Consider the following 144,179-nt stretch of genomic DNA (forward strand, 5'->3'; position numbering starts at 1 on the left):
ATCTCTACAAGAGCTCACAACCTGGAGTTGATGTGCTCCTTGAAATCGTGAGTGACGGTGGATCACATTGAGCAAAGCTGCAATGTTACAAATAAATTACTTAAATAACCCATTTGAGTGGATGACTGTGTTAGTGTATGTGTGTGTGTGTTAGACAGAAAGATTGAAAGCGTGATAGAGAAAATCAATGTATCTATTTCCTGTACACATTGATTTAAATACTTTGATTCTGATTTAAATTTAATAGTATTGATCGTTTATAAGAGAGCCCAGCTGCAGTTTAGTTGCAGTCATCTTTTTTACCTGAGGCTTTGGACAGAAAAGCCTGCCAACTCTTTCATTTCCCACATCAAAACATCTCACAGGATGAATAATACATTTGGGGAGGAAAGAATATTTGGTTTACACCAACAGGATTACAAGCTAAGGAATATCAATACGCTGTATACAGAAAGCCTGCGAAAGGTAGTTTATACAATTTAGTATATAGTATGGAAGTTCTGAAATGTAGAGAAAGATTTACCATGATAGTTCATGATCGTTTTTTATTAAATGCCTGTGCAGAATATTAAGGCAAGAGTTACGCTATGAATTTGAAGGAACTACTGAGACTACAGTCATGCCAGCAGCTCTTTAAGGCTGTACTTTGGCTCAGCAGTGCTTTGAGCTAATGTCAGCATGCTAACATGTTCAAAATTACAGAGCTAGCATGTTTAGCAGGTACTTCACCATCTAGCATGCTATCATTTGCTAATTAGCAGTTGACACAAAGCTGAGGCTAATGGAAACATTATTAGTTTTGCATGTAGCCTATTTGGTTATAAAGCATTGGATACATCAAAAACTTTGGTCTGATGATGATGCTGGATGAAACAGCCAGAGATCACCAAAGTTATAACAATTCATTGTCAGGAGGAGATACATTTCTGTACCTAATGCCATTGCAATTCATCTAACATTTGATTTTAGAAAAGAAATCAAAACACCTCATGGTGGCACTTCAGGAAGAGTCAGCGAATCACCAAAGTCAGTAGGACTGTACAAAATGTTGTGCCAATCCACCCAGTCGATTTTGATATATTTCACTGGATAAGTGAAAACTGACCTACTGGTGAAGAACATCATTAGGATTCAACCTCTGGGGGGCTTGAACATCGGTACAAATTTTAATGCTAATAATTGTCATCCTTAGAGCCATAGCTAAAAAATATAATGTAACCTCCAACAACAAAACCAATATGATCCTTTATTGTACGCTTCAATCTTGAATAGGGTTATTTGTGTTACTGTTCTGTTACTGTTGTTTAAATTCAGACAGTGTCAAGTAAATTGCCATGCAGAAAAGGCATTTTTGATTTGATTTCCTTTGATTTGTCTAAACTTTCTTGCTCTAGAGGTGTTACTCCACATAGCAAACTGCACCCATCTGTCACATAAGTTAAACTAAAAGCAAAAGGCAGTTCTAAATAGTTTCCTGGCAAAGATATGTGCACAAACAGACACTCTAAACACAGCACATTGCAGTTGGATATCAGTATGAGTCTCTGTCAATTTGGCCTTGACTTGACCAAACTGGCTCCTAGAATACATGTTTTGTCTCTTTTAGCTTCAGAGTTAGGCTAAAACAAAAGTAAACAGTACGTTTGTATATCGACATTTTTATGATATCAAAGATGAATAATTGAATAATTTCAATAACTGAATAATTCTCAATGCTTAAATACAATGTTAATGAACCAGCGTGTAGTGATTAGTTCCTAGATATCTGAATCTGCATGCTGACCACTACCTCGATGAATCCTTCCTGATTACCTCTGAATCAGATGCTAAATGGCACACAACCAATAACTGATCATTACCCCTTTTATTACACACAGATTGGCTATTCTTTTTGTGTTCCCTCAAAGAAAGTCGTTTATCATTACTTCATGATTACCTTACCATACCTTAGAGCGTCACCCATACTCACTACCTTATTGTGAAGTGTTACCAACAAAACAGAAATGTAAAACCTGATTACTCACCATGCACCACAGGGTTGCTCCTTAAGCAACCAAACAGGCACCAGGAGTTTGGATGCCGCTGTAAAACCTCCATGTTCTTACTGTATCTCTACAGTTATTGCTAAAGAGTAGGAAATATTTGTTTCTGTGAAAACACTCTGGATTATCATTTTAAAATCCAATTATGGCTCATTATGATATAATGAGAGGTCCTTGTCTCAGCTTTGTCAGAATGACAAATAAAACCATCAGAAAGCAAAGTATTGGTTGAGGCTTATAGGCAGTCTGGAAATGAAGAGTGATTATCACATGATTGGAACTGTTAAACATTTGTGTATGGTAATTGTAATTTAGCCCATTAAATTGGGAAGCACACAGACTAACCTTGTTTTTCTTCCACACAGTGAAGAAAGCATTGAAAAAGTGTACACTTTTCACCCCATTAATTTCCACAGTTTACTGTCACTACAGCTATGCTAAGAGGGACAAATGGCATTCACATTTCATGAAATCAAAACAACTAAGGCATGAAAGAACACTGTTAAAAGTAAGGCTTTAACAAGGGATTAAACAGTGAAGAAAAGGAATTGAAAATTTAAAGGTTAGATTTAAATTATTGTAATAACTGATTATAATGATGATGATGATGATGATGACTAAGTGAAATACATGCAGGGTGACATAACTTTAAATTGAGAGTTTCTGAACAGATAAGATTTTCATATTCAACACACTGCCTTCAGAGATTCAAATCTGCTCCTTTAGTGTTGCATACTGGGGTTAACAGGGGAAAGATCAGAAACTACTAGAACTAAAAATTCCTCAAACCAGCCTGGGAGGGATTTACTCCATATAGGGTCAGACCATTATGTGGGCACCAACCAAAGACAACCAACAATTTTTTTTTGGTAGGTAATGTCGATCAGTATAGCAAGATAAATGACACTGATCACATAGCACAAATAGTGTTTTTTTTTTACAAACATTTATTTCATACAAATATTTTTTTTTGATTATTTGTTTTCGGGAAGAAAAAAAACAAAACATGTCAAATACCAGCGCGCAGGTCAGTTACATTCTCAGTCTCTCTCTTCTGCTCCGCTGTTTACGTCTATCAGCAGGTCTCAACAAGGGGAGTCACATCCACCTGCTACATGACGCACATTTCCCTATTTGGACAACACTCTCGGAGTCGGGGGTGTTCCCCAGAGATAAAGCTGAGCTACTGACACAAGTGAAATGCTTACAAGGGACTCTCTATAACCTGTTGTTCCCTTTCTCCTTTCCACAAAGTTAGGTTGTAAAAAATAGGGAATAAATGAAAAGTGCAAAGCAACAATCGCCTTTGAAGCTCTTCTCTATGTTATGGCTGTATAAATAAAAAGAGGTCTGTCTGAACATTTGTGATGCACTTGGTTTTAGCTCAGTAGTCAGTGCAGTCATCTATGTGTCATCATGATGTGATGACTCAAGTTCAAGACCCGGTGTGGGGACCTCCTTCATAAGATTTAGCTTTTTGCTCAAGGACAGTGTCATGTGAGTAGCTACTAAGGATTGAACCACCAACCCCCAATAAATAAACCTGAGCTACAGCCACCCCAGTTACAGAGAAATCAAGAAATAGATTGCATTATAATTTTACATATTATTTATGTAAAATAATTTTGTTGATTTACAGGGTATTGAAGATTTGTGAGCAAAAGTGCAGCAAGTGGAATAAAAATAGTAACCTAATAATAATAAAAAAAACGAACACAATATAAAGGCTTCTTTTCTCTGACAACAATATGAAACAAAAAAGTTACCTATTAGCTATAATAACTTCCAACAGGGTATCAAACAAAGATAATCCAAACACAGGCCCACGCATCTGCTTATGACACTGGCTCTGTAGTCCAGCAGGGACAAGCTTCCTTCATCCCATGAGCAGCTGCGAGCGGACCGGCCCGGCTCAGGAATTTATTTTGGTTCCAGCAGTTATTTGGCTGAAGCAGAGGAAGTGGTGCACCGCAGAAACGGCAGGGCAGTTATGGTGCAATGCTGCTGGCTGTGCTATCCACCAACAGAGGTGCTAATTAATGCTAATTGCGAAAGGGGGTCAATTATACACTCCATGGTGCATGATTAGGACCACCGTGTAAGCAACCAATGAATCAAAACAACAGCTATCCTCTCCTCTGCTGAAACCAGAACACAAAAACATATTGGTGTTGAATTAAAGGTGTAATAAGTAGCATTTTTGTCTTCCCCTCAGCAGAAAATTACCATAATATTTCTCCAGGGTAATGGAGGAGTTGTAACTCAAAACCAATAATTTAACAATTATTTGATTTTGTGCTTTCAAACCTTGCTTTGTTCTTCAGACATTTCCAGTGTAGCTGGCTCGCTTTCTCCTCTACATTACAAATCACCATAGATCAAGTGAACACTTCAGATGCAAAAGTTTAGCTTAACAGAATGTCATAGTTTGCTGAATTAGCTTTGGCCACCTAGTCATTCATGTCAACAAAACTTTGAAAACTGCTAGCAGGATGAATTAGACCAGCAGCTGAGACCATATGGTGTTTATGTGGTTTGGCGGTTCAGTGACCAGTGGTGAAAACACAAGATTGGTTAGACCATTAGTGTGATTCTTTTCCAGTAAAGAACACTTAATGGGGCCCCAAGAAAGTTTGAGACAGTCTGCCTTTAATCTTTGATGATTTTCATTATCCTTTGTTTTAGACAAGTCCACTTATTCCAATACATATAGCTGCACCTGATCACACTGTTTACTTTGATTTTCTTTTGTAGTGATGTTGTGAAATATTTCTCTCAGCAACCTCAGAAGATCAAAGTGGACTAAATTAGACATGTAAACACTGTTTGATGGAACTTAATTAAAAAGTTACAGTTAAGGTTATCCTGCCTGAATAAGTTCAATCATAATGAGGGAATAATTTCATATAACAAAGAAATGGGTTTATTTGTGAATTCTGCTGGGACTTTGTTGTTGAGAGGAAAGGTAAGAGAACTATTTGTCTAAGAGAAATTACACCGGGCCTCTTTTCTAATACAGTGATATGTACAGTATGTTTGTAGAGGCTAATGAACTAGTTATATCTGACACGATGCCTTTTTGAACAAAGATGGGGATTGGATTGCAGACATCTTTCAATATACTGTGTTCCACATCTGAATCGTACAGCAGCAGAGTGGTATATGTGTGTATGGGCAAATGTTTATATGTAATGCTGGATTTTCAACTTTGCAAAAAGGGTTCTGGACCCCCTGTAGGGGCGTCAAAGGTTCCAGGTTCCCAATTTGTTTGTAAAGATGCACTATGAATCTATCTATCAATTGAAGAATTAACAGAGATCTGTCAGCCAATAAGCCAACAAGTATTTCCATGTATTTTCCTGTAAACCCTCTCCGATTGGTCTTGCCTCTGTTCCATTCACTGAAGATACAAAATTACAACGCTGTCGTCTTCTTTATTGGCTCAAATGGAGAATTATTCGGAGGTAGAGAAAAAATATTCAGGGCTACAGCTGGGTGCCCAGGCCAGGCGACGTCCATGTTTGCACCCATTTTTCAGTGTCTGTGTGTTTTAACTGATCTGATGCTGAAGTTTCTGCTTGGTAACAATCCCTTCCAGCACTTCGACAATACAATGCTAATCAGAGAACAAAGGATCGAACATACATACAACCACATAGAAAGCTCTTACCCTACTTAAAACAAAAGATGACCCTATCATATACATAATCAATCACACTATTATCAACTGTGGTTTATAAAACAGTTAACAGGGAGGTTTGTGAATTATTGTGAGTAACTGCCACATTGTTTCTGGACCAGAAATTCACTGTGGCAAAAAATAAAGATAAACTCAAAAACTGGAATTTCTAAATAGCACTGCAGGTAAGTTGGGAAATAGTACATTATTAACTAAACTTAAGGCTCTTACTTGTAGAGGGCCCTTGTGCAAAAATCTAGTTTTACAACCTGATTACATCTGTTGATATTGTGCGTACATGGTTCATATTGCTAAATGAATTAGTGTTTAATCAAATTACCACAAAACTAATAGACACACAGCAAACCTGGGGCCAGGTAGAATTCCAGCACAGTAGGTCTAGTTGGTTTCTGGAGCTTTAGGTAAAATATAATTAATCTGCCATATCTAGTCTGTGTGTGCTTTATGCACACTTAAAGGTATCTGGGCACATATGCAACACACAGAATGGGAGGAACAGGAGGTCAGTGGGGACTCGTGGGTTATTTTTTGCCCTAGGGCCCCTTAAAGGGTTTAAACCAGTCATGAAAACAGTCCAGTGATAACTTTGAAAAAAACATGGGCTGGGACATAGCAACCCATGATATCCATATCTCAAAATCCAGAACAGAAAGTGACTTTCTTAATTTATATGCACCAAAGTTTGTTTGTAATTGAGGGCATCTTTGCCGGGCAACAGTAATTACAGTTTCTACACCACGCAAACCACAGCCACAGGCCTGCCTTATAAAATCTGGCACATATCAGCAGGGAACAACAATTGCAAGGTTGTCACCCGAGGGACACTTCCATTACGTGACAAAAGTGAGAAGATAATTTGATTTACTGTTTAGTTAGGCAACCTCTGTCAGACCTGCAGCCATACACAGCAGTTGGGGTGCATGAAGATTGACTACAAATGAGTCTGCTGACCTGCCGGGGTCGCACATTCTGGAAAACAATTTGTGCTATCATTTAGCAGGAGATAGCAGTCGGTAAAATGTGTTCCATGGCTGATTTTTGACTAATGGATCAGGTGCATAAAGATAGCAGCCTCCAGGTTTAACATCACTTCCAGTCCCAGAGGGCAAAGGCATCTGAAACACCAACATCACTTTGGCAAGTTTGGAAAAGGTAGATGTATTGTATGTTGCAATGTGGAATCAGAAGATAAGACTTCTGATGTTTCAGATTTCTGACATCAAATGTATCTAATCGTTGTGATTATTGTTTTCATTACAAGGGCATTACAGTATCAAGTAGAACAGTTCCTTGTCTTTACTGTGTGGGCATGTGCATACTACGAGCTCTCTATATAGGCATACGTGCAAGTGGATTTGTGTGATTTTGTGCCTTTGAGTTCAGTCAGGCACAGTCAGTAATTGATACGATCAAAAGCTTTTGTTATTTATGAGAAACCTCAATATCAGATAAAGCTGAACAAAAGTCTAATCTTTCAACAAGATTAACAAAGAGGAGACAATGTTCAAAAAGAAATGACTAGAGAAAGAAATGACATAAAAATAAAACCCCCAAAAATGGAAAATTGCATTATATCTAATCTCCTTTGCTCATAAAAAATAAATAAATGCATAAATAACAGGGTCAGATCAGTATTCCTGCAACACAACACCACAATTTACATCCCAGACTAATTAATATATTGAAGGCCTTTCTCATGCAAAACTTTTTTTTTTTTTTTTTATCTCCCTGGATAGATTGGAATAACAAACCCCCAACCTCCCCACCCCCCTTTATAAAACATAGATATTGATAGACAGCAGATTAGGTTGTATTAATCTAAAAAGGCTACATTGAATTGCAAAAAACATTTAGAATGATATATTTTCTTGCATGATGAGTTATGCTCTTGCATTAGCTAACAATAATACAAACCACATCTACAATGCTTGTTTATTGTATTCCTGATTACCTCTGATTCATTGGGGCCATATTTTAAAGGACAGCCATAGCTATGTTCCAATCAGTGTGACAGAGCCATGCAATGTCCAGTCATTTACAAAGCACTGTAGGCAATACTCTTCTAAAAGTTGGATTGTCCCAACTTCATAATGTTAAACTGATAAAGCACATCCTTAAGACAGTATATTTTCTGAACAAGCAAAATGGCAACTTTAAGGGATGAAAGGTTGCCTTCAACATCAGAGACATTTTCAAGCCAAGGAAAAGCTGCTGGAAGGGGAAATGATAAGCGTTTGACATTTTTTTCCCCCTGTTGATGTGTTTTTTCCCATCTTGTTGCCATTTTTCGGGTGCGGGTTCAATCTAAAGCTGTAATAATAGCGTGTTGAGTCAAGTGGGTTAAAAGTCCATTTTTGCATCAGGAAAGACAGTGAAACTGACTTTTATAGCATTCAAAGGGTGCAGGGCAAGCATATACTAGGTGACTAAGTGAAGAAAAGCCTGGGAAATAAAAAGCTACAGGGCTGCTTTTGTCCTTATCACGCTGTTGGATGACGCATAAACCTGCCAGAAGCTTCTTTTTTTTTTTTTTTTTTTTTTTAAGAGATTCATCACAGCCATCCTGTTGTTTTGAGTATGGCTCCAGTTGTGATTCCTGCTCTTCTCTTGTTGGATATCATTCTGTGATGGTTGAGACTTTCCAGGAGCTATTTTGTGATAAAATGCAATTTGCTTTTTTGGTACGTACACTTTCAGTCAAACTGCTTTCACTTCTACAGTACTTCAGGTTGTAATTTTCTATGAGAAGAAACAGAACACCAACCATCAATGAGACCCATGAATTTGGTACAGGGTGCACTGATAACAACTTTATAAAAGGTACTCCAGCGATTCAGTATTGTGCATCCATAAAGAGTACTCACAAGAGACAGATTTCAAAACATTAATGGTCAAAATCAAAGCAGCAGAGGCAGAGATATCCTGATGTTTAGCCCCTAAAAGTCCAAAAGCACTGAATCCTACATTTCCCACAATGCAACTCCATAACATCTTTTGTCAGACACTCCATTACTAGCAAACTCATATGTCTTTGAAACTCCATGGCTCAAGTTTGTAATGCAGACTTCCTGCTATAAATGTGTAGTATCTGAACCTAAGCCTAGATTACCGTGATGACATCACTATGACATCATCAGGCTTATTTTTCATACTTTGAAAAGTTCCCTCCAGTGCCACAGACAACATTGTACAACTGTTTTCACAGGCTCAGTAGACAAATAAACAAATAAACTGACCTCCATGAGTAAAATCAGCGGAGTGCCCCTTTAATAATGTTCTATCTGCTACTTTTGATTGTCCATAATCTCTCATCTGCATAAGAAAACCACACATATTCAGTAATATTTATAAAAATATATTTCACAAAGTAGGAAACAATACAGGGTATCTTAGATTACAGTACAGGGAGTAAATAATTGAACATACACATTTATAAGCATTAAAGCACAGTAGAAAATATGATCTGCATGTAGGACTATTCCATATATATTGTTTAGTCTACCGAGAACTGCCATAATACTGTATCAGTACAAACTGAGTATGCACGCAGCTTTAGTGCCATTGAAATTCTCATTATGTGCAAGAGCTAACGTGCAGAGACAAAACCTACCACCTCATTGAAAGCTAATGACGTTAGCAGTAACTCTATGTACAGTACAAGTCTTTTTTATTGATATCATACAGTGTAAGCACAATATGCACATGGTCTGGATTTATGTCTTCATTTTCTTGGGCTAATAATGCAATCTGTGTTTCCTAAATGAAATTTGATGTTTGGAGGGAGTCACATACTTAGGTATCAATTGGACTATTGTGCTCAGATGGTCACTGGCTGTACCTCAGAATATGTTATGAGATATATTTTACACAGAATTAGCATGTGTCAGAAAGGTCCCATTCCTGCAGTCCCAATTAATTAGATCATCTGTATTGTTACAGTAACTTATAGCTCTTGTTTGCTTGCCTGCTTACATCTAGTCTATATTGTCAATTGCAATAAATTCATGTTATGGTTTGGCTGTTATGAAATAGTGTTCAAGTGGTTGAAAAAAACAGCTGAATGTGAAATAATCTAAACACACTCACTTCAAATTGTCAGCACAGAAAAAAATATGATTTAAGAGCAGATAAAAACTCATAGAACAATAATGAATCAACACGTCTCTTGTCAAAAAACATTAGATTACAATTGTATTTAATGTTGCTTCTGTAAAAAGAAGGCCTCAGAGTTTCTACATTTCTCTTTTTTGTCTTCACTTCAGTCTTTTATAGGCTAGTAACACTTGCGACCCACACCTGTAGCGTGTAAATACAAAGAGTTGTATAAAGCAAGCCTTCTGGGCTTTAGATAGTTTATAAATGTGGCCACCAGAGAACATATCAAATGATAACAAATTCACCTTAAAGCCAATACTGGTTTGTCTTTTTGCTTTTTTTTTTCAAATCATACATACATTCATCATTGTAATGTAGACCATATATTGCTTTTTCATTGTCATTTTGTTTCAGATCACCGATCAGCTTGGTGGCTTAGGGAGATTTGAAACAAGACTCCCTCTGCAGCTCCTGTAGTCCAGCTTGCTGTCCATGGAGCATGGAGTATGATGTCCGCTCAAGCTTCAGAGAACCCAACAATATCCATATTTCCTTTCATTGAGCAACTACCAGCAATCCCAGGGTTTTTCTGCTACTGGCAGTCACAGCAAATGACTAACACCCAAAATACTGCTAGACACTCCACAACGGAATCTAAGTTACACTCCACAAGAATCATAGATCTCCTAATAAAGACATGGTTTGGCTCAACAATTACAACGCGCTTGACGTAGTGGATGACGACTGCTATACCTCACTCTAAGAAGAATACAAAAAGGTGGCCTCCCTTAACTTTTTTTCTTTTTAAACACCTGTTTCTAAAAGCCAGCAACCCCCCTAGCATTTAATACACAAGTATGTGGACAGAAAAAAAAAAAAAATCTGAAAGGTCTTTTTCTAACAAACCAAAGGTCAGGTCTCGCGGTCGCTCTCGCCCACAGAGTAGAGCTCCCCAAGTCTTCTGAAGCGTGGGCCCCACTCTCTGAGATAGTCATAGTTCTGGTCCGAGTCTGATGACGCCGTCTCCAGTGAGCTGAGAGAGCCGGCAATGGAACCCCGGCCCTCGTATCCATAGATCTGGATGGAGTCGTAAGGCGGTGCTGTGGGATCATTGTCTGCCTCGTGGAGCCGGACGTTGATGAATTCATCCACGTCCACACCATTGGGGCCTGAGTGCTGACCTGCTCTGGGCATAAACTGCAGATCGGGCTTGATGTCCTTGCGTGGCAGATAGCCATTGATGCCGTCTGGGTTCTGCAGCGTGGCGATGTCGAAAGCTTCTGTGTCCTCCTCGCCACCTCCTTCGTCATCGTAACGGATAATATTCTCCCTCACATCTTCATCATCCTTGATAATCAGAGGCTCATTTTTGTGTCTCCTCAGGGTCACAAATAGTACTACTATTACTGTCAGAAAGAAAGACAGACAGAGAGGATGGCACAAAGAAAAAAAGAAAGAAGAAGTCTAGGTCAAGCTTTGACAAGTGGATTTTTTGTCAGTGTAAGTAGATATATCAACAAGGTCATATCATGCAAGCTTTCATCTGTTAAACCACTTCATGGTGATAATGTTACAACAAAGAAAAAAAAAGAAACACCTCACCTAACAGCAATATAATGCAGGCCAGGATGGCGATAAGGGCCCCCATACTAAGACCAATAGGTAAGACGTAGGCCTCCACGTTGCAGGACTGGACGATGCCGTCCTTGCTGCACCCACAGACTCGGATGGTGAGGGTGTTGGTGCTGCTCATGGGTGGATTGCCGTTGTCTGTCACAATGATTGGCAGGAAGTACATCTCTTGTTTCTGTCGTCGGAAGGTATCATGCTTGGCTAGAACGCTGATTGAATTGTCTGTCAGAGAGAGGTAAAGCCAGAGATGAATTTTTGCAAGGATGTGTGAAAAACCCATTACTATTCACAGTGGCGACAGACTGAAGTTCTATTATTAAATTGTGTGAAGATCAGTGCAGCATGAGGGTAAACTAATTTCACATCAATCGTCACTAGGCTTTTTAGCATTCTCACATTCCAATACTGTGGATGGATTTCAGCCACCTTCCTTTTTTTCGACAGTCCAATTTGGGAATTCTGAAGGAAGGCGAACCTAAGTTTGCTGTCCCCCTTTGAAAGCTGAGGAAATGAAGGGACCACGGCAGGCGACACTGACTTAGAGGATGGCACATGTCGACCCAGAAAGGTGCCAGCTGCTCTTTGATGACACTTCTGTGAAGATGTCTGCTCATTAGCTGGCTCTCCTTACCCTGCTCACATTATCAAACACTTGCATTCCCATAAGAATCTACTCCTGCTGATCTTATGGAAAACGTACAAGATTTCTGATAATCTAACCTTTGCCTCTCCCCATGAGGGTACTCTGACAAGAGAAGGGAAAATAGAACTGGTGATACACGCTATAGAGAGATGGGCCATGTTGAAACATCCTCGTTGACAGAGCAAACTTAATCAAAAGATGGAATGCTTCATGATAGAATTATTTGCTTTGCACAGTATGTAATTGATGTGAACATATGCTCAGATTTATTTTCTTATGAGTGCTGCCACAAAGTAGCACGCTCTGCTTTGTGAGCACCGACGTGTCCTATTTCATTTGGATCACTCAAGACTGCATAGTGAGGATGCAAATATCTACTATACTGTAGTAAACCATCAGGGCTTGTCCTCATATACAGGGCATTTTTATTTTCTTTGCAACTATTGACGGTAAAAATAGAATTAAACATTTCATGCCCATCAGCTCATCAACATAAGGGGGCTGCTATTCAAAGAGAAAGATAGCTGTGCAGATAACCTTCAAACAGAATGAACTCACAGCAGTTACAAGAATGCCGTTATTTTTATCTTTATATATTAGGCCACATGAACGGTGGCTCATCTACCGACTGATGGATCTTGATGAAAACACTGTGTACGTTGAAATATTAATTGTCATCATAACAAAAGCAACAACTCATTTGAATAAAAAAAATGTCACTATAAATAACTTAATATGTGGGAGGCTCCAAATGACAGTGGTGGCAGCAGAAGTGACATTAACAGTCTGAAAACTTTCTGAACTTCTGAAGTCTACTAGGATGAGCACACAACACATTCATGAATGCCAAGCCAGCAGGACTTAACTACTTTACACTGACATAATATCAAAGCAATAGAAAAAGCAAAAAGTTATAAAGTTGGTGGGTCAGGTTTCATTTAGACAGAACCACTCACTGTTTTTTTATATATTTTTTTTATTATATTACTGAAAGGGAAAAAGGTATGTGGAGATACATCAGAACTGCTTCAGTAGCACCTAAGTCTTTGAGCGTGAGGGCCGGTGTACATGTTTGATTGACTGCTGGGTAACAGGGGCACAACACAATAAAAGCAAACGTGTGCCAGTAAATAAAGCTTACAAACTGAAAACCACATTGTGTTAGCAGTGGTACTGAAGAACAGGGACTGCACCAATTAATATGTAAGCTGACCGATGTTGACATTTGCTGATAGGTTTTTAAGCTGTTAAAAGTGCCACAACTGACTAGCTAATTAGCCAAAAAAAATGATGTCAGCAAGCACTTCTCCCTTGATGGATATTTGTCTGCTAGCTCTTTCAGCAAGCCAACACACATCTCCATGCTTGTAGGATGAGCAGGTGAAAAGATATTGGTGATTGTTGTGGTTCAAAACGGAGGCTTTTTTTGTGTTGCAGCTGTTGTATAGCTGTCATGATTGATATTTTCTATTTTAGCCAATTAAGATAAAGATTAAATAATTTCACTATAAATATACATACATACAAACTATAACTTTCTGACTGGTATTCACTACATATAGACAGGGGATGCCACCATGAAACTCGGAAATACAAAATACATTTCTCCCTTTTAGGTACACTTACTAAACAGTGGCCACAAGTGACAATTTCAGAGTAATTGTAAATAATAAATTATAAGTAGGACAAATAGAGAAAATTCATAGTCAGTGAACATAAGCTACTGGTCATACCAGACCAAGAAAAGGCTGATTTATGGTAGGTCACTCGACACATTTGATAGGCGTCATTCAACACTTTCCTTTCATGACGTGCACTTGGAGAATTTTGTTATGTCACAGACACCATCAAATTTTGTCATGCAGTGTGATCGGGTAGTGTTCCTAATATTGCCATAGTGTTTTCAGTTTTTTTTTCTTATTTATATTTTGGTCTGTAACTTTAGATAACTTGTAACATCCTTGTTTAATAAGTCCCAGTCTGGATGATATAATGTAACTAAACGAGCCGGCTTGAGGATAGCGTTTGGTTACCATAGAGACAACTGAAAACTTTCACCAAAGCATAAACTGAAAACATTGTGCAACTCTTTAATTTCTGTTGAGCAACACTCAAAAGTTTCGAGTGACCTACCATAAATCAGCCTCAAGGCTATATCCACAAAACCCATTTTATTGCTTAGAAATTCAACTTAAATAAAATTATCTTCCTCTTACAAATTTGAAGTTGAATTCTGTAAAGAGTTTCTATCAGCAGAATTTCATTTTTGGCAGTATGGTGAATGTATGTTGTCTCAGTTACTGAGGATGGGCCGCTCTGCTTTATTGCAACTCCATCCCCCCGAACACAGAGTTGTCAGAGTGCTGGATATCTTCTATGCAGCTGGTCAAAACCTTAGCCATTTTCCCCAGTGTGGGCAACCCCTAACCTCTTCACTGTTCAATCCCTACAATTAGACTCATCATCGCAAACAAAAGCAGCACACAGAGGCTCACAGGAGCCTGACGCTCTTCACTGAAGTGTCTCCCACAGCTGCCGATTCAGATAGAAATAGTCGCTGAAGTGCTGGGGGATATGTTAAGTTGGGCCTCTTTTCTCTGTTTGGAATTAGCAATACCATAGACAAGTTGTTGGTGTGGTATGTAATATATAGAGCTGAGCCACAACACATATTTACTATAGTTTCAGGCAAGCACATTGTGTGTGTAGTGAGAAAAAAATTCAGGCTCTTAACTAACAGAGAGCAGTGCTTATACTGGTGAAACATCTCTACTGGAGGTTTTATCTGTTACATCATTGTAAGAAACTAGTAAATATCTTAACAAAAGGACACTGTTCAGGAACCTGCATGACTTATACTCTGAGTTTGATCCACAGTGGAGACAGCAAGTATGCACCAATTGACTAGATCTTAATTTTTGTATAAAATCATATTCAATTTTCTGACTGGATTTTTGAACATACAGTATGTGACAAGGAAAAAAGTGGTAGTTTTTTGGGTTTTTTTAGCTACTACTTTATGTGTCAGAAAATGTATGAATATGCATAGCTGAGGCTATTTTTGCATTGCTTGTGATTATTACACTGGTGTCTCATGTTCCTGCCTGCTAATGTACCTGTTTCCAAAGTAAAAAGTTTTTATATTTATCAAAAGATGGCTAGTCCATTTCATGACCTGATTTTTAGGTAGTCTTTCTTCTGTCAGAGAGAGGCTACAGTACGTTAGCCTGCAGCTTCTGCATCGAAACAGAAGGCTAGTACCATATGAAGATTTTTTGCCCCGAGCTGAAAACATTACACAACGTCATCATGAACACAGCCTGTTCAGAGCCAGTTATGGAGGAGAGGCAGGAGAAGAAGATTGGAATAAAGACAGAGAAAGAAAAAAAAAAAAAAAAACAGCAAATAACCAATCAGAGTATTTAGCAAATAAATTTAGTACCATCTGCCACACTGCAACAGCTCCTAGGAAGTCACCCTACATTGAGCTGCAAGACTACCAAGAAAAGCCATTTGGATCCCATTCATTTAGTTTCCCTCAAAACGCACTGGGGAGTGAAAAAGAAGCTGGTGTCCAGACAATTTCACATCTGCTAATTGTGAGCTACACTGATCCAGCAGATTTCATCTCCAGTACGGCTAACACGCCGCGGGTCAGAGATTAGACTGGAAAGCCATTGGAGAAATTTACAGAAACTTCAGTCATTCTGTCACAAAAGAGTTACTTCTCTTTTTTTTTCTTTTGTTTCTCACCTTGGTTGTTTTTGATGGTAAAATTGGGATTATTGAGCATCTCCGGGACGAGACGATAATCAAAATAGTGGCCCTGAATTGGGTCGTCTTTGTCCACCGCGCTGACAGTCTGGATCACCTGTGTTGAAAACAGAGAGACAAGAAGATATACAGAGGAGGGCTCAAAGCCATTAGAGGAGGCAGCCTATTCATTACTCTGTTTTTGCCACCACAGATTGCCTCAGTGTAATACTGGCTGGATCACACCTGATGAAATATATGCCCTATTCATTCCTGGAGTTGGAGATTATTATCAATGAGGTCCTGTCTCGTCTGGCACACTTTCAGGCTCCTGGCTCTATCTGTTAATCTGTCATCACAGGTCTTATCGTGCTGTATGTCTTTATGATTGATTGGAAATTAGAATTCAGGCCCTGCAGGACAGTTTCCTTTTTTTTCAATTCTTTTTTTTTTTTTCCCCCTCTCCTTTCAATAAAGCTCCCTATTGTACGTACGTAGGTCCCCTGAATGAGGTCGATTGATGAGAAGGAGAATGCTAAGTACTTGTCCAGGATTTTTGGCTGGGGGAAGCATTGTGCCATCTGGAGGAGGACATGAAAGACAGTCTTGAATTATGATCCACTCTGATCAATCCTGACTGCTCTCATTTCCCCTTTGCTCCGCGCACACTGTGTCAAGGGAGGACTGTTGCAGGGAAAAAGGACCGTACTCCCACCTCTGTAGTTTCACAGTGAAATAAATAGGCTATAATTCACTGTGGCCAATCATTACAGGGGAGGAAAGAGAGAGAAAGAAAAGGAGAGAGGGAGAGAAAGTGATAGATCACTAGTTTGATGAATGAGGCACTTCTTTTCTTACCTGTCCAGGTTTTCCATTTTCACACAGATAGGCCTCGTATTCAGTGGCAAATTCAGGAGCATTGTCGTTAATGTCCATTACTCTGATGGCCACGATTGCCCTAGATATCTGACTGTGGTTTCCTAATACACAAAAGAGATAGATAGATAGATAGATAGATAGATAGATAGATAGATAGAGCAAGAAGATAAAAAAGAAAAAAGGGGGAGACAAGAAGGCAAATAAGAAAAGACAATGAGAGAAATATAAAAACAAGGTTACACATGAAATCCCAGGTAAATTCAGTGACCTAGTTTTAATTTCCTTTATTTTCCATCTTTATTTCTCCCTTCATTTCCTGAGCTGATGGGATGACAGACAATAAGCCACATCAATCTACATTTTAGCTGGTTTCAATGATGCAAAACAGGATTCTAGGCAACAGAAGAGTAAAAAAAATCCCATTCAAAGTGCTTTTGAAAATCCCCTGTACACTGTCATGTTTAAAACATGAGGGTTAAAACATGCATATTAATGAGTCATTGGTAACTGAAGTCTAAAAAGACAATAAAAGGCAGTTTAATTAGATTAGATTTTGATTGGAATTATTCATCACTGGTAATTGACAGCCCCTTTCGAGAGTCCCTGTCCCTGTAACGGTTGTATTTATTAATCAGTGGTGCAAATGCCAACTTTTAAAGCAATTATCTATTAATGTGGCCCTAAGAGGGCTGTGTCACTGTGGCCAATGACACCCATGTTTTTTTAATTTTTAACTTTTATTGTTTCATTTTATTTATATGGGGCAATGCAGCTTGTCCCTACACTTCTTACAAGAAAAAAACATATTTATAATGAGAATAACTAATTGTAGTGTTTAGATAATTCGGACATTGACCTAAGATCTCTTGAGCACTGAGGCTGTCTTAAATGCATACAGTAGCGAGTGAGGACTTGTGAGAATTTATCTTTTATCTGAGAGGGTTTAAATCACATAAATCTAGAAAGTGTCAAATATGAAAATGCAACAGGAGCTAGAAAAAAAAAAAAAAACAGTCAGTTGGATAGCATCTGTATAAGGTTTGCTAACATAAGCTAAGATTAGACACTATAAGCTACTGGTCATACCAGACCAAGTGAAAATGAGTATAATAAAATGAACAAGGGTGCATTTTATTGCTTATGAATCCAACGTTTTATTTGAAATATTTTTTTCCTTCAAAAGTTCTGGTTGCATTTTACCCACCATCATGACATTGAACAATTTTGGAGTAACTAAATATAATTCTATTTACATGCATTAGTCAGAGATTATTATTTTTATAGACAAATATATTTTTTTATTTTCTTTTTTAAAAAAGCTACATATGGAGCAGTGGACAGGATACCCCAGAATCAGAAGGTCCAGGAGACAAGTTGAAAAAGAGGTAAGCAGTGAGGAGAGTGGAAATTGACAGTCTGATAGACAGTGATAGATGGATTAGGGCACAGGGAAAGAGAGGGAGCCTCCACCCTCTCCAGAAGTGACTTTCTCCCAGCAGCAGACAGGGAATAGAATCTGATTAGTCAGATGTCAACTGGTGCGAGGCGGCAGAACGCGACTCCGTTTGGGTGGCAAATGGCATCAGGATAGAACTGGGAACACATCTATTCCTCTTCACGCCAGAGAAGACACCGGCTTCCCCTCCCCATCCGTGAAGAATAGCAAAACTGCCATATTTATTTTGGCAAATTCCTATTAGGTGTTCTCAGAGATGCCACTATCTCGAGCCACAGTTACTTTGCCAAGAGGCATGAAAACGCGCTTTAAACGTATGGGTGCGAGACATGACAAGGAAACCGGCTTATCAAATGAGACACATTCAATTCCTCCAATGGGCTGCTACGATGGTGGGATTTGTCTGTACTGCACGGCCAAAACATTATGACAGTGTTTGGGCTTTCATTTATTCTGACAATTAATGTGTGTTTCCTTTGATTAAGGAAAGAAAGGGACAGATAGAGGAGGAGACAGAGAGAGAAGGAGAGAGAAATAGAGCGGAAGAGGACAGGGGGAAAAAAAAAAGTTACAAGCTGTGTAAATTTCTATTCCAATAGCTTTAAGGGGTACATTAAGCTTTATCACAACATACAGCCCCCCTGAAACAATCTGTATGCAAATAAAGCCTTACATATGGTTTGAGCTGTTTGTAGCTCTGCCGGCAACATTTTCTACGTAGTCAGTGAGTTTTGCGGTTCGCAGATGTTCTTTAATCTGTAATGGATGCTGGCGTTGGAGCAATCCACTCTGGAGCATGTCTTTAAAACTGTTTATTTGATACGTCTTAATGTTCTTGCACTTTCACAAATTGACTACTGAGCTGTTCAATTCAATCAAAACTCAGCAAATTAACGTATTTAATGCCTCTGTGGACTCAAATGCTAATTGTTTGTGCCATAGTCTCGGAGTGATTAAAAGCGCTGGTTTACAAAGCGCTATACTGTTGAGCAGAGGATTGTGTGTAGCAGGTCAGTGATTCCTTTGACAGAGACAATCCATGAAGTTGCTCGGAAGAAGGAGGCATTGTACGTGTCCTCCTGCACTTCCCATTTTTTAAAGCTTACATGCCAATGAATGTCTAACAGTATGTTGATTTTGAAAATGGGGCATTACAATTCATGAGGCGCAATGTGCACAGCCGGGGTGGACAGAGTCAGGGGAGGGTACTTACTGACTTCTGTGGCGGTTACTGTGATGTTGTGCCACATGTCGGTCTCCCGGTCCAGTGTTTTGGCCAGTGTGATCTTCCCATCATCCACGTTAATGTTGAACTGCCTCTCCAGGTCTGTGTGCCGATCAATGAAGTACCTGCAAAGACAATTGGTGATCAGAAATTTGAGCCAAAACTCTGCATCACTGAAGCATCTTTTACAATCCTTGGGGTGTTGTAGCTAACGGGACCTTATCCATCAAGAGAAACCTGTAGATTAATGCACTTTAAAAACAGCAGGAAATCAATAATTATCATCTGAGGAATAATTACAGCCTTCACATGAGCAGCAGGGGGCATTAAAGCCTAATAAGGTCAGTGAAGTCCCCTGTCCCCCGAACATGGTGACGCGTCCCTCCTGCAAAAAAGACCATTAGTACATGTTGTGTCAGGGTAAGAGATAGGGTGTTGTTAACCCTGTTTGGGATATGTCAACACTCAATGGCTCCCAAAGGCTTTGCATTAATGAGTTAGGACAGCATTGTGTCACACACAAGCTCTAACAACAGAAGGGGGGGCCAGAAAGGAAATAATGGATGTAATGGCGATGAACCAATGACCGGCCTGTTATGTGTGACCTTGTCTAATCTTCTGCAAAATGATTTTGTTTTATTTTTGAACCACAAGTCCTGCAGACCCAGTTTTGGATCCTTTTCAAGCAGCATGCCTTTAAAATTAATCAGATTCATTTGCAAAACTTTCCTTTTCCTGATTCTGTTTCTCTGTGACCCACACTGTGACACACTGAATTTTTGGGACTTGTACTGTCTTAAAAATACAGGCAATACATAGAACTCTCCAGAAAAGCTCCAGCAGTGGGTATGAAATTGGAATGCACATAAAAGAGAATTTTCCGATGCCACTTGAAGCTGTGAAATCGCTCTTTCATGTTGCAACGCGCACAGCGCCAATTCTTGGGACAAGCCCACACAAAACGGACTAAAAAAGAATCTGTCATTATGGGTCATCTTTGGTTTCACACATTTCATTTGCCATTACGTGTGACTGTCATAAACATCCTACTCACCCAAAACACAAGACCGCAGTGATTCACGTGAGCTAATTACACCGTGTACCGTGCTAGTGTTTCCATACCTCCAGGACAAACTGCTCCTGTTTCTTTCTTTCTCTCTCTGTCTCACTCTCACATCCCCCCTCAAAATCTCTCCCCCTCTTACTCACTAAAAAAGTTTTTTTTTTTTTTCTATTCCATCCAGCTGGGTCTCAAGCTATTCCTAATCCAATTCCCCTATTCAATTCTTTGCAGTCCCCCTTCCCCACATAGACATCCCTCGGCCACCAGGCGCCCTGCTCACCCTGTCTCCCTTCCCTCCTAACCCTGGGTGTCGTACCATCTTGCAGTGGAACCGCTCATCCCTATCAGTGCGGACCTGTTGGCAGGAACCCTGCAGTATTTATATGAAAGAGAAGAGAGAGGGAGGAAAAAATGGATACACAGAGATAGAAATGGAGGAATAGAGAAAGAGCACCAGAAAAAGCCAAAGACAAAGTCACAACAACAACAATTTATATGAAGGAGGGTGCCACTTATACAAGAATGGTGGGAAAATGAAATAAATAAACCACTGGCCCAGATTCCAATTGTTGGGGAGATGTACCGAGCCGTGACATTTCCATTTTTGAGATGAAATGGTGTAAAATCCTCTAGACGCCGGGCTGGGAGAGGTCCACGAGGACTCCCCACCCCCCTCTCTCTTTCCCTCTTACCCTGCAGACGCAGAGCACTTTCAAGACAGGCAGACAGCAGCAAACCACCTGGGAGCAGCCTCTCTCCTGCAGACTGAGTGGATCCCAGTCAAACTCTGACAGCCTCACGTGGAAGCGAGGAGACAGACCCTGAAATGTTCTGCCACCTGTCACTCAAACTGACAACGTGATGTGAAAAGAATTAAAAGCAAATAAAAAATGATATCCAGCGTTATACGTGCGCGGTTTCCCTGAGTGTGATGTGAGCATGTGCGCAAATGCACACGCATGTCTTTGTGTATGTGTGTACTGTCGCGTTTCAGCTTTGCTTCACTTTTCACAAGCCCTTAAACGGCATTGGGCTGACCTCAGCATAACAGTTAAACATCATGTAGATGCTGTTTATGCCAAATATTTTACAGCAGTGACACATTCTCACAACTGATGCAACAGACATCCAGAAACACTCAGTCTCAATGTAAAACAAAGATCATTTGATAATCAAAATGCATTAGTGAGATAGTAGCTGTGCATAAAAAAAGATAACTATAAGCTTTCATCAGTCAGATGGATCTTGTTTTTCTTCATTTACAGTGTTCCGGTGTACCACTGCAACATCCCTTCAATCACTCAATCAATCAATCAATCAATCAATCAATCTTTATTTATATAGCACCTTTCAAACAAATCAAATGCAATTCAAAGTGCTTTGCAAGCAATTGAAACAAGTAGGATATATAAAAAAGTGAGTAACTGAGTAAACTGAGTAAGACAACAATAAAAGATGGGTAGTTAAGATAATAAAATGTGAATAATAAAAGATAATACAGGCAATAAAAATGACAATAAAAAAAAATTGTGAAATACAACACAATATAAATAGATTATAGTAAAACAGTACAATGTTGATAAAATAAAATAGAATAAAATAAATTAAGATGATCATAAATAAAATACGCATAAATAATAAAATAATCAAATCATAAAACACTACATGAAATCCAGACTAAATAGATGGATTTTTAGTTTACATTTAAAAATATCAATATTTTCTCAGATCCTCTGAAAGCTGTTCTAGCAGTTCGGAACGTAACGGCTGAAAGCAGCAGCACCAAATGTTCTTGTTCTGCTTTGTGGAAAAGCAAAAAGAGAAGAACCAGAGGATCTGAGGGGCCTTCCTGGTTCATACACCAATAGCATTTCTGAGAGGTAGTCTGGTGCAAGGCCATGTAGTGCTTTATAAACTAATAAAAGAATTTTAAATTCAATACAATGTAAAGACTTTAAAATAGGCGTAATGTGTGCTCTCCTTTTGGTCTTAGTCAGCACTCATGTAGCAGGATTTTGAATGAATTGTAGAATTTATGTATTCTTCGGTAGACCAGAAAGGAGAATGTTACAATAGTCTAGCCTGCTATAAAAGCATGCACCAGTCTCTCTGTGTTGCTCACAGAGAGAAATGGCCTCACTTTGAAGATGTTCTTCAAATGATGAAATGCTGTTTTTGTGACACCCCACACATGAGCCTTGAAATTAAAATCAGAATCAAAAATCACTCCTAGATTACTTGCTTCTTGGCTTAGGTTGAGCCCTAGTGTATTTAGTTTGGAGACCAGTTTCTTGCCTTTGAACAAATGATCAGTACTTCTGTTTTATCCTGGTTGAGCTGTAAAAAATTCTGTGCCATCCAGGCCTTTTATATCTAAAATACAGTTATAAAGTCCCAGTGTCACCAGGAGACACTGCCACATAGAGTTGAGTGTCATCAACATAGCCGTTGAAAGAGATGGCGTGCCTCCTGATGACACATCCCAGGGGTAGCATGTACAAATTAAAAAGTAACAGTCCTAATGGTCCTTTTCACTGCACTTCTCACAGATCATCTGTCAATCAAACTGTGTGGCCATGGCATCTTCTCTGTTTGAATTTCTATGGGTGGTAATCTTTTGTCTTTTTAGCCACGGTGACTATCACTACACGCTGATTTTTCGTTTTCATCACATAATGCGTAGGAGACACCAAACAGTAAGTGTAAACACTAGTTTAACTGCTATTGTGCTGCCTCACTTTTACTATTACGAAATTGTCTTTAATCTTAACTTTCATATTGAAATGAAGAGATGAAATAATGTGAATTAAAACATGCTGTAGAGTGATCTTGAAAGCCGCCATTTGACCTTGAGCAGTGGGCATGTGGCTGTATGGAGTCTGTATCACAATGAGATGATGTAAACTGTCTGTCAATCCAATAGAAAAGCACTGAATTGACCTCTGGCAAAATATGCTATTTCATCTTTCTCTATATGTATTAATGACAACTTAAGAGACTAATATGGATACCTTATGTTTGGTTATCAAGAACTGTTTTATTCAAAATTTGAGCTACCATAAGGGGCAGCTGTGCCTCAGGAGGTAGAGCAGGTTGTCCACTAATCGGAAGATTGGTGGTTCAATTCCCAGCTTCTCCTGTCCACAGGTTGAAGTGTCTTTGGGTGCCAGCACTCTGCATAGCTTGCTGCCATTGGTGTGTGTGAATGGTGGAATGTGGCTTATAATGTAAAAAGTGCTTTGAGTGGTCGGAAGACTAGAAAAGGCACTATATAAGAGCAGTCCATTTACCTTTCAAACGTGAGAAAACATTTAATTTTTAAATTGTAATAATCTCTTCAAATTCAATTTTCAAAAAGCAGGGGGCAATCCTAAAATGCACTGTGTATCTGACAATTGCCTGTCCTTTTTTCCTATTATTAAACAAGGGTATTTTTCTTTAGAAATGCAAAATTGAGAAAACTACAAAGCCATGCTGTACATATAATAATAACCAAACCATCTGAGAAATAATGTGAGGGAGCATTTTCGATTAGACTACATGGATGGGGAAATCGTGGATACAGGTAACTCAAGTCAGGCAGTGGAGGAATTTAAGGATTAGGTTACGTTGCCTTTAGAGTAATTTGTATGAATTGATAAATTGACAAAAAAATGTGTTGGTACAAATTTGTTCAAAACTTGCTGAAATACTGTTTCTACATGACCTTTCTTTCTTTGTAATTTCTGCCTCTGTTACTTATTGGCAGACATATATTCTAATACCTTTGTCATACTGTATACACTGTCAGCTAGGCCCATGTAGGCTCTACTTAGCTCTACTGCAAGGTTTGTGTTGGCACAAAGTAAGAGTCCTAAAGATTCAGAAGCCGTGGAAAAGGTTTCATGTATGCACGTGTTTGTGCTTTTTCACACCTGTGTGTGCTGAGTTTTATCTCCATCAGAGTGTGAATGTGTGTGAATTTGTGCATCTAAGTAACTGAGTGCCCCTAACAGGTTGGAGGGAGAAGAGGAGAAAAGATTCAGAACAAATGCTTTTTTTTTGTTGTTGCTGCAGAGAACAAAATGCATCTTTGACATTCCTGCTTGTTATTAGGTCAGTAATTCCACCGGGAGGATCACAGATATAGAACTAATTTTGCCATCCCCTGAATGCTGACCAGTTGTGTTTTAAGACTACATTTTATTCAGGTGGGATCCCAGGCTCTTTTACATGGAAGGTGATTTCCCTTATTCTTCCAACTAATATATAAATAAAAAAATATCAAAAAGAAAAAAAAAAACCTCCTGCAGAAATAAAGGTCTAGGCCTTCTTGACATTAAATTTCCATTAATTTCATAACTGTCTCCTTTGTATGACTGCTTGTATTACCATACAAAGCATGTCACCTGTCAGCTGTGTTAAAACAACATAGAAAAGCCTGGAGAAAGAAACAAGCTCTGCAGAATTCAATTATGTTTCTACAATTCCCCACATAAGTAAAAGCGAAAAGCAAAAAAAGAGAATAAAGATAAAGATGTAGACCAAATTTGTTTAAAATCCATAGAGGATTTTTTGGTATCCATATTTTGTAAAAAAAAAAAAATACAATTCACAGCTTTGTATGAAATCCAGCAGTTCATGTCAGGCAGCCTCAGTGACTGCCAGATGTCACATTGCTTTTTATTTGTGATCAGTCAGGTAGAAAACAATAGCACACGCTCCAGAGAGAAGCAATACTGAGGGAGTATTTCATGGAGTGCACCTGAAATGCTGTTGGTTGGATGCATTAAGTACAGCTAAGGGGTTGTTTGTCTCCTGAGTGTGGAGGACATGGCAGCCCACCAGAGCACTCGCCCCGAGTGGTTTACACTCAGACTGGTTTGGTCTGGTCCAGCCGGGGGGGGGGGGGGATTGAGACGGAGAGCGATTCTTATCAGAGGTGTCGACTCAAGAGCTCGTTCAGATTGTGGTCAGGAGAATGTCCACACTAATGCTGCCATTACTGCTGCCCTCCTCCACTATTCCACCTTCACCTACTGCAGCTTTCTTGGTGTAAGCCTCTTCTCTTACCAATTTGAGAAAACAGAAAGTTAGAGAAATATAGGGAGAGAAGAAGAGACAGAAGGGAGCGAGGAGGAAAACTGTAGGCTGATCAAGTGTCATTCACAAGTAATTCAAGTGTAAAGACTAACACTGCATGTGTTACAACTGATAAATTCACTATTGTTTTCATAAGAATACTTGGTTACTCAACTTATTTCAGTTTACAGGATAAATCTTAAAACATATATAAAGGGTTAAGAGTAAGGAAGTAACTGTTTGTGTACATTAAATAAAGCAGAAATAAAGTTTTTGTACAGTAACAGCTCTCTCCAGCAATGTTTCCTTTAACATTATTTGTTACTTCAAATGGATAAAGACTGAAAGGTCATTTGCATTTAGAGCTGCAATGATCAGTTGGTTATTCGAATAGTCAATTGTCAGAAAAATAATTTGCAACTATTTTGACCACTGATCGTTTAAAGGGGACATATTATGCTCCTTGTGATTTTCTATTATTTATATACTGTCAAGATGTCAGATATATCTACGTTAAGCATGGTCAAAGTTCCAAAACTTGAGGTTAACAGGTAGAAATGCTCCCTGCAAGACAAAAACCCAACTTTGCCAACAAGCTGATGTCGGCTTGCGCGCATGTGTTGTCCACGCTCCTACTTTGGATCGGATATTTGAGAAGTTGACATTTCGAATAAAAAACTAGAAAAAGTAGGGAAATTCTACCACTATAGTTTATGACATAGCCTCCAGAGCCAGGGGAAGTCTCCTGTGATGCAGCTTCCAAGAGTTGGCCAATCAGAACAGAGTGGACTCATCAAGAGGGGGACTTAAAAATACAGGAGCTAAAACAGCCTGTTTCAGACAGAGGCTGAACTGAAGGGCTGCATAAAGGGTCAGTATAAGATAAATAAGGAGTTTTTTGAGCTATAAATCACGCAAAGATATTCCAGTAGAGCCCCAGATTAATAATATAGACCTATAAATGTGGATAATATGTCCCCTTTAAGTCATTTTTCAAGCAAAATCTCCAATTATTCTCTGGTTGCAGCTTCTCCAATGAGAGGATTCGCTGTTTTTTCTGTATCATTGTAAACTCAGCATCTTTGGGTTTAGACTGTTGAGTAGACAAAAAAAGACATTTGAAGATGCCATCATGCACTCAGATACATATTAAACGATAATGAAAAGAACTGTTTGTTGCAGCCTTATATACTCTACAAAAGGTCTAAATATTTGGCTTATTGTCTCTGAGGCTTTTGTTCAAATTTTCCATTATTTAGAACATACTTCTGATCTTGTAAGAGGCATTATTGAGGCTACAGCTAGTATATCTGGAAGGATTAAAATCTTCCAGAATGTAATCATTTTATCAGCCCAAAGCTCAGAGTTACAGACTAATACAAACCCTGGCTGGAAGTAAAATCAAATGGTCTTTGGTGAGAGTAATGCATCATATTAAGCCCTCCATGACAATAGTGTGTTTCATCTCATCCCCCAACAAAGAAAACACTCGACATCTGTGATAGATCACACTCATCTTGAAGATTTGCAGGGGGGTTAAAATGTACGTTTGGACTTAGAAGAAAATCACATATTGAGGTGAAGCAATTTGTTGTGACAAAATGCAAACTGGCAAGAAAATGTGTTGCTGTCTGTGTAATGTTTGAGCAGTTATTTTCCTGGATGATCAGTGGCTTTACAGGAGTTGATTAATGCAGTGTTCTATTAGCCACTTACAACTCCTGCTTCTTTCTCTTGGAGAAAAAAATTGAACGGTTGAGAGTGAGCTTTACAAAAAAAATCTAACAGCTCTTGAGAACATGTACAAAGATCCCATTCTGCTCCTCTGACTGCAGTGGATTTTTCTGGCCTGACAGTCACACAAAGCCCTTGAGCTGCAATCAATTCTAAAAAAAAAAAAAAAAACTTATCCACAAAACCTCAAAATTGGTGATTAAAAGCATAATGAACACTATGAGTGTTAGTGAATGACCTCAGGACAAATTTTAAAAAAAAGGAAGAAAAACAACCTGCGTGAAGGTAAATGACCTGGTGCATAAAGGCGGCAGCCTGTGAGTCAGCTCTCACTCTATCATGCTCCAAACATTTAACAAGTGCCAAGACAGGATGTTGATCTCTGGGCAGTTTCATAGCAGCAAACATGTGAAGAGATCATATCAGCAGGGTGCTGCCATCTACATGCACACTCATTCATTATTTAGCCACTTTTTTCAATAATGAAGCACTGAATGAGGCGAATAAACTAAACTAGGCAAACATAACAAGCTATTAATACTGCACATAATTCTGAAGGAAATATTTTTTTGGAGCAACTGATTATGTTAAATTTAGTGATACACTGTATTTTATACACTTAGGACGTCAAACAAAAAGCTGATTTACTAAACTGGTCTAACTTCTCCCTCTAGAAGCACAGATTTGCATCAACAAATACTTTAGCTCCATGACACGAAATAAGGACAGAGAGAAGCAAAGGATGCCATTATACATGAAATACATGAAATACCTCTCTTTTTACCAGGGGAGGGACATCGTGCAACCTCAGGGCTCAATTCCTCCTGGCAATCTCATCACTAAACATGAGGATGCCACCAGAAAAGAAGAAAAAAAAAAAAGAAAAAAGTAGAATGAACCAGCCCGCTCTGTAGCCTCAGCCAATCTATGAAACCCAGGCTGCTCTCTGCTCGCCATGCAATTACACGCAACCTGTTGAGTGTTGTCCCGGGAATGCGGTCAGCAAGTCGCTGGAGAATTAATGAAATGCCAAGATGGAGGGAGAGAAATTGCCTGTATAACCTATCCTCAAGGTGCCCTTGTGGTATTTCCAAGAATAAGTCACACAAGAGGAGAATATAGCACGGCTGGTCATACATTGAAGAGAAGAGAAAGTTGTGCTGCCTTCAACTCACATTTTATTTTTATATCTGTGGAAATGAGAGCAATCATTGAGTCGCTTCTTCACTGGCAAAGACACTACCACAGTCTCAAAAGGTCACAGGCGAGATTCAATTGCATGCCTCAGTGTCAACCCTTTTATTAAAACAACTCATTATAGCCTGAAAAGACTGGTTTGTTAACCTATTCTCTCATCACTTCTTGAAGTTACACTAAAGAGCTATTTCCTTTTTAAGTACACCATCGACTCCAGAGACAGTTTTGTTACCAAATTGCTTTGGTCAGTTAATAGCAAACGGTTGAGCAGGACAGGTTAAGGTTTTTCAGCAATTGACTGTTAACTGCGTTCACTCTCTTACCTGACAAGGCTCCCACTAAAGTCTGGATCTCTGGCGGTGACTGTTCCTATCACTGTGTTGATGGGGGCGTTCTCATTCACTTCCAGTAAGTACATGGGTTTGGAGAAAACAGGAGGCTCATCGGAGTCTTCTACCACAACCTTCACTGTGGCTGTATCTTTGAAGGGCCCGCCGCTGCTGGGCTCAGAGCGGATGTTGGTGGCTTCCACTTTCAGCGTGTAAGTTTTCTTGGTTTCAAAGTCCAAAGGCTGTAGAGGGACAAAGGGAAATGAGGTCAAAAGATGTTAATCCTGCTCACTTACCTGTACAAATCAAACATGTGCGATCTAGTGTTGGGAAGTAATAGATTACGTTTACTTAAGTACTGTGTTCTGAGGTACCATCCTTTATTTGATTATTGGAGACTGCCAATTTTTAACAAGCCTGTGTTATAATCTCATATAGATTGAAAGGTGTGGCCATTTACCAGGTCTTAATGGGAAATATACAGTTCAATGTTTTTTTAAAAAAAAATCTGTCTCTCACAAGTCAATCAGCTCAATGGCATTGCAATGCAAAATTGCAGGGGTGCCCCTTCAACCAGCTATTAAAATACTGCTTACATATTCATGCATCAGTATTGTGGCATCCAAGTTTTCACAACATCCCTGGTTCAAGTCTGACCAGGGACGCTTGTTGTATGTCATTTATGTCACTCTATTATCCACTATAAAAAACTAAAGAAAAACAGAAATAATATATGTGATAGTTTAACCATTGTGCATAATGAGTACTTAATTACTTACAGATTTACTCATAATTTAGGTATATTTTGCTAATACTCCTGTACTTGAATAAAGTAGAATCTTGACTGCATTACTTTTACCTGTAAACCAAGTTTTTTTTTTTTTAGATTTTAGATTTTTTTTTTTCAAGTATGTGAGTGTTTCTTTCACTTAAAATCAAAATTTCTCTGATAATGCATACATCATGAACCATGTCATATTGGGAATATGTACTTTCACACAGTTGTCACACTGAGAAATTATCATTTTGAGCAATGTGAATTATGACTATGACTCCAACTTAAAGCCCCCATGTGTAATTTTTAAAATTTGCGAATTTGGCGGCCTCCAGTGGTTGTGTCCAATAAGACACTGAGGTAGACAGCAGTGCATACTGTTCACCCCTCCACCAATGGATCTAATCTAGGGACTCTGACAAGAATTCTAACAAAGAATTATGCCATCCGAATTATTTAAAAGATGCCATTATCATAAAAAAACTGGTATCTGTCTGACGCAGCAAACTGAATTTATTTGATCACCATCAGCAACACATTTTGATTTAAACCAATCAGTCACAAATTTTCACTTGTACAACCTGAAAATATTTTCCAACTTTTATTGGCATGAAAGAACACAAATCTTCCTGCTAATGCGCACACTGACAGCAGATTATTCCAGCTTTTATACTGCTATCACAACCAGCTCACTTGAAATACAGTAAATAAAAGCAGTTGCTTATTCACTTCAAATTACACTTCAAAAGGTGTAATTTTCCAAAGAGAAACACAAACATTTTGTACAGGACATGTCATTATGTGACTAACATCACTGTTTCCAATTGCTATACTGTGTTTCCTTTACAGATGGCTCATCATTAATATTTAAAAGAAAGAGGAGAGTCGCAGTTTTACTCTTTTGGCATCTCCGAGGACATCCCAGACTGTCACAATTTCATTTTGAATCACCTCTGGTCGCTCTCATACTACTAGAATAATGGGATCAAGTCACTTCCACGCTCCATAACCAGGATTTATAGGGAAATCAAAACTGGGCCTTGCTGCTTGAGGGGATAGGAACTGGCTTGGGGAGAGAGAAGGACTAAGAAGAGGGTGATGAACAAAACGAGAAATGTATTCAGTCCGAGCAAGAGGAAGAGAGCGAGAGGATTCGTCCCTGAGGTCAGACAGGGCCAGTGCTGAGAGCTCCAGGGGCAGGTGAGTATAGGGGTGTCTGGGGGTCCAGCTGTGAGACAGTAGCAGCAGCCGGAGAGAAAGGGGAGGCGACCCAGGGCTTTGACTTCTGCACTCCTACACTCCTGGCATCAGGGCACTAGTAGACAGGCCGAAGCCCCTGAAGCCTCTCCAAGCCCCACTCCTCCACGGTTCGAGAAGCTATTTGGAACACTTTCATTATTAACTTCCCCTACTTCTCCTCCCCCTCCTCTTCCATCCTCACTCCTGACACCCAACCCCCGTTCCGTCCCTTCCCTTTCTCTCTCTCTGATCCTGCCGTCTGTGCTGAGAAAGTACAGAGTGTGGCTGAACCTCAAGCCAATGGATTGCACTTTAATTCAGAGGGTAGTGGAGAGTAAGAGCCTGTATGAGGTTGTGGCTGGATAGTCAGAATGATTATATGGAAATGGAGAGAAGGGCAAGGCCTAAGTTTGAATATGAATTATTATTTGAAAGTCATTCACTGGTACAAACACTGGTTCAACTGGATGGTGCCCAGCAGAGCTGAAGGTAACTTTCAGAGTGACATGACTTAAACCACTTTCACAGATTGTAAGCGTTTTGCAAAACTGTTAACTTCTATGAGCAAATCAAAATGTTATTATTTTCAAAATGTATTCTCACACAACTATATTTTCAAACTAATGCTCACAGTTACATGTGAATATTGCAATTTTAGTCCTTTTGTTTCCTTATTGATATGAACCAACAATGGGCATGGTGTAGTGGACTATGTACAAAATTCAAGTAACTGAACAGCAGAGTCGAGTGATAATTCTCTGTGGCTTTATCTCTACGAGTGACCACTTTCAGGTTACACATAGTCATTTCATCCATTGTTAATATAAAAATTTTGATTAGTGCAGCTTTAATTGTACTAGATGATTTTCGTGGGCTGCTTTTCACATTTACTTGAGCACTGCTATAAAAAAGTACTCACAGTAAATCCAACCATTAAAACTGCTTCAAATACAATAGTTGTGCCTCTCCCTTATCTAAATATTTCAGTATTACTCCCACTTGAGAGCATGCAGAAACAACTCATTATATTTGTTTCCAGTGTCCTAACAGAGAGGGGAAAGGAGAGAGGGGGGCTTTCACTTATGCTGGCATATTTAATTACACCAAATCCACTTGAATGGTTTAAGGAAAAGATGGTGTAAACAGCTTCTTTGATTAGCCTAGTTAAGTTTGATTACAATCACTTTCAATATCAATTACAAAATCAAAAAAAAGCATCTATGCAAGCTGCTCTTTTTAAGCATTTAATATCATAACTATGGAATCAGAATACAAGTCATATTTTGACCCATTCAAATTATTAATTCAATAAACGCACACAGCGCTTAGACTGAGTAATCCAGGGAGAGACACTTTGATTTTTATTAGTATGCATGGTGCTACGGTTGTGCAGCTACTGTTGATTATTAAGAGATTTGTGAGTGCTAAAGGAAAAAGGTAGAGCTATGTACCAGACCTTTCAGAGTCAAGGTTCCATAGCCAGTTTACATTGTCATATACAACATAAATTAGGCCAAATTTCTTCACACGGGGACAGCAGACTTACACTCAGCAAAAAAAGACACATTCTCATTTCTCCTGTGTTAACACCCCCTCATTGTCCTGTCCCACCCAACAGCCCTGCTGTGTCATTCTCCAGTCTCTCTCAAGCGTTAGCGTCAAATCAGTATGTACACATGGGCCATTTAGAGACTTCAAAGTTCAGCGTTGGCTGCAGGGGTGAAAGCTCAGCATCCCACTAACATCCCTCGACAGGCCTGGGGGCTGGCAGATAAAAAGCTTAAAACCCAAACAGCAAAGAATCTCTCCCCTGGTTTGTGCCTCTCCAGCCTTGGTTAGATCAATATGTTTTAACCTTGCCGCAAAGGATCTTAAATAATTTGAATTCTGTGTTAGATGGCAGTTTATAGACCCGCACAACTGTTGATGGGGACAGGGTGTTTGGGGAAAGAGTCGCACTGACGCCTTTCTTCTGTCACCCTGGTTGGAGGATAGCACAGAACAAAAGAGCAAAAGCATAACAAATGCTTCTTTTAACTCAGCTCAACTTGAGACACTGGCGTATGGAGGGATGCAAAAACAGTTAAGTGTGGAAATGTCTTGCTACTTTCCCAACACATTATCATCTGTCTTGCTTTAGTGATGTAGGCAACCAACTCAGGGCCACAGAGAGAAAGCCGAACAGACATGGGAAGAGTGGGGCTCTCCACGGGATACGGAAGTGGAGGTTGCCTAAAAGACCAACACATCTGACATTTGCTTTGTCAACAGTGAGAGATTTTATGACTTTGTGTCGAGTTTGCTCTCCTGCACTGATGTTTTCTTTAGTGACGGTGAATTGTAGTCCCTGCAGATTGCCATAGCTCTTATACATTCCACCTCCACACAGTTCATTGTTCACACTTTGACAAAGTCACACCACATGTCCTTGGGGTAATGTCATTTTACATCACGACACAATAGCATTCCACATTTGAGTGATGTATAGCTTTTCTCTCCAGACACTGAACGAAGTATGACTCAAGACTTAAGAGCACTCATCCATCAATCATGTGTATGATTCAATATATGCAAACATTGTACCAAGCAGGACATCTATAAACTTAGGATATAGAATACATACATATATAAACAGCATGTTCTTTGGTATCTTTGATACCATGCGTTCAAATCTCAGTCTGATTTTCTACAGATGTCCTTGAGATACAGCTGTGTCTAAACTTGCTTACAGGTCACAGCGTTATTAAAATGCATTGCGGTTTTTAAATGTAAATTTCACACACTTCTCTATTGAGCAAAATAAGGGATTGGGTGCTATAAATGTCTACAGGCAAGCAATGATATCCAGGCCCAAACCTCTACAGCTTTTATCCTGGAGGAAATATTCATACTGCAGTTATACTGCATATCTAGAAACTTATTACACTGTATGAAAATCACAGAGACTCTGGGATACTATCAGCAACAAAGTATGCGTCTTAGCCACTGCCATACTTTTGAAATCATCTGATAAATACAATGCCATTGATTTGTACACTTGCCTCACTAACATCACATTGTACCATGCCATTATGCACTAATGTGTTTGCCTCAAGGTTACAGATCCAGGTTTTATGACAGGAATGTCGCTAGCTCGTTTCCTCAGGACCGTACACCTGGGAACAAATTTAATGAGCATTTTCCTCTCTCTCTGAGCGACCACTGCCAATGTACCCTTGAGCAAGGCAATTAACTAGCAACTGCTCCAGTGAAGTAGCTTCAGAGCCAGCGGTTACAATACTGCAACTCTCAGATGTGGATGTGTTAGCATTGCAAAGAACAACAGGCAACTTTAGGCAAAGTCCATCTGTTCTTATGGAGACGTGAATGTGGGTGTCAGCAAAACTGAATTTAACCAAAGTTGTAATGAGAGCTGAACCACTTTACAATATGCAACCCTTTGCCTTGAGCTAAGACCACTCATGGTAATATGAAAACAAGATCATCTTGTCAGAGTGCATTTCAGAGCAAGGTTGTGACACAAACTTACAACTTAGATTTCTTAGTTTCCACAGTTCTACCATATGTGCCTGAATGTCCACACACAGAAAGCCCGGCCAAAAAGCTTACATTTTTCTGCAAAAACGCCATGTTACAGTGGTATTTGAGTTTATTGATAATATTTTTTCATAGCTTTCTTAATGGCAGAAAAACAGGTTTTAGCAATATACACAGAAAAAGAAAAAAAGCTCCTTTATGTTAGTCATAGGCAGGCTCCAGTTTTCTTTTTTAATATTTATTAAATATATGTTTTACTTTTGAGTGAAGCCTTCACTGAAAAGCGCGGAATTTCACTCAAAGTGGTACTGAAGAGGCAGAGTATTCTGGCCTAATGTTAGCACATCATTCAAAATTAAAAACATACATTTATATGCAGGTTGATGTAGCTGTTCTAGCTAAATAGCTAGCTTTTCAACTAACATTAACGAGTGCACCTTGTAGCTCCTGCAGGGGACATTACAGTTACTATGGCCCTGTTGCTGTTGTGAGTGCCTGTCAGTCACTGATTTACAGAAACAGAAAGAGTTTGAACAGGTGACTTAAGCCATTTCCAGGTCTTACCTTTTTGAGTCGGAGAATCCCCTCTTGAGTCTGCGTGTCTGTAATAATCTCAAACATGCCTTGGTCGTCTCCCTCAATGACGCTGTATGTTGACTTGGCGTTCTCGCCAATGTCTCTATCATTTGCTTTCACCTTGCCGCCCATTTTTCCTATCGGTAGGTCTTCGGGAATCACAAAGTCATACAAACCTGGGGGAGAAACAGACATAGCTCTTTGGTGTCTAGAAATGTTGATCAAATTAAACAAAATTATGGCAGCATATTACAGTGCTGCATCATCATTAGACATTACAGCAGTTAGAGGAATTAGTTTCTGAGGAGCCTGTTTGATGAAATTTGCAACATAACATTTATTTTTCCCAATTATGACCAATCAGAGAAATACTCATTTAGAGGAGCATTAATTTGTTTAATTCAGTTCAATTTGGGGTGTTTAAGGTCAGGAAGTATTGGCTTACTTTTAGAAAACTTTGGTGGATTGTCATTGATGTCCGTTAGTGTGACGGTGACAGTCGTAGTCCCAGACAAGCCACCCATGTGACCTCCCATGTCCTTGGCCTGAATGACCACCAAGTACTCTTCTCTCATTTCCCGATCCATCCCATGGAGAGCAATTTTTATGGTCGCTGGAGGTGGAAACAGTTCATAACACATTAATGCAATTATAAACATGACTGATATACTCTGCACAACGTTTTAATGATGCACATGCGAGTATGTACAAGCAAGCATAGGCACACAGTAACCTTCAGGCCCACTGTACTCTCTGGTTTATAACATGCCTTATTTTAGTCCATAACTTTAAAAATCAAGGACTCCATTCCAACCAGAGGTAAGGAATTCACTGCAGGTATATTTTCTGGGAAAAAGGAGTCTGTGTGAGTGTAGCAAGGTGGCCATGACTGGGCCAGTTTCAGCACTGAAAATCAGCTGTGTTTGTTTTCAAATGTGTTGTTCTGCTGTCTGCAGTCATTTGTATTCTGATTGAGTGTGAATTATGCTGTCTGTCTTGTATAATCTTGAATATTGTATGCAGAATGGACCTTATTGACTCTGCCACGGCGCTGAATATAAAAAGGGTTCAGCACCGGCATATATGGATAATCCACTCAGGAAACAGAGGCCCGCAGGATCATCAAATGAATATAAAACCCCTCATAAAAGCCAGGCTTTGGCATGACACCCTGCCTTAGTCCTGAGCTGCCGCAGACAATGAGAATATGCTTGGCTGTGATGAAAAACATGGGAGGGGTTAGGATGTTGTCTGTGCCTGCATTTTCTATTCTTGAAATAGATTTTCCTTTGAGATGTAGCACAATTCTGGGGTCAGTTTTGCTTTTGGAGGTCACATGCAGCACTGATTATCTAAACAAGGAGAGAATATGCAGGAGTTGGAAACCCTTATACACAGTTTGGGTCAAATTTGACCCATTTTTTCCATTTGAAAGTGATGAAAACACTCTAAATTACATTATTTAAGTCTGGAATTTTATGACTTTTCATGCAGTGGCCCAGAATATACAAAAATGGAAATATTTCAAAACTATTTATTATTGTGTAGCTGGTATACATTTTTCCACATAGAGGGTGTTCCAGGTCAATTTTAACCCATATTTATTCAAAGGGATTTTAAAGTCAGTAGAGGGAGTCAAATTAGTTGTGGGGAATGTTGAAACAATAGAACTACAGATTGGCATGTGTATGTAGTTTTGTTATCAGGACAGTGGGGACAGAGTTTATGGGGGATCTTAACACTGTCATGAGAACTGCTCATGTTCCCACCATATTGCTATATTTGCCCAGGTTTCCACCAGTTGGGCTCCTGTAGACCTTTGAGGTGTTATGGGGGAATCTTGAAATAGTGAAACAGTAAAATTGTGAATAGGGATCATCATATTTGGTGTACATACAGTAGAAACACACGGTCACAAGGTGCCTTGACACTGTTGCAGCATCTGCATCTGCAAGCAGGCCTATACAAAGTAACAAATCAAACCCATCAATTCCCAGGAAACCAACATAGTGGTTGCCCAACATAGTCCTCCCTGTAGTGGAGGCGGGCAGCTGTCATAGGACTATAAAAGTACCTGAGCCCCTATTTCACTGATCTGGCAGAGTGAAAGAAGTGATTCGGTGGATCTATTATTCCAAGATGAAAAAGGAGACCGCAAGTTCAAGAGAAAGTATAAGGAGAGGAGTACAATATGAAGGAAAGGTCCTTGTGACTTCTCTCATGCAAAGGCGACACCACCTTCCCCACACGCCAGCGACAGCAGCCAGAGCCCTGATCAGTCTGCAGTCCCACAGTCACTTGTCACAAGGGGACAAAAAAGAAGGAGATGCAACTTCTGCACACCAAAAAAGGACTACAACTGATGTTTTTTGCAGTTCTTTTGTTTGAAATTTGCAAACCAGTTTGTTGTTTTGTTTTATGACTAATACACTCAATGCAGAGTTGATTGTGTACAACTGACAGAAAAGGAGGACATGTGGTTTACAGGCAGTGTTGATTGATGGTTTTAATGTTATAATGAAAACTACCATCCAAACATGTTGCATCCTTCACTTTCAAAATAATTCATAGAAATAATTATGGCTGTAATGTTCTCCTGTTTTAGGTAACATGAGATCATAATATAGTGTGATTGTGAAAGTATTTTCTCTATAAACGAATAGTGTCAGACATAAATTAAACTCTCTTTTTCCCTGAAACATTAATGAAAGATTAACCATCCATTTATTAATGACTGATGAAATATATATAGATGCAAAATACATTTGTGGTTCAAAATGTATTTGAACCAGACTAATTATAAAGGGATACTTGAGCCGGGTCAAAAATGACCCGCTCCATACTGTGAAGGGTCAGAATATGAACAGTGTGTAAATTTTGTGGAAAACTGAATAGATAAGTATCTTATGATATACAATGATCTTTGTTGCTATTTTGTCACTTGTATTGAGAATTCACTTATGTGGTGTAGCTATATGATTTTTCCCTCCTCTTCAAATGTTAGATATTGCTATTGCATCATTCCCTTAGTTCAATAAATGATTTAGGTCTACACAGTATAATTAAACAAATTAGTTGGGCACATTAATGGCATAGACCACCAGTCCCAAAGCAGATCATTAGTTTACTTTAACATATTGTTGTTCAACCTTGTACTTTATTAACTTTTCTGTCCAACAAGTGTGACTTCTTGATTTATTTCAATCTTGATTTATTATCTTACTTTAAATACTTTTGAGCTTTTCTTCTCTATGTATTAAACCCAATATGTAGAAAAGCAGGTTTTATTCCAGTTTTATTTCCTTGAAAAATGAAAAATCTGGGAATAGAAAAGTTCTTTAAGCACTCTTAGGCAGAGGAAGTAGAAAAGGTAAATTAAGACTGTATTTATTCAGGCCTTTTAGTAAAGAGTTTTAAAGATTTCAGATTTAAGAAGAAAAAAAAAGTCAAATACCTCCTCTGCTCTGCTGTTATGTCTATCAGCAGGTCTCAACGAGGGGACTCACATCAGCCTGCTACATGACGCACATTTCCTTATTTGGACATCACTCTCGGAGTTGGGAGTGTTCCCCAGAGATAAAGCTGGGCTACTGACACAAGCAAAGTTCTCCCAAGGGACGCTCCATAACCTGTTGTTCCCCTTCTCCTTTCCACAAAGTTAGATTGTAAAAAACAGGAGGTAAATGAAAAGCGCAAAGCAATAATCACCTTTGAAGTTCTTTTATACACATTACACACTGTGCTGTGTCTGTGTTATGGGTGTATAAATAAGTAGAAGTCTGTCTGCACATTGGTGATGCATTCAGTTCAGCTCAGTGGTCAGCGCAGTCATCTGCTTTGTAAGATATTTTATTCATAAACACATTTTAACACTTTAATATCTTAAAACTGAAAGTGTAATAAAAGTAAAAACTGCATTTTTACACCTATTTCCACTTTTATTAGAATATAAATACAAATATAAATAATTTTGTTGCCTCAACAAATATAGATACAAACACTGAACTCTCTGCACATCCCTAACCTGCTCCCTTTGTAGATATAAAGAGCTCATTCTAAGGTAACGAAAACACAATGATTCTTATTTTCATGGGATTATACACTAATTAAATCATACTTATGAATATTATATTCCATTTCTGCCAAGTCAGTTCTGCTAGATGTCACATGTATCCTTTTCATGCATAAGCAACATAGAACACCCTAAATATTATGTCATTGGTCTGATTATAGTGCGAGCTCTGTCTGACATCAACAAGGTAGGCCTACCTCTCCTCTAGTCATGGAAACAAATTAATACAGACATAAAAAGAGTAACACAAACAAGTCACCCATGCTCCCTCTTCCACACACACACACACACACACACACACACACAAACATACTTCAGCCCTCCTGCTAGAAGCAACACTCTCATCTCTGTTGATCATCGTTAATTATTCAAATTAATTCCTAATCACTGAAAAGGGAGGATTGACAAACACTCATTTCCATAGATATTTGCCTCAATTTTTTTTTTTCACTGACCATTAACCAAGTGATGAATTGGGGCATGATGTTTATTTATTTATTGAATGCTTTTCATTTCCAACGTGGCGTTGTAAGTGTCAAACGCATTCTAATAGTTGTTTTCCCCTTACCTTTTATTTTTCATTAACATTCATTAAAACATCTGGCTCACTTGAATGAGCCATCTGCGTGTGCTCCACAATCACACAAAGCATGAATGCTAATCCTTAAATTGTCCATTCAGTGCATTTTCTATAGCCACGTCCCGCGTGCAGATGCTCCGAGATGGTGATGCCTATAGCAGTGAGGACAAGCCCAATTTCTGTGTGTTGAACTGACTGCTCATGCTAATTATGTACATAAATTTTGAGACTCCCTTTCTTGAAGCTTGTTTATTGTGTGCTGTTTTCCAAATTGTGAGCAGACGATTTCCATCTCATTTCTTATTAATGTAATTTCACCATTATTTAATCATATTGCTTACAGACACATGTTAAAAAGTCAGCTGAAAAAGCAATTAAAGATCCAATCTGGAATCTGTTTTGAGATAACTTTATGCATGATGACGCTGCTGAGGAGTTTGCCGTGTGAAAGGAAGAAGTAATTATTATTATTATTTAGAATTCATAATGCAATGATGTTACACAGCAGCATATGAGCACTGGCCCATTTACCATTTAGGACAGCCAATCAGCTGATGGGCACAACTCAGAGCTCTGCTCACGAGTCTTACAATTTAGCAGTTTTAATAATTAGTTTCATGCAGCTCATTGTTGAACCATGCAGTATATCACAGATGACCTAGTTAAACCAGGGCAAACAGAGCGGAGAAACCATTGTATTGTTCTTGATGTATCCCAGCAATAGAGGCACACCTTTGCTCTCAGCCACCCACAGGCATAGCCTATACTTCCTGTTGTGAAAGGCAGTCTTATTCAGCACAGTCCTGGCTGGCTCCGTATGAGGGCCATTATGCAGATTGCAATCACCTATGTGTAATATTGTGTGTATATAATACTTTCCATTTGTGATGTCATTAGCTTTTGTCTGGAAAAGCCTGACAAAGATCTCAGTGGGATCATAATGTTGCTTTATTAAATTTATTGAGAGCCACCGATACAGCCAATGGATCTCATTTTGTTTACATCCAACATATCAGTTGTGTGGGTGTTTTTTTTTTCTTATTTAACATAATTTACATTTTTCTCACATTTAAATTAATGCTTTACACTCCTCAGTGTACTGTACTTATAATGTCCCCAGTAATACACATTCTGGCCTCAGCGTACTGTTTATGTTTTGAAACATAAGTGTGCAGCTGTAGTGGGAAAGGAACAAGCCTGGGAGCTGGAGTTAACAGCAGCCTCATGCAGCAATAAACTACAAGCATTTCATAGAACAGATGGGCTGAGTTACCTGCAGTCCTGTTGTTGTTACACAACTTTTTAACTTATAACCAACATTATCAGCTCCTTTTTAGCATATATTTCATAATGTCCCTTATAGGCTTGCTGAAGAGAGGTATGGTTACATCACAGTGTAAGAATATACGTAATGGTTAACACCACGCTCTTTAATATAGTCGCCATGTGGTCTTCTTGTTGAACTAAAAATCACTTTTTTTGTCCTTTCAGAGTTGGCAGTATGCAGTTTTTGCCTGATCCACAGCAATAGAGCAAAGGGATTATCTCAGGTGGGCCAGCAGGTGGGGAAGCTGTTGCATCTCCACCTGCTGGAACGTGTACAACCTGTAGCAGCTGTGGACAGCGCACATGTGCATTAAAAAGCAGCACCTCTTTCACTGCTGTCATCTGTCTCTCTCTTTCATTCTTTCATTTGAATCCATAGTATTGGCAGCACAGAGAACTATGCTGCCAAAACTCAGGCATCATTATAAATGAATATGAAATAAATTCTTTTATTAATGATAATATGATCATCATTTAGTGAAAACAAATCAAATGGTTTAAACCATTATGGCCTATACTTATGACTGTCCACCTAAAAGCCAGGTTAGAAACACTTCTGCTCATCTACAGCAGAATGTGCAGCAGACATATGGATGTACGTGGCTGTTTTGTTGGTGTTTCATCACAGGTTTAGACGTATTCACCAAGCAGTCCAGATTTCACATTCAAAAAGAAAAAACAGATTTCTTCATAGATTTAAATGTTCAAATATTTTCACTCTGCTATATGCTTCCCACATAAATGTACGAAATTAAATAAATCTTATTGTTCATCTTCCTTTACAGAATAAATGATATATGCTTAAAATGACCAGTCATGTCATGAATGATAAGATTTGCTCAGATTACTGATTATCTTGTGACAGTGATAGGCAGCAATGTTCTCATCCATTCTTTATATTGTGTCTTTCTAAGGTCTAAAGGTTGTATGCATGTTGGACATTTAAAGTCTAACCTAACTCTAACCCATGGCAATAATTATCCAAGGCAGAAGCATAGGTTTTTAGATTGATGAATGAGTATTTTCATACAGTCCAGGCAGCCATAGATTTTCATTTATATTCAGTATGGTATACAAAATGACTGGAAACTGCTTGACATAGTTTACCCATCAAAGTAAAGAGCAGCTTTTAGTTTTTGTCATCAGTGTAATATTTATGTGTTGTAATACAGCTAAGTGCAGGGGATTTTTACAAACCTTGTCGCTCTCAGGTGACAGTGACAGCTTCAATAATAGTACTGTTATATGGTTATATTGTGAGCTAATTTGTTCAAGTTACCATTTAAATATTCAATTTTAGTAATAAATACATTTTCACTGTGCTTTGCTTGCTAAACAAAGTCTAAACATTCAGTTGTTTGTTGGTGGCTTGATACATTGTTGGTCCTGAACTCAAACTGGGCCTCACAGTTGAGGTGGGCATTGCAATTCATATTTGCATCTAAAGTATATACAGTCAGTTAGACCCCTCTTAAGGCTAAGATATTCCTAACAGTCAGTTGGACATACTTACCTAGACACTCGGTCAAATAGTGACAGCCCACTACTTGACCTAAGGTGACCTTGTAAGCTCATTTATCTAAGTCGAAGCAGGTAATGAAAAAGGTTTAAATACGAAAAGGTTCCGGCCTGATGTGCTTGGCACGGTCTAGAAGAAAAAGACTATTGAAATAATCCTTAGATGTAATCACTGTCTAACAGTAAAGCCAATTTCTTTCTTTTTTCTCTCATTATGGGCGTGTCATTCATTCATTACATTTTGTAATACATTATGCTCTCCATTGGTTAGAAAGAGACAAAGAATTTGCACACTGTATTAATAGCTCCCATTAAATTTAATGAAGCAATGTTTCGGTCTCACAGAGATCTTCGTCAGGCTTTGTCAGGCAAACAATGAATAACAGCACAAAGAGCTCCACTGGTTAGCCCCTTTGCCTGCCTCACAAAGGTGTCCTCCTTTTGTGTCTCCCTTTTTAGAGTCAACACAATGGTCGGTGTAGACTTCTGTCTTATTGCATGTGTAACATTTAGCATTCTATCTGTATCAAAAATCTCTGTTTGTTGCAGTAAGCGACTTGGCTATACTGCATAGATGTCTATTGAACCTACACTGTCAAGCATACTCCAAAATGGCCTCCAGTGTGTGCTGCTTTGTCATCTAATTCGATTGAAGGTGAAGGAACACAATCCTCACACATATAGCACCATCAGCTAAAGACTAATCTTAAATTTCTAAAACACCAACAAGGACAGAACTGCACTTACCTGAGTTTGGGTCTACGGAGAAATATGGTTGTCCCTCCAGAATGCTGTAGACCAGTTTAGCACTGTTCCCGTACACTGGGTCATCAGCATCTGTGGCTGTTACCCGTGTTACTGGGGTACCTAGAGGAAGAAAGACAGACGGTTATGAACTCTGCTGGCACTCACCTCCACACGCTCATACATGCTGAGCCAGCAAGGATCAGATTATTTAACTGTATATGGGGCTGATTTGTTTAAAAATCAGGTTCCTTCTGTATCAAACATGCGATATTTACAGTGCACTGCCAGTTTTGTTACTCTGACAATTTAGCAGCATATTGTACTCAGTGTTTTAGAGTTTAGTCTGCATATACAGTATTTACTTTAGTCAGTAACTACAATGAAATAAGAATCAATGTTTCTGTCTTTTTTAATCTGAACTAAAAAATACATATTTGAACAAGTATGTGTACCCACAAACACACTGTATTTGGCTATGTGTTACCCTGTGCCTTTATCTCATCTTCCACTTGTGTGTGTGTGTGTGTGTGTGTGGTTCTGGCATCAAAGTGTCAATTACATGCGACAAATGTGAAATGGCTTCAGATGAAATATCTTATAATGGGTGTTTAGCCTAACTGGGCAAACCGGTCATGTCAGTGTTGATTAGTTGTGTAGCCTCTTGTAATGCTAGCTTCTGCTAGATATGTTAGCTAGCGTGCAAATCAACATGACAGTGATGGGTGTGTCACATACTTATTATTATTACACAGCAGTGAAAGTAACCATATCTACTGATGGCCACACTTTGAAGTGCTTTTCACAGCTCAGATCTTCAAGAGCTGCAGATCTCTACAGTAATACACACACCAAAATGTGTTATATCATCTAAGAGCACTTTGTTTGGGGGTTACACGATATTTAAAAGTATGCCTTATCACTTTAAGCAAACATCAAACCTTAACATACAAAGAAAACACATCTGTGAAGAGTTAGACTAATTAAAAGTTTGGCTACGTTAGTGTAACTGTTGGCACATGTATTCTTAAAATGCTGCTCCGATATCACTGTTCCTTTACATAATAGTGCAATTAGCCATTACCTTCACACCAACAATACTCAATGTAGCAGAAATGAGGTTCTTTATTAAACCAGCTCTGTGAGGTTTGAAGAAAACGTACGCCGGGACCTTCATCAATATATCAAATGTGCCAAACGCTCAAGGCAAATCACAAAAAAGATTAGTGACAATTCAATCCGCCATTCACTGCTCCATTAGAAGGTATCAGGAAAAAATACACTGAAAAGCTGAATATAAAGAGACTATTAACACAATTAAACTCACGCATTTTAATTCACAGTGACCTAGCTCCTCATCACTCTCAGTGAGAGCGAGGACGAGAGAAAAAAGGAGAGAAAAGAAGCTGACATGCTGACAGTGAGCAACACACTGGCAGGAAGCTACAGATGGTATGGTAATTGTTTCTGTGAAAGATGTTTAGAGGTGTTCTGACAACAAAAGGGAGATGTCCCTCGTCACAGACGGCACAGGTCCTGCCACGGGCACCTCAGTCTGTCCACTGCAGACGAAAAGGCTTGTAGTAAAGACCTGCGCCAAGTGCCAGTTTTGGCTCTGACATTATGATTCAGAGGTTCCGGTCATAAATTAAAATATGAAAATAAAAAAAAAAAATGCTGTGCCAGCTGTGATGGAAACACTGTCCCTGTAAAGTTTACAATGTGCAACCAACAAATCAGACATCTGTATTCTGCTGGCACGTTGTCTTTTGCTGCTTCTACAGCACTAGAACAACCCCCAACTGACCTGCTGACATAGTGACAAAAAAAGATGTTTTTTCTCATTGAATATGACTTAAAATCCATCTAACCTACAGTACAAGAAGTTCAAGACAAACTCTGGGAATAAATATTTTAAATGCAAACCAAAGCATTCCAGCACAGTATAAGTGAAAAACAGAAAGGGCTTTTCACAATAACACTACTGCAAAGATGTTTTTCACATCCATATGGTACAGTTTTTGAACTTATCTTCCTCTTTATGCCGTCAGCTACACATGTCAACAATTGATTAATAGTCACCGCTGTGTCTGTGGTCTTGTAACAGCAAAACAAAGCAAGAGCCACCTTTACACTCTAACTGGAGTAGCAGTTTCACTGTTGCAACCCAATTATTTCACAGTGAGAGAGCCTCAAGTGGTCCTCTGAGACACGTGTTCTAGTAATTCATAGTCTTATGATGACCCATGCTGTTGTGTTGCCAAAGCTTACCTTGTAAATTCCATACTGCCTGTTACACCCCGTGCCTTTTGTAGTGTCTTGATCACAGCAGATCAATGAGCTCTCTTTCTTTCTGTGTTTCACTTTGCTGTGATACCATCAGCAAAAATAAAATAATAATGTGTTAACTTGAAGACAGCGGCTGATAGTTTTTCCTCTACTTCAATACATATAAAGAATAACACCTCAGTATGAGGTTATCCATGTCTGCTATTCACAGCTTTGCCTAAAAACCTGGCATTATGTGGAAATTTCACATGAACTTGTTTGATAAGTAAATAAAATATCAAACAAATTGGTTGACAGAATGTAAGGAAATGTAATTATATGAATTATATCCCACAGATGTATGCAATAATCCAAATTGGTGCGCTCATGCAGTACTGCGGGGAAGCAAATTATATCCTGTGTGCCATAGGTGTTTGCCAATTGTCAAATGAATAAAATGAAAGACAGCTAAGGAAATTGCACCTCCTTTTTTCCTGAGATACAAAGCCTTATCTTCCTTAAAGTTAAATTACTACTAGTACAGAGAGAGAAGGCAGCCATCTACACATCCCTAATTATGAAAAGTACCTTCGTACTTCTTAAAGGTGTCTGACTATTGCAAACAGGCTTTATAAATTTGGTTACACTATGGATTGAAGTGGGGGAAGTAGAGGGTAGGAAAAAATCTTCATAAAAACAGTGGAACCGGTGAAGCATGAAATAGCTCCCTCTTTCTTTCCCTCCCACAGGGGTAAAATGCTCCTCACTACCCCTGATAAAAAATGAGGGATTAGGAAAGCCAGTGTTTTGGTCCTGTTTCAAATCAGTGCAGATTAGCTCGTCCTTCCCCTTGATAATGCACAGAAATTTCAGGGACACTGCAGAAATGGATGCAGCTGTAGGCCAGGCAGTGGGCACAGAAACTCAATTGTAGGAGGAATATTGTCTCTGGCTTTTATTTGAAGCCTGTAGCATTGTGGCAATCACAATAATAGCAACACAACACCTATAAACTTCCAGGGATGAAAAAGCTGAATGGCTGCTGAAAACAAAAGCCATGCAGAGTGGAATTAGGTACGTAAAAAGCCTACAATAGAAAATGAAATATGCTCAGACTGCAGCTAATGTTCTGTGCATTCTACAGCCCTGGCAACTTTTCTACCTAAAAGGACGCACAATTCTTAGTCAAACCTGTTAGAGTTTTGTAGGTCAGTACAGTGCAATCATGCTATTTCCTGTCTAAGTGGATGTGTCTCACTTTTCTCCCGCTGTCTCAGAGATACCCAGACACTGAATCATTGCATATAACCTTCTCCTGGGAAAGCAAATCTTCTTCTGTTGGTTTGGGCAGTAGCCCTCAGGGTGACACACATTAAGCATGTATGAAAATACAGCCTGCATTTATGGTTGTTTTCCCACACTAAGTGTAATCTCATTAATCATATTATGAGGTCCACAGGATTTAATACCACACCAATAAATTAAACACACATCATTTTCAAAGGATGCCATTACTGTATATGATGCATTTAGATCAGATTTACAGCTGCTGTTTTTTGGTTTAAGGGCTTGCTGTTCCTGAAGGGGCCCCAGAATAAAGACATGGGGGGCTAGCCTTCTGTTTTATCAACCGACAGAAATAATAGGGCACACACTTCCTATTTACTCCGTACACCGGCTCAGTGATAGAAAATCAATAGAAATCTTCCTTGAACCAGAGAGGGGATAAATTGGGGGATGCAGTCCGATGTGACACACAACGGCCGTGGAAGGACATTGCAGCTTATTTCTGTAACACATTATCCCGCGACACAGCTTCATCTGTATAGTCTGCTTATTTTCTTAGAAGCATTGCAAGGATAATCAAACAGTGGACGGTCATGATGTAGCTTTGAGCCATCACGAGATGCTCATTTGCAGACGCTTACTGTACACTGCAGGGTGGCAGAGAGAGGGACTGAATTTGAAAATTAAACACTAGACTACAGCTTTGTCCATAAATACGGTTTCTGCACAGTGTGATATTTGTTTGGACTTGTCAAGAGTATATCTTTTTCATAAAAATACCAAAATGCCAGTTGACACACAAAAAGTACGAAAATGAAATAAATGAAATGATGAAATAAAACATCAAATTCCAAAAACATCTGCAAAGATAAAGCTCATTGTTTGAGATATTCTACATAGTACAAAACACTGCAGTGCACAAAACTACTACAAAACCTTCATTATAATATGTTTGTATGCACAAAGGTTCTATTTTCCAGTTGATGTGACAAGAACATGAGCCGCTTTTTCCCCCACTGCTCAGAATTCACCCTCAGCATGCTTAGTACAATTCAGGAAACCGCACCACAGGGAAGCACTCTCAGCTCAAGTGCCATCATACCTATAATCACTCAAAAGAATGTGTCATAACAGTTCATTTACAGTAATATTGCTAGAATGCTAGACTTCTCCTCCATATCCCTCCATCCAACAAGCATGGCAACCGTGTAACATCTCAGCTCTCCTCAGCTTGGACCAGCTCAGAAGCGTGAAGGGTAGAAGACAGGGGGCATTCATATGTATGCAGGCACTGAGCCATAGAGAAGGGATATCACTGAGGCATGGGGAGTGCTGTGGACTGCATGAGGCGTGGGGCTAACAGTGCCCTGCTGTGAGCCCTACCCGGGTAAAACAATACTGTTTATGTCTGACTGGCTTTAGGCCTACACTGCAGGGGTCGAAAGACAGAGGGAGAAATGCAGAGATAAATAAAAAGGGGCAGAGGGGTAGCAGTGTGCATAACAGCACCAAAGTCTAGGTGGGATATAAGGTATGCACAAAGCAAACATTTGATATTAGAAAGTTTTCTTTAATAAACAAAAAAAAAAGGGGGGGGTGGGGGTTTCAGGTAACACACCCCCTGGAAGCCATTTTGGAAGTCAACACTGGCTGTAAGCAGCTAAATCAGTAATTTGCACCTGTGTTAGAAGAACTGAGTTTGTAGTTTTGTATTTCAAGCTGCTCTAATCAATATTCTTATCTTAACAGTTGGTCATATGACTATGTGTAATGTGAAAAGAGTTGCTTCTATTGACAAACCCAACTATCCAGTTTCTGTTTTCACCGAAGTCTGCAGTCTCCCTCAGCTCCAAGAAGATCACTTTTAGGGGTCACTATCACCTCTCTCATTAGCATAGTTTCCAGACATAGAAGGCAGCTGTTTTCAGTGAAATGGTTATGCTAAATCTACTGTAGGCTACACTACCTGGCAAGTACCAAACAGAAGACAGACAAAGCCGGCTGGTTTAGCTGGTGAAAACAGCAGAGCATTTAGCATTTACAGTACCATATATTTCTTTCAGAAGTTGGTGGAGACCAAAGCAGAGCTAAGAAGAAGAGGAAATATAGACTTTGCTAGAAAAAACAACTCTATATTATCAACTTTATAAGGTGATAATATATAAAATATCTATGTTTAGCTTGTTGTGTTGCCCCCAAGTTAATCCAGGTTTAAAGAGAAAACACACAACATCCATTAATAAAGTTACAAACTCACAATCAAGTGCACTAGGAAGGTCATTTTTAAACATTCCAGGCGTGTTATAAACAGTGTACAAATTGACATTCACAAAGCAGCAACTGTCATTCACAAAACATTTTCTATCCATTTGTTCATAAAGGTCATGACATGGTCTGGTATCATTACCATGACAGTGGACAAACTACCTCCAAGCAAACAAGCATGAGATCTTTATGGACCTGTTCAGCATGTAAGTTCTGAAGACCATGCAATTATGATGTGCCATAGCTGTGTCAATTGTGGTGTTCATGCTGCAGTGTTAATGGTATTGCTTACATATCTTTTTCCTCACATACTCTAACGTGGTTTTCTAAATGCCTGTTTTTGCCCTATAAACTCAATAATTCAAAATTTGTTAAGCTTTCTGAAATGCAGAAAGACTGCTGAGCCTCTGACTGGAATTACAGTGTTTCCTGTGCTCAGGTAAATTTGACATTGTTGTGGAAAAATCTTCACTGTAACTTCAGTCAATAGCCGAAAGTTCTGTTGTAATTGTCAGCAATATTTTTTTTTTACACTTGCTGCCAGCAATAATGTGATTACATCAACAAAAACAGACTTTTTCACTGTGGAGTAACATGTTTAAATGTGAAAATGTGATCTATTATTCAGAAATTGCACTCCTCTGAATGCATATGTTGGCCCATTCGACAATTGTTCAACAAAGTAAGAAATAATGTTAATTGTATGCCCACTGTAGCTGCTCCTCTGTCATTTAGCAGTATATTAGACAGGCAACAGTCTTTTAGTGAGTAAATATCCTTCACCCCTCGTAACTGTCACTTTTCTTACAAAGGCACATTGCAAACTAATGTAATGAACCCAAGCACAGTGAAAATGTAATAATGCATCCCATGGCAATGACTGTTTAAATAGCCACTGCTCCCCCCATCCCCATCCCCACTTTTCTAGGACAGAAAGATGGCATGCCAAACTCTTATACTAAAATGGCTGGTCTGTGGGGCTGGACAGTCCCCTGACAGCACCATTGCGGTGACAGGAAAGTGATTATGTATTGATCATGATCACATAGACACTGGTGTAGCTCTCTCTCTGGTCTGTGGGCAGAGAGGATAATAGCTCATGATCAGACAAGGAGACTGACAGCCTATCTCTCCAGGCATTGCCGGCAGCACTATTTTTGGACAGTGCCACCTATTTGGTTGAAATGCATCTACACGGATGGGGAATAACGCAAGAATTAAGAGGCGATTAGCACTGTGAGGCAGAGTATTGTCAAATACAAAGTGTAGAGCTGTGCTGTAGTGTGGCAGGCCAAAGCTCTTGATAACACAGAAACGGTTGTAACGAGGTGGAGAAAACAAGCGTGTCGAGGCATCCTTTCATCCATCCATCCATCCCCGTCCGTCTATTCTCTCAGAGGGGAAGATGACATACTTGGAGCACCGCCAGTTGATTTTCCTACAGTAGTCAAAGCCAGTTTTAGATTCCTGGGCTGCAGATGGGCATTTATGGCAACACTGCAGATGGGCATTAGGGAAACCCTTAAACAAATAAGCATGCTCATAAACAACTGGCATGCATGAACTTTTTGTCATTTGCCAATGCAGCCTCAAACCTCCCACCCCTTCATTTGTCACCACTTTCACCAAACATTCATATGATCTACAGCCCAGGCTGTGACTAAAAGAGGTGGCTCTCCTCTACCATGATGCCTTATATTTCTATCTGGAAAATGTAAGTATTTCAGATTACAGGGAGGCACAGTAAATAATTGTAAGGCAGGAAAAAACATACTCTCCCTTGGCCCATAAGTCTTCATAACACGACTAATGCATATTCATGCTAAAATGCGTGTTTCAGCAGGGCCACAGAACACAGCTGAGGAACGCAGCAAATGAATGAGGAACACCCTGCAGAGACTAAAAAGATCAGGATATATGTGTTCATATCAGGCCATAACACACTTTTCAAAATGAGACTCGGCCAAATACAACATGTGCCAGAGGAGGGCCTACAACAGGAAAAAAAATATATTGAAGATAAGATATGGTTGTCAGCATCCAAGAAATTGTTCCCCAGAGCCAATGATGGATAAGGGACGCTGCACTTTTGAAGAGTAAGGGGACCGTCACACTTAAGCACTTACATTGTCATTGTTGTAGTACAATTACTAGTCTTTTATAAGACAGAGAGGGAGCTATCACAGAGAAACTTGGGGCCGTGTGTGTATGTGTTTGTGTGCTTGTCTATGCATGTGTGTACAATACGTGTCTGTGTGTGTACATGACATCCCTTTTTCAAGGAGTCGGCTACTGAGTCTGCTGCCTTGACAAGCCGTTTACAGGAGCGGCAGGAACAAAATAATTAAGAGGGTCCTTTGTTACTCACTGATGGCCGTGACATATGCCGCCATTTTAAAGGGTTGTGTCATTGATTCACTTTAATTAGTTCATAGGAAATGTGTGCAACATGCAGATAGAGTTCAGGACTGGAAGTCGAGGACGGAATATTGGGCACTTCACATGTTTAATTGCTCCCAAGGCATTTACAATGGCAAGGTAATAACAAAGAATAAGGCAAAGTATATTGTCTAATGAACAACTTTATCATGGGTAAATGAACAAAATGTTGCTTAATTTGAGAACTCTGCCACAGGGGCAAGGGTGTTTAATGTGAATTATGCTTCCTCAAAAAAAGAGGGAAAAGAAGAAAAAAACAAGTTTCAGCATAATGCAAAACTGTGGTGGGAAATGAACTTGCGGTTAATATTTTGCCGCACTACATCAGCACTAGCTCCTGAGAGTGGAAACCAGAGATCAAAGTTATTACTTAATACCAGAAATTAATTACTTATGTATACACTGTTGCCAAAATGCCCTTAACGAGGCATGTAGCCCAATACTGTTCCAGCTGAGCTGCTCATTGGCGAACAGTAGACAACTTCCAATGTATGTTTATACATTTTTGCGTATGTTTGTGTGAATGCTGAGTTACTATACATGATATAAAGTATATGTAGGCAATATTATTGGCAGCAATATAGTATTATGATCATGCCAAGATTTTAGAGGAAACATACAATATAATTATATATTCAATTATATTCAGTATTGCCTTGTTTTTCCAGGGTTACATTTTAATGTTACAGTTACATGACATAAACAAAAATGCAGTGTAGTGGGATAAAATTATTTCAACAAAAATAATGATAGATAAAACCACCATGGAAAAACAGCAGTAGACTAAATTACTAATAAAATGCCCCTGATAGACAAAAATACAGGATGAATGGATTTGTTACTTGTCTGACTGAGCTGATATTCAAGAATAACACGTCTTTCCCACTTAAAAGTCCTCCTAGAAGATTCTTGTTTAACCACAAACTGAGTAGTTTGCCTTCTGGTCAATAAAGTTCAAGTTCCTTACAGCAGGCTGACAGCAAATGTCCTCAGTATCAAATCCTCCTGCCAACCATTAAGCCACACCACTAGGAAGAAAAAGAACAAAAGATATTTGAGTGAACTTAATTTGAAACCCAAATCAAAAAAAAAAAGAAAAGACAGCATTGTGCAGAGAGGGAAGTCGCCATACTGTTTAAACACGGGAGAAGAATACTACCACTTAATAGGAGTGGTATTTTTGCCACAGTGAGTTAAGTCAGTTAATTTGTGATTGTAGAGTTGAGTGAGATTATTTTTAAAGGCTCTGAAAACGGAAGGTTACATTGTAATCCAGGTTTTCTGAATGAATAGACTATCTCTCCACCCTACATATTCCATATGTATGGGAGACTAACCCCCACAGGGACAGCTGACACAGACACTCTTTAAGACAGAAGACCTGTGGTGGCCACGCACTGATTAGCAACACGTGGTTATATAAGCACCGTGTATGTAACCTCTCTGGTTAACATTGATTGGAATGTGTTTCAGAGTGGCTTTTAGCTGAAGAGATAGTCTCTCCACTCAGAGAACCTGGGTTACAATGTGACCTTCCATTTGTGTCGAGACTATCTTTCCGTCCTACATATTCCATATGTACAGGGACTCTGTAGGACACACCGCGAAGGAAGGGTGCAATTATCGAGAGCCAGATCTTCTGGAGTGGGGCCACCAGGATGAGGCTCACCTCTTCCACCTGGACTCTGTAGGAGTGGGTGCAGGAGGATGAAGGGAGGGAAGGCATACAGGAGGCCCTATGGCCACTGATGTGCCATCGCATCTGTCTCCCTATGGAGAAAAAAAGGGGACAGTGAGCAGCCTCCATGGAGGCAAAGAGATCAGCTATGGCTGTACCAAAGCAGTCCCAGATCTTGCTTACAACCTCTGGATGCAGCCCCCATTCAGGGAGGGGTCCCCCTACCCCAGAGAGCTGATCCATCGCCAGGTTCACCTGACCTGGTACATGCATTGTATTCAGGGACTTGAACTGTGAACGTGTCCACTCCCATATTAGCCAAGCCAATCTGCAAAAGCGAGGGGAGCCCTGTTTATATGCCACTGCCACTGTACCATCTGTTCTCACCAGTACATGGTGGTTCCTCAGCTCTGGCAGGAAATGCAGAGGAGCTAGATTGATAGCCTGCAGTTCCAGAAGATTGATGTGCTGTGCTAACCAGGGTCCGTGCCACTGGCTGCTGATGCCCTCATGGACGGCTCTCCAGTCTACCAGGGAGGTGTTGGATGACACCACCTGGTGATGCAACAGCCACCCCAGTGCATTGAACCATGTTAAGCTGGCTGGCTGCTCCCACCAACGGAGATACATGTGCAGTCTGTGTGTCACTAACACTCTGGCTTTCAGATTTCTCTGTGGGAAAAGTCCAATGCTCTGGAGGCAGCACTCCATTGGGCACATGTTCAGAAGAGCTAGGGGCATGATGTGCACTGTGACTGCCATCAACCCTAAGGGGTGGAAGCACAATCTCCAGGTTACCCTGGCCCCCAAACAGGACTGAGACAAGCCAGCCCTGAGGGTGACCTGTCTTCCAGGAGTTGGGGAAACATCCAGGTAATTGAGGATGAGACCTTCCTGAAGCTAGGGTCCCAGGACAGTGTGCACCTTGTGAATGTGTGGAAGACTAGCAATATGCTGAATGGAGGACACAGAATTTGAATGTTCTCCCATCGAAGGTGAACCTGAGGTATCATCTGTGCCCCTCCCATATTAGGATCTGAAAATATGTATCCTTTAGGTTGATCGTGGCAAAACCAATCACCTTGGAGGATGGCCTGTCGAATCCTCAGCACAGTCAACATCTTGCATCATAGGGATCTCAAAAACTTGTTGAGCCAAAATCCGTCTGAGTCTCCCATCTTTTTTGGGATTGAAGAAGTAATGTGAATATAACCCAGCCTGCTGACCATTTTGCTTCACCTCCCTGATGGCCTTCTTTGCCAGTAGAGTGTAGATCTCTGCAGCCAGAACCCCCCTGTGCTGATAGTCTGCCACCACTGTAAAGGTGGCTGACCTTGTCAACGGGGGTGGGTACAGAAACTGCAAATGACAGCCCTGAGTCATGGTGGAAACCACCCAGGGGTCCACCCCAAGGGTCTCCCAGGACAAGTGCTGTCCTGAGAGGCGACAAGGGGGGGCTGGGTTCTAAGCACCATCAGGAATGAGATGTGGGCTTGGGGGGGGCCCTGGCTGCTGACTGTGTTTAGCTCTACCCCACCAGTTGGCCTCCAAACAGACCCTTAGGTCACCTGGAGCCACAAAAGCTGGCTGAGGTGGCCCAGCCTGTGTGGCTGTCAAGACACACTGTTCACGGCATCTCCCGAGCACACTGGCAGGCATCTTGGGCCTGCTGGAGCATTTTATTTGCATCTGGCCCAAACATGGCAGATGGCACCACAAGCAGCCTAAGCAGACTGACCAAGTCTTCCCCTTGCAGCTGTAACTGAGACAGCTAGAGGTGGTGCCTTACCATCCAGAGGGAGGCCATGGCCTCAGTTGTCACTGCTTGTTCTTGTACACATGCTAGCCTACTACATAGACCAGACCAATAATGGGCTTCAGATGGTTTAGCAAACTGTCTGAGTACCAGCTCATGTAAATCAGGAAGCAGTGGTACAGAAAAAGGGCGTGGCTACGATAAGATCAGATTTCATGTGAGACGATGGCTGTGCAAGCAGACTGGAAAAGCCGATGCTGCAACGCTTCCACCAGCCTGCGTAGAAAAGGCAATGCAGCAATCCAGAGAGGGGCTCGTAGACCAGCTCTCCTACTCACTAGGTAAGCAGACAACACTGATGTCAAAACACATTCTAAAACATGTACAACTCAAAAGTCAAGATACACACATGCCTGACTGCTTGATCGTGGAAGTCAAGGAATCGGAGAGGCCATGCATGCATGCTTACATAACCACATGTTGCTAATCAGTCCGTGCCCACCACAAGTGATGTGTCTTAAAGAGTCAGTCAGTCCCCTCCACATATGGAATATGTAGGGTGGGTAGTAGGGGTGTTCCCAAATAAAAACACGTTATTTGACAAAGCACAAATTGTATTTTTTTACGAATATTTGTTTCATACAAATATTTTAAAAATTATTTGTTTTCGGGAAGAAAAAAAAAAAACAAAATGTCAAATACCAGCACACAGGTTGGTTACATTGTTATCTCAGTCTCTCTCCTCTGCTCCCCTGTTATGTCTATCAGCAGGTCTCAACGAGGGGAGTCACATCCACCTGCTACATGACGCACATTTCTTAATTTGGACATCACTCCCGGAGTTGGGGGTGTTCCCCAGAGATAAAGCTGAGCTACTGACACACGCGAAGTGCTTGCAAGGGACTCTCCATAACCCCTTGTTCCCCTTCTCCTTTCCACAAAGTTAGGTTGTAAAAAATAGGCAATAAATGAAAAGTGCAAAGCAATAATCGCCTTTGAAGTTCTTCCCTACATGTTACACGGTGTGCTGTCTCTGTGTTATGGCTGTATAAATAGGTAGAGGTCTGTCTGCAATGAGGCAATGAGTAAAGTTTTAGCTCAGTAGTCAGCGCAGTCGTCTATAATCTTGGAGACTCAAGTTGGAGACCCGGTGTGGGGAACTCCTTCGTTAGGTTGTTTATTCATGAACACTTATTGTAACACTTTAATTTTCTAAAATTAAAAGTGTAATAAAAACAAAAACAGGATTTTTAATCCTCTTTCCACTTTTATTCGAATACAAATACAAATGATTTTGCTGCCTCAACAAATACAGATACAAATACAAATACTGGGCTCTCTGCACATCCCTAGTGGATAGACATTCTCAACACGATAGAGAACATATTTTCTCAATCAGCTTCTTACTGTAAATTATGGGGTCGCTGATTAACACAAAAAATTCTTCCAAAGTTAGAACAGTTTTGGTTATTTCATAGTATAGATTTCTGTATTTGTGTTTTTGTCCTGTTCTCACTGGTTTGAAGCGGGGCTATGTTAGAAAAAGGTGATGTCACATACTTCCATGCACCATTTAGAATATAGCAGTATTTGAATTAGAATGAAGACATGAATATCTCATGCAATTGAGAAAAACTTTTACATCTAGTTTTAGGGGACTCTAATTTTGACAAACTTTTAACTAAAATGAAAAAAAAACCTGTAATTGTTAAGTTACGTAAATTTAAACTTGCACTGATGCATTACAATAATAACTTGGCTCAAAAGGAAAATCTCTGTTAAAATAAACTATAATGATCCATGGTCATGTCCAAATATATAGCCTTCAGTCAATAGTGTGAACATTCCCAGTATTTCAGAGTGTGTTATTTTCATATTCTGGAGGCAGCAGCAGCACCAAGTATGACGTTGCATTGAAAACAAAGGACAGAGTTGGAGAGAAGCGTTTCCATCCCTCTCTCAGCATCTTCTCCCCCTGGCTGTGCAAGAAATGTCCTCAGTCAATTATATATTTTCTATTCTTACAGTACATCCTGCAGAGGTAAAATAAAAAGTAAAAGAAAAAAAAAAATCTCCAGTCTCTCAATGACAATGGTAGCACACATTCCATAGCCCATAACCCTGGCAATTGGCCCATCTAAAAGCGGCATGTGACAGAGGTCCTCCACCTCCCACACAACAGCATTAAGACACTGAACTCCCCTGAATCCTGCTATACTGCGGGTTTTAGTGGTGAGCACCTTCTAAGTAATACACTCTGTCATCTGACTGCCGTCCTGGAGCGAGAAGGGTTAAAGCGTTTTCCCAGAGGAATGTTGAAACATACTACGTCTACGTGACTGGTGACTTAATGTCTCCGTCAGCCGGTGAGAGCAGTGCTATGCTGCCATCTGACAAGCAATCCATCACAGGGAACACACAGACAGAAAGCTGCATGCCGCCACATAAAGTGTCCGCACCACAAACATGCTAAAATACACGCTTACCTTGCGCACCTACCGACATACGCCGGCACACACATGCACACATACCCTTGATGGAGAGGGACACACATTCATGCACTATCTTGTTAACATGCTGAGAGTCATGAAACACACAAAGACAGACAGATGCACAAACACACTGCAAATGCTGAACGAACACCTAAAACACCCCTAAACTCTCAAGTTGGTGGCCAACAGAAAAAAAGGGTAAAAAATGACTGAGGAGAGGAGTGACAGAAATGGTGGAATGTGAATTTACACCCCTAGTAATCCCAAGGTTTGTTTACACTCCCAGAAGTGAAGTGAAATTTTAAAGGGCTATCTCTATAGCGTGCTGGAGAGCAGATTCACCCAATTACACAGCAGCCCCCAGTGTGACATAGTAAACCTGCTGTAGGATTGATTATGTGTGTGTTTGTGCGTGTGACTGTGTGTGTGTGTGTGTGTGTGTATGTATGTGTGTGTGTATGGACACCAGACTGTGACTGTGGTAAAACCACAAACTGACTAAATCCATACTGCAGTGTTGAGAGCAATACAGCTGCCAATGCTCCAATACACAAACAGCCAGAGCAGAAGAAGGCTGTGTGATGCCACAAATCAGCTGGCTGCATGTCAGTGAGACAGGAGGGTAAAACACACAGTAACCAGCCCAGACTCAAATAACAGAACATATCAGAACATGTATTAGGAAAAAAAAGCTTAAGAAAAGGAATAAAAAAAAACAAACAAGTATGGCCATAAATTTTGATGACAAAACAAAAGCAGTAAAATCATGGCAGCAGGCTTTTTTTTTTAAAACTTCCTTTCAGTAACTTCCCTTGTATCAGACAGCTGAGGCGTGGCAGTGACTGTACGAGCCAGGCAAGGGCTTTAGCTAATGGGGACAGACATCAAGAGGAGGGCCTCGCTTGTACTGGAGATTTGATCCTTTCGTCTTATCAGCTTCTTTTTCAAATGACCTTGCTGTATGGACTTTTATGCCTCTCCCCTTTATTCTCTGCCGGTGATTGGATTGGCCTCTCTAGTCTCAAATCTCTGCCACCTTGATGAATGTGTTCCACCTCCATTTATGTTGCATTGACCAATCCCCCTCCACCACCAGCTATGCCACATGAATCTTCGCTGTATCCACTTTGAGCACACACACGAACACATAAAAAAAAAAAAAAAAAAAAAACAGCTAATAAAGATATTTATTATGCTACTTTATTGTCTCCCCTCATGCTGTCTTCATTTTGTTTCTGTTGCAGTTAAATTAAGTCTTTTTTGGGAGCAAAATGTAACTTTAAAGAGTGTTATTATGTCTTTCAATGGGATGCAATCGCTGCTTTTAATTTTAGGTGCTGAGTTCTGGGTGCCTGCAGGGCCCAAATAGCTGTGGTTGGTACTTCAGACAATTAATAATGCAGACATGGAGGGATGAGAGTACAGGGGATCCTGTTCTTGCTGCTCCACACTGTAAAATCACCTGAAGCATGACAAGGGTGCACACATACATACACATTATCTTTTGGCTGCAGAGCCACAGAGCAAAAATTCTTGCTTTTTGAAAAAAGCAAAGAGTAAGTGGGAACAACGTACAGCACAATACAAGAAACAGTGGGAAGGAGACCCAAAGGAGCAAAGAGGGATGAATGCAGATCTGGAAAAGTGCTCTGAAAAAAGGCCCTACAACACAACATTAAATATCCACAACTCTTCTTCGTGAATAATTAATAGGTGAGCCACGGCTGAGCACTGAAAAATGTGTATGAGAAAGCATCCTGGCATCTTAGCAGATATGAGTAAGCATTTGCCAAGTCTGAGGTGCGAACTGGAGCCCTCCTCATTTTGCCTGCTATAGCGATTATGCAGGGAGGACCTCCCACTCACCAGCATGACTTCAAACAGTCCTTTGTCACTTTTGGCTGATATGTAACACAGCTGATGAGGACACAAACACACACACACTCACACACACATACACACACACATAGTCTCGCACCCGGGAAAGTTCCATCACTTCCACAAACATTTAAATGCAACTTCTCAAGCTACGCATCACATACGCATCTCTGCACCAATACACAGATATATGGTGACTGCATTAGCAAATAGGAAGTTTGGAAGATGTTGATTTGTTTGGTTCCATATAGCTTGACTGCCAAAAAGAGATTTTTTTTAATCTACCCTAAGCTAATGCTCCAAAATTACAGAGCGAGCGTTGTTGTGTGCACATGAATAAATGAAGAAACATCAAAAAAAGAAAAAAAAAATCATTATTTGAGCATTGTAAACAAGACTATGTGGTACAGTTGAGCAGTATTGCAGAGAGAAAGTGGGTGAATGATCCCAGCTCAGTGTGTCATCTTTAGAATAGGGGGGCGATAGGCAATTAGTGAGTAAGTGAATGACTGACTGACTGACTGACTGAGAAAATGACTATTTCAGCCAAGCTACACTAGATCTATCTCCAGTAAGATGTGATATGTATCCAGCCTAATGAGTGTAGCTGCTGGCTTTTGCAGCAAACTTCACAGGTTTCAGACACAGGTGAGGTTGCAGTGCCACGCTATAATGACACATGGCTTCTATTGCTGTCAGCTACATACCTGTTGCAAGAACTCCTGTTGAGCCAACATGTTTTTTTTTACTTTTTCTACATGTCAAAAAATGACATCATCAAAGGCATGTCAACAACGGTTTTGTAATTTTGTAAAATATGTTCAGCTTCTATTATGCTTTTTGTGATTTTATGTTATCTTTATACTGTTGTGTCCAAAACTTGAGGTGAACATAGAGTATGTAAAAATGCTCCCTGTAACTATTTTTTATAATCTGTTTCTCAAAGGTTTATGGAAGTGCAGTACTGCAGTAAATCGCTGGAGTTGTCTTTTAAAATGAAAAATAAATGTTACCCATCCATTGTGAAATTCTTTTTTCATTACGCACAAATTGTCTCTGTTACCAGTGCTGCTGATGCCGGCATGGTATCTTTCTAAGCAAGACATATTATGTGGTCATGACCTTCACCTATATAGGGTATAATATTGTATGGTTACTGCATAGTTTACTGTATACTACTGGCTCATCTGAAGTTTTATCTTATAGGGCTGCCAGATGTTTCAGCTGTCAGATAAATGAAGCAGAGTAAAACGTTTGTCTTTGCATCCCAATTTGGCCAAAAACCAATGATGGTTGTTAAAATGATGCTGTCTTACATCTAGAGACACTGCCAAACAGTCCCACTGCTGGAAGTGACTTGTTATATTTTAATTTGTTTGCAGATTTCATTCATTCATTCTTTCACTCACAGTGGTGGAAATTAGAAGGCACTGCAGAGTCTTCAGGTGACACGCTGAACCAGGATCAGTCCCTCTCCTTCTATGCATTACTGCTGAAATGAGGATGCTGTGTCCTTGTTTTGACTCTCAGACTGACTAACTGACCGTGATACAGTGATCAGCAGTGTGTGACAGCATGACAGCGAAAGATGAGTCTTACATGCATTTCAAGGCTGCAAAAACTTTCATTACCGACGCTTAATTAAAAAAGGACAGTAACCTGGGATGTGATGGGTTTTATGCTTTTGGAAAAAAAGGTCTTTTCATGTATCAATTCAAACACTGCAGCCTTATAAATATTTAAAAAAAAAAAAAAAACCTGCAATCAGCCAAATAAATTTTGCTTTTAACCTTTGCTTCTTTCACATCCAATTGTACCACTGTTGAGCCTGTTGCATGAAATCCATTTAATCACATCCACTCAGTGCGACAACACAGAGGGTGGCATTTGTGACAGCTTCAGCTATTCGCATCCTTCTACTCATCATTACAAAACCAGGCACACAACAGCTTGCACACAGGCTCTAACACGCAAACACACACACACACTTTTCCTCTCATTTACCTTCCCTTTCATGAACTTTGTTTGTTATTTACCTCCTTCCTTTTCATTTTTCTTCGCTTTCTACTTCATGGGCATGGCAAAAAAAAAAAAGAAAGAAAAAGAGAGGGGGTGACTTTGTTTGAGGATCGACACTGTGGCTAAGAAGAAGGCTGCTTTTTGTCCTTAGTCTCATTGAGAGTCTTTTGCTATTCATTGGGGCAAGGCAGCCAGGCCAGCAAGGGAGGCAATCTTATGCAGATCACATTGAAGGGCTTCATTACCTAGAAGCCAGCTACTTTTTGTTCTCCCTCAAGGGAAGAGTGAGAGAGAGCATTAGCTTGGCGAAAGAGAGCGATGGCGAGCAAACGGGAGGGAGAGCGAGGGAGGGAGAAGTACAGAGAGGGAGAAAAAAAGTGTGTGCATGAGAGAGAGGGAGAGAGAGAGAGAGAGAGAGAGAGAGAGGGATCCAAGAGCAAGAGGGTGAGTTACAAAGAGAGTGTGTCTCTGCGGGCTACACAGGGAAGCAGGGACAAATTACACCTGAACAACAGCATCTTTACGACTGCACGGTGGCTTTATGCTAACAAAGAGGGAAGGTATGTGTTTTAGAGCGCAGTGTTTATGCACCTGTGCGTGTGGGATTCGCGTGTGTGCATGAGATATACATGCATGCAAGTGTGTAGTATGTGCATGTATGCCTGCCCACGTGCTCTAGAAAAAAATGAATGCCCCAGGAGGCTCTAAAGGGCTTATATTACTGTATCTGGACCAATGACTGATGATGTTACATACATAATTCAGAGGTATATTGGATAATAAATAACATTTGATGAATTAGTAATATGCATTTATACGTGATATTGAGCAGCTGTGACTCTGCATGTATGTATGTTTTTTTTTTCATTTCTTTTTTTTTCTGAACATATGGTTTAACTAGGAGAATATTGACTTGATCTTTTTTTTCTTACATAGGCTAGAGAAGGCCTATGTAATGACTTTAATTTGAAACAAAGACATGCAGAATTAGTTATGACACTTTATCTGCTGCTGTGTGTAGCTACAGGCAAGAGCAGTGAAGAAGAATGGATTTACACAAAGAAAAAATGAAAATGTTACTGACAGGTGACAAGTATCACAGACACAGAGGTGAATTAAGCAAGCCTACAACATACACAGACACATGCACATACAGACAGCTCTGCAAGTGCAGATGCTGTTGCCAAATGAGGTGCGATTGATAGGAGTAGCAGGTTATTTACAGAGAAACTCCAGCATGTCAGTTAAATCCTTTCTGCCTCGGAGGCCTGTCCTATCCCCATTTAGCAAGGCCACAGAAAATGGCAGGCTGGCACACACGCTGCCTGGCAGTTAGACGAGCCTGAGAGAGTCAGAGCCTTGGCCAGGTTCACTGCTCTGACCCCCTTTCACCCCAGCTCAGCCTGTGAGCCGCCCACCACCATCACCAGAGCCCCGGTCTGCCACGTCCCTGCCCAACCCAGGAGCCTGCTCGTCAGATGTGCCCCGGCCCAGCACTGGCCCAGCTCTGGCCCAGCTGCCCACTATGTTAAAGGGCCAGGGGCCCCCTGCCACTCAGTCCATCTGCCAAGCTGCAGACCAGAGTCTAGGATCAGAGAAGAGAGAGACACAAACACCAGACACCCTCGCTCTTAGCTCTCCACTCAAAGCTCAACAGAGAAATGCCAGATAAAAGATGCACTATAAATGTGCTTCTTTTACTTATGTGGGTTGATATGACCCTGAAATACTGCTAAGGTTTATTCGAGTTAAACTGCATTTCATAAATTGCGACTCAGACTTTCCAAGACTGAAATATGTTCAAGATTTACTGCTAGATCAGCATAGTACAATAATATTTTTTTTTAGGTATATCAAAGAACGGGGTTTTTATAGAACATCTGGCCCAAGTAGAGCATGAAATGCTCTCAAAATAGCTCAGCTTTTCCTGTATTGATCTGAAAGACGGCAATGTGTAGATAAATAGACAGATACATAGATAGACAGATAGATTTTGACTTAGATTTGGATTTTGACATAGATTTTAGGATGTATGTATGGAGGGACATTTATAAAGATATTTACTACCACATAACATATACTGGGCAACCAAGGATGGGGGCCCAGTTAAACATAAATACCTGCCTCAGATATTGATGTTTTTATATGGTAGGAAATAATTCCTCTGGACTACTGTCTCCTACTGTTTATTCTATTGGTACTATCATCTGCTATTATAATAATACAATGGACAGCAATAGACCACATCTATGAGTTAATAGGAACAATTTAATATCAGTCTCTCTGAAAAGTAAACTGATTCAAAGTAATAGCCCAGAGACATTGAGTATGGCACTTTTATAATGTACAACATTCATTTTCTGAGAAGACATTTCTTATTAATGACCTTATTATGGAGCGCAAACTGGATTGTATGTTTTTTAACCGGAACCTGGCTCAGTACTGATGAACCAGCCACTCTTATTGAGGCCTGTACTGTAGTTCCTCCCGCTCCTGTAGACAAAGGAAAAAGGGCGGTGGGACCACAACTATACTCTCAGCTGCTCTTGGCGGCAGGGATATATCTTTGGGAGGCTTTTATTCATTTGAGCATCATGCCATTTTACTCAGGTGTCAGCCTCCTGTGCTGGCAGTAACTTTATACAGGCCCCCCAAGCAACGCCCCCTCTTTCTAGCCGACTTTGCAGAATTCCTATCTCCACAGTAATCATGGTAAAAGCATAATCATAGATGATTTTAACCTATATGTGGATAATAAGAGAGATTCCAAAACCATGGAATTTATAAGTATTCTGAATTATATAGACTTTACTCAGCATGTCCCTGGACCTACCCATAGCCACGGCCACACCTTAGATCTGGTGACCTTAGATCTCCATTGTTGATATGGCTATGTCTAATCATTATTGTGTATTCTTTTCAGTTATAGCCTGAACAGTACAGAAAAATACAGAGTGCCTTATCAAAAAACTGTCTTACACCTGAGGTTGCTGCAAATTTCATGACCTGTTTAGAAAGTATACCAGCACTTATTCTACCCTCCTCATGTGATGATCTGGTAAATCACCTAATTAAAACTGGACAACTATTGGCACTGTTGCCCCTGTCAAATAAAAAAGACCAACCTCAAACAGAGTGCCCCCTGGAAAAATTACTAAATTACTAAATTAAAGAGAAATTGTCATGTGTAGCAGAATGAAAATGGAGAAAGTCTAAATCATATGTCCACCATGACATCCTCTGGGAGCATCTTGGTGTGTACACTAAGTCAATCAAAAATGCTAGACAAGCTAAACAGCTTATTCTCCAAACTGATCAGTGATAATCAGAACAATCCAAAAATCTTCTTCTCAACACGAGACACAGAGACACAGCGAGAGAAACTGACCTCTAAATTGAAGTCACTAGCACTCAATCCCAGGTATCAGGCTAAAATGATATCATCGTGGATTCTAATTTAATTTTTGATGCCCACATCCAGACTGTGACCAAATCTGCCTGTTATCACTTAAAAAATATTGCAGAGTGTGTCCGTTTCTTTCCCAGGCCAATACTGAGAAACTAGTGCACGCTTTTATCACTAGTAGGCTGAACTATTGTAATGCTCTCCATTCTGGTGTACCAAAAAAAAAAAATAGATCAAGTCCAACTTATACAAAATTCAGCTGCTCGTGTGCTGACCAGGACAAGCAGGAGAGCGCACATTACACCTGTTTCAAAATCAATGCACTGACTAGCTGTTAGTTTTAGAATTGATTTTAAGATTCTTTTATTGGTCTACAAATCACTGAATGGTCTTGCTCCTGACTACATGTCTGACATGGTTTTAAGATATGTACCCACTAGATCCCTCAGGTCCTCTGGTAGTGTTCTAGGGTCCGGTCTAAGACCCACAGCCCCAGCCTTTGGAGCATCCTGCCAGAGGACCTGAGGATGTCAGAGAGTGTGGATCTTTAAAAGAAAAACATATCTTTTTAGCCTGGCTTTTATGCAATGAGTGTTTATTTCACCTTGCACTTGAACTGTTATTTATTTTATTTTTGTTTTATTATACTATATTTTATTTTTAATTTTCATGTTTTTCTAATTTAAACTCATGTTCTTTTTAACTTACTCTTATTTCTACTTTTTATGTTCAGCACTTGGAGTTGCATTTGATGTATGACTTGTGCTATATAAATAAAGTTTGATTGATTGACTGATTGTATACCTTACTTTTCACACACACTCATAGACACATGCTTTGATGAAACATACAGCAGTATTTAACGATGTTATCCTTCATGCAGGATTATGTATCAGTGTATCACTTATAAACCTGCATGGGTATTAAATCATCTGTGATCACAGTGAGGTTTCTGCTGTATGTTGGAAGCGTGAGATGATCAACTCTGATAAAGGTCTGCATCTTGCTCATTTCCATACATCTCCCCTTGATCAAGTCTGCTCATTTATCGTCCAAATCTGTGATGACAAGCCTTTACTTATTTTCCCAGCTGCCGGTGGTGATGAGAGCGTAATCAGAAACATCATTAAGGTCCTACATAGACGGCTGTGCCTGTTAGTCCTGTTACCCACACCCATAATAACTCTGAAAATGCAAATCAACTCAAGGTAATCTATTAATGTCACTTCAATTTTATGTCTGCGCTCCAATTTAGCAGATCTTGACACATTTGGCGAGGATCCGTGCTTGCATACAGGTATTCATTTTGCTGGGGTTTCAGAGAGCATGGCCCGTGCGAAGAGGAGACGGGCCATCTGTCTACACGCCCGTTTATTAATCGCCCTGATAATGAAGCACACTCCTGGGGCATCTCTCGCATGAGTTCCATCCGGCAAAACAACTTTCAGCAAGTTTGTTTCGCAGTGTAGCAATTATTGTCATTCGCACCCCCCTTAGTGCAGGGAGGAGGGTCTAGCGACCTCCTCCTAATTACCTGAAGCGTCACTTCAAGCAGACTTTGTAATTTCCAACTACATTACAACCCCCTTGTTAGCTGCAGAAGGGTAGCAGAGCCTCATAATTCCAACATATGGTCGACAGGCATATGGAGGAGAATTTGTCAGCTTGTACTGGCCTTAAAGTCGAAGACCCCATTAACAGGAAAACAGGATCTACTAATCCTGTGAGATCTGTGCAATCCGTGCAAATGAATTATAATTCTAAGCATGGCCCGGCTTGCACAAATAAACAATAAACACAGTTTTAATTGAACAGTGAAACATAATTGTTTAATGAATAAACTTGTAGATCTAAGAATACGGCAGATATGTGAGAGATGTAGAATATCAACTTTTAATTTGATTACATGAATTGTTAATTATTTGAAATAATTATTCTTCAATTAAAACAAGAATGATGTGGTCCATTACTTTCCTGAAGACAAGAAGCAGAGGGAATTTCACAACTTTGGAGTTGTGACACACAAGAAACAAAATCAGTTAAATAAAATTAAAATATATATATGGTTTTTGGTTAAAGCTGCAGTAATTATTCTTTATAGTAACACTGAATTGAATAATGTGTAAGGGGGTGCTAATAGTGACAAAGCCCTCAGTTCCACAGAGTCTGTGATACACTGCCCAAGTTGGCTGAACACACTGCAACTAAAGAAACTGGACCAAACAAACAAAAATGAAGAAAACACCTCAACCAGTTGCATTCAGAGAGAAAATGCTCGAAAGTACAAACACAGTAGAAGTTTCTGATAAAACTGATAAACACCTTGATAAATGGCTAATGCTGGATGTAGCTTGTTTTGTATTTCTAGCCCACAAACTCATTTCCAGCCAGACAGACAAAGGCAGCCACTTGCTAGTCAACATAGTGGCGCATTTAGCAGCTAAAGACCCAGATATTCCTCTTCGGAGTTGGTGGAGACCAAAACAGAGCTGAAATGAGAATTCTTGGATTTGCATTTGTCAGGTGGCCTGAAACATGACTCGAACTGAACACTAGTGTTTCTCCATGGCTGCTGGATGTATAAATAAGCAACTCTTTGCTAACACACACACCATGAATACTTTAAGGGTTGATCATGTGTTGCATATTTTTCTGTAACCAAGTGGCCAAAAAAGAACTAATGCAGCTTTAATGTTTTTCTTGATGTTTTTCCTATTTCCTAAAAAGTTGACAATTTGGAGATGCATCTTCTCCCTTCAACAACACTTTACATTATTACCCATTCATAAACAAAGCAGTCAAAAAATTCTATTGGCAACAGACTAATACTGCTAATGAGATCAAACTTCACTCTGACTGGTATCCGCTCCTCCTGCACAGACACCACCTTTGCTCTCTACTTCCTCCCATTGTCGCACTGTACTCTGAGGGACGATCCACTAAACAATTAAAATGGTAGTCACCTCCTTTCTCAGTCATTCAGGAAAATGAAAGTCAGAGAGAAGTCACAGAAAGCCACACGTCTTATCCGACTGGCCCTTTTAAAGGAGGAACAAAAGGTCTTTCTCCTTCATTTCCCATTAACCTCTATGCTCCTCCGCACACAGGAAACATGGTGACCTCGCTGGCCCATGTCACATATCTCATCCGGCTGTGGGGACCACTTCCTATGGGGGATGGTGACATTCAATGAGGGGCTTTTCTATCTAGCTGTAGTCCTTGACAGATAAAAGGTGGGTGTTGATATTTGTCCCTGGTCTCACTGATACCGCATGGATACACTCTTGATAACCGAGGAGCTGGTAAGACATTGATGAAGTCTGGAGTGGAACTGACAAGCTCTGTAAGTGGATAACATCGTCAGGAGAACCAGTCTGTTACAGTCCGGATTAGATTTTTGATTATTCCACACAGGTAGGTTCACGCGGAGCAGAAATACATCAGCACACTCAGCATTGTGTGAACTCAATAGCAGACGTAATGCTGCATCTTTTAACATGTTCCATAATTACATTTTAATGCCTCCCAGTTTCACGTCGCTGCAGAGATTTGCTCATATGCAGCAGACCCCACCAACATCCGTTTATTTTCTGCTCCCTTTCCTGTGGGCTTTATTAGTTATCCACTGCTCAGCACACTTCCAGTAATCCACTGAGTCCTGCACAAATTCTCATTTCATTGCGATAAAGATGAAACACCACTGTAAAGAAACCGGTGATTTATGAATATGAGGCAAGAGAGATGAATGACTTATTGTTTGTTTGTCCAGAACATCTGAATCTTCCTATAATGCCACAGCACATGAAAACTTAACAGGAGGAAAACTAGTCACTGAAAGAAAAGCCTTTCAAGCAAACAACTGAGCATTCGTGAATGTTTAATTAATCGGTAGTGACAAAAGGGAACAACAATCAACAAAGAGACGCCGATTTCCATTTCTTATGCATTATTCACACTGGCAAATCACAGAGTGCTGTCAACTACCACTTTGCTCTCTACCCCATCACTATGGCTGTCCCTGCACTGACAAAACCCTCAGAGAGCTACAGTACATTTCAACTGAGATCCAAAACAATGAGCAGCAGGGATCAAGTTACAGAGTTCAGACAACAGAGTTCACTGTGTTTACATGGAATGCTTTTGCATTGTGTTTTGTTCCTTTTTGCTTCCACCGCAGCAGCAGCAGCAGATAATAAGAATCAGGTGCAATGATCATGAGGAACTGCAGCTAAATCACCGTTACCTCAAAGAACTGACGCAAAGGCTGCAACCTACAGATGGGATTTACCAAGCATATTCTGTTACATACCTAACACCATCTGCCCTAGCATGTTATGTCAGCTTTGTGACAGGTAACAAGAGGAAGCTCGATGAGGAAACAGAATAACAAGCACATACCGCCCAACAACAGACCTCAGCACCCCTCGCTGAACTCCTCCAATGTCAAAATGGCATAAAGACACACTCTGATCTCCTTTTTGCTACTGATGGAAACATTTTCTACAAGACCCCTGCTGCTCTGGGGTCAGTGGCGAGACTTCCTGGAAATAAAAAAAAAAAAAAATGCAGTGTACTGATCTACTTATAGGCTCCTGCCAATCCTAGAAGAGCTTTACATTTGAATTATGTGATCATCTCACTGTGGTCATTTAAATGCATGGATGGAATAAGAATGTGAATATATGAATATATTTGCATACAGTGAAAAGTAAAGTGTTTGCAGTGGTTTGTGTACCAGTTTGTGGGGGCTTGAAGAACGGTAGCTTGTGGCAATTAGCATCAGTCAGTGTTGTCAGCATAAGTGACAGCTAACAGTTTGTGAGTGCACATGCAAACTCTCTATGTGTGGATGTCTTTCATTTGGCTTCCTCTGTTGCCTCTATGATAATTCTAAAACATCTGAATCTTGAATTCAAAAATATCCATGAACAGACATTTTGCCAAGTATTAGCTCATGGGGGGATGTTGGGTACCTGCTCTGTATGAAAAGTGTCCTGAGATAACTTCTGTTATGATTTGGTGCTATATAAATAAAATTGACTTGACTTGACATTTCTACTGTGATGTTTGCTAAGTCTCATCTGCTGTGTTACAAAGAAAAAAAGCTCAAATGACCAATTTTAAATGCCTTTTACGAAATAAAGTACCACACAGTAGTCCCTTTCCCACAGTTTTTGTCATCTATAAAGAATTATACTCTGAGCTTTCTAATCTTTCCATAAATATTTGATCATAGCGATCACCAGCTTATATCACATAACTGACTGTACACATGAAAATGTTAAAAGAATGCAATAAAAATTCCACATATTCCCAAATGGTCCACATCTTAAGAAATTGTGGCCCCACAAAGCGGAGAATAGCAATTTTTTATGCTTTCCAGAAGGGTGAGTGCTGTATCTACATATGCTGATGTTGCTGTAGCATGTCTGAAATGTGCTAATGGTGCTTTTTCAGTTTCAGATTCAAATGTCCCAATGTGGTGAGTTTCATTTCTAGTACACTGGAAGATTGTTTGGCTCAGGTTTTGCATATTTTTAGCTGGACTTTTTCTTCTTTGTGAGTGGGCTGTTTTGTTGAGGATGTAAAATAAGCATTAGGCGGCCCTGCTAAGTGTGTCTTGACACTGACGCCAGTTGTTCAGTTGCAGCATTGAGCTATGCAAGTTCTAGTGATTTGATTTGATTTATCATTCTTGTATTTTCATTTGCCATGATACTCATAGCAGGCAAGCATGTAAATAGGAATACTCATTTCCTCTTGTTCTTATTCACTCATTATTTTTATGCAATAGCCCATTAGAGATCAGCCGTCTCCGAAATCTCACACACTGATTAGACTGCTGTGCGGCAGAGACCAGAAATGAGGTCTGTCTATTGTGACTCACCAACAGCAGACATTTCTGGAACAGAGGCTCGGTATGGGCCTTCAATGAACTGCGGCGGATTGTCGTTTATGTCCTGGACTTTGATGATGAACTCGGACGGCGGCTCCAAGGGTTCGTCTGTATCAGCATTAATGACCTGGGCTGTTAGTGTGTACTCAGCCTTCTCCTCACGGTCCAGCCTCTTCATGGCATGGATGTCTCCTGTTAGCTCATTGATGGCGAAGATAGTGCCTGCCCCCTCACCTGCTAGGACATACTTAATGTTCTTGCTTCCCACATCCAAGTCTGTGTGTAGCTGGAATGAAAAGGAAAAGAAAAGAACAGACAAAAGTTAAAAGGTGCAGCAGAGTTCTCAATTTGATGTCACTGTGTAAACAGAGACGAGGGGCTGTAATGAACGCAAGTTGATATGCTCAGCAGATTCTAGAAGTTCTTTCCTTGTAAATGCAGGTAAGTGTACAGTGTGACTGTAATGTGTTTTTTGCTGCAGTGCTGTACAGCAACTGGTGTAGCCCGGACACTAAATGTGGTTCAACATAGCCTACACTTTGCTAAATGAGGCCCACAGGGGACAATAACTTTATAAGTAGCACAGGAAATGGACCTTAGCCTACATTGTTCCTCGTTATATATCGCAAATACATCACACAAACACACATTGTGGGAGATATTGCTCCCTACAGTCTGGAATTCACAAACTGAAGAGACTAGAAGTGCTTTGAATGTGCATTCCATAGTACGGTATCAACAGAAAAGTATCAGAATCCATGAAAAATTAAAGAGGAATCGCTGCACACAATGATTCATGCTCACAAATAACTAGCCCCAAAGTTACTGGATGATACTGCATGTTCCTCATTATTTTTGTAATTACAGTTTCATTAGTTCACTAAAGCTGCATTACGTGCAAGGCTGAGTGGTTGGCTCCCACTTGCCGCATGGGCAGAGTATAACTAATGAGCCTGACAATGCTACATAAGGCAGCTGAAACATCTGTGGACAGAAGAACAGGCAAAAGCCGCCGCTGTTTCAAGTTAAAAAGGTAATTTGGAAGGGCAGGAGGTACAACGGAGTGGAAAAAAGGAGGCCAAAGCAAATGAGAAACACCATGAGGGAAGCAGAAAACTTACTTTGGTTTTATTCACATAAACAGAGAATGTACTTCTTTTACTGTAAGTCACCTTACATATAAGCCTCTTGATCCCCAAGGTGAGTGACTTTCCGAAGGGAGGAAAGAGGCAGCGAGTAGAACATTTACAAATCCAGCTATGTTCAGTGTGGCTGTGACACAGTTGGCAGCCCTCTTCTTTCAGTTTGTATTTTTGTTAATATACATTCCCCTCAAAAACACACACAGCCGCATACACACGTACACACACAGCCAAGCAGCACAGGCATGCATCAAAACATCTGTATTCAGCAGCTTTAATTTCATTTCCTGCCACAGTGTTTCAATAGAGGTGCCTGTGGGAGCGTGGCCAGGGTGCAGAACAGCAAGGTAAAAATCTGTAGGTGAAAATCCTGACCTCTAAACCCCCCGCAATGTTTTTATAAACCAGCTTTTATGCATATACTGTCTCAGAGGTGTTGTTTGCAGACACTGACAAAGCACATTCACTTAAATTGTCACACCTTGCACTTTTGTTTTCCTAATTGTGCCATCATTTCACATGAATGATGTAGCTCATTAACACAAATGCCTCGCAACATCCTGCGCACTGAGAAACTCTTTAAATGAGCTCAAATTAATGATGGTCTGTCATTATTTTTTTTATCCTACGTGTGACTTTCTGTGCGTATCGGTATGCCTGCAGCTGGGCATACATGACTGCATGTGTCTATGTTTCCCTCATTGGGGGGCAAATTGACTATTTTAGCTTGCATATTGGTTTTGGTTATGCCATATATCGTGCATGTTTTAAGCAAGTCAAGGATTTAATCCTGGTGTGTTTTAGGGCTGACTTTCTACTTCCTCACCTGGCACTGATACCGCCAGCTGGGATCACTTGTATACAAATGTATGCCCTATTATGCCAAAGTCTTGTATATGTCTGAATATGTGTTTATTCTTGACTTTTTCAACAGTCAAGAATAAACTAAATAAACAATTCCACAGTTCCGCTGAAACTCAAAAAACTCAGTCTGCTGATGATTGTTTACCACTGTTTATAGGTGTTAGTGTAATAGTATGAATTAGAATATTAATTTGGTTTCACTATAACCAGATTGGGCCTCAGTTTGCTTTCTTTTTCACCTTCTGCCAATCAATCCGACTTTATTTGTATAGCACCTTTCATACAGGTTAGTTCAAAGTCTTTTACAAGTGACTGATAAGCTGATAGTGAGACTACAAATATAAATATGATTGGAGAACAATGCACACACAAAAAAGAAAAGATAGTAAGTGAAGTAATAAAACTAGTGGATAAAAGGCAATAATAGCACTTAAAAGCAAGAATACAATAATAAAAACTAAAATTTAAATAATGGTCATAAAACACTCCAATCGAAAGCCAGGCTAAAGACGTAGGTCTTAAGTTGACATTTAAAGATATCAACACTTTCAGCTGCTCTCAGATCCTCAGGCAGCAGCTTGGTGCATAAAAACTAAGCATTTTTGCCCTGCAATTTAAAAGCTAACAGACTTGCAGGATCTGAGGGTTCTTTCAAATTCATACATTGAAAGTATGTCAGTCAGATGGGCAGGACCATGTAGTGCTTTATAAAATAGTAATGTCATTACTCCTGATATCCACACACCTTTCCAGGGCAACTACAAAATCAAGAGTGTGGTCAAGTATCTGTGCCCGAACTGAGTGAGGATCATCAATTTTAGAGTGCTACATCTGTGCAAAGTTAAAGCGTAAAGTAGTCATGAAATCAGTGGCAAAATAGTATCATTTCACTGAAATGAAAAACAACTGTCAGAAGCTTGGATCTGACAGTGATGACACACAAAGCAGATGCTCCTAAAAACAAGTTTTGGTTAATAATTTCCACAAGAAGGGATTGGATTCTCCAAAACATCCAGACATGCTGCTTCATTAAAGTACCAAAAGTTAGAAAGTTGCTATTATCATGGCTACATGATTAAAAACAAAACCAACGTGTATCGACTGCACAACAGTCTTGTAACATTTAACATTACAATTAAGTTACTACATCGTGTAGCTGTCTAGGTAGCACAAGCCACTGTGCATTACAGCTGATAAGTTAACTAAAATTATAGGATGAATAAATCAACTTTGGCACATCGTGTGCTTTCTTTTGGGTGGAAATAAAGTCATGCATTCAATCATCCCTGCTAGAAACTGCTAGTTTAACTCCACATTCCCTGAAACTTGAGCAGCACCCACAGCCTTCACACTCGAGTGCACAAATGGTCATCAAAGAGTACCAGCGTGGTCCCTTCAATGTACATACAAATTACACGACTTTACACTTTCAAATTGCATGCAGTGCATACGCCACTCCCTCCCAGGGAAGTGATGTCAATATACTGTGATGCAACTTTCTTTTATTTTATAGGGTGATTTTTGGGTTATTAGGAGTGTTAAATGAGAATGGAAAGGTTAAAAATGGACTTTGTCGTATGCACTGCACGCAATTTGAAAGTGTAAAGTTGTGTTATTTGTACGCAGATTGTGAGACCAGGTTGAGAATACAATTACTGAAGGGGAAGAAAAGTCCATCACAGGACCATGTCATTAAAGGAGTTGCCAGGGCAACTAAAACAGCACCAACAATCAGTGGCATTGACTGTGGCATTCAGGAAACAAGCAGACTATAATACTGACTGGAGTTACAAAACAGCAATACTTTATTCTGGGCAAATGGATAAGGTTGTTTAGACACATACACCATTGTCGTGATGCCTATGCTTATTTTATATTTGAGTGGTAACAATGTTGAATAAAACATCTTGAATAATATTGAAATACTGAAATATTGAAATGAACATCAGCCAACATGTATAGTTTCATTCTACTTGTAACCAAAGTAAACACAGTGACTGCATGATTGCATAAATGTAAAGAGTATCTATCATAAAGAGGAAATAAGACCGTCAATGAGTGCAGTGTGTGTATATAGGCTTGGGAAGTTATTACAAGTCTTGCCTTAGCTGCTGAAAAGACAGCCATCCATATGTATTTTGAAGCTGTGGTTCAGAACAATGAAGGAAGCCTCGGTTGACTGAAGGAATTATACCGTGGCAGTACTTTATAGTGCTCTCTGCTTCATACCAGTACTGTTGTACGTGTACACACACACACACACACATGCACACACCTCCATTTGCCAACCACAACTCCTACTCAGGGCTGCACGGGACTGCTTATCCTGTCAGCGGAGGAGGAAATATGTCAGTCCCTGCTGAAGATGAGCTTTCACGGCAATCACTTGAACAATCACTGTGTCCTAATGAGGAAGATTCTACAGATTCTACCCCACCACCACCCACCTGCCCTCCCGCCCCCGCCTCGAGCCCGAGTTCCACGTACTTAAGTGTAGCCCTACAGAGGGAACTAATGATTCTGCTCCTTGTCAAGGCAAATGGTAGATAGGACATGTGCTCCTCCTATGTATGTACCAGTAAGACTGGAGAAGGAGAGGGAGACTGAAGTGAGGAGCAAGAGGGAGGAGATGCTGTCACTGTGATGTGAGTTGTCAGCTACTGTCTGCTAGAACAGACGGCACACAGAACATTGGACTGCCTTCTCCAAATCCTACCTCAGTTAGTCCTTGGTACGGGTCAGATACTTCTTCTTTTGCTGGATTTAAACTGAGAAAATGCAGTTACACACATATTTGTACATTATTTGTATAATTTTTGCCTAAATGCAAGAGAATGTTTTCTTCAAATATGTTTGAAAAGTGAGAGTCGTATTATTTTCGAGGACTAGACATTTAAGTATTCACAGCAGCAATTGCTCTGTTTGACTGAAGCAATTACTGGTCCCTTGGTTACTTTATACAAAGAGAGTGTTGCATTATGGGTTATGTTTAGCCTTACTGTTGCTAGGCTAGTGAGTTTCTTCACTTCCATTTAAAGTGAGTCTTTTAAAGCTTCCCCTAAACGTGTTTGGATTGTCAAGTTTCTGGGAGTGTCTGATGACTCGTGACGTGTTTTAATGAAAAGGCGTCATAAGCATCTCCCGAACCTCTTTACTACAGATACTGATATCACAACACCATTGTGTCATGACGAAGAGTTAAAAAGAGAAATAATTAAACAAAGAATCAGAAAACAGCCAGAATAAATTATTCCAGCTGCTTCCACAAGTGAGAGTATGAAGATAAAGAGTCAACAGCACTTGAAAACATACCTGGAAAAACTCTAACCTTCTCTTGGGATGAATAGTATTTCAGGGAAAGGACTTGTCTGATAAAGTGTTCTTTTTCCAGTCACAGGTGTTGGGAAAGGGAGGTAGGTTGTGTTAGATTTGATGACATTTAATGTAGCAAATAATGCAAACTGGCAAAGCCAAAGAGCAGCATGAAGATGTTCTGTATAATGTATTGCTGTGTTGACTCTAAATGTCATGTTTGGTGCGATCCTGATGTGGTGAAGATGATGCGCTTGTTTTACTAAGGTTGCATGACCAGACCCAGCGATGATACCAGGGGGGAAATGTCATGTTAACCATTAAATATTCAGTAGATTGCATGTTGTTATGTAAAATGAATGGGAACCCCAAGGCCATGCACTGTACGGACTAGTTTACATAGCACCTTTTGTAACAGCCAGATGTTGACCTTTTTCTATTCAGTTCAGTCAGTTATTATGGCCCAGTTTTCCTCATCAATTCAATGTGACCCAGTCTCACAGAACAAATCCAAAGAATTCAATCAAGAGGGCTTCATACTGCAGTGAGGGATCAACAGGGGGTAATTCATTGCCAAAACTGGTAAAATTAGAGCTATCATTTTTTTCCATCTGTACACCCTTAGGCAACTGTAGCCTAAATAGTTACTCCAGATAGATTCTGCTCAAACATGTCTGGAAATTAATTGTAGCTTCCTCCCATTTGTTGGATTTTGACTCTGTTAATTACACCTACATGAATAATCTGTAATTCTAAATATTGCAATAACATTTTGAATGTACGGAACAGATGGCGCGATGCATGATATATGATACACTTAGCTATTCTTGGGAACATTTTCCCTCCAGTCTGTCTCGTGGCACGTAGCGTTTTATCAAATTGGACAGGAAAGTTCCCTTCTGGTGTGAACCACAACAGACTTCATCGGATGAAACCATATAGTGAACATTGGTGGTGGTGGGAAGCCACATTGGACATGAAGAGTTTAATTCAGAAACATGCTGCACATTCTAGCCTGAGGTGTTGCAGGTTCTTCCATTTTTCAAAACACAAACGAGGCTAAATATAAAAGTGGTAAGTAATCACAGTGAAATGGCAATCAGCTTCATTAACTTTTACTTTTGTGGTGAGCAATTACTTTGCGAGAAAGACCATTCTCATCTGTCTTGCACCTGCCACAAAGGAATTAAATCCATGAGGATTTGTGGGCATCTGTTGAATAGTACAATAATCAATATTGCTCCTCTGAGAGGTTAAACACACTATTCATAGAGGCCAAAGAGGGGAAAGAATGCCTTGCATGTTTTCCTGTTCATTTATTATCACTGCAGCCACGCTTCCTTTATTGAGACAATGGGAAAGAGATGGTGTCATGACCCACATACAAGCAGAGGTGACGGTTTGTAATTGGAGCCAGCTATACTCAGAGTGTAGTATTTACAATCAGCACAGAGACTTCCAGTGTTATACCTGCTCCACACACTTTTTTTCTGTTTTTTCTTTTATTGGATGGAGAACTGAGTTGATTCATCAGCAAGCTTTTCCACTTCCATTCTGTTTTATTTTCCTCTTGGACAATTGTGAATTAATGAGACAAAGAAAAAAAAATGAGGCAATTTGTTCTAGATTTGTGTGCAGTTTGTACCAAGGTCAATCAGGGCTAATGTGTTCTGTGTCCATCCCTGCACTTTGAGCAATGGCACATGTGTTGCATTCAGTGCCACTGGCGCATTATTGCTTCTGTAGAATAAGTCAACGTCAAAGCGACTACCTTTAGTACAAGAGGGCAACACAATTAGATTTAGCCACCCATGAAAAGCCTTTTGTTTGTGAGTGTGGATGCATGGGAGGATGCATTTTAATCATAGTAGGGTACAGTGTCACCACTGGGAGAGAATGGGAAATAGGAAAATAAAACAATTCTGCATAATGCGTCCCTGCTGTCGGCTACATCAGCTCTCACTTCGAGAATGACCTATTGTATGCAACCAATCTTCAGTATGGATTTTTGCCGCCTGCTCATTACATCCTGTTGTTAGAACAAGAGAGCATTAGACAATCAGTCTCTTCATGGGTGTGTGCCCGATGCAACTGTCAATGCCAGAAAACAAAGGTAAAAGAAAACATGACTTCTGGTAACAGCTTTGTCCATTTCATGGCAGCTCCACATGTGTTCTATGAAGAGCTCTGCAACCAGAATTAAGCCTTTGCAAGAAAAGCCTGTGATTTGAGCAAAACAAACAAATAAAAAAAGAAAGAAAGAAGTGTTCTAAACAATAAAGAGACAGAGCCATGAAAAAGTGTAAATGAGCTTGGCTACGGGGGCTGTGGCGCACATGCTGCGTGTTAAATAGAGGGAGATTTTTTAGTATTAACCTCGACTACTGTCATTACCCTACCTGTGGGCCCAGAACTCATTGGTATACACAGCATGCTGAAGGTGGGTGTGTGTGGAGGGGTGTAAACCAAAACAAGCTTAATCAAGGAGCACAACAGTTTTCTCTTTCTTCTGTGCGGCTGACCTAATCAAATCAAGGAATGAGATTGATTTCACGAGGTGCAGATGGATCCCGTAGCAAGTCTAATTCAATGTGCCGGCTCTCCAGTATGATGTGTGTTTTCTCGGTCCAGATGGTGCTGCTCGGGTTTGTAATTCATATTTCAACATTTTACTCCCCCCTCTCCCACCTTTCTCTCCCGCCTTCTTTCTTTCACTCTCACAGGCTCGTTCACAGGCCTTTTTTTTTTTTTTTCTTTTTTCTTTTTGCTCATAGTTTAACCGTTGAGTAAATGAGTGTTGATGTGGATGACTATCACAAACTCATCTGTCAAACATGGGATCCTGTGATCTTGTTATATGTCACACACAACACATGCTGATTTGTGAGTTTCATAGTTGAGCTGTTGTAACTCATGTTCAGGAAAGTAAAGCAGAACAGTAGCTGGTATAGACTGATAGTGTACAATATTTAAAATTGGCATTAATGGGAGAAGTATTCATGTCCCACACTATAAAAATACTCACTTACAAGTAAAAGTCCCGTATTTCAAGTAAAAATACAGAAATATTATCACTAAGATGTACTTCAAGTATCCAAAGTAAAAGGTTACTCCTTTTAGAATGTTACATTACTGAATATATTATTGGTCATTAACACTGACACACATATGTAGAACCAATTTTAACTACTTTTTATACTGTTGGGTGGTTTAATTTATAGTAATACATCATATTAAGCTGATCATGTAAACTGCAAAATAAGTAACAACATTTTACTACAATACAAATGAATGTGGTAGAGTAAAATGTACAATATTAATTGAAGTTGAGTAGAAAGTACAGAGTGGCATAAAATGTTAATACTCAACTAATGTACAAGTACCTCAAAACTGTACCTACATACAGTATCTGAGTAAATGCACTTAGTTACTTTTCACTACTGAAAACTGGCCTTGCCAAAGTATGAGAACACAACACATGTACCACATGTGAGACTAAGGCTTGAAAAAACATTTTAAAAATAGCGAACAAACCTGCAGGGGACAAGAGTCATGATCCTGATTGCCTTTGCATTTCAATCAGGTGTTTCATATGTATTTCAGTATACATTTTTACAGTGTGTGTACATATATATATACATACATACACACACACACACACACACACACACACACACACACACATATATATATATATATATATATATATTAAAATACACACTCACTTAAAATACACAGCCACTTTGTTAGGAACAACTGTGCAGCTCTGCCATAAATTCTACTTTTACAAAGCTTATACATTTTCAGTTTTTGTTGACATTGTCAGACAGGTGATAATTCTACTTTATGTTTATTATTGAGGTCAGAGTGGGTGCTGGTGGTGTACTGGAGTACATTATATTGAATGGTGTTGAATGGTAATATTTTGTCCACTCCATTAACATACATGAGGAACACAAATATAGAATTTATAGCAGAGCTGTTGTATTGGTTTGCATTACATTACACAGGTGTTCCTAATAAAGTGGCTGGTGAGTGTGTGTGTAAACATATATATATATATATATATATATATATATATGTGCTCAGATTTCCATAATAGCAAGACATGCAGTGGGGCTTATTCCTGCGGAAAAATGCAGATGTGCTCCACTGTGTCTGTTCGGGCTGTCAGAGTCATTGTTCTCAACCTGAGAAGCCTTGCAAATTAGCCAGTTTCAGTGCCAACTGCCACTGCTGGATACAGCATGCATTGCTGCGGAGTTGAAATTCCTGCAGGTATACACTACGTTTTCAGTATGGGGACTTGAATAATGGGCTCCGACAGCTTTGACTAAGTACTTTTGTTTGTCTTATCGCAAGTCTCCACTGTAGGCCCTTTCCTGGTACAGCGCTGCAGGCTATAGCGTTATGATATCAATAGTTAATGTGCAATAAATGCAGGTGATCGGTCTCATCTTTGTAACTTTGAATGCTAGTATCGCTCCATCATGTAGGGACAGACTTCAGATTTATGAGTAAGTTATGGACTGAGACCAACTGCTGCCCAAAAAAAGAAAAAAAAAAAGGATCATGACCTGTATGTGTAAAACATCTAAGAATAGGCGTACTGATCTCATCTCCAGTGTGATCACTATCCAGGCTACATTATTTTGACTAAGTATCTTTTATGTACATCAGTAGCTTATGCCAGTGTCCAAAGAAATACAAAGGCTTTGCATGTATCCGCTGCAGTTTTTCCACATTCAAAGCCAACATATCTCTCCGTGGAATACAGCTTTTAATAGGCAGGTACTGGAAAGCAGTATTTGCTCAGGCCTAAGAACAAAAGGCAGTATAAATGAGGGCTTCATTGGCTATATTAATAATCATCTGTGCCTTCTCCTTTGAGAGGCCTGTGATATCGAGTATCATTAGACATGCAAATAACAGCTCCATTTTCCCGTCCCTGGGATTAGGAAGGAAAGAGAGAAAAATGAAGAAGAGGCATGGCTGTGGCAGAAACAATTAAGCCATCCTCTTCGCGGAAGCACTTGGCAGCAAGCTTCAGACTGGTAAGGGGGACAGGAGGGGTCCTTTGGCTAGGCAGCATCGTCAACACGCTTGTCTGAGTGAATGTGCAATTGCGCAGAGCATCGCTTTAAGATGTCAGATCACCTTGGAGTGGACGGCAGCTACAAGAACAAGCACTCCCTCTGTGTGTCATGATGCCACTATACGTGTTTCACACTCTGTCTGGAGCACAGACCCGCAGACGAAGGGATAGGGAGGGAGAACAAAGGAACAAGGAGCAAAGAAAAAGTAGACAAGAGAGAGGAGACAGAGTCATCTGTGTTGCCGTATGCTGCGGACAGCGATGACATGTTCCTTTTATCCCTTCCCTCACCCCACGCGGGCAACCATTGAGTGCATTACCACTTCGCTCTGAGACAAAATCCCTCAGCCTTCCTCCGCCACACTACACAAATATCTAAGGCCTCTCTCACTTACATAATCACATCCCTTGGCTCAATGGGCCAACTTGTACATCCTGTTGCACCACTCCAAAAGCACAAAACTGAGAAGCAGCAAGAGAAATGATACCAAAGCCCTCCTGGAATGCTGCACTTGAGTTGAAGTACAACTAAATATTTTCATACACTAAAGTAAAAGTCATTTCCCTTCGGTGCTTGGAAAGGGGGAGTGGGCATGGAAATGGCCTCTCATAATCCATTTTCCTGATTCCCTTGTTACCTTTACTTCATTTCCAAGTTATTTTCATCTTTTCACTTTTTATTATCACATAAGTAGACACATAACAAAGCTACCAGAGCTGGAGAAAAAAAAAAACACAATCTTTGTCAGTTAAAAGGTTACCTAAAGAAGAGTAAGAAAACAGGTTAGGCCCAGAGGGTATTATGGCTGTAAGATCCAGCAGCTGAATTAAACGTGCTTTTTTTAAGATCAGTAAAAACAGGTAGTTTTTCTGTGTCAGCTCATAAAAGAGAAGGAAAAAAAAACCTTAAACATGCCTTATATCAATGAGAGTTGTGGGGAAAGCGTGCAGCCCAATGAGTTCAGTCCATCATACAGCACACGAAGACAAGACAGCGTGTCAAAAAAGTACACAAAGTCAAAAGTGACTGCCTGAAATGCTCACTCCCCCTTCCATTCCTCTCTATTTTGCTCCCTTTCCCTCTTTATCACTCTGTTCCTCCTCTCCTGCTCTCGCTCTGTGTCTTTTTCTGGAATCGCCCGTCGGTAATGTCAACAGAGATTTCACGGCACAGTGCCGGTGTATCAGCCGGGCTCACATTTCCCCTACCTGTGATTTACATCAGAGAAGAGGCTCATGGGGGATTTTCCATGCCAAGGGAAAGGGGCGAGGGGAGGGGGGGGGTGATGACAGTGGTGGTGGAGGTGGTAGGCGGGGGGTGTAGGATGGAGCCAGTACCCTGGGGCTTGACGCAGTAAGGCACTCTAACAATGGTGGCGTAGACCACCCAACTGAGAGATGCTTTTACTGCAAAGAGAACCTGCATGACTGCGTTCAGGCCCTGCTCCTTAAATGTCACCATCCTCCTTGCACAGCAGACAGGTCTGACTGAGTTATTCTGTATCATAGAAGTACATGTATTTGTGCACGGAAGCCTACATTTTTGCATGTGTGTATAACATGCATTTAACTTTTAACTGTATCTAGTGTTTTTCAAGGCTTTAATTTAGTAGCCAGACATAAAGGAAGACATGCCAGTCTCTTTAATATTTTTTTTGATTTGGTAAAAAACTGCTCTGAATTAGGCATTTAGACCATTGTGTAACATCAAAAATTAGGGCTTTTTTGTGGCTCCTTAACATTTGTTCACAGAGATTTAAAAAGAAAAAAAAATCCTGATTATCGAAAAAAACAAAAAAACAAAAACAAAGATCGTACACATGAAATCAAATATAGGGAACATGTTCACTTTTCTTAGCTGTAATACTGACAGAGAGACACAATTTAAAATATTAAACAGGCTGCATTATACATCGTTATTGAGAGGCAAGCTGGGCTTTCCTCATTGTATTAAACTGATAGATACTTTATACTGCAATTGTACAAGCATGCAGACATTTTCAAAAGAAGTGATGAAATGGAAGTGATGAAGAGTTATTCATCTCTTATTAGCAGTAAGGTGGACACTGTAAAAAATAACCATAATGCAAAACTAATGGAATACGATATTTTATCCTTAAATTTTGGATTTCTAAAGATGCAGCATGAGTGGATGGTTGGTATGAGGATGTGTTGAGAATGCCTTTGGAGAAATTGATCTATACCCTACATGAAAATGTCAAGGCATTCATCAAGATATGGCAGCTTCTGAACTGGTTCTAAGTTTGTTAACATACCTGCTGTGTTTTTTGTGTACTGGTGAAAATGTTCTGTATTTTGGACTGAATGGACACATTTTTGTTGTTAAATATCAAAATCCCAGTAAAGAGATGCGGAAAAAGAAACATATTTTCTTTCTGTTATCATATCTAGCTGTGCAGATAGTTCTGGTTTTATTTGCTTTTGGATTTTAGAAATCCATCTCTAAGATTACTGCCTCTGTGCCGATACGATGGAAGTGAACAGAATTTTGTTTGTGATAATAATTTTATTTAAAAATTACGTTTCCAAAATTCAACATTAACGCCTCTTTCCAGAAACAATCTCCCTGTGACTTTGAATAATCCACAGAACACGCTGTCTACAGTTTGCTAGAAAGTAGATTCTCTGAAAACTGTTGACAGCCTCTTCTGTGGATTATCCACAATAGCAGGAGTTGCATAAAGATGTTGCTTTGGAATTTGTGCACAAGATTCACAAGTGGAATTCTTTTCTTTTTTTTTGTGAATTCTCAGGGACAATTACCTCAAAGCCTGGGCACATAAATCTAAAAATATCCAAAACCACTAAGAACTTTAGGATAAATATTGTCTATTATTGTTAATTTCCAAAAAACATTATTCAAATAATAAATGAATGATAAAAATGTGGATTTTTTTTCTGATGTCATGCCACAAATGAAGCTGGCAGGCTAATATTTATCTTTAAACTGAAGACCCAAATCAGCCTGATATTACTATGATTAAATGTTCAATCCTAAGATGTATGCTGTATGAGTGTTTCACACGTTCAAGCAACAGAAGAGGGCACAGTTAAGTGAAACGTGTTGTGATGGTTGTCATGTCCGGAGCTAACGAGTCGGGACATGGCGTTGGTACGACATGCCATTTGTCTCCCATAATAAGACATGAGAGCTTGCAGACATTTGAAAGAAGTCAGCATCGCAAAACGACTCCTTCCTGGAAAGACACACGCTGAAGCTTGCCAGGAAGGCTTTTTTTTCCCTCAGTCAGTGTGTGTGTGTGTGTGTGTGTGTGTGTGTGTGCCTGAATGAATGTGTGCATACTTGCCTCGCTTGTGTGTCACAGATATGTGTGTGCATCCTTGCTTGCTAACATGTGTGGAAAACAGGCTTGTGTGTGTGTGTGTGTGTCTCTGTGTGTGTGTGTGTGTGTGTGTGTGTATGTGTGTGTGCGTCCCTGTACAAATGCCCCCTCCCTATTACAGCTGACTAGTAGATGGATGCTGGCTGTCACACCTGCCTGACTTTGTTCCTGCCAGATGCGGAGGGGTCACGGGGAAAGCGCCCAAACACTCATCAATCTCAACCATTGTCCAACATTCTTTCGGCTCCGGCAACAGCTTCCAATATCCATTTAGTCGCTCCAGATGCTGGCAAAAACGCTTACATACACAGAAACGGGGAGGCCAAACCTATTGACCTGCGCTGTCTGCATGGGTGGATGACAAAACAAAGGACGTCACAGGATCAAGAATAATCTCTAAAAGCTTGTGACAAATAAAAAGTTCAACTTTGCATTTGCTCTGCAAGGTCGTCACCATCATTAGTCTGGCAGTAAAAGAAATTGAATTTGGTTGCTGCCCAAAAGGCTGCTGTCGAGTATGATGCTGTGAGCAAGTGCCAGTACACTCTCTGCAACCTGGGGTCTTTCATTTAATAACATCAAGCCGAATGGAGGAGTCACTTTGGGAGTAGAGTGGGAAACTGGAAACGCAAGGTCTAAAAGGACACGCGTATAAAACATAAGCAATCACATGACACATGCTGAGCACTTCCAGAATTTTGGAGCAAGGTGAATGGAGCTGCACTAAAAGTTTGGCTGCATGTAATAAAGGGAAAAAAAAAAAAACATGCATCATTTTGTTCACAAACACATCACTTTTGCCATTTTGAATGCACCAAACTTAATTACATTTGAAACACACTCCTGGCCTCACACTAGTGCCACACAGCAAGAAAAGTAATTTCCATCATTCTGGCTTGTGCAGAGTTTTGTAGTTCCCTTGACAGGAAGCAGTACTTGAGTAGCCAATCCACTAATGGGCGGGAGGGATATGGAGATATAAACCTGACAAATAAATTTTTATCCTGGTAGAGTTTTTGCATCCTACTCCCACCCCTTCTTCTTTTTTTTTTTGTGGTATTTGAAATAAGAAATAGTGGGAAGACAGAAAGAGGAAAGTGGGAACCTTGATGCCGCTGAGCAAAGAGGCTGATGTGTAATGTCTTTGAGCATGAAGAATCATTCAAGTTGTGTTTATAGTTTGCTGGTCAGCTACTGTTGCTGTAGGTCATACTGCCATATTCCAGAAAGATGTTTTCATCTTTTTTTTTTTTTTTTTTGACATGGCGTAGTTACTCAGGGTGCTAAAATGCTTTACAAACAGTAATGGTGTGAAAATACATCTCTCTCTCACACGCTCCCTGCTCTGTCTGCCTCTCTCTGTCTTCCTCTCAGCAGCATTTCTCTTAGCGTCTCGTCTACATCTTCGCCCCTCAGCTCTTTCTCTCCCTTTTTAATTCTCCCTCTCCTCCTCCGGGCCTCCTGAGGGTTGGGAAATAATGTACACAAACATAACAGGCGAACGGGAGAAGCGCTCATGTTGTTTACGGGAGGAAAAGGAGAGAGAGAGAGAAGGGAAGAAAAAAAAAAGAGAGGAAAAAATCATCACAGCGTGTGTTTCCATTCCCGCACCCACTTTAATTGTGAAGAAATCAGAAAGTTGGGAGAATTCATCTCAGTATGCAGATGCACTTTGATGCTGTCACTCACACGGTGTGGGGCTTTTGATTAGGCCCCGTCTGTGCACTGGAGGCTCATGACCACACTTAGCAAGCAGGAGCCATTAAAATCCCAGCAACTCTGGCTCCCCCCTCAGTCTCTCTTTGTCTTTCTCCTTCTCCCAACTGGGTCACCAACTGCAAGAGATTTGATAGTGAAGGTAACAGCACTAATAATTAATGCTTGTAATGTAGGGGGGGTGGGGGGGGGGGGGGGAGTTGAGGGGAGAGCAAGAAATGTAACGAAATAAGTAGAGTTCTGCAGAAAGAAATGATAATCTATATTTGACTGATCAGTCATGACACATTCTGAGGGAATCAGCTGACTTTATTTACTTACTTGATTATTTTTAATTAAGGCCATTTTATACCTCTCTCTTCTTCTCTACAGTTCAGATGAACATATTGTATTTTTCACTCAACTACATATATTCGACAGCGGCTATTTATTTTACAAATTAATCATTTTCATCTAAAACGTGGATCTGTTTAAATGTGGTGCATTTTTAGAGCTTAAATAGTATCAAATAAGCTCCACCTCAACCTGCTACAACATCAAAATGCTACTAACACATTAATGCATCAATAATAATTTTCCAATATAGTAACATAACACTCATTCTGCACATAGATTACTTTTACTTTTGTGTTTGGAATAATTCTAAGTACATTTTACTGCTAGCACTTCTGTACTTTTACCTTTTTTTGTATCTAAAGTTATTTTGAATGCAGGACTTTTATTTGTAGTATTTCATAGCTTGTCTCATAATTACCTGAATCAGGTGTTTCCTCCAGTATCAAAAGCAACCCAGGTGTTTGTTGTCTGTGCGTCCATGGCTACAGTGCAAACAGGGGCTGCAAGTAACTAATGTGGCATGAATTTTATCAGTTGTGGGGACACCATAGCTAACTCACTGATTCCTGGTTGCAAAATCTTCAAAAATAGATTTTTTTACAAATGGAAATGAGAAAAGGCAAAACCTTAGGAGTGACATAATGATTTGTTTGTTTACTTTTGTTTTGAGAGTACTAAGGTTCAGAATGCTTTTTCAATATTGTTCTTATATCCCTGGTACAATGGCACTCTGTATCCATTCACATAAAGATATTTGTTGTGTGGACATGAAGGCAAAAAAACCCCCAAAAAACAACATTTCTGATTAGCCTAACTTATCCTGAAAATCCCAATATATAGCAGGAGTAGCATGTGGTCAATGCCACAGGCCTGTAAATAACGAGAGTGAAAAGAAGCACAGAGTTCACAGGGTTAAAAAAATGTTTGCGCATTTGTGTGGTCAAATGTTTGGAAAGCATCAGCAAGTGTGATGCACCGTCCATGTGCGACAAACAGACAGGGTACCAGAGAAAGAGTGACACTTACAGAGAGGATGACACTTCCACTCTGCCTCCCACTCCTCTGCACAACCACACTTCCTCTCTGCCTTGCCGAGTCCCGGGGACATCTTCCATGCACGCTGGGTGTCACAGCAGACGGATGACTAGCTTCAGCAGCACCATGCCATTTCCCCTTCTCACACTAAACTGTCACACCCCCCTCCTCCACGCCTTCCCGGCCTGCCGGGCCTTACTGCTTCTTGGCCCGGACTGAGATTCACACACACAGGCAACAAGGAGGGCACACACATAGTCATACAAATGTACGCTCACACAAGTACAAACATCTCTCTTTCTTTTCTGTGATTTACACTCAGTGGGAAACTGCGCAGCCAGTCACTGTCATCCCACTAACCGACTCCAGGAGCCTCTTCTTCCAGGCTATGTGAGTAAGTCAAGCAGATTGGATTCACACTGTAATACTAAAGGTCACGCTACTAGATCTTACCACACAGCGCATATGGATCAAAAATAACAGCAGGTTGTCATCATCGTATTGTAAACTTTTTGGATTAAACATCCCTGTTTAAAGGGATATAAAAATACTCTCTTTGTGTCTGATATGTTTTTTGTTTTTTTTTTTCCAGAAAACAATTTTAACAAAATTACATCATTAGAAATTATGTTCCTTCTCCTCCAGTGAAAATTCCAGAATATGTAAATATTCATTCATTCATTCAATATTCATTTTTAACAGTTTAACTGCTGGACACAAGATGTCTCCTACTTCACTGTGAAGTCCATTCTCAGTGTTTGTGCATCGGAGGCTTCAAGTTTCCACTTCACAGCTGTGACTGACTCAAGTAGTTGTGATGTCACAAATCATGGTCATAATTATAAATCATAAATTCAGATTTAAGGAGCTCACAGAGAAACTCCTCCTTCAGTAGATTGATGTGAAAACAACCTTCTAGTTTCAAAGAAGAGTGAAAAGTGAGGCTCAAACATTCAAGTAACAATACGCAAAATACATTTTTGAGTGGAGGAGGACAGACGTAACTAACTTTTTATAAAACATTCACACTCTGGACCTCACATGACTAAATGATACATGACTGACTAAAGACAAAAAGACATCCAGTCCTGTTTGCATACACACCCTTGAGCTGCATGCCCGTGCAGCCCTCACTACCAGTAATTATTATTAGGACAGTTGCAACTACTGCCAGAAAATTATCATAAGCAGCCTACTGCTGTTTTCTCTGCTTTCGAGTGATTGGAGAACGAACTGGAGAAAAAACAAAATCGGGCTTAAAACAAATGCTACCCCCAAGACAGCGCACAACAAACAGAATATTCAAGAGAGGAAAAGAAAACTATGGAAAGGGATAAAAATGTCTCGCCCGCGGAGGATTCAAGATTTGCCAATATGAAAGCAGCACGCTCTTACAAATCAAAATTTGCCACCAATTTGCTCTTGTTCAGATTTCTGGAGGGGACAGTGGCTTGTTTGTGTCCCCTGTCAGAGTCTGGAGGGTTCTGAAATTAAGCCTGTGACCAAACATGCACAGCTACTGTACTGGAAAGAGGGGCCTGCCAGCACCACAGAGCACCATTTATTCTTATCAATACTCATGCATTAGAGTTCATTTGCAAAACCGCATTAACGCCTCTGGTAAAAATCTACCCTCCTCTGTCTCCCCTTTAAATCTCTCATAAATCTCAGAGCATCCCTTCTTCCAGCAGCATCATCACAGAGAGCCACACTTTTCAATTTCTGGAGTGAGAAAAGGACAGGGTGTAAAAAGCCTCTTCCAGTATTACATCTTTTCTACTTTATTACCAGTCTTCTGGGAAAATGGGGGCAGCTTTGCAGTCTGGCTATCTGTTTACATTTTCTTTACAAGACTATATTGGAATTATAATTGTGTTCTATGGCGCCTTCTTTTGGTGCCTTACTCTGTTTAAAGGTCCTGTGGACCTGGGGAGATGAAGAAAAATGGACCCCTTTTGAGGGATTCGATTACTGAGGAAGAAAATGCAGCTGCACACTGGCCCTTTTTTCTTTTTCCTTTGCTGTTTTCCTCCAGGTGCCAATCTCTCGGGATGCTCGATATTAGAGCTGGAAGGGCGCTGACGCAAACACACCAGCGTCAACGCATTGGGAAATAATTTGTTTTTTGCAATTAAGGTGAAAACAGACAAAAAGAAATATAACTGTGAGATAGATCATTATGTAATATATCTAATCTAATCTGACAACAGAAGCTGCTGAAGTGCTATGAATTGTTTTATTGACTTGGTTTATTCGTATTTTTTTCTCTCAAGGTTACTGGAGGTCACATTGTTGAAATGCTGCATGTTTTTTGGTTACTTTGATGTTGCCTCAGAGTTGAGAAAGCACTGTGCTGAAAACTGGCCTTCAAAATATTTGTAAAAAAAATTAAATCAATTTACACTGTTTGAATCCAGCCTTTGATTTATAATTCAACAGAGGGAATCTCGTGCTAGAACAAACTGAACAGAGGCGTAACTTGAAACGCGATGTCCATCGAAATAAATCTTGAGTAGTCACTTCTACATATTCTGCAAATCCAGCCATTGATGTTGTTTTGATGTGATTTATCATCTACTGTAAATTTTGAAGAAGCTATTTAAAAAACCTATTTTCAAAAACTCTTGAGTTTCATCATGTTAAAAGCTGAAAAAAAGCTTTATCACTCGTCACGACACGATGTGACATGCAGGTTACACAAACACAGCATAAATATTCCATCACAATATGGATAATTGCTGATATTCCTCCAGCTCAACTACACTGCGCAGTGCAGTGAAGTGAGACAGTGAATTTGTATCCTTAATAATGTTTGGAATTAATTAAAATGCAAAGCCACGAGCCCTGAGTGCAACCACAGGTGGCGGTGAAGAGAGCAGCGAGCAGTGAGAGCAGCCATGATGAGTGCAAGCCTCCATAACTCATGTCCATTTCACTGATGATTTCTAATTAGGGCCTGAGCCCAGAGTGGTGCCAAGGCCCTACTGTAATACAAGAAATTATTATTATTTTTTGTCCAAATGAATCATATTTTTGAGGGGCTAAAAGTACTTGAAAACTCACAAAACTTTGCACATATATCAAAAGTGGTGAAAATTAGTTTTATGGGTCTTGGGCTTGGTTGTGGCTCGATAGCATCCCCTACAAAATTTCAAAGTTGAAGCCCCCACATTTCACCTAGATGTACCAAATTTGGTAGGCACATGTATCATTTCCAGACTTTAAAAAAAAGCCTCTTGAAGCCATATCCTAAGCCCAACAGGAAATCAGCCATTCTGAATTTACTGTGCATTCTTTGCGCAGTTTTTTTTTTTTTTTTTTTTTTTACAGATATTGTACTTTAACAAACTCCTCTTACAGAATTAACCAGAGACCCCAAATTTGGCCAGTATCATTTAAAGACCTTTGTGATGCTAACTTGCAAAGCTTTTGTGTTTTCATGGATCGCCCTTGATGTGGTGTGCTGGTCAATTTGCATGTTTCACCATGAAACAGGAAGTTGTTGTCCAATCTGCCCCAAATTTCTAATGCTTGAGAAGAGTCTCTGAACATAGTCATAGTCATAGTGTCACTTACTGGCAAGAGCAAGTTACAGGCACTGTACTTTTACAACCTCTGCCCTGCAGGTTGACAAGATCCACCTCAAATTTGATCAGAAAAGCCTTAAGACCTTGATGATGTTATATTGTGAAGGGTGTGAGTTTTAACTGAACAACATCGCCGTGGCAACACAGCAAATTTGTTTCAACACGAAAAAAGAAACTGTTGTAACTCGACTACACATCAACAGATCTTTCCCTAATTTCACAATTTCACGTCCTGGTCTGAAGACATGTACAGGCTAGTGTTGAATCATAACCATAGTACCACCTACTGGCAACAGGAAGTTAGAGTTTCTATACTTTTACAAACTACTCATAGTAGCTTAACCAGATCCACCTAAAATTTTGTCAGCTAACTTGAAAGACCTTAATAATGGTAAATAGTGAAGCTTTTGAATTTTCATCAAACAGAGTTGTTATGGCAATGTGGCAAATTTGCATGTACATTATGAAAGAGGAGGCTGTTGTAACTTGACTCTATATCGTCAGATTTTTCTTAAATTTCACGTTTGATATGAGTCCAGGCCTGAAGACATCTGCATGCCAATTTTGAGTCACAGTCATAGTGCCACTCCCTGACAACAGGAAGTCAGCCTTATGTGACAAAGCTCCTTTGATTGACATGAAATTTAAAGTGTGTGGTCTACATTTGATATGCAGCAACATAATGCACATTTAGTGCGTGCTTTCTAGCACCACACAGTGGACACAGGAAGTGACAGTTATCTTCTACATGCAATGTCTAATGTTCATGAAAATGTATATCCATGTCAATTGCTCTCTGGTAAATGTATAGCTGCGTTAATATTTCACTTATGTAGTATTGCCTACGGGCAATTACGAAGGTTCAAAATCGTGTTGCCTCGCAATAACAGCATTTTGACTGCAGCGCGCCCCGATGTGCACGAAGGTGCTTGCAGCTTTAATTTTGCTATTGTTATTCTTATTATTTTTGCGAGCATTTCAATGAGATGGGTTTGCCATTTTATACAACAATTTCCTGTGTAATATCATTCTGTCAATAAGTAATTACTTGCTTGGCAAATTGCTGTGCAAAATGTTCATCGGAGGGGAGAAGATCCATATCAATTGTTCATTTGCATAATGCAAATGAATCCACAGAGAGGAAAAAAACAACTTTGCTGCCATCACTGACAGTTGGATACCAGCGCTGCTGCTGGAAAAGCATAAGTGCCTTTACTACAGAGCAGCACAAAGGTCTTCAGCATTTTGCTGTTAGGAGCAGAAAGTAAACTGAGTACAAGCCCCAAGCTGATGGAGCGATTTTTGGTTGTTTTTTGTTTAGTTTTTTTTTTCAGATACAATTTCAACTGGCAGGAGAAAAAATGTTACCAATATTTGACAAGTGGAGCTGGGGTTTGTGAACAGTTGTCCATTTGTTGCAGCTCAGGCATTAGCAGAGGATGAGCTACCCGCCACTCCATTAGGCTTTCCCCTGATAGAGTAACACCATTTTAGCCCCCTGTTTACTTAATATGCAGGATCCGGCCCCGTCTATTTGCCTCTAATCAACTGATAAGACGAAAGGCCTTTTTGTATGGCCCCTGGAGGATGAAAACCAAACTCCTAATGGTCATTAGTAGCAATTATGCTCCGTAACTGGCACACCCCTCTCTGCTTTTGCTGCGTTGGCTGCATGTGGATCCGATGTGGACGCAGGGGACCCTGATCGCCGCTCCAGAGCGTTTCAGGATACACGTTCATTCATCAAGGCTGACCACGGCTCTTATTTGATAATGGATAAGTTTAGTTTCCTGTCTGATTGCCTGTTGTGATTGGGATGTGTTGCTATTTGAGCTCACATGTACAGAGTATTGAGTGTGTGTGTGTGTTTGCTGTATTTGAAAGCGTGGTTATAGTGCATCACTTGCTGTATGACTCAGAACAGTCCGCTATTCTCTTCCACTCTGAAAGCATCATTAACACAGCACTCTGACTTTACTGTAATTGCAGTGTTGTCAAAGGCATCTTGAGGACACTACATGAGGCCCCGGTGTAAGTCCATCCCAGCATGCGGCAATACCTCCCAATTAGCTAACTCAGCTCCTTTGCTGCAGGATTCAGGAGACTTGTGATTTTATGCAAAACCTCTGAGATCAAACGGCCTCTGCCCTAATCCCCGGAGTCGAACCTGGGGAGTGTGATCCTTATCGACAAACGCGGAGCCGGTGCAGAGCAGGATCCCATTACGTATGCACAGAGACCTTTTTGACATGCATTTTTCCCTCCGCACCAGTGATGCAACAAAGGCAGGAATCCCGTTCCTATTTTTTTGTAAATGTTAAAACATATATTGTGTGCAGAAATCCTACTCGAGGCACCTGATCTGAGTCCTACTTTGATCTGATGCGGTATTTGTTGAAGTAATACAGTGCACTCAGGTATCTGCTCAGTTAAATCCCTCCATCCTATTTTCATCTACATGTTGAACTGGATGTGATCCATTTATGAATCCCTTGAGATCATTTCTAAGAAGCTTCTGTAGATGAATAACTGTATGAGAAATGGGATATTATGGATAATATGACTATTGTTGATTTAAACTGACATAAATAGAAGCAACATCACACACTCAATCCATTGTCTGTATCAGATGTATGTGAACATGAGGACAGTATGAAGACTGTAAGTGTGCTGGAGGATTCAGCTGTGTAAAGTGGACAACAGAAGAGCCTCACACACGCTAAAACACACACACATACACACACACACACACACACACAAAGCACTCAGTGGTGACGAGGAAGGCCATTGTCAGAAAACTAATAAAGAGGCAGCGTGTAGCTGCGGTGCGGTAATTACATATCCCAGGATATCAGCACGGTATTTATAAAAACACCGGGCATCAACAAAGAAGAAAAGGTCATCAAGACAGATATGAAATTAGCATTTTGACTGCATGCACAACGTGCGGACACACGGGTGAACACACACACACACACACACATACACTGACAGAATACACACTTGTGTGTGTGCACGCATAGGTACTGTGCACAGACACACCAAAAAGATAATGTCATGTTTTCTTATCTGGCCACTCAATGAGACACATAGACAATGTGTGTTTGTGTTTGCATGTGCATCTGTGTTTATGTGCCGGCGTGTTGTGTGCAGAGAGAGACACTGATAAACATGCCACATCTTGGCAAGTGGTGATTCAAGCGGGCGCCGGCTTCTGTAAACACTGGGAGTGCTGCACAGATTGAGATGGAGGGAAACGAGGACCTGTATGACTGCTTCCATCCAGATGGAGGCTACAATGGCCTTGGGGTTGGCCCAGGTCGTTTCCCCCCGATGACAAACCATTCAGAGATCTGTGGAGCCATTAAAATATTGCTGCCTCACCACAGCTGCTCCTCGTCTTCATCAGCTAACAGCAGCAACGCAGCTTCATGATGCAGATAAAGCACAGAAAGTAACATAAAAGGGCACTGTGCCATTTGGCAGAGTGTTCCTCTTCTTAGAGGCGAGGAGAGTCATCTCATGAGACGCGGAGGGGGTTTCCCTCCAAGACACAGCAGTTTTTGTGAAATTTAAAGTATCTTCTTGTTTTCACTGCTGAGTATTTAAAGAGAATTTCCTAAAAGGATAATATTGTTGACAATGTTGTAATTTTGGATTTTCAGTTCAACACATTTCTCAAATGCCATTCCCAATTGCAAAACTGAACAACAAATTGAGGTTTTATATTGATTTTAACTTTCCTTCAAGCAGCTTTTATATTTTTAGCATATTGACAGACACACAGTGGTTATGTATGGACTTTGCATGATCTCCCTGCTGCTGGTTTCCACCCACAGACATGCCGGTTAGGTGAACTGGAAACCCTAAATTGCCTGTAGGTGTGAATGTAAGTGTGAATGTGTTTGTCTGTCTGTATTGTGTGTGAGCCATGTGATAGATTGGCAGCCTTTGAGGGTGTACCCCGCCTCATGCCCATTGCATGCTGGGACAGGCTCCAAGCTCCCCATGACCCTTATCATGATACGCTTAGAAAATGGTTAGCTGACAATTATGAGGGTTTGACAACGTCACTTATGCATTTAAACATAATTATTGAAATTATTCTGAATACTGAATATCAAACTGAGATATAAATATGTTTTTTGTTAAGAAATCAGCACATAGGCTACATCCTCTGTGTTTTTACAGTGTTCTTTTTTTCTTTTTGGTTGTTGTAGTTGTGGTATAATATCTTGTAGTGTGGTATAATATCTGTGGCCCTAAAAATTGTCAACTCAGTTTCAACGGCCACACAGGCAGTTAACCAGCTGGAGGAGGTTGTTAGCCATAGTCTCATCTATGACTTCAGCACCACCTACATTATTCTGTGTCATGTTTCAAGTTTACAGGACTACCCACTGCTGTGAGTTCTGACAGTCTGGTCATTTCTGCATCACCACAACTGGACCCATGAGGGATGACAGTTAACACTAGCAAGCCACCCTTCGTTCCTTTGTATAATGAGCTGCCAGTGTCTCAGCAGGTCCAAAAACAGGACCTAATACTACTGTCCAGTTGTGACTAGTGTAAACGTTAGCAAGCTGGGCTTCGACTTTCCAAGTGGAGGCTAGTTAGCCTAGCTTGCTAGCTTCCCCTTTCCGAGTGGAATACAAACATAACGGTACAATGGGTCCCCCCAAATTTTAAATGATGTGAAGGAACATAATCAAGGCTATGTATACTTTTTGAATTAAGGGGAAAATATCAATGTCTGTAGGTTACAGGACTATGATGTGCTTAGTCATTAGAGCATGACAGAAGCAACACCAGTTCAGTGTCAGAAAAGGCATGACGCTAAACATTTCTAAAAATCTGTCCAAAAATTGTTTTATCTTCCTCTGTTCTTTTGAAAATTAGCTACATTATCAGTAATAGTTTTTATATTTTACAACACAAAAAATGAGGAAAATCCAAATTTCAGTGCAGCTCTAAGCCCTGTTAAAGATCAGATCCTTGTTTGCAATTAAATCCACAGGGTTTAATCGTGTATGATGTCATCATCAAGTCATAAGTAATCATCCTACACAGCCCCACTACATTCAAACACTTTGATAACTTAACTAAATGTTCACATTCCTCCAATATTACACCAGTCCAGTCTTTCATCAAACTCATCTGCTACGATGTTACACTAATTGGATGTTCTATTATTCATAATAGCAGAAGTTTTTCTTGGAACTCTGCATTTCATTAAAACACAATAGAGAAGACCGGGTGTTAGCATAGATTTGTTAATATTTCATCAGATACACCATCGGTGCATGTCCAATCCACAAGCAGAACAACAAGCAGTTGTGGATAGGATAAAGGCAATTAGCCAGACTTCGATAACAGACGGCCTCTACCCCCTAAAAGCTTTTCACATGTTTCTGGCATCCTCTATTCAGTGTCCCTCAACACTTCATTTCATTGCCATCGTGAGAGGAGAGAGCAGCTGAGAGAGGCAACGTAACATGCCATGTCCCTCGTTGTGCACGCGGCGCTGGCAGACATACGCACATACGCCAGGATTCTTTGAGAACAATTTCAACATCCTGTACGCTCGGCCCTGATTCCCATTAAGCATTCATGATTCATCTGGATTTTATATTATAACGTTTTGAATTTTTCATGCACCTACCCCCCCTTCCCTTCCACATCACCCCCCCCCCCCTCCCTTTCTGATCCAACAGAAAAAAAGAAGAATTAATCAAACAATGGAGGAGGACAAGTGTCACTTTCACACACAAAAAGAAGCGTGTGTTTCCATCATCACCACCTGCTTTTTACATCCAGGGTATTTTCTTGAAGTCAGTTCATTTGTAAAGCTCAGGCTAGATGTATCACATGCACCTTGGAGACACAAACACAAGGGAGAAGCATTATTAGAGGGATACAGGTGTCTTCACAGGTGGAGTGTAGGAAGGTGAGAGAATAAAGTATGGGGTGTGTGCTGCCCTTTTACGTACCCCCGCCCCCCTCCGTTGGCTATTATTTCAGCTATCTTTCTGTTCTTTCTGCAGAAGGGATCATTAAACCGAAATAATTCATTTGTGAGAAAGGTCAAAGCCACAGTCTGTTGGCACCCAGATACCATAGTTAGGAGTGGTTGCACTGAAAGAGAGAAGAGAGCAAAGGACGGAGCAGACGGTGTGTGTGTGTGTTTTTTTTTTCTTCGTTTATTGTCAAGTCAGTGGTTGAGGTGAGCAACCCTCTGCCTTCCTTTCCGCAGTAATGATAATCATCATCTTTAATACCTGTTATAGGTGAAGACAGAGATCTTCAAGTAAATGTCACAAACACTGTTTACTGAGGCCGCTTTGTTGTTATTACGCCTGTCGCTTGAGGTTGGGAGGAGCTAGGCGAAGGAATGAGGGGGGAAAGTAAAGAGGCGGAGGAAGAGGGTTGAGGACTGTCATCTTTTAAGTGCCAGAAATAGGCACTCACTCCCCGCCAAATAAAACTCCCTCCCCATTGTCTCTCCCGCTGCAGCCCACGTGTGCTCCCAGCTAACCGTGAAGCCAAATGCACATCCAGTCGCACAATAACAACATCCATTCTTAACAAGATTACTCCGGCAGTCCCAGTTTGGCTGATGGGACGTGTATGGGAGCAGAGGCGCAGGGATAAGCCGCCTGCAGCCGCCTGCAGCATTTCACATACGCTGGGTGCTATCCATAGGAGAGAAGCTGCCCGGGGAGTTGAGCTAAACATCGAGCCCGCAAGAGCACACTGGCACAGGGAGCAGGAATGTTTAGCTGCTACTGCCGCCGCTGCTTATGCCCACAACCACTATGTCAGAGGCAAGGGCCAATTAGCAGGTTTCAGATAATCATAATCTTTTGATTTGAATAATCAGATTTGAATAATTGTAACCTCATTTACTGCTGCTGATGCTTGGCCAGTGTTTTGACTGGAAAACACGGTCCAGATTCATAAGTAAGCAGAATGTCCAACATCAGGCTCTTTAATGTTCCCTCAATTTAGTCGTCTATTGCTGCTTGTTTAAAATATGATTATACACAGGGCCTAGTGTTTTGTCTAAGAAATCAACAATCGTTTAAATGTCAGCGCAAGACAAAGGCCAAGAGGCTTAAGCCAGTTAAAATGCAAATGCTTCTCTTGATGCTTTGAAAAAAAAGAAGATATAATCCAAACAAAGCAAAATCCCCTATTTCGAAAGAAACAAGACTAATTTAGGCAAAGCGATGCACGAGCTGAGCATTTGAGGTGAACCACTTTAATTCCTATAAATTAGTTAGAGCAAAGTTCAAGGCAGAGCGCCAGATGATTTAGCCTGCTAAGCACTCCACCTCCGCACAGCCAGCCCAGGCCAAGCCCGATGAGCCAGGGAGTGTGAGGGAGGCAGGAGGAGATGAGTGGAGAGGAGAAAGAAGGGGAGGGAGCACAGTTAAAAAAAAAGAGGGGGCTGATAGAGGTAGACTTAATGAGAGGAGGGGGCTTTTCTGGATTTACACTGGAAGAGTTTGACATCGTTGACTGGCAAACACTGACATGGGAGAGGGCTAATCATGGAGATGCAGTCCAAGGTGAAATCATAAAGGGCCATTTGCTAGGAATTAGCACTGATGTAGAAGCTCTGGAAAGTGGCCCCCGCGTGTGCTACTCACTGTACAACATGGATTTAATCACGCTGAGCCACAGATGTGAGTGATAGCAGCAAGCTTGTTATTTTGTTCAGGGACTCTGAAGCCGTGTGAATGGATGTGCTTTCCTGTTAAATTATTATTGCAGCTGATGCATGCACACAAGGGAGCTTCCACGGATCGCGGTCGAGACGCGTCATGTGCCTCCTCGCGATACACTACAGTGAAACATGATTTCAGTTCCCTCGTGAAAATAAACAGGGAGAAAATACAGTATGTAATTTAATGCACGGCGGTTGCTAGGTACATGTGAGAGAAAAGACAGGACATTGTGAGCTGTGCATACCCCGTGCTTATACGTGTGGGTGTGTTTAGAGAGACATAAAAAGGGAAACAGAATGAGTGATATTTCAAAAATTACAAATCTGGCAATGGTAAAATGTGAGTGTACACTACAGTGCTTGTGTTAAATGATCACTGACAGGCTAGTAAAAACAAAATCGCTCGGCAATAACATTTAAGTTACAAGCAATATCAGTGCATTTGCCGGAGAAGTAATAATGCCAGTGAGGATGAGGTCACCTGTAAATTTGAAATACCACAGATTTCACGCAGCATTTTCTGTTCCAAACAGATATAAAGCAGTTTAGAGAGAAATCTTTCATAAATGTGACTGCACCGACATCCAACCAAATGTTTGCAAAGATACACCAGCTATAAAACTTAGTGGACACACTGTATTTACTGTTGCACGCATAACCCTCATGTCTAAATATAATCCATCCGAGCCTGAGTCCCCTCATCTCATTTCAGTCCATAACCCTTACCGAATGGACAACGCACACACACACACGCAAATGCACATACGCAGCTTGTTAATGGGAACCAGGCACAACAACACAAAGCCATAGACAACCTGTCAAGCTCTTCGATATGCAGCACTAATGTGATCCCACAGCTCTATCAGAGCCACCGCTGGGCCCAGTGTTTTATTACAGACCGGCAGGGACAGACAGAGGGAGAGATTGGAAAGGAAGAGGGAGACTGTGACCATGGCCCATTGATATAATGACCCTGCCGGCATTAGTGATATACTGTACAGGGGAGCCTCAGGGAAAGAGAGGAGCGCAGTAACAGAGCAGGGGAGCAGGGGAAAAAGAGTGGAGGATAGAGGGATGTTAGCATGTTTTCTTTTTTCTAAATTACACAAGAGGAGGGAATGGAGATCTAAAGGCTGAGAGACAGAGAAGCTGCTGCTAGACTGCAGCTCAATACAGATCTTTGTGGTGCTGCCTGAAGAGAGATTACAGAGCTGTATGCCAGGAGATGTTGTGGGTGTGAGAAACCAAATGGAATGAAATGAAGTCCAACAAACATTGATGGGCTTCCCTTTCCTGAATTCAATAACAGCTTCTGATTCAACCCTCTCACTATAGCGCTAGAACCTGTGTCTAATTTGGGCTATATTTCAGAATTTATTATATCTGAGCCAATGCTTATAATTTATGTGTCATAATGGCTATCAATCACTGGCAATAATTCGGCTAATATTCTCGTTAACTCCCACTCCTCATCCATCAATCAAAGGCAGAGCCAGATATCCGCTAAAATCGTTGATGATCGGAGTAAATGCAGATTAAGGTGGGGGATCCTCACTAATCAACGCCCACGTCGGCACGACTCTGTCACGAACGGGGATCAACCTTTGATCTGCTGTAAACTAGTAACAGCAAGGCCTCTGGCAGGACCAGGGAGTCTCAGGCTGCTCTGGCAGCTGCTTTCAGGACTCAATCTCGCCTTAGCTGTGCCTCGCTGCCTCGCATCACCAATGCCAAACACTTGGAGAAATTTTAACAATGTCATTGTACCACACCCCATCGGCCCTGGAGGCAAGCTTACTTGGGCTCAAGAGTCACTCTCTCCATAATCACTCTATCACAGAGAGAGAGAGAGAGAGGCAGAGGTAGAGGTGGGGGACAGAGACAGAAAGAGGCAATCCAGTCGAGCAGAAGTAGCTTGCATCAGTATTTATAGACTGATGTCCCACATCTTGTACTAGCAATCCGAAGTGCAGAAAGCAACAAAAGCAACAAAAAGGTCTGAATTGAATCCTGAAACTATCACAGATATAGATAGTGTACCGAGGTCCAGATTGTGGTAGCAAACAGATAAAAAAAAACAAAAAACTCAAATGTTAACTTCTATCATGGCAAGCCGTTAAAATCAAATTTTATTATAAAGAGAAAAATCTGTTAGACTATCCAGCATCTAACTTTTCAGTGGAACACACTGAAGCAATGAATCTGAGCAAAAGCTGTGATCTCTTATCAGTCTCACCTGAATGTACCTCCAAAGGAGAAAACAAGAAAGAAGGACTGAACCATTTCAGACAAGTCAGTACTAGAAAAGGGTCCTCAATTCTGGGGGGAAAACAGCAAATATCACTTATACTACAGTATATCACCTCTGATTCTAGCAAAACAGCCGGTAGACTTACATTACACTGCCAATCTGATACTACTGTGGCCCTTACTTGTTGGGAATCCTGTCAAACAGCTTGTTTGGAAGAATGAGGCTTGTGTTTCCCTCCCCCAGCACATACACGTACAAAGAAAAAGCTTTTTTTTCTTCTTCTTCTTACCGACATATCTATTTTCTTTGCTGAATCAATAATCAAAGCCTTTTTTCTTTCTGTATTGCTGTCAGTCCCTGCAATCTTGCAGTTCAGCCCGAATTGATGAATATTAATGGTTGATTATCAATTCTCTTTGTGCAAAAACACATACAATGCTGTGGCAGATAAAAGTGTTGGACAATCAGATGAGGGATCAGTCAATTTACCACATCTGCACCATACACTTCAGCAGACTGGGATCCATCATTATCAATCCTCGCACACCATATGCTAATTGATTGCTGGGAAGTAAAAGAGTATAGAAAAGTTAGGTCTGGAGCTGCGAGATGTTCCAGCGCTAACTGCCATCAATCTGCCTCATGCTACAAAGAAAACACATTTGGATTTCTCTTTGGTGCAAACATAGCAATTTGCTCTCTGTTTGTCTTATTTTCTAAGGGATGTTTTGTCTTTAATGGCCTGATGTAAATGAGTTGTATGTTTGAATTATTGAAATAGCTTTGATTGAATAGGGGAAATGGTGGGAAAAGATGGCTGACATTGCAGAGGGTTTGAATAGGCCTCATGCCAAAGTGAAGCAAGTCTTCACCAAGATTACAACAAACTTAAACACTTCAGAACTCTTGTTTCATGCACATTTTTTCCATCATGGCTGTGCAATGGCAAATCAAGAGCTGCTTTGCCTAAAATTATGCTCTGCTTGCATTCCAGTGGTCTACATGAGAGTCTTTACCCGCTGGAGTGGTATCTCCCACTAGTTGTCAACAATGAGCAAACTAGCATCCCCTGGCTCAGTCTGCGTGTGTGATACGTTCAAGCCTATCTACCTTCATACTCCATTTGCCTATTTTTGTTCTTAATGATAGGTTATTTCTGAACCGTCCCTGGCTCATGATGAGTAATCCTAAAATCCCTTCCAACACCATGTTCGTTTTTAAGCTACAGCCGAGCAACAAGCTTTCACAGCTGTCTCCCCTGCTTCACTTTAACAGGTACTGCATGTCTGCCTCCCCGACACCAACGGGACTGACGGGGGCTGACGAACACGCCGCTCAGTGAATCACAATGTCAAGAAACGATGCGCTGAAGAAGAACAGCAAAAGGGAAGGGTGCTGTCACGCCTCATGGCCATCCTTCTCACTCTTCTACACCTCTGCCTCCCCCCACCACCCTCCGCTTCCCTGCATTTATGCTAATAGTCTCTGCTGAGAGAGAACACCGAGAATGACACACCGTTAAAAATCGATGGCATAATCTCACTCTGTCCCTCTCACAAAACACTATCACTCTCGTTCCCCGGGTTGGTGTAGTTTAGGGGAGACCGGTCGCAGGCAAAGATTGGGGATGCACATATAATTAAACCTCGGAGTGCACCAGTAATAAAAAAAAACTACGGGATGGAAAGAGTCCAATCTTGGCCAGGAGTTCCTTGATAATAGGCCCACAAACACAGACGGCCTCACACACATTCAGGGAAATTATGAAAAATACACACTGAACTGAACTGTATGAACCATTTGAATCACACCTCCCACCCATTTGATTAATTTTTTAATTAAGCGTGAGAAACACAGAGAAAGGGGAAGAAAAGGAGACAGGGGGACTGAGAGGTAGAGAGATTTATGGTCTTAAACCAATACAGTGCCATCTTAGTTTTAACATAGGACTTATCTTAGCTCTGCCAGGCATACTCATGAGCACTTAACCTTGCAGTGAACGCAACCCATCATCATCGCCTTGCAAAAGGCGAGCCGCGTTCTTTTTCGCCCAGAGCTGCATCCCCTCCCTTACCCGGCGCCCATTCCTTGCACTGTCTTTCAACAGGAAGACGCTTATACCTAAGACTAACCTATCCTCCACTCAAGTTTGTTGCAAAGCATTAACCGAGGCCTTGAGAGAAAGCATCCTTCATGGCAGGGAATGCAACTTGATTTTGTGCCACCAATCCTCTGTTGACAATCTGCAGAGTATTTCACACTCGAGCCAGAGGCACACAGCACAGTATTCAAAGCAAGAGTGTGTGTGAGCTTGGAATTATGAATTGAAACTCTGTTATCCACATGTTCTTGTTCCTTTTTTTGCCTTAAGCTGAACTTGTTCTTTAGAAAAATCACAAATATATAAAGTACATAACAGTTTGCCATCCAAATCTTTGATATTCAGTAACTAACAGCTGCGATCTAACGTTTACGTTCCAAGCTTACGTATGGTCACTGTGGCCCCGGTGATTGTCTGTTTGTTTCAGCATTCTGATAAACAGCCATTGTCGAATCTAGTAGAGGCTGCCTAATTGACTCGCCTGAAAAATTAATGCATCACTTAACAGCATTTTTGTGTTCGTATGGTATTTAGAAAACACAGGTGCAAATCCCGCATGGTGGCAAATGTTTAATTGATGCAGCCATATGACAATGCTCGGGATAGAAGAAAAAAAAAACAAGGAGGAGGGGGTGAAATTCAAAGTATTTACTTGGACCACAAGTGGCTTATTTTCTTGTGCAACAAAAATATACCCAGTTTTTTGCTTCAGGGCTGTCAGGTACTATGTCTGAGGGGTTGAAAAAAAAATTTCAGTGCACTACAATGGTAATATGTCATGAACATGAAAAGCATTCCCACCAATTATCAAATATTAGGCACTCATACACCGTTTGCAAAAGCTATTACTGAACAAGATCAAATATTATGCTTGATGGCCAACATTCCTGCCCATGCCAGAGTGGCTGGGTGATATTCCGGGGGAGGGAGGCCAGCGTGGCTGCCAGGCTGACTCTCCCCAGGTGAGTCCCAGCAATGAGCTGTGAACAAGCTGCTTTGGCCGGGCTGGCCAGCAGCCTTCCCCTCCTCTGAAACCTGCCTGACACTTCCACACAGGCCAGGGAGCAGGTGGCCCTTAGCCGCAGGATTAGCCCGCAGTTCTATTCATTACGGAGTCGCAATGGAAAAACTAACCATCACTAAAATAGCTTTCTTTTATTCATGCGCAAATCGTAAAGTATGCCATTGCAAGGAGAAATGAGTATGGGTGAATTGGTTCAAAAACATACAGGATTAAATTTTTTAAAAAAAAAGGGAAGGGGAGACATCCTCTCTCGTTCATCTGTAATTTGTGGTGAAGAGTGTAACTGTGGTGAAAAGTAACATAACAATCTATGTCTGGCTGCGACTGAGTTACACAATATCTTGGATTTCAAGGACATCCAACAAAGCAAAAAATATGTTGCCACCATTATTTGATGGGAGTTTAATTATTTCCAAAAGCATTCCATTACTCCCCCCACACCCACCCCACCCCCTCACCTCCCTCTCTCTTGTCCCCATATCTCTGCTTCCCCCTGACAACCAAAACCCTCCCACTGCCCATGGGAAGAAAAAAAAAATGGACGGAGCATTCAAATGGCCGAATTAATGTTTCCACATGATAAGCGAGCTTAATATAATGCTGACAATCACAGCACTCACCCTGCCAACTAGAATTGGATCAGGTCCAGAAAATTCCTCCAGCACAAACATTTGATTCCAAACCCATCCTCTCTTGGCGCGGCTCAATAATCTTTGTCCTTCGCCAAGACCGCTCGCCACTGCTGCGGACCCACCAGTTTGTGTACTTTTGGACTGGCCTATGATAGGAGTCATGGACACGCAGGGAACACAAGTAATCCACACCAGCAGCAAGGACATCCACAGATCCATGAGCATCTCCTCAGACCGCTTTGGCATCCTGTCGTTCTGTGTTTTGTTTTGTTTGTTTGTTTGTTTGTTTGTTTTACGAGAATCTTCTCTCTGTGTCTCTCGGTCCTCTCCCCCCTCTCTCTCTCTCTCTTCAGATCAACAGCTCCTTCTTAGATAACAAGAAAAGGTTACTTGTGTCCTCTTTGAACAGCAGAGCTTGCATTCATGGTGCGATAAAGGTCACTTGCATGGCTTGGCATGCCTCCATAGCAGTTGGTGAGGGGGTGAGGCGCTCAGCACAGCATCCATTTGGCGTTATTCCGAGGGGGAGACCTATAAGGGAGCAATCACAGTTTGTTAGTTGTCTTTTAATCTTGTGAGGAGTTGTCAGGAGGTGGGGAAGAAAGAGGCAGGCAGGAACAAGAAAGTAGAGTCAAATAAACATTTGGACAAATCAGATGAGACAGAGAAGATAAATCTGCTTCCATTATTTTTTTTTTCTTTTTAAAAGGGATTTAAAAACAGGAAGAAAAATCTCATTTTAGGGATAAGACGTCAAGATGTCACTTCATCATTACAAATGATTTATCTGTAACAGCCCCTTTATTCCAATCTTGTTTTCATATTATGCTGCTACAGTTGAACAACAAATGGATATGTCTGTACTCTGAGGCTATTCAGCCCACAACATCAGATTGCCCTGCTTTAATCTGTTGTTCTGGGGATTATCCTGGAAAGATTTTGAGCAATTACATGTTCTTTATGATTAATGTTTTGACAATACATTCCTGGTAAAATATTGTTATAGGCTACAATCATATTCCTTAGATACCCGTGCATGCATGCATGCGTGGAATAGTGTCAGCTTTAGATAGAGAGGCTGGCCGCAGGTGAGCTGTCCAATGTCAACAGCGCTGTAGCTCACTGATATCATAGTAATCCAGATGAGATAAATGTAAAGACATGTAGATGCACATTTAATCATTGAATCAAATTTGTAATGTTACATTGGAACTGCTGTTTTATGATAAGCATGGATATAAACTTTTTTTAACACACACACACACACTCACACACACACACACACACTATAATCACACAAAAACTAAATTTTATATTACAAAGTGACAGTACTGTAACATAAAACAGAAATGAGGCAAACTAATGAATTTTTTTTTTTCCCTTTAATCAAAAACACTTTTAACTCAACATCCATTTCACCAGCTCAGTTACTTCACTGTACAACACACTGGTGTGCATTGTTCAGCGCAATGCCAAAACCAGAGGGGGAAGAAAGCACACACACAAAGCTCAGCTTAAACTGATGCAGGTGGACATGCTATCACAGCACCGAATGGCTTGCTTTCAGCACGGTGTCAGTGTTAGTTCTGGTAACTTTTACTACACACATTGTGTCACTGTGGTCATATGCTGTGTGGAGTAACACACGGGTCCAGCAAGGCAATTCCAAGGACAATAAGCTGTAACGTATTCCACCTCCAGCCAACTGCAATATCATAAAGTGTGGAGTGATCCGAGTTAGAGTGACATTCTGCAACTAAAGGCTCCGACCTGGAGACTGAAGGATGCGGGACCAGGTTAATGGAAGAAAAAAAAAATATAGGGAATAAAGGAGAAGAGGAAATTTTAAAGCTTCTTTCCCCAAAATTATAGCCCATATAAAATGTTTATATAAATAACTGAAATGCATTTGTTATTTTTCCTATTTTTTTGTGCATTTTAAGTGACTGTGGTGCGTGACTAAGCAGGAGGTTTCAGCACCACGGGGTAGGACAGCTCCCCGCCAGAAAGCAGCCGGTCCACACAGCTCAGCCGAAAACCGTGCGCCGGCAGCGGAGGAGCTGTCCAAGGTAGTCCCCAGAAAGGAGCAATTCATTTTTCAATTTCTAGTAACCCGATTAAGAAATAAAACCACGAAGTTTGAAGCTGCTATTTGCCCTTTCTGTCTCTATAACAGTAGTCTGCAGCACATAGCCCACCCCGATTACCCAAATTCACCCTCTCTCTGAAGTTTTACCCTTTCAGGAGACAATGTTTCCAATCCATATCGGTGCATCAAATGTGATACCGGAGCGCATTTCCAATTTACGGAAAAATAACCTCTTTGCAGTGAGTATATGTGCGACTTAAACCGCGATAGCGGCAAGTAAAATGTGAATAAGGAAGACAGCCTAAGTTGCAGACCTTTCTGTAGACTTGCTCTGTCGCTCCGTGCCATGTCGCTCCTGAGAATGTGCCGGGAAAATGTACTGTAGCCCGGCGATGGAGAAAGAGCTATGAGAAGTCATCCACAAGACACCAATGTAACAGTAATACCTGTTAGAATTATATATATCATGGTGGCGGGCTATACTTACTAGTGAGACTTGCATCCTTTTCCACTGCTGCATCATTTTACCGTTTTATTTTTTCTCCTTCAAAATACGCAAAAAAAGTCGAATGCGTTTCATTCGAGGCGGTGGGAAAATGAACGAAACGCGGAGAGTCGAGAGGCTAGAAATCCTTCCTGCAGTTTGTCAAGGCGGAGTGACAGTGTTGAGGTTGTAGTTAAGAGCTCCGACAGGCTTGCTGGCCGACTAGAAAAGTGAGGAGGAGATGGAGGAGAGATGCACGGTGGCGAAGAGAGCCTCCCCTTCACGGCGCTCATTGGGTTGATGAGGAGCCGGGTCAACAGGCGCACAAATGAATGCATGCCGCTCTGCAGCGGCACAGACGCGCAAAGGTTATCGTCTCAAATTTGCGATAACTGCAGTTGTAGATATTACACAGGGATGTGGAGGTAAAATTCACTCATTAGTTTTTTGTTTTTTTTTCTCTTTATTCTAACTCTCATCTTCGTTGATGTAGCGACGCATGATTTGGCCCACACTTCTCTGGGTTATTAGTGAAAAGAAGTAGGCCAGGCGATCAGTGAAACGAAGCCGAGGCTGCTCATTTACACTGTCATTTGATAGGGTTAAAGAATGAACAGATGGACACACACACTGTAGCCCTTTTGGCACAATGGGAAGTAAAACTAGTCACTCACGCTTACTGCATTTCCCAGTCATTACACTGACACTTCTCTGGGTTTAGTATATTTGTATTCTGTGAGGAAATCATGTGCATAAAAAAAAAAAAAAAAAAAAAAAAAAACTAAAGCCCAGACTATTAAAAGACAAGGAGCAGGGAAAGTGTTACACGGGTCTTATTAAGACAGTTAGTGGAAAAGGTCATGCCCATCATTGCATAGCGGAATGTGAGTGTATGTGTGAGTGGGGGCGTTAAGCTTACTTTCAGGGACACACACTAGACTTAAGATCAGTTGACGGCTTGTGCAATTGGGGACAAAAGCTGTGTCCCCAATTGGTAAAAAAAAAAAAAAAAAAAGCTTCATGGGTCAGTGGTTAAGGTTAGGGTAAGTCTCCAGAAAATGAATGCAAGACTATGTAAATTTCCCAAAATTGACCAAGATAAATATGTCTGTGTGTGTGTGTATGCATGTGTGTGTATGTAGACCTGCCTGTGCAATAGAGTGCATGAGTGACAGCAGAGCGGGCCCATGCTGCTGTCCATGGAGAGAGCCCTCTAGTGTTTGTGCAGCTACTTGGCAGCAGCCAGGCAGGCCTTGGGGAAGCAGCCTTTATTAGTACAGCAGGAGAGGATGGTCAGTATACTGTCTGACACACATGACTTTTTTTTTTTTTTTTTTTTTTCATCTGTGAGAATTCCTTTATTAAACTCATCTCAGTCCACAGAGTATCAAACACTACCTTGACATCCCTTTGTTCCAATGATAAAGTCACAATCCAACATCTCAACCCAGCCCTGAAGTGCATAAGCAGCGCATGCATGTTCAATCATAATAAGTGTTAAAGTGTCAATGAGTTAGAGAGTTCGTCTGTGAGCACATTATTGTGTCATAGCACCTCAACACAATAGTGCTGTTTGTCTTATTCTTTGTCTGGCGGAGGCCTTTTGACCCGAGTGCCAGAGTTTCCAATTAGCAAAGACATCAAGTCCACCATTATTTATTTCTGTACCATTTAATTTCCCTCCCACTCACGCTTTGATGTTGCAGCTGCATTTCAGATGGGAATTCTCCAATCATCTTTTTTAAAAGCTTCTGCTGCATAATACATTAGGCTGTAAATGTTGAGCCATGTTCCTCTTGCTCAGTCTGAATGAAGATTTCATTGACGGACACTCAGAGTCTATTTGATACGTGTGGATAGAGTTAAATGTATAAAAAGGACTGCTGTTCATTTAAAATCACTTTAAGTGCTGAAGTAAATCAACAGCCATATGAGCATAAGACATAAGCATATGACAGTAACTGAACCTGTTGGCATGCTGTAATTATTTTTCACATGCAGTCTAATCTTCCCTTCTCTCTCTCTCTCTCTGTGTGTGTGTGTGTGTGTCACACACAAATGCACTGCCTAACACAACACAGTTAATTCATGCTTAATACAAGAATATACATAAAAACATTAATGTTATTCATGGCACGTTCTTTTAAAGGTACGGTAAAAGCTCCATTGACATCAGGTGAATCTGAGTCGAACTAATCATTCAAAATCTCCTTCCTTGAGTGCAGTTTTGTGCAAATGAGAAGGTTCCAGCTTTAAATTAGTGATTAATTCCAGTGACATGGCCCCTGCCAGTGATCAAAATATCAGATGGCTTTGAAAAAGGCAAAGTAAGTGAAGGGGAAATGGTCTTTAGAACCTGAGCATCCTCAATCGATCATTAGTTACTGCTTTGTCAGAGGTATTAATCACAGAGCTGTTGCAGTGTGCGCCACACACTTCCACATCTGAAACTCCGCACAACAAGTAGCCACCACTGGCCTGTTATTCTCAGAGAATTTTTCACTTGATTTAGATTATCTTGTATGTTTTTTTTGTCCTCTGGCCAATCAGTTTAAGCATAAGCTTGCCCACCCTGGATATTCACACTGGGGTATTATCTGTAGCAAGTGTGTAAGCCTGTTACAGCAGGTGTATGTTCTCCTCAAAGATAGATTTTTGCAACAACCCTACCACCTCCGCACCATAATTTGGCCAAGTTACTGACTCAACACCTATCACTCATCTTGATGAGCAGTCTCCCTTGAAACAGCAGCCAGCCTGAGGTTGAGATAATCAGCAAGCGTAAAGCTTGATGTTGATACTTCTACTTTATTGCTGTTATTGCTGGCAAGCAACCCTCACCTCCCACCCCCTCCCCCACCCACTGTGTGACCACTAGCCTCATCTTGACAGCTACAATCAGCTCACAACTGGCCAAGCTCATCCATGGCATATGGTACATTATTCCTCTGCAAAATATTTACCTCTCTGAAAATATGCCTTTAACAAAAGGAAAGACAGTATGATTACATTTTACTGACAAGCAATCTGCAAATAATGACTGCTCTCAGAAACCATGGAGTCAATTTTAGTCTTAGTTATTCAGTTAAGAAATATTGCTAAGCTACGCCTCCTCTTATCTTTTCAGCAGCTCAAAAAATCATCCACTGTTTTGTCTCCTCACGTATTGACTGTTGTAATGTCCTGTATTCTTGTTAAAGCCACGACACTGTGGCACTGTTACAATGAGTTCCCAATTCTGCTGCACGATTACTAAGTAAGACTCCACAGTGTAACCATATCGTATGTAACTGGCTTCCTGTCAAATTTTGATTTAATTCAAAATCCTTCTAATTCACGTCAGAAAACCCTGTTGAGTGTTTTAAATCTCATCCCAAAACCCGTTCATTCTCAAAGACATTTTACTGACGCTTTCTTTCCCTGTTTGGTCTTTTTCATTTCAGCTATTACTTGTCTTTGATTTAAATGTTTATTCAAATTTATTCAAAATATTATTTTCACTTTGTAACCATGAAGTACATTGTATCCCTGGTTTTGAAAGTGCTATATAAACAAAGTTTAATTAAGTTACTTATCTCTCAGAAGCAAAGAAGTAGCATGACATTCCTATAATCCCACAATACCTCAAGAATAGTTTGACATTTTGATAAAACACACTTATACATTTATTCACTTTCTATTAACTCTTAAGTGTTAATGACACTAATACCACCACAGTAAATATGAAGCTCGAACTAGCAGCCAATTAGCTTAGCTAAGCACAAAGATTGGAAACAGGGGGCAACAGCCTGGCTCTGTCCAAACATCCAATTGGCGGCTGGTTGTCTGGCAACCTCACAGTGATGATAAGACTTCAAGAAATTATGGCAGGAAAATAGGAAATAGTCCCACATAACCACTGTAAAATGAGCCATTTTTACAGATTAAACTAAAAAGACATAACATGTTAATTAATGAGCTTCAGAGATAAACTGATTCTGTTACCGTTGGACACAGCCAGACTAGATGTTTCCACTGTTTCCAGTCTCTCAGTAATAATATGAAAGTGGTATCAGTGTTCTCATTTAACTATCGGCAGGAAAGTGAGAATAAGGGTATTTCCCAAACTGTCAAACTACTCCTATAATCATATCAACACCAGAGACCATAGTTTGCATCCCATCTCCCAACAGTCAATGCTGCTTTCTTTTAACCATGTCCATAATATTTCTCTAACAGCAACCAAGTAGTTTTAGTTGGCAGAATTTTACCAACCAAACTTTAAATCACAGAGGTGTCAGATGGTAATCCCTCATATTCGCTATTTTTGTAACAGTTATCTGTCACTTTGGAAAGCATTCACAAACGAGACATATTTTGTCCAACAAGTCCTTCAAATTAAACGACCAAATACATCCAGTAATTGGCAGAACATCATGTGGCTTTCCAAAGCTGTTACAAATCCATGTTAAAAAAATTATAATGTTTTATGATGTGACAACGCTATGGTTAAGGTTTGGTTAGTTTTAGGGAAAGATCATGGTTTGGGTTAAAATGATCACTTTGTTAAGGTTAGAGAAACATGTGGTGTGTGTTAAAGTCACTATGTCCTTAAAGTTAGGCCACCTTCATTGTCATTGCTACAATAATAACCACAGGGTTAAGGTTAGGGGATGATCGTAGTTACATTTTCATTGTTAAAAAAAATCTCACTCCGCAGCTTTAAAGTAAGCTGGAACATTAGGACCAATGCTCATTCACTTCCTCCCCCTTGGATTCCCAGGTGGTCAAAAGATTGAAACTACCCTAGTTTCCCTCTGGTCACAAACGTGTCCCACTAATGTTTAGGCTCCTGCCACAATCATTAGGGCAAAAGAGAGGCTACAATGATAATATCAATTAGTTTCAATGCAGTTCAGGTGCTAGGGTGGTGTGGGAGATGGAGGTGGGGGGAAGAGAGAAGCTGAAGAAGTAAAGGGCTTTTTTCATTGTCTAAACTGACTAAATTGTCTTCTTCCTCCTCCTCCTCCTCCTCTTCACCTTTTTCCCATGTCTTGGGCAATAAAACATAAAACAGCATATCAGTAAAAGTGCTCTACTCAATAGGCATGTGGTTGGTGGACATGAAAGGCTCGGAAATACTCATTGTTCTTCATTGTCAAGTGCTGCCCTCTCCATTTGACAGTATAATATTAACAGCACAATTGAGTACCCAGGCTGGTTCCTTCCATTCAACTCCTTCAAAACCGCTGTGGCTGATTTCAGGCAGGTTTTTAAAATCCTTTTTTTTTTTGGAGCTACTGTGAATTGTTTAAAATGTCAAAATATGCAAATCACTCCTGACCTCTTTTGAATCATAAAACGCAGTAAAAAAAAAATCAATCTTAAATTCGAGTTGCGTATGAGAAAAATACAGGCAAAAAATCCCTCCTGCTTAAACACTTTGAGTTTCCCGGTTCAGACACAGAGCACAACCAACTCCCCCAACAGTTTGAGTTACAGAGAAATTTTGGGTGATGTCTGTGTTTGAGCAGGCCGAGATATAAGTACAGTGCGTGGCACATTAGCATTCCTAAAAGTCACACTTTAATTGGTTGCAGATTAAAGTTAATTGATTTAGCTGCAAGTTTTAAAGCTCCTGAAGATAATTAAGTGCAGTGTTGAGAATTCTGATATGTTGACATTTTGAGAATGAACAACCTGTAACGTGCGGGTACAACATAACGTTAACTAACATCTTAATCATGCAAATTGAAAAACACAGCAGATTTAATTATCACTGGTCGAATCATTGGTCCTCATTAATTACATTGGGCTTATTTATTCACATTCACATATCTATTCCACTTACTTCCCAATTATGCAGGACAGTCCTCAGACCCCTGCTGATATAACAAACAGTAATTCCATTCCTGCTTCATTAGGGAATGCATGTAATAAGACACTGAGGAGATGGAGGGACAAATGAGTATCCAAGGTTGAAGAGTTGCAGCAACATGAATCCACAGCATCAGAAATGAGTATTAGACTTTCTTAATACTCACACATTTATATATGTTGAGTCTAGTGTAGGGGTAATGAAATGTGTGATGGCAAGGCTCAACTTAGATCTCTGGTGACGCGCATGAATTAACTCCACATTACTGCCAGAAGACACTTACTGCAAAAAAAAAAAAAACATTTAAGTTGAAATTGAAAGTTCACTAAACCATGGTTGTTGTTCATATACATACTGAGAAGAGAATAAGAATCATACTAAGAAAAACATACTGAGTTAATCAGAAGATGTTGAATTCAGCCATCTGAAGCATTAATTAACTAAAATAATTAATGAAGAATGTTCTTTTTTTTTTCTTTCAGTTGCTGTTGCAAATTACAGATGTTTTAAAAACAGACTGAGGAGGAATCTCACTTTTAACTTTGTAATAACTTCATGCCATTATAACTTCTTGTTGTAAAGTTTTGCTGATGAGAGTTTCTTATTTAAAGTCCCCCTCTACTCAAAGATATGTTTTTCTTCTTTTTCCTACAGTTGGATGTTTGAGCTTCACTGTGCAGAATGATATATGTGCAGAGTTTGACTCTGGAAAGCTTTTTTCACATTCATCTGCTGAAAGTAGAAAGTTCCTCTGTGCTCATTGGAAATCTGATTGTAAGGGGAGGGCTCCTCTAGTGTAGACACACAAACGGAGCATTCACTGCAGCTGCTGCTCTACTAAATGTGCTGCAACACTCTACGCTTTCTGTCCAGAAACAGTGTTCAGGTCAGTTAGGTCAGACAGTATTCACAAGGTGATGCAAAATTATATGCTTTGTATCACTGAATACCTAAAGGGGAAACCAATATATGTACATATATATATATATATATATATATATATATATATATATATATATATATATATATACAGTATAGAAATGGACATTTAGTTCACAGTTAAAATTGATGTTCTCACTCCTGTATTTGGGGGGCTGCATGCTTACATTTTCCTGTTGGTGCCCAAGCTCCTGAATGCCCACAAATAAACACTTTTGACAGTGAATATTTGGTAATAATGTACTGTGTGTTCATTTAACTCAGAATTACAAGCAACAAGTCATCAGCTCAGGATTTCAAGTTTTTAAATAGGTATTAAAGCAGCGACTGTAATTGGAAATTGACAAACTCATTTGTATACACTGATTTGATTAAAGGTGAGTTTTCTTCACTACACTGCACTGAGTTTTTAAATCAGTTCTTCATGTAAAGAGAAAGTTACACCAAAACCTCACGGGAATCAGCTCTATTAAGACTCATACTGTCTCTCTATCTCCGTCATCCTCTCTGACAGTTGTGATGCTTTATGAGCATGGGGGTACAATAGCAAAACTGAATGTGGCGAAAAGGAAGTAGTTTGACATTAATTTGGTGTAATGTGAGAGTGAGGTTATAGATGAAGACAAGTGCCCGCAGAAGAGTCCTATGATTAGATGAAGACAGACATCAATAGACATTGATGGTTGTAATGAATAGACAGAGTGCTGCGGTAATGACACTTTACCTTTAATAGTGCTCATTAAGAAGACTAGCCACTTGGTTAACGAGGATGAGAGATGAGCTCTGCCATTTGTCGTCAGGCCACAGACAGAGGAAAGGTCTTATGAATTTCCTTGCTGATAAGAGGTAAAAAATTATATAAGTGAGAAGGTGCTTCTAGTTAAATGATAACTGTCATTAACTGAAGCCACCTACTGCTCCCATTTAAATATGCGGATGCAGTAATATGCATTAAAACAGCAGGTTAATGTGTAACTACGAACCAGAACAAAAAGCTCATGAAAGTGTGTCACTCTATAAATACATACACCATATAATCTTAGTGAAAATGTTTTGATTTATCCCTCTATACATCTCTTGGATACTTGGCAAAACACCCACCATTTGAAGATGGACTTGAAATGGCTCACAGTTGGCAACTCTGGGGCTACCTAATTCTTTTTTTTTTTTTTTTTTTTCTTGCACCAAGACAGGATCTCAGAGGGATTTCCAGTTTCTAATTAATAATTGGTATATGTGGCTGACACTCTGTGAGATTATTTAAAGTCATTAGAAAACACCCCCTTCCACTGAATCTTAGGAGAGAGAGAAGGCGACCAGCAATCCTGTAGGGATTGCACAGCCGCACCAAAAGTGTTTTGTTCAGGAAAGTTAATTGCGGCATCTACAAACTTGTTCCTATGAGTATTACAAAATAATGACTCTGTTCTAACATGAAATTAAAAGCAAAAATGTTTTTTTTCTCTAGGCTGGAATAATCTTAATGGAAAAAATATTAACGCTTATACCCTAAGTCCTGCTGGTCTGGGTGCCTTACTTCATTGTTTGATGATAAATTGCCACTTGTCCCGACTCTCAATCAAATTCCCTCTGTGTTTGGTTTTCCATATCTTGCAGCTTTCACAGTCCAAAAAGGCTTCTCCCTTGGTGTGGCATACAACAATTTTCCTTTGTTCTCGACAAAATTAACCAAAACAGACAGCCAAGTGTGAAGTACTGTTTGATGACAAACACTGGGAAATACTGTATCATAACAAATTAGTAGACAACGCAATTTGCGGCAGCTTTTAGATCATGTCTGACAAATAAGCTTAAAAATAAGATGTAAAAGAAAAACAAAGGGACGCGGATATCAAAGACGACGTGTCGAGAGTAGCAAAAGGAAAGAGAGGTACTTCAGGGCAGGAGCGTATGGAGAGGGCTTGAGGAGAATGGAAAGCACCAGGACAAACACATCTAGGCTATTGATTTATTGGGGGGTATAGTCTTAGAGACGGGTGCAGGATTGATCAAATGGAAGGTTATCCTTACTCACAGAGGCAAGCTGTTTGCCAATATCCATCACTGGAAACTCAAAATGGCTCAAAGGATCCTTGACATTACCCAACACTGCAGAGCGAGTCGTTGGTCAGGTTAGGGGATTCTCTTTGTGAGAGGGGATTGTTTTAGACTCCACTCTGGCAGTCAGGCTGTACAGTACCCTTCTTGGAAATAAAACCAAGGCTGGTGTTGGTGTGTTTTCAGCATCTGAGCAACAGTGGCAGTAAATGTATTGATTTCTTGTCTGGAATTACATTTGAATATTTAAGTACAGTACATACATATCTACAAACGTATCCATCTTCATATATATCTTCTATAAGACTGGGCAATATCTCAAAATATTTTATCATAAAAGGCTTAACTTCATCACATCAGCTGATGTGGATAAATATAATGATATAAATTAAGTCAGTATTTCTTCTTCTAATTATTCTAAAAGCAAAAGCTTGACACTTTGGGAAATATGCTTATTCGCTTTCTTGCCAAGAGTTAGATGAAAAAATTGATACCAATTAATATCTGACCGTTAAATATGAAGCTGCAGCCAGCAGCAGTCGTTTAGTTTAGCTTAGATTAGCTTAGCATAAAGACTGGAAACGGGGGAACAACTATCCTGGCCTTGTCCACAGGTAACATAATTTGCCTACCAGCACCTCTGAAGCTCTCTAATACATTTTATGTTCATGTTTAATCCACACAAAAACAAAAAAAACAAAGCCAGCTTTTCCCCCTGCTTCCAGTCTTTATGCTAAACTAAGCTAAGTATCTCCTAGCTCTAGCCTTATACAGTATTTACCTGAGAGTGGTATCAATCTTCTCACTTAACTCTCTGCAAGAAAGCAAATAAGCATAATTCCCAAAATGTTGAACTAGTCCTTCAGTATTCCTATAAATTTAAATTAATCAATTGATTCCTTTAAAATCTTCAATCTTGTCAACGTAAATACAAAATGTTTGCAGCTCATTTGCTATCTTGGGTTAATTCTGTTCTTCAGTTTGCATGGTTACCATGTATTTTGCCATTAAACAAAGCAATAACATATGTGATATGTCTATTAATGTTGGAAAAAGCAACTACAGTTACAACTTACAGCTTGCTGCTGCTGTGCTTCTCTGAGTGGCTCACTGCTTGTTCCAGGCAACGAGTCTAATTGCTGCTGATTGAAACTATCAGAGCTTGCACTCTGCATGCTTTATTAGATTGTGATTCCAGAGGTGCTAATTTGTTAATAATTATAATAATTATAAATATAATAATAATACACTTGTGATAATTTAATTAGGTAATAGTTTGTGGTACTTTCACCTATGTTTACATACATTTCTAGCAGAACTAACAACTTGCTATATCATAAATAGGTTTCCTGTCAGACTTTAAACCTGGAACTGATTTTTGTGGCGTTGGAAACAAGCTGCACACATAACACTGACATGTTATCACCTTTTATGCAAAGGTGCTAGCAAACAGTTGCTTATTCCCACTTTTAGCACACACAGAGCAACATTAGCATTCATTTTGAGTCATGTTTCTGGACACCTGACACATTTAAGTACAAAAATTCATCCAAAATTTTGATACCAAAACAATAGCATGTGGTTTGTTTAGCTAGCTTAACCAAGCCTGCTGTCCTTGTTTTGGGGTGTGGACTGTGGGTGCCTACAGGGCTGTCATATGGTAAGAAATAAGGTGTTTCTGTGATGTGATTGGTCTATCTATCTATCTATCTATCTATCTATCTATCTATCTATCTATCTATCTATCTATCTATCTATCTATCTGTCTATCTAAAGATAAAGATATAGTCTTTATTGTCCCACAGGAAATTTGTTTTCACAGCCTGCACATATTACACACAGAATCAAACAGATAGTAAAAATGCAAACATACTGATATACATAAACACATAACATTCATATACATGTATCTGCACACACACCCACAGATGAATCTGGATCTATAAACTGTGTCAGCAAGGCAATTTGTTCAGGGCTGCTATGGCAGAAGGGACAAAACTTCTGCCAAAGCGAGCTATTTATCTATCCATCTCTCCATGCTGCTTGCCTGCTAGTCTCTTTTATTCTTTTGTGGATGAAATCAGGTTAGTGTAACAAATACCCACAAATACCACTTAACAGGCACTCCTGTGCTGTAATTTTGATATGACATTTTCAGATTCATGGATGAGTGTTTTATCACTGAAAAGAAGCAGCTGTTTTGTAGAGGTCACAGCACATGTAGGGACATTTAGCTGACTCATGCACTACACACAACACTTTGACCCTAACTGTAGGGGCAAGTGAAGGAGAAAACCAACAAAACAATGTTTCAGTGCTGTAACGCTGAGAGGGCTTTGTGCATATCTACCATAATCTGAGCCTGCTCAGACTGCTCTCGGAAGTTATGGCCTGTTGAGCATCTATTAATTTGCAACTGCACTCATGTTGACAAGAATCACCACCAGGTTTACTGCCCTGATTGTTTCATCTGTCGGGTCATGGGAGTAAAATGAGACACAATTAATTCCTGTGAACCAAAATCCACCCTGTGCATTAATCTTGTAATTGTAACAGCACATAGCAGCGGAGGCGGCAGTGGCAGGTTGTCAAGTGGGAAATGCGAGGTGAAGGAGATTCAGTCATCCTATATATTGACTGTGAAAGCTTCAACACATCACTGATCTTCCTAAAGACATTTTAGTTCATCGCCTCTGTTTACCAAGAAAGTTCCATTGATCTGAATATGAAGTTATGTATGTGGGCGACATACAGCAGTACACAAACACGAAGTAATACTACATCCATTGCATTCGAAAAGAGCTTCAACTTACCTTACTCCTCTCCTATTTAGCATTTATAATGAGGATATAAACTTAATAAATGTTTCATAACACTGTATAATGTAAAGCAGATAAGGGCATTTTAAAGTATTTGTTGATCTATTTTTTAGAGACTATAACTCTTCCTGTGAACCATCCATAATTGGTGTATAAACAGTTCAAGATGGATAACAAAGTATAACATGGCTGTATGATTAACATAGATGTACAACATTAGATGATTATATACATGAACAAATCTTCATAGTGCATTATAAAACTGTAAAAACTGTATACATGTGTTCAAAACTCATGAAGGAGCTTGAAGGTTTATTTTCATCCTTGGAAATGTTTTAAAAGCATTACGCCATGAAGAATTTCTTCATGCAAAGTCCATTAACTAAATTTCTGCTGCATTTTGTAGCTTTTAGTGGTTGGACTTTGCTCAGTTGTCATGGAGGAACAAGAAGTGTTTAAAAATAATCAAATGCACCATTGACAAATATGATAAATACTTCAGATATCATATACTTATTTTATATTATTGAGCATTCATTATTATATCAGTTTATATATATATATATATATATATATATATATATATATATCAGGAGTTATACATCTTGTCAATAACATTAATAAACACCTAAAAATATCCTTAAGTCTTACAGTGTGTTATTAAGAATTAAAACCCAGTGTATAAATGCTAAATAGGGGTTTAAAAAGTATAAATTAAATTAAGGGATTATTATTGTGTTATATTAATTTACTATTAATCAACTGAACAATTAATCAGGTTTTTTTTTTTCATTCACATGCAGCTATTATGAATTAGAAAAACAAATATATGTAAAAGAAAAAAATGTATGGAAAAAGTAAAAAAATAGTCGTTATTCATACCAAACATGTTTGATTTTTGAATGTGCCCCTGACATTTACTGTTGCTCACAATGTAATGTGCAAGCTACTCACAGCTGCAACAATAAAAAATAAAATAAAATAAATTGCAAAAGGTAGTTAGACAGCTCCTGGAAGATTTTGAAGAACAAGAAAAAAAGTATTCAATCTTTAGAAAGACATTTTGCTGCAGTTTGACATCTAACTTCACACATGTTGTATAATTTCCTGCCAGCGTAAAATGTTTAAGTATATTGATTAGTAGAAAGAAATATTGAGAATATCGAGTGTAATGCACATACTGTATATAACTAGCGTGTAGTTTGTACTTCAGACACAGCAAATGACTTCTACACTCTTACTTATAAGAAGTCACACTAGTTCCTGTATTGACACTCCATGTTGTCAATCAAGATAAATCACGAATGCAGAACAATTTCATGTGAGCGTAACATGAAAGAATCAAGGAACGTGAACATTTCTTTGGTGCAATGTCACTTTGGAAACTGTTGATTGTGTTTTCTGTTAATCATCCAGACTAACCGGGACATTGTGTCTGGAAGGGCACGCTGTTGTTGAGTCTTTCAAATGTAATTTTCCAATACTTTGAGCACCACAAACAAAACTCCAGTCACCTCAATTGTTTTGGGGTGAAGGCATAAATCTTGGAGAGAAATATATCAGAATCTCAGAACATTAAATCAAAGGGATCCGCATGGATAGATGCAAGAAGTGAATGATAAAACATGCATGATTGTAGTGAACTGAACCTAGAAGGAGACAGTGTTGCTATGACACATCTGCATTTTAAATTAACAGCTTACAACCAATGACATAAGGATTTTATTGGTCTCATATAAGGTTTTCCTGTTTGTATGGATCACACTGTATACAGGAGTCTCATGAATGTATTCTATATTATGAAATATTACTGAATTTTCTAGTCTACAGTAAATATAAGCCAACATAAAGCCCCATGTTTGATTCTTTTGTCATCATAATTTTCAGTAATCTTTGAGTTATACTTAGTTTACCTGACTATGTTGTGTTTGATTAAATTATAATTCCTCTGCACCCTGAATCTCCTCTCAAAGAAGAGTGCCAGGTGTTTCACAGACAGTGTGATTTGTCATCTGGTATGTTCTGCTAGTGTGTAGGCCACTATATCATAGGAAAAGTCCCACAGTTTCCACTGCAGGCGCTTGTGTCACGCTCATCACGTTTGACAGCTGTTCAAACTTCACCGCATCTGCTTATTTAGAGGAAAAGTCTGCTGCTATCATTAGTACATTCACAACATTGCCATATTGCCCCTTTTTGCATCTGTTCTCAGAAGTAAACTGTAACTGATGGTATTATCTAAAGCCATGATTCAATAATCTGGCTAATCCTTTGGGACTTCTTAGAACTGGATGTTGTAGGACTGAACACTTGCTGTGCTCTTGGAAAAGTAAGGAGCCTTAGAGTCAAGATTTGAAATTATGGTGCGCAGGATAAAACTATTTTTGGGATTAGGAATATTTCATTTGGAAAATTAATGAACATACTTTGCAGAAATGGGGGAAACTTTTATGCTCGCATACAGATGCCGCACACAAAATCAAAACTATGACTGATTAAGGATTGAAATAAGCGCTTTTATCAAAAACTTCAGATTATTGCCATTAAACACAAACAGTAACGCTGCAGTATGACAGCGATTTAAATGCATGCTTGTTTAGGGGATGCACTGGATTGGAAGGCTCCATTTTATTTGGAGTGGGTCTATGTTTAGACTAGAGGAACACTAAGGTCATAAGAAGCTTTGGGGTGGGAAAAAAAACACATACCACCTCCTACCCTCCATCCCTTATTCCTTCACACTTTCCTGCAAACCCTGCCATTTCAGAGATTTATAAATAGTATTAAGCCTGTTCTTGGCTCTCTTGTCGTTATGGGCCGCACAGTTTGAGTGGCGGTTGTCACAGACAATTTCTATCATACTTTTATAGAAAAAGGCTGCTCACCAAGGAGTAGAAAATTCCCTTTGAGGAGGCAAAGTCTAAGTTGGAAGAAAACTGGGCACAACAAACGCTGATCTATTTTGGCGAGTACAGTAATTGTAAAAGGCATAAATATTCAAATGTTGCCAAAGGTCTCTGAAGCTTTCAGGTAAACACTTTGACTTCAAGCAAATGATTTCAAGTGTTAAGACAACAGAGGAGTGCTATTTGATAACCTGCAGCCATTCCAACCTAGTTTATATTCCTTTACATCTCATGGTTTATGCATTTGCAGATGGTTACTCCCACAAGGGTAGAAGAAAAAAAGTGTCCTGGATTATATAAACTAACCTATGGCATACATACATCATTAACTGCAAGTCAGTCTATATCATGTTCACATTTCACTCCTAATTGTGCTGCATATTCACCAGAATGGAGTGGAATCAAAGCCAATGTCTGGTGTATCTATAAATCATTGTGGCTAGACACATCATGTGCCTAATTGCCAGAGAGGTAAAACAAATCCTAAACAAAGCTGTAATGTATATTTCAGTGTTCTGCTGGAGGAGTTTAGGTAGAGACTCAATGCACAATCTGACAGACATCAGGGAATAGCAGCAAAAAAAAATTGGCAAATCCCTTTCAGACTTAGAACTGGGAGAAATAAATGATGTAATTGGCAGAAAATGTCTCGGGTCTGAAGCGTTGTGTTTTGCACAAGTTCACTATTCATTCTGACAGAGGAGTAAAATTTATACACATACTGCAATAACTAAGAAATAGCCCTGACTCCGGGAAGGTTGCATGAAGCTGTGTTGTGTTCATGCTCTTTGCCCACAGGTACATGAGATGCCCTGAGACCTAACATACACTAAAGACACCTACTGTGCTTTTATACTCCGCAACTTTTTGCCTGCTAGGCCACTAAAAACACACATTATTCCAATGCTTACATTATTCAACATCCCCAATGATTGTAAATGCTACATGTCATTTTATTTATTTATTTTTCCAAGGGTTTGACATGATCATGCGGGAGACATTTTAAGCAGCGGGATGCACTTTTCTTTGTATAATTGTTTTTAATGAGTTTGAAACATAGCATGCTGGTTTTGCGCCACAGGCACTCTTCGTTTACCTGCTTCTGGCAGTTTTGAGGAAGCGCCTGGTATTCTCAGAGCTGCAAATGATCCAACTCGTGATGCGCTCCAAGCAGAAAAGCACCCAACGTTACTGTCATTATTTTCCCATCTTGTCAAATCGCATGAAAACAATACAGGGCCTTTCTTCTGATTGTAAACAAGAAAAACTGGAATAATTGGTTGCTTCACCAACAGTAAGTATCATGAAAAAAACAGTATCAAGCGTGGAATTTCATCGCTGAAATTGAGTTTTTGTCTGCTTTTGTGACAGTAGATAAACACAATAATTGTCATTATGCATTGATGCACCAGTATGCCTTGATTTGTCATATGTGATCAGGCCCTAAACCAACACCAAATCCCTTTTTGTGGTTTGAAACTTGCATGCATGCTGCACTTTGGGCCACACCCCAGTCAGTGATGTCACAGCAGGTATTTTCTAATAGCCACCAATGGCCAAAAAAATCATCACTGATTGGGGTTTGGTGTGCTCTCAGGTTTTTCCATATCCCACAGATTCAGATTAATTCCATCAATGCTGAAAATCAACACATTTGATTTTCCAAATTTAAATTAGCTTTATCTGAGGTATCCATCATCATTGATTACTACATTTTGTTATACAATCTTGTGTTGTAAAATGAAAATAAATGAATCTTGAATCTTGAATCATCGCAGTAACTGAAAAACAAAGAGCTTTTCTGTGTCTCTCGGTGCAGGTATTCAGTGTGTTTTTACATTTATATTTTACATTTACATTTTGTTATTTGGCAGACACTTTAATGGATAGATAGATAGATAGATAGATAGATAGATAGATAGATAGATAGATAGATTGAAAAACATAAAACATATACAACACACAATAGTGCAAAGGGGAAGGTAGTAGCGGATAGGTATACATAATACCAAAAGAGCAAATCTTATATAATAACAAGTGTTCCCAGTCATTCTTTGTTCAATGCCTGTATAGCAGAGGGAATAAAAGACTTCTTATATATGTTCCAGCTGGCCCTTGGGGCCCTGAATCAACAACCAGCCGGGAGCAGCTCAAACTGTGAGTGTTATCCAAAGCGACTTAGAAGCAAGGAGTACAGTGACTCCGAAAATCCGAATTTTTTTTTTATATGTATATAAAATAAGAAACAACAGGGAGTAGACAAGTGCATAAGAAATACTATAAGTAACAAGAAAAAAGTGCAACAATCAACAAAGTGCTAAAAAGATTAAGGGGCTCAAGTGTTGAGGTGTTCATGTAAGAGCTGAGTTTTCAGGCAATTCTTGAATGCACCGAGGGAGTCAGCAGACTGTATGGAGCTGGGTAGATCGTTCCACCATTGTGTAACTATAAATGAGTCTGGATACACCAGATATAACACGATGAAGCAGCATCAAAACTATTTAAATACTGTTTTGCCCTTTTGACATCAATTTCCACCTGAAGTCAGAACCCCTTCAAGCTATAAAGACAAAACCAGCAACAAAAACAACAAACCAACAAATCTCTGCCAAAGTTTTCTGTAATGTTCCAAACAAGAATGAATGATAAGCATCTAGTTTTCATACAAAGCAGACTTTAAATGTGTGGGATTTGGATTCAGCAGCATTAATATGGAATTTTTAATTGCTCCTCACATGAAATGTCTTGAAAATGATTTGTCAGTGAATGATGTTTGAATGTTCCACCCCTTTTGTTGGTGTTCAACAGGCAGTGACAAGTCTGTGGCTCCAGCTACAAAACTATTTGCAGCCATCTTTGACCGGGTCTTCTTCCTACTGTGTCAAAACAACAAGAGCAGGAAAATACTAAAAATATGTTGACAAGGGCAGACTGCCTACACAGCCTCAGGACAAAAAAAAAACACAGAGCAAGAATGGGAAGGAAAAAAAAAAACTCATCTTCACCTCCCACCAACCCCTTGGAGTCTGACCCCCCTTCCATTTGGATCACTTGCTCCTTGTTAAAAGGACCCAGCCCTGGACGGAGCGGGGGTGGTGATACCCCTAATGAAGATGAATATTCAGTTGCTTTAGAAAGGCTCCTGGAAGGCTGCCCGGCCCGCACTCGCTGTTCCAGTCAAATTGGCGGCACGGTGAGAGTGGAGGGAGGGGCCCGACTCGCTGGGCTGAAGTGGGGAAGTTGGGTGGTGTGTTCGTGGGAGGGGGGGGGGGGGGGGGGGGGGGGGCAGTGGAGATGATTGGGCTGGCAGACAGACAGGAGAGGCATGCGTGCTTGTGTGCTCCTCTGGCAAATAAGCAGAAAGTGATGCATGTTTGCATATACATACGTGTGGAAACAGGCACAGTACAGCACAGGAATCAGAGGAATATGGCAGGAAGCTGCAGATATATTGAGGAAAATAGAAGAAGATAAGAAAAGAAATTGACACAGTAATTTATAATTCATAGGTATTTCATTGAAAAAAAATATTTATTCTGGGGACATACAGACATTGTGCAGTCAGGGCACTTCAGACAATACCATGCTTAATGATGGAGATGGCAATAATGGACACAGGGACATTTTATAATGTGATTGAGTGGTTGGGGTCTTTTCTTGTTGACAGTGTGGACAGTGAGCTTCAGGGCAGTGAAATTAAAGGGAGACTGGACCCCACAATCAAGTCTGAAAGGCATTTATGTAGGTTTCACCTCTGTAAAGTGAAGACAAAGAAATCTCACACACACATGATACTTAATTAGATATTCCTTAAACTAAGAATGATCTATGTTTGCCATTTATGATAGCACACACCTCAATCTGCATAGTGTAAGTTGAAATTGGGTCTATGTTGTATTTGTCATGCTTTATATTTCATATGCAGGCAGTGTGCAGAAAATGTGATTCCCACCTCTGTTTCAAATCTAAAAGCAAGAGCTGTCTGAGGTACCACGCTGAATGAGAAACCAGGAAATGAGGTGAAAATAAATGATAAAAATAATTTCTAAAAAATACTAAATTATTACATATAAAGAAACAAAATACATGTATGTCTTAATACAACTGTTCTAATGTGTATATTGTTTTTTTCACCTAATAATTATTTCACAAAATTATTTCATATTTTCATACATTTATGGCACATTGTGCCACATCCTGTGTGATCATGTTGTTATATATTATTCATACAGTAGAGGGTTAATTATAGTACAGAAATCTGGTTAAATTCAAAAATACCTTTTACAATGACAACACTGTCATTGAACTGTTTTTATAGTGGCATAATCAGCAGTTTATTAAGTATTCTCCCTATTTTTTCTCTGTACTTTCTCTTACTGGAAATATATTCTGACCTGCCTTTGTTGCACATGGACTTTGTTTACTGTGAACTACGATCCACAGTATGGTAATGTGGGAAACTGACTTTTAAATAACAGAGATCCTACAGAAGGTAAAAGGTCATTATAAATGAATCTGATTCTTTACAAAAAACTATTTATCTTTCATCAAAAATTGTTTTAAAAAATGAAAATGATGACCCTTAAATTTAGAAATGGATGCTAATAATGCTGTCTTTAAAAGCTGAATGCTGTGCCATGTGCTGTCATGGTTCAGGCTACCTTTGGCCGCAGCTGCCAGTGCTCTCCTGTTGCCAGGTGGAGAAGGGAGATGGAAGGAGCCGGCGGCCATTAGCGGTGCTGGCTATTGCAAGTGAAAAGAAATGTGGGGCAGCTTTGCCTCCCGTTTGAAGTAGGGACAGCTTGTTTGTGAAGTGGAGGCCGAGCGCTCGGCTTTCATGTCCTGCTCTCATGTGACCTGGGGAGACCTCAACTTCATAAACCATATTGACTATATCGCCTAAAAAAAAAATTAAAAAAAAAAAAAAAAACACTGACACAATCTATTCCAGCACTTATGGGGCTCGGAAGCCTGAAGCTTTATGAAGTGTTATGAATGAGAGAGCGCAGGGAGTTTCAAGGCAAGCCCTTGACATGACTTACAAAATAAACATTAAAATGCTCTCCGGTATTGACTCATTACCTGAGTAATAAATAAGAGGTTTAAAGGGAATGATGTGACAGTTAATTTCAGGCTGCATAACAATACCAACGCTGTGACATTTGTTCATGATTCTTGTAATGATACTGTCACACACCATCAGCACTCACTCTGTGATCCCGTAAACGATTGTCTGATTAAACATGAATTAAAAGTGAAACCATGAAATTGCAAGCCCTCCTGCCACCTTCTCTAAAGTTCAAATCCTGTGCTCTTAACGGGAGTTTTTGACACAACTGCTGATCCAGCTCTCAGGGATGAGGGCATGAGAGACTTAGACGCTTTTTTGTCGTCTCTGCATTTCTTGGGAGGGAATTGGCAGATTATTTGGTCAACCTCGATCAGTTCCACCACAGCTTAGGGGGATACATGCTCGCTGACTAATATTGCCCGGAAATCCATCAAAGTCAGAGGGCTTGTCCCCCTTTTAAAACTCGTGTGTTCCAATCAAGCACTCAGCGAGTCAAAGCCATCACAAACAGAGGCCACACTCTGCCTGCAACTGACGCTGACAGATCCAGATGAAAATAAATTATGCTGTCTCCGAGCATGAAAGTACCTACTGTAATGTCGAATGAGACGACACTTAACTTTAATCTTCAAAGCGCTCCTATAACGTAATGCAGTTTTCCTTGCTGGCTTAATATCCCCAAAATAATAATAATAATAATAAAAAAAAAAGTTAAGATGCTTTTCACACTCCTAAGAGTTTTGATGTAGGACACAAAAATGTCTTTTTCGGTCATGGAGTTTGATTGTTATACATCATGGGTTGTGTAAGAATGCAGTCACGTGCCCCACAGCTGTAGGTTAAATACTGGGCAGTGATAAGGAAATACAATAGCTCAGGAGATACATTGATATTTGAAACAGTAGAGGGTAGACATACTCAAAAAAAAAAAAAAAAAGGACAGAGGCATTGTTGCAGTTCTAAGCTTTCAGTTCAGCAGGTAGAGGTGTCAGGAATAAATACAGCTAATAAATACCAGGTGTGACTGATGATGTCACAGACCTACATTGCTTTTAGAAGGGTCAGTATGCTCAAAACAAACTGGTTCCTATGATGTGTTGTCCGACTATGACGTCTACATTTATAGCAGTTCCAAATGGCCACACTCGAATAGGGAGAGACAAGATGTGGTAATTGTTCAATAGGGATGAGCTTCAATTTTAAAAACATAATTGCAAATGAAAAGCTTAAAGCTTATACTTTTTGCCCACTTCTGGCTTTTGGGTGGGGGGGTGATTAGCAGCCACAAACTTCTCCATTTTCTATTTCTCTGTTTAGCGTCGTCAGGTTAAGCTAACCCATTGTTGCTAACTTTGGAGCGAACCCCCTTCACTTTTCCAGGAGACAACAAACGTCACTTTTCATGGTCTTGACAAGCTGCAGCATTTCTGACACACTGTAGTCTGTACAGTACATTTATTGTCAGATTGACAACTTACTAACGACAACTAACGTTAAAAGTAAAGTTAGGCTTTGCGGTCTGCTTCCCGACTCATTTTAAAAAAGACGAGTAAGAGAGAGAGAGAGCACCAGCAAGAGAGGGAGAGAGAGAGTGAGAGAGAGAGAGAGAGCAGCAGTGGTCGAGCAAGCTAGAGAGTGAATGAAGAGAGGGAGCGTTGGTAGAGAATGCCACTGAATCAGATCAGTAAAACGTTATTTTCTGATTGTTTCACAGCAGTTATGCACCGGAGGACAAATAAACACACCCACACACCTCCACTCGACCCGCACCTCCTGATTTAGTCTGAATACGGCCTTACTGCTAACCTTTTCCTCTGCTCTGCTCACATTCACCGTCACTTTTCTGACGCTCGCTCTCTCACTTAACCACTCACTTGCTTACGTACCGCCCTATTCTTTAAAAGGAGTTACGCTACCTGGAGTTTCCCAGGCGACGACGCAGACGTTGACTCACGTTTCGAAACGGCGCTGCTCAGAGGCTCCCAACCGCTATTGATTTCTGAAAGAATGGATATTTGGCGTTACTTTTGGCATTTAAAAAAAAAAAAATGGCCTGGTGGGGGTTCTCGTTGGCCTGGCAGCCCACCAGGCTTGTAACATAGACAATATATCAGTAAAACAAAAAACAAAAAAAAGCATCTTCAGGGAAAAATTAACACAGCTGGAAAAGCATTTGCCTTTTCTTGTGGGTGTATGTTGATACAATAGGTATGTTAGATTCATAAAAAATGGTAAAAATATTAAAATTAGGAAAAGAAACATGAAATGTAAAAAATAATGCAGATCTATTACATTTGTTTATAGTTTGGGTATGTTGTTATTTTCAAGATCACTACTTTTAGCTTTTCATTTAAAATATTGTCCTTCAAATTGACAAAACATTGGCCCAGATTTGTCTGAATAACAACAGCACTCATTTATTATGAGGGATGCAAGTAACAAAAAATAATTGATAAAAATTGAGGTGATGAAAATGCATGTGAATTGAAAAATGGAGAGGTAAAAATGGATGTGAAATGAAAAATAGATTGATGAATTATCAAGTGATTTGATTAATTTAAAGTCAATTTGATTAACAGTCGTGATGAAAACAGAGCTATGTTTCCTCATTTTCCCCATCTTACATTCATCATTCATTACACAAAATGTCATTTATCAGGAAATTATTTAAGGAAAGTGGCCTCAAGGGTGGGAGTAACAAAAATTAATTGAAAAAAATGGAAGTGATGAAAATGTTTACAAATCAAAAATGGATGTGAATGTATGTGAATTGGAGAATATAGTGATGAATTGTCAATTGATTTAATAAACTTCATCATTCACAGTATCCAACTGCCATTTATCATTTACAGCAAGCAATTTTTGTGACTTCCGCCCAAAATGTCAATCAAAAACCACACTCACTGACTAACTGATCAAGTTTTCGGCTCTGCACTTGCAGGCCTGGCCTGCTGGTGTGTGTTTATATAGAAACTAAAGGAGGAGCCAGATCCGAATACGGTATTTGGAAAAGCACAAATAGTGGATTTTTACAAATGTTTATTTTGTACAAATAAGAAAAAAAAAACATGTCAGGTTGGGACAAGTAGTGTAGCTAGGTTACATTGCTGTCTCCATCTCTCAGCTGCAGGTCTGTGTGTCTGGCAGAGCTGAAGTTTGGCTGAGTGGTCAGCACAGTCCATAATCTGGGAGATTGGAGTTTGAAACCCGGTGTGGAAACCCACCTTCATGAAGTAGGTTATTGAAGAACACTTATTTTAACACTTATATCCTAAAATTAGAGGTGTAATAAAATCAGAAACAGGTTTGTTACGCCTATTTCCACTTTTATGGGAAAACAAATACAAATAATTTTGCTGCCTCAACAGGTACAGATACAAATACTGAGCTCTCTGCACATCCCTAATAGAAATGTAGATACCGCATTCCATGTATTGAGAGATGCAGACCTCTCTACACAATCAACTGTAACTCACTTAATTCTGAACCAATTTTCATGAAATATGGCTTGTTATAAAGGTGAGAAATTGAACATGATACTGGTTAGATGTTTGAATTAAATTCAGTTTCGGACGGTGAATCTAATCAGCTCTATGTCAAAACATGAAATGTAAATTACTTAGAATTTCAGCTTTTGTGAGTCTGACCACTCAGCCAAACCTCAGCTCCACTATACATACAGAGACCTGTATTTATAGAGAGAGATGGAGATAGCAATGTAATCTCGCTACACTACGACTCCCGACCTGCACGCTGACATGTAGGTGATAGAGAGAAAAATGCAAAAAGAGAGCATGAGAGAGAAGTTCAAACCCTGCACTTTCTCACTTCCACACACCTAGCCAATCGCACTGTGAAGCGAGCGAGACTGTTGAATTGTTGGTTTCGGAAGTTACAGGAATTGTACTATGAACATTTAACATCATGTAATGAATTCAAACATCTAAATGATATTATGACAATTTCTGTTGAATCAGACTCGACTCCTAGAACGAAGCTGGAGACAACTAATGAAAAAGGCATTAATCTGTGGACGCTATACAACCCAGAAACAACTGACTAAAGTAAATACTGGGTCGCCCTACTTCTTACAAAAATATTTGTTATTAGCAGTTAATAAACCTTCCTCGAACAAGTGGTTTAAGAGTTTCTAAGGAACTGAAGTTGTACCAGATACCGCTATCTGCTCCTGATGATTTTAAAACAATAGTTAGACAAAAAATCTTATTTGCTGTCTTGCCAAGAGTTAGATGAAAAGATTGATACCGCTCCAATATTTGTACAGTAAATATGAAGCTAAAGCCAGGAGACATTAGCTTAGCTTAGCATAAGTACTGGAAACAGACAGAAACAGCTAACGTGGCTCTGTCTGAATACAATAAAATACCTAATTCCTGTTAGAACCTCTAAAGCTCCCTAATTAATATTTTATATCTTTGTTCTTGTTTAATCTGTACAAAGCCTCTACCTTTGTCAGTTTTGCAGAAGTTCTATTAAAATACAATAAGGATATTTTGGAAATGTTTTTTTTTCTCTTTCTCTCTGTCTCTCTCTAACAAGCAAAGGAAGTAAGTTCACTGGACTTCCAGATGAGCTCAAGCTTTAATTTGACATAGCCTGTGGTTAAAAATAAAGTGGGGAGGAATTGTAATAGGAAGATTTTTTTACTTCAGAGAAACAAATAAATGTAAGTTTGAAACAGAAATGATGAGTCAAGGTAAAATACACTGTATTATCCATCTTTGCCTTCCCGTGTCTCAGATACATTAACTATTCTCTCCTTACCTCCAGCCATTACAAATGTCAAAGCTTTGCTTTGCTCAGCAGGCTGCCCAACACACAAGCACAGGCGTGCACAAAAAACACACACTCTTACAATTTTATATTCCTTCTGGTCCTCATCTGCTGCACGTGACAGAAAAACAGTTATTCAGCACAGGTCCCACGGGTTGCCTGTCTGCTCGTTTGTTAATGACAAGCATTTGGGGTAACCATCGATTTCCTGTGGCACTAATTAAGAGTAGACTCATTAAAACGTTTGCAATACATCCTGTGTTAACTGAGCAGGTTGGGTTTTTTTCTCTCTCTTTCATTCTACTTTGATCGTTGTTTGTCTTTTCTCTTGTTGAGGCGAGTGCTCATACGTCTTCGGAGAGACTGATCACAGAGAATATCAGGGATAAGATGATCCTCACCCTTCTAGTCAAAAACAGTGAAGCTGCAGCTACAGTAAATGTAGAGGCAGCAAATATATGAAGGGATGGTAGGTACTTAATATGTTTCAAACAATGACCAAGTGTTCTTACTTTTGCCTTTAGGCTGAGTTTGTTCATTAAATTTGGCACAATGTTAGTAAACAGAGCTAATTTTGTCTGTTTTACGCCAAGTTTGCATGCACCTGAGGGGCAGTATGGGTCTAAGGATTTAATATGAGTAAGAGATAATGACGGAAAACTCTTGGCTCTGATTCCAACTAAGCTGACTAACACTAGGAGGTTCTTGAGCAGACGTTCACATCCATTTAGAGTGCAATCTGTATTAAAAGCCTAGTACTTCTTATTCCGAGCAGCCATATTGATCTGTCCAACTGTCCTCCCTGTGTGTGTGTTTACGTCTGGTGCCAGGTCGGATATCTCTTCCTGGTGCCTGCTGATGTCCGTGTGCTGCTGCCTGATCAGAGTTCACAAGGTGATTTGTTGTAGTCTGGTTATTTTAGTTTGTTAAACAGTGTTGGTCATAAGAATTAGATTATGTAGCAAGAAGCAAGTAAGTATGTATGTAGTATGTAGCAAGTAGCAAGAATTTGAGATATCTATCAACCTCTGATTTATGCTGTTCCCCTTATAAAATAGAGGTCAATGCAATATTATTTGTTGTGCTCAAAGCTTTGAAAAATGACATTTGAAAAACTCAACAGCAGTGTGTCCTTCCACAAACAATGTTGTTGGTTACGCATGGATAGAAAAATCCACAGACCTTGCTGTGAGCAGCTTTAAAGAACTTTTTACCAAAGAAATAGCAGAAACTGTTTACAACAAGGTTATTGTCCTGTGTAACCAGAGTATTGTTTTTGGAAAAACATAGCATTGGGGATGTGAATATTTCAAAACATTAGAACATAGTTTGTTTGAGTATATTGAAAAGCACTCTGTACCAAAACTATCTGCATGATTACCACCTAGCAGTAAGTCAGATAATAATTTGTTTGTGATTTTGGTGAACTGACACTTTAAAGATTGCTTTTCACAATATTATTATCAACCTATGCAACTTTTGAAAGAAATAGCTCATTCTTTCTCACAATGGTTATTTGAATTTATTAGGAAAACAGTGAGGTTTCCCTGCTACAGCCATACCTGGTCTGGTACAAGCTCTGGCTAATGTATGTTAGCTAACTTAAGCTAATTGTTGCTGTGTAAATGATGCTACTAAATCAGATTTTAGGAGTCTGTTGTAATTGCTATGTGTTAGCATGAATGGGAATGGGAAGAACAGGAAAACGTGCCATTATTCCGACTTCACAGTTTTCATGCATTACTTCGAGATGTTTTTTCCCCATTGCTAGCTTTGTAGATGCACCAGTGAAATACACTAAATTATCAATTTGTGTGGCGATTTGTTAAGTATAACCAGACATAAACAATGTATACTGTAGCTCCTTTTACCTGAATCAACTCTATCAGTGTTAATACTGGATTTCATTTATATGTTAATGCCAGAGATGGTGGCTTTTGCAGCCATTTCACCACCAGTTTGTTGACAATTCTGTGGTTCATTTACCCAAGTGGGAGATTAGCTGTCAGAAATTTCTGATATCTCTGATTCAAAACTACAATAAGGCTGATGTGAATGTTTTCTCCCACTTGGCTCCTCATAATTATGGTCTTTACATTATAACATTAATGTGGCATCTTAAGGCTACCTGATGTTGATATCATTAAAATGACTGACTTATGAGTATTTATCATACCTATCCTGTAAATACGGTACCACTTATGACCACAGTGGCCACTGTTCAGTAAAAGTTACATAAGCTTGCTTGAAATGTAGCAATTTTTATTCCTCCAATTTGTTATTTCACACATATTGGGTTTTTCCTGCAGCTAGAAGAAGATGTACCTAAATGTTTCAGGAGCTCTTCTTTCTCTGAAACATATCTTGCTAAAACTTTTTTCATCTCTGATTCTACAAACACCTTAAACTACAATAATCAGTCAGCCAAACAAAAACATTCTTAATGACATACAACTATTCACAGTCTGTACGATGAACTGTTGTCTCCGTTGGCACTTTGTGAACACAACATTTGTCCCATTATAATGGCAGGCACTCTCTTTCTCCAATCATGCTCTGCTAGCGCGCAGCACTTGGAAATGTGTGGAATGAACAGCCTGCAACAATATCAAGTGTTAGCAGTCAACTCAACAGAGAGCTAATGAACCATAGCAAACAGCTTGTGGGGTGTAGCAAGAGAGAGCAGTTGCATCAAAAGCCCTTCATCGGCGGCTTGAGCATGCCTAAGTGAATAAACTATATCCTAAGGCTGGCGGAAAACAGACATAATCCATTGACATGTATACAACTAAAAGTGAGAGAAGTAGCAGACAGTGTTGCACTTAAGAATAGACATCACACATAACAAAAATTCTACTGGAAAATTAATCACATTGACTTCTGTACGGTGACTTTGCTTTTCATAGGAACAAGTAACATATTTTAGGGGCTATGTTTGTTTAACAATATTGAGAGAAAGAACCTCAGAAAGAGAGAAACCTCCTGTCTATTAAACCACTTGAACTGCACATGAACAAAAAGAATATGATGACAGACTGGATATGTAGTAATACAACTTCTTCATTAAGGTTGGGGTGACAACATTGCATCATTCACAGTATAAATCTTTTTCTCAAGTTAAGAATTGAACCCAGGATCCCATCCACCCAATTTCAGTGTCATACTACAGCCTGTTTGTGGTGTCTCCTTCATCGTCTTCTTTCATGGAAGAACAATGCATTTATTTCTCTAAAGGATAAAGCTGGCAACATTGTTCTATGCGACAAAAAATCCCATGAAAATACCAGAACTAACAATACATTTCTGTGAATGACATGTATTGACTGTGTTATTCTTCTAAATGAATTGTGCCCTATGTACTGTTCATATACTGGGACCCCACATCTATCTGGCTGCGGTTTCAAGCATTTCAAGCAACAATGTTTCTGGTATGACTCACATTAGTGGTCATACTTTGAACCTTGTTTTCACTTTGGGACTAGATATTAATCATATCCATTGCGAGGACCTACTGATCAGTGGTCATAAATGTATTTTCTTTGATCTCTGTGTAAATGCTGACCTTTTGTGTCCTAAAAGAACACTGCATTCTCGCATCATTACTTAGAGTATGTTTGATCAGTTCTCGGCACACTTTTACTGTGATATTAATACAAATCTTAATGATGTTGAGTTTTTAATGCAGTCTTTTAATGAGCATTGCTCCATGTTGTTGGACAAAGTGGCACCTTTAAAGGTTAGGACTAGTGCTATCTGTAACTCTTCTCTGTGGATGACCGACACTGTCCACTGCCTGAGACAGAAGTGTTGTAGGACTGGGCGACTATGGAAAGCCACTGAGCTAGAGGTGCATTACCTATATCTCAAAGATTTCCAGTACTCTTTTAATGCACTAGTAAAGGAAGCCCGGACTGCTTACTATGCTAACTTAATTTCTTCTTCTAAAAGAAACCCCAAGATTTTATTTGATACTATAAATAACACTGTTTCACCACTGCTCTCTACATTACCATGTTCCTCTGTTGATGATTGCAATAAGTTCCTTACCTTCTTTGTTGATAAAGTAATCACTATTAGGTCCAGTATTCATCCTGGGACTTGCCTGCCCAATTCTAGCCCCTCTCTGTCCCCTCCTGTTCTGGACTCTTCCATTCTATCATATTGCAAGATCTGATGGACTTGACCAGGAAGATGAAGCTATCTTCTAGCCCTCTGGATGTGATACCTCCTCCACTATTTCTGAAAGTTTTGCCAAAAATCAGCCCCACTGTATCAACTATTATTAACTCTTCCTTGTCTTCAGAATGTGTCCCTTCCTATTTTAAGCATGCTACTATCCAGTCCATATTAAACAAAACTAACTTAGATCCTGCTTTGCCCAAGAACTATAGGCCTATATCAAAACTCCCATTTTTGTCAAAAATTTTAGAGAAGGCTGTGGCCAATCAATGCACTGCTGCATTGGAGAGGCACAGTATTTATAAGTTTCAGTCTGGGTTTCGGGAAACAGCACTCTGAAACTGACTGAAACTGCTCTTCTGAGGGTTTTTAATGATATTTTAATGTCCTCTGATGCAGGTGATTATTATGTGCTAGTGCTACTTGACCTCAGTTATACGTTTGACATAGTAGACCATCATATTCTGATTAAAGGTTCTATATGTGGTATTGTGAAGCAATTTAAATGTATTAATCGTGTTTTATTGCCAATGAGTGAATGGGTAGTAATGTAACGTAAAAAATGAGACCTTCCCCTCATGGTTGTCTGTAACAACCTGTGGACTGACTTCTATGTGAGGGACCCAGGCTGGATTTTCTGCGAAAATCCAACAGAAGTGATGTTTTTGCGCACTCCCGAGTGCCTTGCCTCTGTCCCGTTAATGTCAACAAATTACTGGCATAATGACACAACAATACAACAAAAACACTTCTATCTGACTAGAAACACCCTGCAGATATTAGCTCTCCAGCTAATGAGACAGCTAGCTGTTTCACAACAAAACACCCCCACAATGACAAGTGATAGCAGAACATAGCTTACCCATTTTGTTTTTCCTGTTGGTAGTCTAAAGGTCATAATAAGCACACATTTCACAACAAAACCATAGCTCGTTGCTCCCCGACCACAGCGTGTTGCTTGCCGACCCCAGTTCGTTGCACCTTGACCACAGCGTGTTGCTCCCCGGCCACAACATGTTGCTCCCCAGCCATGTGTGTTGCTCCCCTGCCACAGCTCATTGCTCCCAGGCCACAGCGCATTGTTCCCCAGCCACAGCTTGCTGCTGCCCAGCCAAAGCCTGTTGCTCCCCAACCACAGCTCACTGAGCCTATAAGTTGGTGGTTTGTTGGTTGGGTCAGGTTGAATGGTTGATAATGCATATTTGTGCAAATTGGGCGGTGTGGATCGGCTCTCACTGGCCAGTGGCCACAGCGCCTCTATGTGTGTGTTTGTGTGTGAGCGAGCAAGCACACGTACACACAGCAGGGCTGATTGACTGGGAGTGACAGATGCTTTGCTGAAACTAGTGCAAAACACATTAGAGATCTGTAATTATGAGAAGTGTAAGCGAGGAAAAAGACATCACCTGCAATAGTCTTCTGCCGCGAGCACATGCACGTAAGCACCAGGATGTTGACTGCACCTCATTTAATGGCCATACTAATGAGAAAGACTTTCTGATTCCTACATATAGAACCTTTAAGAGGTTATGTGATTGAGTGGGCATATCAGGCATAGCATTAGATTTATCTCACTGACAGAGGTTTCACCATCTCTATTGGTGACTTTATGTCTGATCCCTCTCCACTGTCTTGTGGTGTTCCTCAGGGTTCAATTCTGGGGCCTCTCTTATTCTCTTTATATTTGCTGCCCTTGGGACAGATCATAAACAGATTTAACATTGCTTATCATCTATTTGCAGATGATATCCAATTCCACTTCTCATTCACACCTAGTGAGGCTTTTAGGTTATCTAGGCTCCTCGACTGTCTTAACACTATTAGGGACTGGACGGCAGAAATTTTTTTTACAGCTCAATGCTGATAAGATGGAGGTTCTAGTTGTTTCTCCAGAAAAGGTTGCCCCTATGATTATGCAAAGTATCGGGCCTCTTTCCTTTGCTGCCCACTCCAAATGCAGAGCATTCCATAGTTTAACCAAAGTAGCTCACCCTTACAGTCTGCTGATTCTGTGGATTCATTTAAAAAGCAGCTGAAGACACACCTATTAAGACAGGCATTGGGGTAACCAGTATGCACTGTATCAGCATTTTATGTTTCTCATATTTTTATTGTATTTTTATTGTGTATTGTCTGTTTTACTTTTGCACTTTTGAATCATGTATCTTGGGTGGTCATCTGTTTCCTTTCTTTTTGTGACTTATGTCTATGACAAGCGCTATACAAATAAAATTTACTTACGTACTTACTTACTTGTGCTGTAGACCTCCATTGTTCTCCAAAATGTGTTAAAAACTAGGAATGCACCGATACTAATTTTTGTCTTCAAATGCTGATTCTATTACCAAAACTCCAGGGCTGTCTTTTTCCCATATTTAAAATCTATATAATTTCTTTGCCTAGAATTTATTGAGATGATTATGTAAGCTAGGGTTGGACTGCAATGAGACTGTGCTGATCTGCTGTGAGTTAACAGTGAGCAGAACCGACTGCACTGCACTCGCCGTCCTTTGTATGTCCACAGGACAGCTGAGGGAAAAGGCATCTTTCATTACATTCTTCTGCTCTTCATCTAACTATGTCCCCTGTGTGTTGCTCTGTGTGTTCTGTCTTTTCCTCACAAACCAAAACAGGCTTGCTAAACTGACGTTACACTTCTTCCATAGTGTTTTTTACAGTTTCGAAAAGTTTATCCTCAGTTCTTTGTTAAAGAATAAGGCTGGCGAGTTTCTGTATTTTTCTTATTGTCAAAAAATCTCATGTGCAAAGCGAAACCAAGTCTTCAAAAAATTTACAATGTAGCACAAAATCAAGAGGTTGTGATATGTAGCACAACAAGCTAGTGAAGCTCTGTTCCCATGCATGCTCAGTGCCGTCTCCTGAACAAAGAACATTTGAGAGTGAAAATGTGCTGTTATCAGTCTTCGGGGGCAGAAGTGTGGCTCATTAACATGTTTTTAATAGTGTCTGAAGAGCAACACCTACAGCACAAAGGAGTAAGATATATCCAGCTTTGGATACATGCACAATACTTATAAATAGATGAGTTCAGAGAAAAATATAGACAATTTCCAGGCTTATCCTTTAAACATGATATAATGTAATGTCAATTCATCCATGTGATGTTTCAAAATGACTTCTTGAACACAATTTATAATGAAAAAAACTAATTTTATTCATTTCTTAGTAACATTAGCTAATTTTAGCCCACCGCTTTCACATTAATATGTATTTATTGTGAAGCAAATGCAGGACAAATGCAGGAGTAAAAGAAGTAGCTTAACAAAATTAGCTCACCACAGCAATTATTATTTATTTACAAGTATTTAAACATGCAGTGCAGAATTTTTATCTCCCCCTTCTGGCAGAGAGAGTAATTACACAAACACTGTCAACTTGTGCTTATGATGTATGCCTACATTACCCACCTCACCTGGCTAAATTCAGTTCTTATTATACATCTATGGTTGCTCCCCCCTTCAGCTCTAGCCAACCAATCATTGCTGGTTGATGTAAAACGCATCACTACCAATGCACCAGCACCACGGACAACAGATTTTAAGACTCCGGTGTACTGACGAAATACAGAGAGATTTACTTTGTGGTGATATGCTTACTCAGCATTGTGTGAACTCGTTTGGCAAGGGCTTGAATGTAATGGATGTTCATTTATATGTAAAAGTCCCGCACTCAAGCTTTAGCGTAGCTTGGCCACGTCTGGGGAATACCTGATCCGCTTAATAAAGTCATTATCAGGGCTGATAAAAATCATCCTTATTAAAGACACATGAGCCACTAGGTGACATGTTCTTTCTGTGCGATGAATGTAGTGAAGTATGCACTGTGGATTGTTTTCAATCAATCCCACATACACCATCTTGATGCCGTAAGCACTCACTAAAGCACCAATAACTGGCTGCTGAAAATATTTGACAACAAATCCACTATTTACCCCTGTTTGAATAACATATTCTAAAATTGACAGTGCCCAGCTTTTTAGGGATTTGTTGACAATAAGGAAAATATAGAATAACCAAACCTTAAGAAGTGCTCTACTTCTGGAATTTAAAGAGAAGAGAAACAGTACATGTTGAGACAAAGAATAAACATAGGTTCTTATGAATTTGCTGCCTTCGCCTCCATCACCATTGTAGTATTCAGACAGTGGTATTAATTAGAATTCATGTCCTATGACTCACTCTCAAAGTATCCTTTTCCCCAAGTCATCTGCCCTAGCGTTGTGATCCTCAGCTAGTCCGCCTTGCTGCAAATCCTGCCCCATTTCCCATGCAGGTGTTGGACTCACCATGTGAATGGCAGCATGAATGCTAATAGGACGTTGTAATAAGGTCTTTGAAGTATGCAATACACTGTTGCAGAATCATAATGTGAAAATCCCCCTTTGAATCAGGAGACTCGGCCCTGCTTGACACTAGCAGGGCCCTCGCACTCGCTCTCCCTCCAAACCCTGTCTTTCTCATTGCTCTGTTTCTGCTCTCCCCCCTCACTGCTCCCCATCTCCCCAACATCTTTTAATATTCACTTCTGGCAGGAAGACTTGCCTTGCTCTGATAGGTCTTAGATGACAAGCAGGGTTTCCAAATACCAACATGTGGGATGTAGCGATCCGTGGGAAAAAAGTGAGGGAGTGGACCCAACAGGGAGGGGCTGGATTATTGGTTTAGAGAAATAGTGTGGGTTTGCAAAGGGATAGGGTGGAGTGGGGCTGGTCGGAGGGGGGCAGCTAAGGTGCATTACACCAGTAATGTTGGATGCAGTGGCAATACTGTACGTTTTTTTTCTTTTTTCTGACCAATTTCTTTATTTCCATCAAAGCAGATTTAGAGAACCTTTCATCAGTTAGGCTATAGTGAACAGCGAATGTCTCATTTTCATAAATCTGAAGTGAATGTGACTGAAGAAATCAAAAGGAATTTGAAAATTGTATGAAATAGACATTGAAAGGGCATCAACAGGCTGAAATGTCTGGTGGTTGTGCTGTAAGAGACGCGTCTATTTTGCGTGCTTTTCATGTATGACCTTGAGACCTTGGATTACCGCTGCCATAAGAGAAGTCTAAAACAATAGAAGGTTTTGCTCATTTTGGTGAACTGGAGCCAAAAACAGGGAATCATCAAGGCACTCAAAGTCCTTTCTGTGATACAGTCAAGACCACTTAAAATTTCAAAAGGCATCTCTGCAAGGAAGTTTACAGAAATGTGCTGGCCCTGAACAGTTTCATAGTATTGCAAACAATTTCCAAATGATCTAAACCATGCTGATATATTCAATTGAATACTCTTTTTCAAAACCCAAGAACAACTGTTTATTTCGGTGTTCTGAAACAAACAAATGTTAGGATGATGCACCCCTTGATTTTTAATTAGTCTATATTTAACTTTTATCATTTACACTAGTGCAGTGCCCATTCAAAACATGCCTGTTCGAAATGGGCAGATTTCTCAATACTTAGAGAGAGTTGGGCCTTCCCCTAAACGCCTCTCATGCAGACTGTTGGTACTACAATTTACTGATGCTTGCTAAACTCCTGAGATGCAGGCTATCGGTAGACTCTACAATTTATCGATATTCTCTAAATGCCTCACATACAGGCTATCAGTAGATGCTACAAACTGACACCCCCTAAACACCTCACTCACAGAATATCTGGAGACTACAATTTTGAGTTGAGCTGAAGTTGATTGGATGAACTGTAGAGCCTGTTCAAAACATGCCTGAGACATCCTGCACTATGTTTTGAACATACATACAAAGTTCCCGCGTGTGAGGAACAGGAACAGAGCTTAACTCTTCAATTCATTCTCTACGGTAGCTCTGATCACTACGGATGTAATCCCACCTCCGACCACAATGTGGGTTGCACTTGCAGAGTGCCGTTGTCAGTATTTCTGCTTGTTGAATCTTGTTTATGAGGTATTTTTATATATTTCTAAACGTCCCTGAGACATCCAGCACTGAATCTTGAACATACATGCGAAATTTCATTCACAGTAACGTTACACAGTTCAATGGTAGCGCTTAAGTCTCTTAAACATTTTCAAGTCATTAACACTATGGATGTAATCCCACCTCTGCCCGCAATGTGGGTTGCAATGTCAGAGCGACGCTGTCTGTATTTCCACTTGTTAACTCCACGGGCATCAACGTTATTTATGAGGTATTTTTATATATTTCTCGAGAACCGCTCATCAACATTGCACTTCCTCATTTCCCCAGCAATCCACCTGCCAGGTATGAAGTAGATCAGATGAACGGTTCTTGAGATATGCGAAAGACAAACCCACATACACATATACATACAGACAGAGATTCCTTGCTTTATATAGAGAGATAATGTAGTAATAAGCTTGTTCCAAATATTGAACAAGGAAATTTATTTTAAAAAGCAGTACATGGTGTGCCACTGTTGTACAATTTGCAATTGTTGTTGACCTATAAGCCAAAGTGATTAGAAGTATGAAAACCCAATTTGAAATCAAAGTGGTATTTAGTCCAAAGCCTAGAGTTAGATCATAAACTTGCTCACAGTATGTTCTGCAATTCACTCCATTTGTTTGAACAGTGATGGTGAATATTTTTTCAAAAATACTGTATGTTATTGTTTATGAATATTTCCCTTTAAGGAACACCTTTATTTACCTCCACAAACCCAAGACCTTCAAGGGTTAAATATCAGCGGTTCTGTTGAGTAACCAACATCTATTCCAGACGTGGCTCTTAACAATATCAGGATAGGCCAAAAGGCATAGATGTTTTAGACAGCAGAGATTACATATAAAAGGTAGGAAAAATGACATAAGAGGAAAGTGTTGGTGAATCTCATGAATGAGGAATAAACTAAAAGTTACGATGATGTACATCCACTGCCATATTGGCACTTTGTGGGAGCAGTTTAATGGGTCCTGCCTTTAACTGTTTAACTTTTTCAAAAACCATGAAGGGTTCAAATTATAATAGCAAATGCTGGAATAGATATCCAAACTGCATGCAAGTCAAACACCAAACTAAAGTAGAAGTGTAAATGCAATTTTAAATGATTTATGGCTAAATTTCATGAGCAGCATTTGTGTTCCTGCTTGCAGCATAGTGTACCAGGGTAGAGACACCTGTATTGAAGAAAAAAATCAGTGTCAAGACACTTTACCACATTTGGCACCACTGAAACATGTGTTTTTCTTCCTGTTGATGTTTGAGCTTCACCATACAGGATGATGTATGTGAGCAGAGTTTGACACTAGAAGGTTTTTTCCACATTCATCTGCTGAAGGGGGAAAGTTTCCCTGTGCTCATCTTAAATCAGAGTTTAAGACATGTATCTACGAGTATGATTTGTGACATCACAGCAGTTTTGGAGCTGATGTGGTCCAGTATGTAACTTACACAAGTGTGATGTGGGAACTTGACGCCACTGTGCATATACTCAGAACTGACATCTTGTATCCAGCAGTTAAACTTTTCAAACTATGTGCATAGTCAAAGATTCCGGATTTTTCAGTGAAACATTGAGTAGATTAAATTATGAGTTAGTTTTTTGTGGAAAAACCATATCAGGCACAATTTGTTATTCAAAGCTGAGTATATTTATATTATTATATTTATTATTCTGAGGGGATCTTAAGACAATGTTTTATTGTGCTGTGGATATAATATAGACCATAGACTGTATATAAAAAGCCAAAATATCTCCTTTCCAGGAGCTGCCATCTTGCTTGTGTGACATCACTTGGAGCCACAGTCTACGCGGTAGAGTCGGGCAGTGGGATGACGGCCCGTGGAACACACCCCCTCAGCTATCCCGCTGTCACTACATCAGTGTGATAAGAACTACCTAAAATGACAGAAACCATCTTTGTGGAAAATATATTTGACATATACTTTGATTTTTTAGTTTGGCTCATGTCCCATCCACTAACATGGAGGGGGCGGGATTTATGACCTATACTGCAGCCAGCCACCAGGGGGCGATCAAGATGTTTTGGCTTCATTTTTGGGGAGCTGTCATGACGTCCATCTTTATATAGTCTATGCTCTAGACATGCAAGTGTTAACAATTTGTCGCATCATTTTCTTTCTTAAATAATGATTTCCTCAAACAATAGTCAATACTGCATTTAAGATTGAGGGACTATTATTCAAGGTATACTTTAAAATACATTTCCCAGCATCAACTCTGAGCTAGAAAATGGCACAGGGCTAGTTCAGTTCATAGAGTA

The 144,179-nt window shown here is 39.9% G+C and overlaps 1 protein-coding gene across 1 annotated transcript; it reads right to left on the reverse strand.

The window, feature by feature from the left end:
* Positions 1 to 9,129: 9,129 nt before the first annotated feature.
* cdh8 (cadherin 8) lies at positions 9,130 to 108,881 on the reverse strand. Its single transcript, XM_067596081.1, has 12 exons — positions 107,326 to 108,881; positions 104,738 to 105,280; positions 70,552 to 70,846; positions 43,180 to 43,299; positions 35,382 to 35,549; positions 34,925 to 35,112; positions 28,804 to 29,051; positions 19,414 to 19,550; positions 16,724 to 16,845; positions 15,866 to 15,983; positions 11,440 to 11,691; positions 9,130 to 11,243 (listed from the first exon to the last, which is right to left on the reverse strand). The coding sequence occupies exons 2-12, from the start codon at positions 104,993 to 104,995 to the stop codon at positions 10,750 to 10,752; spliced, it is 2,400 nt and encodes a 799-aa protein (XP_067452182.1). The 5' UTR covers positions 104,996 to 105,280; positions 107,326 to 108,881; the 3' UTR covers positions 9,130 to 10,749.
* Between the last annotated feature and the right edge of the window lie 35,298 nt (positions 108,882 to 144,179).

This window comes from Thunnus thynnus, chromosome 1 (genome assembly GCF_963924715.1).
Source record: "Thunnus thynnus chromosome 1, fThuThy2.1, whole genome shotgun sequence".
Taxonomy (NCBI): domain Eukaryota; kingdom Metazoa; phylum Chordata; class Actinopteri; order Scombriformes; family Scombridae; genus Thunnus; species Thunnus thynnus.

Excerpts from the sequence above, each read along its gene's own strand:
- cdh8 (XM_067596081.1), bottom strand. The coding sequence starts at position 104,995 with ATGCCAAAGCGGTCTGAGGAGATGCTCATGGATCTGTGGATGTCCTTG. Across the intron at positions 19,551-28,803 it reads TTTAGTGGGAGCCTTGTCAG|GTACTTCATTGATCGGCACA; the intron begins GTAAGAGAGTGA and ends TTGTCTTTGCAG. Across the intron at positions 11,244-11,439 it reads CTGCATTATATTGCTGTTAG|TAATAGTAGTACTATTTGTG; the intron begins GTGAGGTGTTTC and ends TCTTTCTGACAG.